Below are 143024 nucleotides of genomic sequence, written 5' to 3'. Positions count from 1 at the left end.
AGGAGGAGGAGGAGGAGGTGTTTCCTCTGACGTCCCTGCAGGAGTACTCCGGTCCTGGTCCTCCTCACTCTGTTCAGAGTTTTCATCGCTGCAGTACAAGTACAATCCTCTCGTTAGACACCATACTCCATTCCAAGTATGGAATAATATCAGATGAAAAATAACTTACCAAATAAAACCTTACCACTAATAATACACAGGCGCTTGGTCAAGAAAAAAAAACTTTCTGCACTCATAACGTTTAATAATTGTGAAAATATCAACATTTTCCTCTTGCATATTCTGTGTTACAACAAATAAAACCCATGGCACTATTTTATTTTTTTTTTTAAACCAGAGTGGCCCACTTAAGATGAAATTGGGTTGTATGTGGCTCCTGAAGTATGGGTTTAACACGCCTGCAATCAAGCAGCAAATAATTTCAATGTATTTTACCGGTATTTTTTTGTAATAGGCCAACAACAACATGTTGCGTGATTGTGAAGTGGAAGGGAAATGGTAAATCAATGATTTTTACAAATGAAAACAAAACAAAAAAGAAAGAAAGTGGCATGAAAAAGTATCCTGCCCCAGAGTCAATACTTTGTAGAGAAAAACCTTGAGCTGCTGTCAGATTGGAGAACAGCCATTGGCCATTTGAACACATTAATATGTGTATATATTGTAGTTCTGGATGTTTCAGGTCGTCGTCCTGCTGGAAGGTGAACCTCCATCTCAGATTGAAGATTTGTGGAGTTTGTGACTGTTCCCTGCTTTAAACTTTCTCCCTGGCCTGTCCAATGTGTTCTTTGGAATTTTATGATGTCGTTTGTTCACAAATGTTTCCCAGTGAACGTCAGGTTTTATGAAGTTTCATATGAAACGTGTCACCACTTGTCGAGGCTCACCTGTCTGGATTCAGGCTCACGTCTGCGGCCTCGTCCTCTCTGACGTTCCCCTCTGACCCACCCCCCCGTGGCTCCTCACTGGACTTGGGGGAAGCCCTCGGAGGTTTGGGGGGTCTGCTGGCCCGGCGGCAGGGTGGTCCCGGACCCCGACACCTCTGCGACGGCAGGCTGTGGTTGAAGCGAGCCGCTGCCATACACTCCGCGGTGGTTTTGTCGCACACACACTGCAGTTTGTCGCAGGCGGAGACGCCCTGACCTGAGAGGGACGCCGACGGATCAGAGCAGTCTAGATCCAGTCTGAAGGTCACAAGTCATCACACAGAGCAGGAACCTCTCACACGTTTAACTCTAAACTCCCAATTCCCCATGATACGAACCACGTTTGGTTGTATCATCAGTGGCAGATCCATATTCAGTGAATGACATCTGTTCAAGTTTCATCACATTGCAAAATGTTTATTGTGAACCGCGTCACTAAAAACAGGTGTGTGAGTACTGAGCTGCACTCACATCGTGGTTTCCCGCCCTCGCAGGAGACGTGAGCGCTGAGCTTCCTCTCGGCTCTGCAGCCCATGGAGGCGATCTGCTTCAGGCAGCAGTGATGGAAGAAGCAGCACCTGGTGGAGAGCGGCGAGCGTTGTCATGCATCAGCAGGTTTATACCAGCTTCACTCACTCTGGCCAGGGTAAAACCATGACAGGACTGAACTTTAATGGTGAGCAGTGGAGAGAAAAAAGGGGCTCATCAACCAGGAAATCAAAACATCACCCTCACTCAAGGTCAACCGCTATAACTCCTGGGGGATCGTGGAATAAACACGCTGAGGCTTCGCCATGGTTTGAGCAATCCAACAATCACATTCTTCTTCTCATGCAAATGAAACCTGAGCAGCTGGAAGCTCAGACAAAGTTTATCTGTGAAAACTTAATTAAGTCAGTGAAATGTCTCAGAATGACTGAAGAAATCTGCGAAATCCAAAAGGTTGTGTTTTCCGTCATATTTTGCTGTTTGATAGAATGAAGCAGACGGCTGGAGGATGAGAACCGTCTCATTTTCATCACAATCAACAGGAACGATGTTCAAATTCAGCTAAATAAAGTGGAATTAGCAGATGCTACTTTTGTTTTCGCTGGCAAACTTTATAGCTGAAGGATTAATGAGACTTGTGACCATATTCTGGGAACTTATCGCATCGTATATCCCCATTGTTGCAAATAAACTGTGGAATTGTGGAACAGGAGTCGGTGGCGTGAGAAATCCCATTTTATTGCTAGAAATGGTGAAAGGTGTTTTTTTCCACTTGTTCTGTATGTAAAGACGACAAAGTGGGTTTTTATTTCAATGAGTGCACGATGAATAGTGAGCTCCTACTCTTAACTTTGAGAATATTTTCTTGTATCTATGGAAAAAGGCATATTCTTGCTTCTTCGTCTTCAGCCTCCATCCTCTACTGTTCCCCCAACCATCTCCATGTCCTCCGTCGCTCCACCCATGAACCTTCACCCCGGCTTCTCTACCTCAGGCTGTAACCTAGCTCCTGGCTTGTCCTGCTCAGCCTGACCTGTCCAGCTGATCCAGGGGCTGACCGCTGCCCTCCTGCCCGCAGTAGCAGCCGTACATCTCGTACTCGTGTGGACACCGTCCCGTCAGGCAGTGCAGCATCTCGCCGAGAGCCGGCATGTCCCGCCTGGCTCCACCGTCGCTGCTGAACAAGCTGAAGGAGTGACTGCACTCTGCTGGCAGGAGGCACGGGTCAGTCAAATGTCACGCTGGGGATGTACGTCTACGCCATCTGCGGTTTACCTCTGCTGTCGGCCTGAAGCTGTATCTCGGTCAGACCAACCGACTCCAGCAGCGACCAGGCGAAGAAGGGAACGGTTCTCTTCTGGACCACATCCCAGCCTGAACACACAGGGTAGAACCAACGTGCAATCAGCAGCGGCAGAAATAGAAAACATGGAAATAAATCAGTATTAACATATCAGAATTGCTATGCAGAATTATTGCAGGATTATTATTATTTTGTTTTCACAACAACATGTCCTTACATTTTTCCATACTGTTGATTGTTTTTTTTATTTTCTATTGTTGTTGTTTTTCTTAAGAGTGTCAGGCTTTAGTTCAAATTTAAAGATTGTGCTCTTTGTTTGAGGAAATATAACGTGTTTTCTTTTCACAATGATCTGTTCTAACTTTTCCAGGAGTTGGCGTGTCAATCTTCAAGCTCAAATACGGATGATTTTGACAGTAAAAACAAATAATAAGAATTTATTCCTGAGTCTGTGTATCATCAATTACTTGTATTTATCGTCTCTAAATCTTTGAATAATAACGAGTGAGGAAACATGGCAGTGTCATTCATCCAAAAACAGGTTTATTAATGATGAAGTGCAGGAAATAATTGTTGTTTTCTTCTCTGAGGGGCTACCTGTGTGTTTCTCCTGCGAGCTGTCGGCCTGGTCTCCTCCCACGCTGGGAGGTTTGCTGGTGGCCGTTCTGACATCTTCCTGCAGCTCCTCGTCAGATTTGGTCTCAGACGTGCTGAGCCAGGGAAATGTTGATCTGGGAAAGGTTGTTGTTGGCGTGGTCGTATCGATCTCTGGTTTGACGGTGGTGGTCTGTTTTCCTGCCGACGATGAAGCTGGTGATGAAGATGTGTTTGCTGTAGATGTTGGAGGTTCTTGGTCTGCAACAACTGCAACACCAGGCAAAAGGCATTGTTTCATATTGGCTGATAAACATCAACATTAGATGATTTTAATCACGTTAATCGTGTCTTAAAATCAATCTTTCTATATTTCATCCATCTGCAAACTATAGATATTAAAAATTTAGAAGCTGTTCCCAATCAGTTTCAGTGATTTTTTAGGAAACGCCCCCTTGTGGTTGTACTAATTACTAACTGGACAGTGCAGAAACGATCAGGGATTATAAATTCTCACAAAAAGTCAGGAATATATGTATGTGAGATGGATAATTGTGTTTTTAAATTTTGTACTTTGGGAAAGATTGTTTTTTAAATACTTTTACAAAATTGTGTAAAAAGTCATTGTTATATTTATCACACTGCCAAAAGCCTTTAAAATAGGAATGAATGTGACACAAACGGAACAATATCTTAATATACACTATACAAGTCCTCCATTCTGCACTCGTGAAACTTAATCAATCAGCATCCCTTCTGCATATTGTAAAAAAGAGCAAAATAACCAAACATGATGTGGAGAGGTTGCCGTACTGTGGCTCACTGAACTGGACGAAACCAGTGACTGTTTCTGCAGATTCAAGTGAAACTGACACTTTCTGCAACACGTGCACATTTCCAACATGCTGCAAACATTTAATGAATTCCTCTCACCCCAGGTTTTAATTAAATGCGAATTTTTTCCCCAGAGACGAGTTTGGAGTGAAGCGAGGCGCGTCCTCACCTGGAGTCGCGGGACTGAGGGCTGCGGGTGGAGCGGGGACGTCTTCCTCCCACGAACTGTCAGGAGCCGCAGAGGCTCTTCCCACTGTGTTGGTCTGAGGCGGCGGGAAGGAGGCCTCTGGCTTCAGCGGAGCGCCGGGAGAACGGTGTGGGTCTGGAAACACGGATGAGACGGAGGAGATGGCTCAGTGATTTCGTCGGTTTGAATGGAAGCGACTCCCCTTCTCAAACTCAAAGGGTTAGAATACCTTCAGTTCCTATTCTACACCACAAGGAATAGAGAAGTGAGTTCGGTCTCTCAAGGCTGAGAGGAAAGAAAGGCGTCATCACTTTGTCTTGGTTCCACCCATCTTGAGAAAAGAACAGGTTTTCTTCCGGTCAAAGGTTGTAGGCCTGATGTTCCTCATCTGATTGATGGAGTCAACGTATCAGGAATCGAAATGCTATAAGACTGCCTGACAAGGTGACTATTTATCAGGATAACTCAGGCAAATAGATGTTTGTTTTGGTTTCTTATTTGTCAGTATCAGTACCGGGCATGAGCGTTTGGCAGGTGGCTTCCTAACTTCAGGTGATCTGATGTGTGACAAGTGTTTATTTGGTTCTGTGCTGCCAGACAACAGACACTTCAAGGAGTGGAGGCCAAGGTGAAGTCCAACCATCCAACCCTTGGAAACACAACGGTTGGACTGGTTAAAAAAAAGAAAGGTGGTTTATGAGCTCTGCTGGTTGTTTCCATGCTTCTAAACTGCTGGTGTAAGAAAAAAAAATCCCCCGTGACGTTGAACTTTGAGTCAAGCTCAGATGTTCCTCACAGAGTTTCTGGCTTCTTATTACAGGAAATCAACCCGTGTGCTGAAGTGATCTGACCTTCAGCCGAAGGTGTTGCCGGCGTTAATGTAAAGCTGACAGCACCTCCACCTGGAGACGAGGGCAGGCGGAGGTGGGATATTAATACATCCCACTTGATTAAAGCCCACAGCATTAAAGGAAGGATCCCGTTGGCTTTTTCTTCCCGGGATTAAAATGGAACCCAGTGATTTGTGAGAGGAGTGAGCCCCCTCAGGCACCTGTCAGCGCCTCGGGATGGAATTCCACATCAGGCCACATCCAGAGGAAGAGCTCCGCTTTAGCCTCCACCCGTTTTATTTTCCTTTGGTTGTTTGACTTGTTCTGAAGCAGAAAGAGTCGTCACATAGCGGGGAAATAGTTTCCATCTAAATCTGGAGAAAGTTTCCTTCTTTTTGTACTGATAAACACATAACTGATAAGTACAGCCCCCGAATCTTCTGCTGGTGCCTTACTTGTGTTTTTGGGAACAGTTAGGAACAGTCTGTTTCATTTTTGATCATTATGGAACTGATCGCATCGGCTTTAACCATGTCTGAGGCTTCTGTCTCCAATGAAAAGTAGCGTTGTTACTATTTCACTAAACTGTTGTGTAACATATTGATCTGTTGTTGTTTTAATGGTTGTGTTCTTCTGGTATTCTACTTACCAGATTCATCAGATTCACCGTCCTCCTCCTCCTCCTCCTCCTCCTCTTCAGATGACTTGAAGTCGGCCATTTTGCTCAATTGATCGTGTCCACTGAGTTGAGGTCTCACTGATCTCGGAGTCGGAGTCGTGGCAAAAAATGAACCTGAAAAGTTGAGACGAATTCAATATTTTTAAAAATGTACTCTACGGTTATATGATGTAGGTATTTATGTGTATCTGGTCCGCCTAAGACTCATTTGTTTGGATTGAGATTAAGTAAAATGCAGTATTTTCATTACTGGATTTCTCTAAGTTGTGTATTTATTCAGAATGTTGAAACATGATTTGCCTAATTAAAAACTTTAAAAGTGTTATTTTGGGATGTTTCAATGTTGAACAGTATAAATATGAATCCAACTCAAAAGAACTTTACTAACTGAAGTCACACAGATTGGACCAACGACTAAATCTATAATGTATTGTTCACAAAGAAAGATCCCAAACTATTGGCCATATGTTTGAAAATGGACATTTGCACTAGTTTTCTGTGTACAGTGTGTACACAATCACTTTATTAAGATTGTTGTTCAAGATAAACTGATCAATTAAGATGAATTGTCTGAAGTGAAAAAGGACAAAACACATCATCGATGCATTTTATAATTCTAATCAGTTGTTTAAAAAAAAGTTAACAAATATACTCACTTGTCCAGTAAAACAATGCAAAGTATTGAATGAAAGTCTTTTACAATATAAAAAAAAAAGGGGGCTCAGGGACAAAATACAAAAATGTATCCAAACACTTCATTATCAGTCGGGACAAACCTTTTGCTCCTCACCTTCCTCTGATGACCCCCCCTCGGCGCCGGGCGTCAGCTCTCCTACAGTGGCAGTCTGAGTCGCTGGTGCAGCGTCACCAGGAGACGTCACGTTGGAGTTTTCCTCAGTGGAGCTCAGTGAAGACACTGGCCTGGATTCGGCTTCGTTTTCTCTCTCGTCCTCGTGAAAATGCAACACTGAATCTGCAACAGTGCATTTAAACAGTGTTTGAAAATAGACAGGTAAATCGATTGCTTCATAAGTCAGCCCTCCTCACCAAAAGACCTTTTGAGTTGGAAATGGTGGAAAAATAAAAAAAAAACTTTTTGTTTGTTTTTTTTCCTGTGGTGCTTATCAGAGTTTTGTCTCCAGGTGAAGGCAGGATAAACTCTACACCTTCAGGCATGCAGAGGGAAAACATGCAAACTCCATGCAGATATTCAAATTCTTTTTTTAAAATTTATTTTTCTTTATTTTTTATTTTTTATTTTTTTTGTTTCCTGCAGCCGTTCACAAGCAAAACAGTTTGTTCACTTTGTTCTTTATGGTCGTATTTCTTCTTTTTCATTTTTGAGCTTCTGCTTCCTTCCCTAAATGTTTGAATCTTTTCATCTAAACAAAAAAAAAAAAAGGTGAATTATTTGTGATTATTCTCACTTTTCTCTTATATTTATAATGATATCATTTTTGCATGAATGCACCATGCAGCCCTTTGTGAGTCTCACTATGAGGTGAGAATGCTAAACACTTTGCATGGGATGCATTTTATTCATCGTCGTCGGGGGGGAAAACTCTTGAAATATCTATATCTCGGGTACATTTCTTTGTTGCTTTTATTTTGACCGAATGCGGTCATATGAGGACATTTTCTTTTGCAAAGTCGCCAGTCTTGTTTTTATTTCAGTCCTCCTTCTTTTCAGAATAAGCACAATACTTCTGGATCACACATCAACTTATAGGAATCATCTAAACAGCATTGCCTCATTGAAAACCAAAAGAACTCCCTGTGATGGAGACGCATGGTGCGACTTGCTCACTCGGGCTCACTGCCGAAGGATTGTGGGTCATCGGAGCTGTATTTGTCTCTTCCTGCTCGAGTGCTTCCTCTGTGACGCTCTCATTCAGATCTGCAACACACCGAGCGAGTGAGGGGAAGCGACTGCGCCAACTGAGTCATTGAGGCAGCAGGAGTCAGCAGCAGGGAAATTATTTCTGGTGGTTTTTGGACTCGTCTGCCGCGGCCAAATGTGATTACGAGCAGCTTGGAAAAACACAAGTTTGCCAGAAAAGTAGTACAGAGAGGAGCGCAGGACATGCAGGCAGATGGAAAAGGAGACTGATGTAACTGTTACCTTTCGGAACGAAAGTTGGGTGTGTCGTCTCTTCATCGTCTGCCTCCGTTGCACCGCCTCGACTTTCCTCAAACTCTGGAAATGACACTGACAGTATTGGTGGATGGCGGTGAAATTGTCCCCATTCTCAAGTGTGTGATATCTGCAACTCATGAAGTCACAAGCAAACTGTAGAAACAGTAAAACCGAGGTGGGAGACACTGAGAATAGTGTATTGAACAGTAAACATAGCAGAGGCCAGAGCTCTTATGATTATTAATTAAATGAACAAACTTTGCTGGACTGATGACAAACTGGGTACAACAGGGATTTACTGCCACCACGTGCACAAAAGTGGCATAATTACAGTTTTACACACTGCACATTTAAGTCAATGGAGTTTCAGTTTTGGCGCATCAAGTCAAATATTTCATTGATAGAGGGTTCAGATTTAAGTTTCCAACATAAAAAACTTTAGAAGAAACTGTAAGAAATCAGAGGCATCCCGAATCCATAGAATCGTAGAATCGTAGAATAGTATTTGTGTTCTTTGCCAATTCTTAATAACAGGAAGGATTTTTGAGAACGAATGTCAATCAAGGGTTGTGTCTGTCCTCTGAAATGAGCTTCTGACTTTTGCAGCGGTGTCCAGCCCTTGGTAATAATAAATTAAGGTAACTGAGAACATCTTATTGATAAAATTTGTCACAGACTTTTCACCAGTGGGAAACATAACGTTTTTTCTTTTATTGTATTGTATTGCAGGGTGGTGCTAATGGTAAAGCGAGCCAATCCAACTCATTCCTTCAGCACTTTATATGAATTAGAGCATTCCACTTTTCAGTTTTTTTTTTTTTTTTTAATTCCTTCTTTTTATTTTTTACCTTGGAAAGACCAAAGAAACAACTTCAAAATATTTGAAAAGAATTGATTAACAATGACGTCGCAGAAAAATATGTATTATCATTTTTTTTAAAGTATTGCTGAATAATCCATTTCACACAACTGAGAATAATGTCCATTATCAATATTAGCATCATCCTGCAACATAGATCATGAGGATGTATGTGTGTGTGTGTGTGTGTGTGTGTGTGTGTGTGTGTGTGTGTGTGTGTGTGTGTCTTGACCCCAGTTTCTTTAAATCGTCCGGGTGTTACCCCCCCCCCCCCCCCCCGGCTCGTCCTCGTGTTAAACCTGTGACCCCAGGGCCAATTAGAGAGCGTACCAGCAGACATCAGCAGGGAGGGCGGGGTGACTGGGTCGCCGGCCGTCCCCTCAGTGTGACTCTGGTCATCCACCCCGCTGGTCATTAGCGGCTCCATCTCTGCCAGTTGGACACAATAACAACTCCGACTGAGTGAGATCACAGACAACGCCGACCATCTTCCCGTCTGAGTCACAGCTGAGGACCAAAGAAGCTGTTTTTCTTCTCAATTAAAGTGCCGCCTTTCAGCCTGCGCCTCTCCACCCTGTTTACTGCGGAGATTCTCCACATCTCAGGTTCATTTGGACTCTTTCAGCAGTTGTAATGAGATGGTTCTGGAGCTGTCGGAGGATGTGTTTTCACCTTTAAATCACTCTTTAAATGTTGTCATGTCAACATGTTGTTGTTTGACTTCTGCTGGCTTTTGGAGGAAAAAGAAAATTCAAGAGAGTCTCCAGATTCTCCAGAAATATGCTATCGTGAGTATTGTAAATCGATGCTCGAATCAAGGTCTTCCTTATATTGTTTTTTAGTATAGTTTTAGGGATCAATTTGATTCTACACACAAACACAGTTTTCAACTGAATCTTTGCGTATATCCTCAGAATTTTCTAATGTGATGTCTGACTGACTCGTCTCCTCACGGTTCAAAAAGTGACACGTCTTAAAGAACCTCCCGGGAACGTGGAGGTGTGCAGAGAGGGGAGGCGAAGTCGTACAAAGTGAACTCCAACACTTTTACCTGCTGACGGGAGGGAAAAGTTGAAGGAGTGGTTGCCCGCCGAGTCGGTGGCTGCTGAGAGGACGTCTGGAGAGGAGGAGGACAAGTTCTGTGCAGCTAGACAAGAATAACAGCAAAGTGACTTTAGAGCAAAGACTGTCAGATCACATAGATTAATCTTTTATTCATAGTTAAGGGGGGGGGGGGGGGGGGGGGGGGGGGGCAAAAAATAGAATCTGTTCAGAATACATTATGGAGAAAAAGTCTTTTGGTCTCCACCTTCTCCTGAATGAACGGTTCTCGAATAGGTTGATTATCTTTGGACAGACGAATCCAATTAGTCTAGATTCTGTCAAGTGTCGACAAAAGAGCAATAGTAGCCTCAAACAAATCCGCAACAAGACTAAAAGCGACCCAACCAGTCTGAATCAAATCCAAGTTCAAGGCAAAGACATCCAGTTGAAAACAAAGTGAGTTTTTATACTCTAACAGCAGCTTTTCAAAGACAATCAAACCAGAATTTGCAGTCTTGTAATTGAAACTTAAACCTGCAATATGGTGACAACGTGCAGTTTTGTTTTGCCGGATGTGGCAGTGCATGATGGCACCATACTGCATCACAGCTCGAGAGGCCAACAACCTACATGTAACCTTTTATACTGAGGTTGAGGAAACAGGCCAGAGCTTCTCCTGGATGAAGGCCGTACTGCAGAGTAACTGCTTGATCTCAAATCGGACTCCAGTTCAACAATTTTTCAGAGTAAAAGGCCAGTTTATAGGTTGACGGCATCAGCGATATCTTTATCCAAACAGAAAACGAAACCATCCGACAGGCTTTACAAACTTTCTCTCTGAAGTCTCCACTTTAATAACCCCCTCTCACACAGTTTCTTCCAGGACTCGCAGCTCAGCTGGGCACAACATCTATTTTTGGAGTCAAACGGACCAAAGGAACTCGGTACAGTCCATGATTTTTCCTCTCCCGGCTGTATGTTGGTGGAGGCTACAGGCTTAAACGTCAAGAGGTCGTCATTTTAATTGGCCGAGGTGTGACTCAGCCGTCTGCGTTCCGGCCCATTCCATTGTTTTCTGTGATCTGACTCTCGACCCGCTGTGAAAGCCGTCTGGAAACGACCGATGTGGCGTCTGTGTCTTTGTTCAGTCGAATCTGACATCACTCTGACTAACCTGCTTCTCCAAAGGCTTTTTCACCTTCCAGGCTGCTGCCGAGACTTTCTGAAACACAGAATTAAACTAATGATCAGTTTCAAAGCGGATTGTTTTCGAGTCGGACAAGACGTTTGCCTCCTCGCTCTCTTTTAAGTCTCACCTGTTTGATTCCCGGCAGAGCAGGACGACTCAGCTCGCCCTTTCAGAGACGAGTTGTACGGGCTCTGAGTCATGCAGTCGATGGCGGCTTGGTCACATACACAAAAACTCTGCTGACACAAGTCACCGACATCTCCAGGAGACAAAAAAACAAAAATGCACTCGTTATAATGTCACTGTCGTCTAATATACATGAAACACGCATAGGTTGAGGTTGAAGGGGAACTAAGGTCATAAAGTCTGCGCGCAGTACGTCTTCATTTTTAAGAATAGAAGAACAGAATAGAAGATGAAGCTTGGAGATGTTTGGCAAATTGTCCGAAAGCAGCGACGGGATTTACCACAGCTTGTGTTTGCGGTGGCACATGTGAAGTTGTACGGTGGCGGCGGCAGCTCCTGGATGCAGGGGGAGGCGTCCTGATAACACAGCCTGTGGGTCTCACAACAACTGTAGCAAAGAAGAAGTAAGAAAGAAAGAAAGAGGGAAGGTTGGTTCACTTCGGTGTTGCACTGTCAATAGATGATGACACAGTCCTTAGTGTTTAGGATATAAAGCACCGAGACTTTATGTCGTATGGATCTGAAACAGTTTTCAACATATTTTCACAAGAAGCACTTGACTCATTTTTATTACATGCAAGTGTTCCGTCGGCTGGTGACATACAATTGTGTTTATTGTTAAGTAGTAATGACCTTTGGAGAATTGTGTATAACTCCTGCACAGAAGATGAGATTCTGAGTGATTGTACACAGAAATATGCCTCTGACATTATTCCGGAGAGTTTGCCTATAAGCACAACGGGTTTCAGAATCTCCCCGCCTGCCTTGCCCATGTTTGCTTTCAGCTACCGATTTTCTAATAAGTCATCCGGCTGTATTGTTAAATCCAGGATCTGCTGCAGTCGCGCCCCGACTGAGCTCCGTCTCTTACGAGTCCAGAGGATCCACGGGGGCTCCGGCGGCCACAAATCTGCAGGAGCAGCCGTAACCTTCCAGGTCACGCGGACAAATCCCTGCAGCACAGCGCAGTTTTGACACAAAGTTCAGCAGTGAGGGGTAATTGTCGAAAAGAGAGTGGAGCCAGGTGAATCGCAGTCCCAGACAGCCTGTAAGAAGAGGAGATGGGAACTGAATACAGAGGTGATAGGAGGGCCCAACCTAAACACACTCTGCCATCTTGCAGGCAGAGAGCACAGTGATTTAATCGGACTTAATCCTGTTGGCAGGTCGCAATAACCCAAGTTCAGAGGCGCATGCCGGGCAGAAAATTACTTAGGCAGCAGATCTCCACATGCCAGATCTAGACACAATGCTGATTAAAAACTGCTGGGAGTCCCAGAACATCACAGATGGGGAATCAGTCCATGTGGATGCCAACAACACCTGACAATGTCGACGAGAAATCAGACGGCTGTTCGGGAATCAAAGTGTCTGTCGCAGCAATTCTACTGTAACCTGGACGAGCTGCCGCTCTGGAAAACAGACTCAAACCAACCGGAGGTGATTTACTTTTAATTTGAGTTGGAATTTTACCACGACTGTGTTCTTAACACGTCAATTCTTCCTCAGATTTGATGTAAAATCTCTAAATGTTTCTTTTCCAGAACTCATAAGCGACACACTGAAATGGGTATTTGTGTTTGGTAGATCACATGTCTGTTGTCACAAACCTTTATAATTGATTTTAGACCACTGGAAATCTGGTTTACTTCCTTTTAAAATGCTCCCACATTTGTGAGCAACATGCATTTGTTTGACTGTGTATTGCCGCCACGGACATTTTGCCTTTTTGGCAAATCTTTTTGACATTTCTTTGCCTTTGTTTAGTGGATTGAATGACTGAAGTGTGAAGAAACGGTGACGACAAGCTGTTTGACGTTGGCACCTTTGCGCAATGGACCTGCTATAACATGTGCTACCTATTTATGCTATACCTTTTTATTACTGTACATATTTTCTCTGTTATATTTATATTTGTATTGACATATCTTTGTTTAAAGAGAAGTCATGGGCAATTTCATTATACATCGTAGAATGACAATAAAACTATTCCGATTCAGATCCTTTTTTCTTTTTTCTTTTTTATGAGCGTGACTCACATTATCACCTCTCCTGCCCATCTCTCAAACGCATCTTCCTTACACGATTTAAAACAGAACTGTCCAGTTATATGAAATTCATTTCCCACTGATATTGTTACAGCAAAGAACTAATGCACCAAACACAAATGTTCGTACTTCATAGTTTAGGTGATGTTCTCATTTCTCTAGGAGGGAATTATTATTACAACTCAGTTGGCAAGATTTGAATTTGAAGCGCAATCAGGATGGAAACATTGTGCATATTGCCTGGGTTTTCTTCATCATCGTCACCATCCCGGTGTTGTGTTTGGTGTTCTTGGCCTACATAAGTGCTTTGCCTGTGTGTTATCCACTTTATGTTCTGGTTTCACGATCCCGTTTCATGTCGTGTTCGTGGTTTTGTTGTGGCTGGCGATGCTCCACAGTAACCCTCCACATGTCCCAGATGTGTGACTGACTCCATTCATGTCCTCCTCTGACACTCCAAGACCCCAGCGTGTCTGTACTACATGTGTCGTCCTGTCTTGTCAGTTGCCTGCTTTTCTCTCATGTCGTTAGAATTTCCCTGTCGCAATTTTGCCTGCCGGATTAATATTATGCGTACAGTAACTTTTAAGCATCTTTCCAACCCCTGATAATAATCATAATGTTTAATAGCTTTGTAAATGATTTGTTTAGGCTTTCATTAGACATCGAGCCATGTGTTTTCAAACTCGCTTATTACTACCAATTCAAATCCATTCAGTTCATAATAAGATGGTTCTCACCCGTCAGGTCCTCCATGTTTGGGTCTCTGGTCTCCGGGTCCGGACAAAAGACAGAGGCAGCTGAAAGCACTTCAGATAAAGACAAGTAACAAAGTATTTTAATGGCAAATGAACACAATTACCCATAAACCATGGAACTTGTCAGCATCCATGCCTCACTGTTCTGCGAGAAAACTCACCATTTGGAAAAGCAGAAAGCAGGAAAACACACATCAGCAACATGATTTGTTCCTATAGGCAGAAAGAGAAAACTTATATTGGATTTTTATTACTCTTTTTTTTTTTTTATCAGGAGTACCAACTCATCATCTCATAATAGGCGATGCGCAGCTTCATTACTGCAAGGCGGAGTTATTTCAGTACTGACGTTATTCCGTGGCACGCTCTCTGTAATTGTATGTCTGCTTTTCTGATTAGACATTATTTCATTGCTGTACACACCAGCGTATCTCCTCTGACTTTCTTATGGGATCGTGCCTTGCTTGCGCTGCATATAATAATATATCCTCAAATTAAAGTGCCTATTTACAGTGCGGTTTTCTATAATGGAATGAAAACATTGGCTATCGTTTACAGTGTTGATGTGCTTTTGGAAAATAATTCATATCATGCAAATTATGCACGTGCATAGTTGTCACTGCTGTGGTCTTACTACTGTTGATAATTCACAACCTGCCAGAAATACTATTAAAGCAAATGTAACTTTTTCTGCATGTTGGAAGTGCACTTGTAAGATAAATAAAGCCAGGCTTATAAAATCTGCATTCTTGATCGGCAAATTAAATTGAATAAAACTGAGGTCAACAAAACGACCGTTCTGTTTTCATTCGCTCTTGAATGCTTTAAAACGACAATCAAGCTGATTGCAAACGGATGATTAGCAATATCATTGTCACAAAGCTGCACTTTCACGTCCTCCGTCCGAGCCTGCAGCTTGTGAAGCCCCTTGCAGAGGCCGCGAGTCAGGGACGCCCGTTAAGTAATGTGACACCACTGAAGGTACAAACGAGCTCCGTGTTATTATTATTGCAAAAAAAAAAAAGCTCGACTCAAACTCTGACTCTGACCCCTCTGCCGGAGAACGTGGGGGGCCTCACCTCAAATCACATCAACGAGCCGCCTCATCACAGGCGAACCCAAATGCCACGGACATTTTCTTTTTCTCCTGCGTAATAGAGACCTGGGTTTACTCAGACGTCTCCTATCCAGCTGCATTAATTGGCCCCGTCATTACCACACTGATTACTCCTGCACCAAATCAGACCTTCTTCTGAAGCTCTTTCACCGCCTCTAATGGCTTCAAAGAGCTCGGCCCACCTGTGGCTCCACTCAGCTCGACGGGGTGAAGAAGAGTGTCATTAATGTTATTCGAGGCCCCCCGCCCCTCCCCCCCCAAGCACATTTCACTTAGAGCGGGGAAGTTATCGGCACGTCTGAGGAGGTCAGCTGTCTCATTCACACAGTCGCATTAAATCTTTAATCCCAACCTCAAAGCTGAGGTGGTTAACGCTGCAGTTTAATGGATTCGCATGACAACTAAGAGTCGTTTCTATGACGAGCTCTCAAACGAAGCAGGAAGCCCGGATTGAGATGAGTTCTGGAGCCGGAGGCTATAAAAAGTGAGAAAGCCTAGTGTGCTAACAGGATGAGGAAAAAAATATTGGGATAATGCTATGATGATTTTATTTTTTTTGGCTTGGAGCATTAAAAGAAACTTGATGAAGCATCACTTAGTCATCTTGAAGACGAGTCTGTATTGTGTGGCAGGGCTTTAAGACCAGTCTCCACCGCAAGGTGGCTCAAACTGTGATCTACGGCAGGGGCGACAAATCTTCAAGATCTCGAGGATCTTTGATGGATTTTTGATGAGTTCATGAACATGTGCATGTTATAGGCTGCAGAAAGCATGCGCTTTGGGAAGAGACGGGCTTATACCCACACCAATCTGAAGAAAGACTCGGGATCAGATGGGGTTTCTGATTGAAAATTCCCGGTTGTTCTTGATTTATTTTTGTGTGTGTGTGTTGTTTCGTTACAAAAACAGCCAATGGCACCAACGTGTGGCCCCACATGAAAACGACATCACTTTCAGCATCTCCGTCCGTTTCTGTGTAAATTAAAAAAAAATCGCCACATAAATGTGAAACTTTCTTATATGAAAGCACAAAAACGATGCATTTTAACTTGAAACGTCGTCATGTAAACGGGGCCTGCATTTGGCTGAGTGCCCCTGAATTTGACTCCCCAGATTCAGGATGTATTCAGTCCAACAAGCAGCTGTAAAGTCTATAAGATGAAAGCTAAAGCTTTAGCTTTAGTTAACTTAAACTTTCCCCACAACCAAAAACCAATCCATGTCTGCCAGCCAGGCTTACTGCTGCCACCCAAAGGACAAAAGTGACATTACGTCAGTCCCAGGCTGGTGTCCGGTTAGGGTGTGAATTCCAGTTTTCTGTAAACATAGAAAAGTGACCCTAAGTAGGAACATTTCAAAGAATAATATGCAGATCCCAGAAGGGATATGGAAAATACAAAGACTGTTTAAAAAAATATGGCTGATGGGTTATCTTTTTTTCCCCAAACAATCCTAAACCGCCTAAATGTAGCCAATCTCCTGGAGATGTCAGGAGGTCTGCCATGACTTCTCTTCTTCTCCTCGCTGTCATTCGAGGAACACCTTTTGGATAGTAGGGTGATGGTTTGGGACATCTCCATCACAGAATAAAGGAATGTTGTCATCGCTGGCTGCGCTCTCTTTGCAGGGCTTATCAGAGACGACTTCCAGTATTTTGGAGTCAAAAAGGATGGAGTGAGTACAATCAACACTGACTCCTTTCAATCAAACCTTCGACCCACCACACGACACCAAACAAAAGACATCAGAATACGAGTTCCTTGGTTTCCAACACGATTTTGCAAATCTTTAATGAACTCTTCATGCACTCAGTTCTGATGCGCATCCTACAAATGCATGCTCATATAAATGTTTCGAACAGTTTAGAATTCAGCAGCACTTTACTTTTTTGGCAATATGGTTAAAGTTAACCGCTCGCTTGTTTAAGTGCACCAACAACTGCACCACAGCTTAATGTTCCGTTGTGTGCATACTAGTATCATGGACTTTCTGAGATGATTTCCTTGGAACATTTCATTTCAACCTGTTACTGTGGTTTGATTGACATATCCATTAGCTGCCCATGCCGGAGATAGCTTACTTCCAATCCTCAGCCAGTTTCAGCTGATATTGTACTGCAACCATAGTGGAAATCGATTATTTTTGCAAAGAACTCAACTTGAACAATTAGCCCATAGTCCCATGATATCAACTGAGAAAACTACATTGACTATTGTTTCTTTCTCATGTAAAAATCAGTATAAACACATAGCAATTTCTCCATTTGAGAAAACAAGGCAATGCAATCGGCTGAAAGGTTCCAAAGCCTCTTAGTGGTTTCTTATTCCCAAACTTTATGAACAAATCTGCTCCCAGCTCCAGTAACGTGACCTTTCATTCTAGTTAACATCGAAATCTATACAACAATACAGCCAACAAGCAGGTGGCTGAATCAGAAAGCCGGAGTGACTTTGAAATGTCAAAACAAGCTGGAGTAAGTAAATGAAACAGCCTTACCTTATTTGTCGGCTGCGGATTCTTTATTGAACAAGAGTTGGTGTCGAACTCTGTGTCATTGTCACAAGCCTGACGCAGCTCTGGTGGGCATCAGCAGCCAATAAAGAGGGTGGGAGTGCTTTTGTAACGTTGTTTCCCAACAGATTAAACTCCCGGTGTCACTAACTGTGGCGCACCTTCATCTCCCTCCGTGACACCTGAGCTTATCATGACTCGGTTCCTGAGGCTTTAGCAGAGGTCGGGTCCGGACAGGTGGGAACCCACAGAGTGGTCTTTGTACCCGAGGGGGCGGGGTCAGTGACCCGGGGCTCGACCTGGTCTTATCTGATCATCCCCGAGGGTTCAGATCAATGAAGGAGGGGCAGGGTTTAATAACGGGGGGGGGGGGGGGGGCTGATAATGCAGCTTTGTGTAGGGCAGGTGCATCTGTAGGGGGAGGACGTGCTGATGTTTACGTCTCATCTCACATCATACACAGGAAGTGGATCACATTTCAGCGAGAGGAACAACAGTGCTAAAGACTACCCTAAATATATTAAGATGACCTTTTTCTAATAGGCATCACAGGTCAAAGGTTTACTGTTTCTCTTTCCTGCAAAGTCTTTGGGACCATAAATCAGTTAGTGATCCATGTTTATCTCATTTGAGCTGTTTCCTTCCTTCCTTGTTCCAGGCAGGTACCACAATAACATTTCCTCCAACGGTACAGAGATGAAGCTCGACTTTTGTACAAATTGCTGCGATCATAATAAGAAAATTTGTTTTCTTTTGATGCCCTTCACCTCCGATTTTTGGAACAATATTTGAAAGCGTAATTTATCTTTACTCTTAAAAAACTCTTCACGCTGCCCTGAAACCGCGTGTAAACGAATCAACACTACGAAATCGAACCCATTTGGAAATTGGAAAGTGTGAAACATTCATTTCCTGTTGCTAAGAGGTGACTACAAGCGGATTTTCAGCTATGTTGACGTTGTAGAGTTATTTTGCAATCCAAAAGAGAATCACCACCTGCGAGACAATCTTAAATAGAACAGCATAAAATAGTGTGATAGTCATCTCGCAGTGTGGAAAAACAAAACTATTCGAATGTAAGAAGAATCATTCATAGAAATCGTACACACACACACACACACACACACACACACACACACACACACACACACACACACACACACACACACACACACACACATTAAAGACCTCTGCTGTAAGAAAAGTACAGTCATGCTGATTTGCTTGAAAAGGAGCATCAGAGGGAGAACAAGTATCTGGTTGTTTATTGATTTGACACACAAGAAAAACAAAGTCTCTTCCTACATGCAGATTTTTTTTATTTTTTTCAAATTCTTGACACTTTTCTGAACCCAAAATACGTCATAAACAGTCTGGGTTTAGTTCAGGATTCCAGATTTTGTAGTTCAAACTGATATTAGATCTTTTTAGTTAAAAAAGAAAAAAAAAAAAGGTGATTGAATAACATTGCAGGTTGCAACGATGAACAACAAAGTTTGATAAAACATTTTAAAAAAAGTTGCACATTTTGAATAAATATTTATATGTTTAAGATGAACCCACTCAGATTTTAAAATCTCCCTCAGATTCAGTGTCCATGACTTCCTCTGGATGTTCCAGAAGTTTGTAGTTTGAATCTCTCTCCGTTTCAATTTGCCTCCGCCTCGGTCACAGTTTATTGCACATCTTTTTCAGGCATCTCTGTTTCAGATCTGTGGAAGGAGAAGCGCAAACAAGTGACAGAAACTCGCAGAAGCAAAAAAAATTAATAAATAAATAAATAAAATGTTGAGAAACCAGTAAATACTCATTTACACAGGTCAGGTGTGTAACAACCAATGATGGAATCATTTGGCCTTTTCCAATGTAATAAAATCCCATGAGATAATAACTTGCCAGTAGTGTGATAAGACGATCCATCCATTTTATCATAAAAGCATTTTGCCAATAATAAAACACTTTTTGCATGATTGAAGTACCAAAAAAAAAATTATTATTCTTTCAAAAAGCAAAACTTTTTGTCAATAATGGACAAAGACCAAAATATTTCTTGGAAACAAAATCTTTTTTTGCAGGTTTTCTGCAGTTTGTTTGTCAAAAACAGGCAAAGTGGATGAGTTTGTCGTCACAGTCATTCAGCGAGGATTCATAGGTCATCGACTTCATGACATTCAGGAGAGCCAAAATTATTCCGTTATGAGTTCTTGCAAGGTGCGGCAAGAAAACGGCACAATAATGTGGTGAATATTTACATTTTTAAAGAGATTATTGGTTGTGTTTTGAATGTTTTTGTTAAAAAGCTGCAATCTACTCATGTCATGGACGAGTTTGTTTCTCAATTTTGTTTTCATGAAACTACAACATCTACAGTGTAAGGACCTTTAGCACCTTCATTTCTTTCTATGAGGTCAATAGATTCGGTGTTTAGTGGTTCCTGAGTACTGTTTTCATACTGTGAAAATTAACTATCTTTCTCAGGAGGTTATACCAACGGATCAAAGCATTTTTACTACTACTTAAACTACAAAGGCCCAGAAAAGCCACTGACTTGCTGTCCATCAAAGTATAACGCTGAACGCGTCTTTGATTCGCTTGTGTGTCATGAAGCACCTCAGATCATCTGAGAAAATAACAAGACAAATACAAGCTGAAGCAGCATTGAAACAAACATCCAGTTGATCTGAAGTCGACTGAAACTGGTCTTTTAAAATCCAACTCTTTGTATTTAACCATCTGAGCGATTTGACCGTTTCTTTTCCCGCGGTGCCGTCGAGCGCTTTGAACTGCCTCGTGTCACAACGAGGTTTATGTGAATAAACTTGAAGACTTTAGGACATGCAGCGGCTCACAGACCTGGTGGAATATATGACAGGAAAAACAAGCGAACTCTGTGCTCTTTTGGTGTACTGCAATAATGTCGTTATTGATTTCACTTTCAGAAGTAAAGATTGCAAACGGGTACATTTATGTTAATCGCACTCCCTAATGAGCTCCTGTTAAAAAAAACGTATCTGGTTAAAATCCTATTAATTATCCAAATAACACCATAGATAAACCGCGTCTTCTGTTTCGTTGGTGGTAATTGGACCGATTTGGACTCATGTGAAACTGCAGCGTCGGTCGCTGATCCATCCGAGGCTTTCTTAATCGTCGCTACACTCACTACTTCTCACGTCAATTTCTAATCAACTCCGTCTGAGACTAAAAATACCCACGGAGGTCTAATTAGAGCCGGAGGACTGATATGACGGCGTGTTGAGTCCTCTCTGCGGCCTGCTGGCGGCTCCGGCGTGTCAGATGCTGCAAGAGAGAGAGAGAGAGAGAGAGAGAGAGAGAGAGAGAGAGAGAGAGAGAGAGAGAGAGAGAGAGAGAGAGAGAGAGAGAGAGAGAGAGAGAGAGAGAGAGAGAGAGAGAGAGAGAGAGAGAGACGGCTCCTTCACGACCTCTTGAGCCCATTAGGCCCCTGCAGAGCTGCTGCTCTAATGAGCGCTGATACCGGCGCCCAGAAACACTGCTGACACCTCGCCATCAGTGCAGGTGAAAGATGAAGCGGATTCCCCAATTATTTTTCATTCAAACGCTGGTTTTTGACGGCACCGACATAACTTCCTCTTCAAAAGTGGAGCACTCTTCAAATCCTGTTTGATACATTCAAGGTGTAGGTTTGGTTTCAGCAAATTTTAAATCAAAGGGATCCACTTGTTGCATTATTTTGTGTTTGCTTTGTTCTTTACTATTGAGGAAACGCCTGATAATTGACTTCAATTTATATTACAATGCTCACCATATAATCTGAAATTTGTACTGTATAAAAGACAGTCCCAAATCAGGAGTATATTGTTTACATAGAACCGCATCAGGTAGAGTTCCAGCACCGTCATTTGAAAGAAGTTGACCTTGAACCCAGGTCGGGAGCATGCATGCATGCAAGAACGCATTTCTTTTGCAACCTTTATGGTTTAAGACTGTTCTTACAATGTTTTTTGCTATTTTATTGAATCGAGTGCAATCAACATTAAAATTAAAAACTGGCAACATGGGAGAGTGAAATCTGCAGTTTAAATGAATTTCATCATGTGATCTTTTATTTTTATTTTTTTTAAAGAAATCTGCTGCTGAGCCCTGCTGAACACTTTTGTAAAGAGTTTAGGCTTCAGATATACACAGGACTTACAGGCTCCTGAACTCTTTTCGACTTTTAAACAAAACAATGTGACGTTTGAATAACAAGACGTTATAGATGTGTTAACTATTGAATAAACACTCTTGAGGTTTTTTAAATAAACTTCATAGTTAGTTACTGTTTATAAAAATAGTAAAATGAACTCCTCTTACTCTCTGGACCTTTACAAGAACGACACAACTCACACAACACACACGACACAACAAAAAGAAAGTCTATCTATGATCATTATTTTAATAAGAAATGTCCTGATCGGTGTGGCAGTGTCAGATTGTATCTGAGTTTTGTGTTTTAATTGACTGTTGGTCAGTAAATTCAACTTTTGGAAGATGTTTTGAAACAGCCATGTCAACATATTCGCAAAACCAGTCTTTTAAGTCAAGAGGTGAAAGCATCAGAGTGTCGTTCAATACAAACCGTTTCCATGTAAAAGTCATGTCATTTTGAATAAGATATAACCCAAAAGTTTTGGGAGAAGTCGATTCTCAATCTTTAAAGATTGGATCGGCGGCCAAAATTTCGGGATCGGGATAATTTTAAGAAGCTTTTCTGTAGTATCTTTTTTTTTAAAGAAATCAAGATATACTCATGAGGGAAGACACACTGAGGGATATAGAGCAAACTCTATCAAAAGTGGATCACATCAACTGGGTGGTATGTGTGAGATTTTCCTTTTTTGAATTGCCCGAGGTCTTGTTATGGGAGTCGTCATCACCCAGAAATCACATCTATCCTAGTTAAAACATGTGTATTAGTGCTGGACCTCAGTTGAAGAATTGATTTAAAGACAAATTAACCGAGAATGGATATGTGCGAATACCAGGTAATGATTTATGATTTATGATCTGTTCAAAGCTCAGTACATTTAGTTTTTCCATACGATTTTAAGACACTTGAGCTTAAAGCTTCTACAATATGTTATTATCCTATCAAGTCTCACTAAGCTTCCCTTGTGAACAGGAGAGAGAATCTCGCTGGTGATGTGGATTAACTCCGACATGTCTCCCAGAGTTTGTCACAACGGCTGCTACTGAACAGCCAATCGATCGCGTCTCTCTCTCGCTCTCTCTCTCTCGCTCTCTCTCTCTCGGTCTCTCTCTCTCGCTCTCTACGGCTGACTTACTTCTGGAGAAGGAGACTCTGCGGACCCGCCGACACACCTCAGACGTGTGTTTTTCATACCAGAGGTGGCTGTCGTCACAGTATCTGGGAGACACGAGCACATCGTAGACAGACAGCTGAGCTTCAGTTCAACCAAGTCATCCACAAAGAGCAAAGGAAAGATATCCTCATCTGCCACTTCGTCTTTAAAGAACTGAAATGGTTCTAAGGATTAATGAAACATTGGTAGTTTTTTGTTTTTTTTATAGGTCTTTTGATTAAAAAACAACATTTATCTTTATGCATGGGATTTTCTTTCTAAATAGACTCATTTAATAACAATGTGATGAACTGTGCCTGAATCCAGGACGGTGAATTTATCGTTGTGGCAGTTCTCCGTGTTTACATGAGATCCAGTACTGAGTCTCCAAAAGTACTTCTGTCTCTCCTATCTGACACTCATGAGCTACCGGCAGCTCCCCAAGAGGTGAAAGATAAAACAACAAATGTGATTCTTCATTCTATAAATAGGTTTAAATTCACATCCAACCAAAATGAGATGTCCCGCCCCCTATAGAGATACAAGTGTTTGTCAACAAATTGTCAATTAAACATTTACACTGTGTAATTCAAAAATAATTAATACAATAACTTCCCTTTTTTTCAAAAAGTTTTGTTCTATTTCACAATGAAATACTGAAAATATTTGAAATCTTTAAGAATGCACTGTGCATATCTTTGTGTAATATCATTTTCTTTCTGAAGTATTAAAAAACATCTAAATGTACGAAGAAATGCAAGAAAAAGAAAAAAAAAATAAAATAAAATACAACTTACACATGCAATTTCATTTAAATTAATATACAGATTATGTGCCGATATTAACACATTTTCTCTGCATTTTTTTAATCTGAAAACAAACATACTCAGTTGTTATTTTTTATTTCATAAATGTTTTTTCCCCCAAAATAATTATGTAAATCAATGTCACTAAACATGCTCTCAAACAATTTCATTTAACTTCAAGTATTTAGATAAGTAATAAAAGGATGGTGACCCCCTGCTGTAAACTATACTGGTTTTAAATCATTTAAAGTATCAACCTTTCATCTTTAAATTCTTAAAAGGGTATTTCTTCATTTTCATAGTGTTTCTTACTCCCCCACAGCGCTGCTGTCGTGTTGGTGAACATGGTACGTTTTAGAAAATAGAAATGTGAGATAACCTTCAGCTTGTAATCATTTTCTTTCTTTTTCAACATGATTCATTTTCCATAAAATGTCATTAATAGACAAAAATCAGTCCCTTTAATGGCTTTAATTTTGACTTCATAATGTCCTCGTTGCTTCTTTCTCATTCAGCTCATTTTCTTTTCTTACCCTTCAACATTATCTATTTTAAACCCGCTGTCCACTCGTCCTCATGCAGAGAGAGTAATCTGTTGAAAACCTTTTCATGCGTGTCTTCTGGCTGAATGGTCTGCAGAGGCACTGGGAGAAGAACTTGCAGAGCTCGAGGACGCAGGGCTGCAGCTTGTGCGCGCTGACGGTAGTCGTGCCGCCGTCGATGGCGGGCTCGCCGGTCAGCTCCGGCATTCTCCAAGGACAACCTCTCAAGAGACGGGGGCGAGATGTCACGTCAGTCAACACACGGCTCTGTTTCAAACCTCTGCTTTTTAAAAAAAAAAAAAAAAAAAAAAAAAAAGAAGAATCAAGAGCACAACCTGCCTCATTAATTTGTGCCCAACAAAGAGGAGAAGACAAAGATGATCGGTAATGATAAAACAAGCACATTATAATTAACCTCTGAACGCGCTCGGTGGTGATTCGGAGATATTATGCGGAGACAAACTCAGCCTCTCAGCCAGCCTTCAAACAAGGTCATCATATTTACTTTGCATAATGACGTTACAGGATTTAAATTCCCAACACAGGACTCACCGGAGCCCGTGCATTTTAATCATAGCTAATCTACTGGCAGGTAGGAAGGCTCCCGGTTAACATAAAAACCCACCTCCAAAAGGTATTTTGATTAAATGCTCGCCCATATCCTTTGCATGTCTGATTTTTGCGCAGCCTTAGTCATGGTGACATGAGGGCAGGAAAAGATTCGACAAATGAAACAGAAAATGACTTTTGATGCTGGACTGCGATTCTCGTTATTCGCAAATCACCAACAAACAGCTCAGATGTAAAAAAAAATAAATCTACGCTGCTGCCACAAGACGGTGAATGGAGGGGATCTGCACGAGTGAATCCCACCCTGAAAGAGGAAGGAAGAGCTGAGAAGACTAGCCCAGATGGATATTCACTCAGAATCTACTCACCATGCCACGCAGCAATAAAAGCATCACACCTGCTTTTAGCTCAGTGGGACCTTTGTTAGTTTACTTCAACAGGACAATGATGCTCTGTGAGGACTTTTTGAGCCAGAGGCAGAATGACAGTCCGCACAATTACTCACTTCAACCCAGCTGAGAATCCAACTTTCAAAGCTCTTTGTTACTTTTTTTTATTAGAAGGCTTCTTTTGTTTTTAGGAAGAAGGCACACATGGTTAATCCGATGACTTCTCTGCATTTAACCCATTACATTCATATGAGCAACAGCTGGTGGGGGTCAAGGGTCTTGCTCAGGGAGCCACTGGTCAGCGGCGAGATTCAAACCTGCAAGCGTAATATTTTGTTCCGTGTAATGTCAGTAGAACAATTGCAGGTGTTCTTGCCTGCAGCATCATTAAAACCCCATCACATTATGCTACAGTGAAATGATCTCATCTGTGCAATCCAGCATCTGCTAACCATGCAGAACGGTCTCACGATGCTTTACGTGGCAGTGTGGATAAGTATTTGTGGCGTGCCACAGGAGGAAGCGCCTCCCCGACTGAAACCTCTTCACCGCGAATCATCTAATTTCTAAGTATCAATGCGAGCCGCAGGATGAGCTGGCAAAGTGTAGAAATAACTAAGAAAATGTGCAGCGATTTGATAAAACACCACTTGAGATGCAACGCTGAGGAGGAAACGGCAGCGGCGATCGCAGCCGAGCGACCAGTGGTGCTGCGGCGAGCGCGTGCTACCTGACGACTAGCAGCAAGCATCAAGGTCATACTATGAGGGTGAAAACTAACCAGGCAGATTGGATGTGAGCCTTTTCAGGACATAGAAGAAAGATTGTGTTGTCTGTATTTATTGGCCATTTTGTTATCCTTATTCAATTCTGATTGCGATTCAATTTGTATGTGGACGCTAAAGTAAAATAAGTTTGAGACGTTTCCGTCTATTTGATCCCGCGTGGACAGCATCAACTGACCACCAGCAAAGCTGAGTTGTGGAATATTACCAAATGATATAGCCTAGATGTAAAGTTGTTGTCCTCCAATGTCATGATTAGTGGTTTCATTCTCTGGTACATGTGCCAAACTTCAAGTTTCTCCCAAAGGGATGTGAGCGCCATGCATGGTTGTCGTCTCCGTTGGCGTGTGAATGTGTGCCAGAGTGGAGGAATATGAGTAAAGCACTTTGTGATGGCTGCCGGTGGCGTTTTTTCACCCTAGAAATATCAACACATTTGCATCTAAAACAGCCGGTGACATGTCGTAAGCTTATTATCACAGCAACTCATAAACAGCTAAATACACAAGCACTGTTCTTACGTGAGGTCAATGGTTTTGACTACGATAATTGCAAAAACAAAAAGGGATATAAAATTGTCTCTTTCTGTTCATTTGCATTTTTATTTTCCGCTCATCTGTCCCAAAATCACCCGTTAAAGTTCTTCATTTACGAAAAGGTGAAGACAAAAGCAGCTTGAAATGATCTGCTGAGGTAACGGAGCCAAAACACAGATCTCAACCATTTACGGGACAATGAGCCGCCGCCTCCTCCTCCTCCTCCCGCTGCCGCGGCGGCGTGTGCGCCCTAGAGACAAACAACACCATTTACAGGGTAAAACACAAGCGGGCGCACGTGCATAGAAACACACGCACACAAACAGGCACACACCGAGAGTGCAGACATGTGCAGCTGGGCGACAAACGATCATGTCACCGCACACTAATGACTCAGTGACAAATTGCATAGGACGCTCAGGCCGTCGGTTGGTTGCTAGGCAGAAGTCAGAGCTGGAGGAAGGGACGCCGTCTGCTCCAGCTACTGTTTCTATGTTGTCATGTGACTGCCATCTAGTGGTTTCAATAGTGAAATTTTTATGATATGTTAAACACTCATCCTTGAGGGTAAAAAGAACAATGTGTTTTATTACATCCGTCTATATTAATCTTTTATATTAACTGTGAAATTCTGTACTGGAAATAAGTTGGATTGGTGTGCATTTGCATGTTGCACTGAAGTCCTCGGATTCTTCTTGACATGGTGTTCCAAGGACAAGAGCATGTCAGGGTTTGATTTTAGTAAGCGCTGAACAATTTTCCACTTTTTTCAGTCATGTCACTGGAAACATATGAAAAGAGCAGCGGGTGGAAGAAGTGACAGTTACCAGTTCCCGCAGCTCTTAACGGTCAACATCATCGCAGGACGGAGCTGTGATTCAGCGCCAAAGGGTACAAACCCGCATACATGCACCAGTTCAGAAGAAACGTTTATATCAAGCCTCATATATAACATAAAAAAGAAGTTTAAGAAAAAAGTGCAGCCTCTCATATCAGATCAAACACCTTCAAGGAAAATGATCCATTGACAGGTATTTTTGGTCATTTTAATTAGTGAGATGTACCTTTGAGTTCTTGCAATTAGATTTTTTTGCAGCCCGTGTTCTGAGTTATGTCCTGTCGTCTGCATCCTCTCCTCCTAAAATTATATCCGAATATATATACATACCTGTATATACTTTTGTATAAGGGGAAAAATAAATGCCAGTCTTTGAGCGTGAAGACAAACACTGAATATTTGCCCCAATTTGCTTCCAACCTTTGCGGCTTCAGATCCATCAAAGCGTTCACATAAATGGGGGGGTTTGGGGTGCCTGCGTTGCCATGGTTACTATCTCGTGCAGGGCCTTCCTTCTTTTCACTCCCCGTGCTCGAACACACACAAACAAATTACACACCTCTTCCCGGGGCTACAATTGAATCGTCGGTCGCCGGCGTGTCCAGAAATGACAGTGGATTGATCTGATGCGATTACGGCTGCTTCAGTCGGGAGCCGAGCCGCTTCTCCGCGGACGAACAGAGCGGCGCCGAAGCGCCATGCTTTTTGCATTATTGGTCGATTATCGATAGTTTGCCTGACGCTCACGTCAGTGGAGACTAAAAGACGACCTCGGATTAGAAACAGGCCCAAAACTTGAGCAGTGAAGTCAGTGACGCGGTTCTGCACGACAGCAGCTGTCACTTTTCTGTGGGAGGCTGAGAATAGATGGGTGGTTCAGATATCTTGTCTCCAAAAAGTAGCGTTCACTTTATTTTTCATGAAGCTTTACAGTTATTTTGTTGAGAGCACATTGTAATTGGTTTGGACTCTCGTGGAGCAAACAAACATCCACCTCTCCCTCCTCCTGTGCAGGGTCTCCACCTCTATTAGAAGCCATTTATGGTTCGGTGTTTTGCTCAAGGCCACTTTGGATTTGAAGATGGCCAGCTTTACCTGCTGAACCTGCAACCTTCCAACTGAAAGAAGACCATCCTGCCGAGCCACAACCGCCCCCTGTGAGTAAACCCTCTTTTCCTGAGACAGGAAAGACGAAGTAGCCGATTAAAATCTTTACCTGGTTTTTCTGTTTCCAGAGGCCTGACGAGAGTCGTCGTTCTCCAGACAAGCGGCGCCGCCGTCGTTCGGGCCGCCGTCGGAGCAGCCGTGGGTCTTGTGGGATGACGCGTGGGAGTCGTGCGCCGCGTCGTCGTACCCGCTGCAGTTTTCAGCCGTGTGGTGAGAGCCGTGGGCGTCACCGCAGTTGCTGGAGGCGCGCTCGGAGCTGCCGTCGTTGGCGATGCGGCGCTGGTCGTTTGTGCTGAAGTGGCGGCTTGTGGTGAAGTCGTGATTTTCTCAGTGTGCGTTTGGGATGTTGTCACGGCTTGTGTCATCACGGTTGTTGTCGTCACGGCTTGCGTGGGTCTTTGAGACGTCGGGGCTCCGGTCGTGTCTGGCCTCTCGGTTGCGGTTCGACTCGGCGGCGTGGCGTCCACGGGCTGTTGGGCCGTCGCGAGTGGCTGAGCTGCCATGACCGTCTCTGTCTCTGTTGCTGCTGCTGTTTTGTCCACAGGCGCTGGTGAAGCTGATCACACACATACAAGAAAGAAAAACTTCAACACAGTCATCAGCACTGGTGAACTTGTTATAAGTGGGACAAAATCCGTGAACTAAATGTCTAACGGAGTCCATGATTACAACATTAAATCATATTGAAAATATGTTTGTACAGAAAGAAAGAAGATTGTTCTTGATGTTTTTGTTTTTTCCTATTAATTGGCCGAGTTCAAACAACTTCAAAGTAAATTGCCTAATACACTATTTTCTGTCTTTATCTAACATATCAATTAAAACAAGGAGTGTGCTGGTAGAATAATAAGTTAATGACTCGTTGAACCTTTTTTTTTTTTCAAAGCAAAAATGTTTTTCTGACAGAGTACAGATTAGCGGAGACCTGACATTTAAATTTGCTTCTCAAATAATAAAAAATCAACTCGCATGTACATAACGTTCCACTGTCAGTGGCTGCAACAGCAACCGGGTTAGATAATAGTTCTATATGAAAGAATTGTACTTGTGTGTGTATTTGTCAGCTGTACAAAAGACAGATGGATGATTAAATATCCACGACCACAAACCATCTCATGCAAATGCTTTCTACATGATTGGTAAGTATTCCTTTTTATTTTTAAACTCCATTTTGATTTAGTTTCCATCCTTCTATTTATCTTCATCAAACTTTGTCCAGGGTCATGGGAGCCGATCACAGCTGACGATAAGCTGCTGACCCCCTGGACGGGTCACTGATTCATTCATTACAGGACAAACACAAAGAGACAGTCTCAAACACTCATATTCACTCCGACGGGGAATTTAGAGTCACTGATTTGCTTCAAATCATTTCAAGACTGTGGAAGGACACTGGAAAACATATAGAAGACACACGTGTGAACAAGATAAACCTGCCCAAAGAGGAGGGACCATTTTAACCAGGAGACAGTACTACTGTACTATTGTAAATGTATTTATTACAAATCAAGTCGGTTTAGAAAATACTTTATTAGTCCCAGGAAGGATATTTCTTTGCTGTGGTGCAGACTATACCTGATGGAAATGTCTATATTTTTTACATTATTACTACAATCTCAACATAAAGCCAATTTGAATTATACTTTCTGGAACAAAATACAGTAAAATGTCCCCAAAAAGAAGCGTCTCCTGTAACTGTTGCATTTTGCATGTTTTTACAAACTGATGTTAGTTTGCTATCTTTCATGACAGCATCAGCGATGTCTCAGCTCAGGTCTCAGTGTTTTGTTGTGTCCGCTACTCTTAAGAAATATGTTTAAAAAAATGACGTTAAAAACACATTATTTATTTTAATTTCGTTTACCTTACAACTTGCTCGGTGGTTTCGCGGGCCAGTTTTGGCCCAGGGGCATTATGTTTGATACATCTGATCTAAAACTATATATTCTAATATCTATGTGTGTGGATCTAAAACAGATGTGGGGTAGATAAGATCTTTGAAGTTTTTTTTTTTTTTGCGTAGAATGTAATTCTCGTAAGTGAAAACCTTTTTTAGACCATATGATCGGATTGCAGACAGGACGCAAAACTAAGTTTCTACTCGCGTCGGCATATGCACCAGACCATATTTCTGCTCTATCAAAAATGATCCCGGACATTATTAGATGCCAACTCCCTGTCAAACGCCTGTCAGACTCCACAGCGGGAGGAATAAAAGGAGGCGGACCTCCTGCGGAGACTCACCATGAGCGGTGGCGTGGACTCTGCTGGTTAACACCGAGCTCATCCCAGATGGAGACATGTGACTCAGATTGGTGGGCAGTTGGTGCCATTCTGAAGTTTTAAATAGACATTGGGAGACGAGAAATAGAGGACGACCCAGTGTCCACGGTGATGACAGCAGATGCTTGAAAGACTTTGTTTTTTTTTATCTTTAAATAAAGGAGCGGATTTACTCACCAATAGGGAATCTGAGGGAGGAGACGTTTGCCACTTTGGAAGCAAGAAAGTTTAAGGGGAAGCAAGAAAAGAAGAAAAGTTGTACAAAGTGAGTGGAAATACTCACACTATGATTCCATTTCACACTATGTATCACATTTGACTTGTTTTTGGCTTTAAGAGTATTTCCTTCAGTGTGCCATTCAAGTCATTTATCATTGAAATGATGTAATCTACTTCATTACTTTCAAAATAAAGAGCTGCAACAATTTTAATGAGTATTTAAGGCTTCTGACCCCCTTAAGTCGACTCTTTTAACAAGACAGTCATTCGTCCAATCAAAAGTTGTTAAAATAATCCACTATTGTGGAGAAAAATTCATATAGCAAGTATCTGCTATTACTGATCCGGTCAAATGCCATGAAAAAGCAAAATATGAGTACAGGTGTAAGACTATTAAAAATATTAGCAAGAGTTGCTTAAGTAGATGTATTTCTATTACATTTGTTTAAAAAAAAAAATGCACGTCATTAAAAAACAAAAAGAGCCTTGTAACAGAAAAGTTTGTCTTATATTCAGAAAGATGCAATAATAAGTGTTGCTTGAGTAGAGAGCACGTTCTATTGTTACTTTAACTTACATTAGTTCGGGGAGGCATTGAACACGCCTTTTTGTCACGTCACATATAATCAGCCTCATGTGGAAATCTTTGTTCACATTTTACAAAACGATATTGGCTTATCTGTCTTTCTGATCTGAAAGGTGAAATCCATTCACAGCTCGGTGGTTTTTCTTTTCTTTTTTTTACTCTTTTCAGAGAGGAACGTTTTGCAATGAATCTGACAAACCTGGATATGTTCATGTTCATTTTTAGATGCTTTAGCACATGTCCTAATGAATCCATTTTTTTTCCCTATTAATGAATAAACAAAAGGCCTTTGCGAGAGCGCGAACCACTTCCCCACCGCGAGGCCGTTTTTATATGTATGCAGACATAATTAAATACAGGCATAATAGAAAAGGATTCACTGTCACAATCATCAACAAATCAAAAAGCTCAAAAAATTCAGTCCAGCATCTCGAGCGCACAGCCACCTATTCTATTCTATTCTATTCTATTCTATTCTATTCTATTCCCGCGCTGCCATCTGCTGCTGGGCGTGCCGCTCATCATCAGTGGATGAAGTGAACAAACCTCGGTGTGGACCTTCCACGATGGTCTGGTTGAAGAGTGGTGTGATGGAGCCGACGTCCCACAGCTCAGGCACCTGCCTGCCTGGAGACACGAAACACAAACAGCGGCAACATCATCATCGTCGTCTGGGTCGTCATCATTATCACTCGTTTGCGCAACAGGCCTGAGACTTTCTATAGCGTTCCCCTTTCGTCATCACCCCTTTTGGCCCCTGGAAGAAGTTGTGTTGCACAAAGTCACACAAATCAAGTGATCACACATGTTCTTTCCTCCAAGTTGAAAATCCACAGGAAGTGGTTCAGAATCCTTCTTGCCAAAACAGAAAGACTCAGGGGGAGTTTCTACCACTCAGGGCATTTAGACATCTGAACCAGGACTTCTTTATGCCTGTTGTTTAAATGCGTAATTGTACATGTACATGACACATTGCACACACTTGTTTGATTTTGTTGTGTTGCATAAATATTTGCTGATATGTATCTGCACTCTCCTTCTGTTTGCTTATTTTTTTCCTGTCTCATTTAAACATGTTTACTTTATTGCACGTCCTTGGGGTGACTCATTTTACAACACATTGTATTTGTGTAACTAGTGAGTGATAAATAAACCTCTGAAATCTTGAAAAAAGTGTGTCAAGAAGAAAGAAAATCAGCATTAAAAACAGACGTGATCTGACTGAATTCAACTTTGAGAGCCATGTGACACACGGAACAATATAAACCTTGATATCCTCACTGACACATCTACATTGAAGCAGTGTGAAACTGAGGTGTGTTCAAATGAAAGTGTAAAACCTGATGGGGTGGGGGGGGCTCTACTCACCCATTTTACCTGCCATCACACATATGTAGATACAGTCGGAGTTATTCCTCTGGCTTACTGAGGCACAGAAGAAGAAAACACGACGTGAGACGCGATACAAACGCTCAGAACACAGAGCACACCATTATTGTGAATCTCCACCCACCTGATACGATGGAGGCAGATTTAAAGAGCTCTTGGAGGTAACTCGTGGAGTTTCCCATCACGTCCAACAGTATGGCCGTGAAGTCTGGAGAAAAAGATGGAAAATCACATTGTGAAGAACAAAACTCTCTGTTGCTGAATCTTCATAAGCAAAGCAGCAGGTTTCCTGCCTGTCAGGTCGTTGGTGTCGTTGGTGACACAGTAACAGAATCGTCGTCTGAACATGTCGTTTTCTATACTTCTGATGTTGGAAACTACGAAACACAAAGCACAGCAGAAACATTGAATATTTAGAGAAAAAAAAATTTCATGTGAAGTTTAAAATATCAATCATGTCTGCCTCACATTCAAAGGAGACAATACCGTGCCTCATCTTTGTTTATAAAAAAAATAAATACATTTAAGTTGTGATGCTTAATTATTTTGCCCTTTTAATGGAGTCTATATGATTCCATTTGATAGCACTGTTGAATTTGTTGTATTGTATATATTTTATTATTGCCTTCTTGATGCCATTTATTATTCATAACTATTATCAGACTGTAAATCTCTATCATCATGTGTCACTCATCATTTTTGAGCTATTTATATACTTCGGAAGTGGTTTTATCTGAACTAAACTGCATGAAAGAAGCTTTACATATAGAGTTGGATGAAAAAAGTTGTACAGTAGGTAGTCTGAAAAGGGTGGGGAGAAAGTTTCCTTTATTATTTCAGACAAAACTCATCAAGAAAAATAAATAAGAAGAATTGGAAACTGTCAGTTATTTAGTTACAAAAAATAAAAAAATTTTAATGAACTTGCCATAAATGAAATGAAGATTTTTATAAGGATTCAGTTTCTAAAATTAAGTTTCGGGCTGTGGAATAGTTTGAGTTCTCTCGCCTCACAATGACAAGGCCGTGAGATTTCTAATTAACAGACTCTAACAGTATAAAATAAGTCATGCCATTGATTTTATTGATTCCAACTGTCATCAACAATTGCAGTATATTCCATCTCATATTATTTTAAAAAGCTATCTCGGAATTCAATCCTAAATTAGCCTCATCCTCACCCATTTTAAGAAGCTGTGATTCAGATCCTGCATTCAAACCCCTCTCGTTCTAAGGTGAAAAGAAAGTAGATGGCCACTAGATGGCAGTGTTGACAAGGTTTAGTTTTCTTTTTTTTTTTAATATGAACTGCAGGAGAAGCACCTGGCGTTCACACTTCCCACTGTTTACTTGTTTCTGAGCTTCAGGTACAGCAAAACATCGTAAGTGAGGAATATTTACTGTTATAGACCAACAGAGTGAGTTTATGGAGAGCCAGAGAGCTGTAGGACGTCACGCTGAGGAGAGAGAAGAGCTGCCGGGAGCCTGCAAAAACATACATAAAACACAACAGCTGGTGAAACAGATTCATGTCCAATGTATCTGCTGATATTAAAATGAAAGGAAATGATAATTGGAGGTGGGGGGGCCAAGGTTGGACCAAAGTTTGAATCTAGGCTGCATGTTCTTCCTGTGCAGAGGAGGGTTTGCTCTGGACTTTTACAGTCCAACACCATAAAGTGAATGTATGTGGGAATCAGGATCACAGACACAGGATTTAAGGTCGTTATAAAATATTGATATGCATGAAAGGACAGTGTAATGGCCACAAATAATAGAAAGTGGATAATCTAAACCTTAATATCAACATTAGTGCACACTCCCACAGAGTAATAATGAAATATAGGTATTTATATATATATATATATATATATATATATATATATATATATATATATATATATATATATATATATATATATATATATATATATATCTGTGTTTTACTTGTGGATTCATTATTTTCCTGAGAACTTTTCACTTTGAGTCCCCACATTTGAACACAGATGAGTGTACTTAATACTCCTGGATGGTTACTCCTTTTCTTTTAACCTCTGATATAAAAAGACGCCAACAGCTAAGAAATGTGTTTGTCAATCAAAATCGTGATACAAGTTGAATCAATATGTGTCAATAGTAATGATTAATGTGTTCATTTATATTCTTATTTATACATGTACTAAACACATAAAGATTTTCAAGGCATACCATTAAGAAACTCAGACCTAGAAATTGCGAGAGTGGGCCCTTTCTAAGTGAGAAAGCATGAGGATGAGTGTTTTTAGTTTCAGTTCACGTTTCAGTGCCGCAGGTTGACCTCTGCAGGGACCAACAGCGGTGCCTTAATCACAACACACGTGAAAGATTTGCAGCTCAAAATTGATCCCCGCCTGAGTGATATTATGACAACGTACCCGATTGGCTTGAATTTATTAAAGTATTGACCAGCGGGGTGAGATCGATGGCAGCGGGGTCGATGTGCTCTGCTGGGATTTCTGGGAAATGAAGGCAAGAGAGCGAAGTCAATGGGAGCCCGGCGTGGTTTTAATCTCTATTATGGAATTAGCATCATCAGCAGCAGAATGGACCCGAGAACAAATCGCTGGATGTTCAAAAAGGACAAAAATAGAGACGATCACCCTGAGGAATAAGACCCTGGGGTCGTATTTGCCAGAATAACTGGAGGTCATTGTAACAGTTAATCTCATGTATCGAGCTGGTATTGGCATTTCCTCGAATATAACAAAGTTATTGGACGTTCCTCAATATAATCACACTACATCTGACAAGATTTAGCTTAATGATAAAGAGTACGTCTCCTCGTCTTGTAAAATTTTCTTTTTTTTTATGGTATCTGGCAATAACCTGAGGTTGAAAGCAAGAAAGTATGAGATTGGTTTGAAATTTCAGATTTTAGTCAACACGGGTACATCTTTTTGGAGAAATTGTGAAAAGTGAATGACACTTCATAAAATGCAGCGGGAAAATAATTAAATGAAAAAATCCTTCTTGCTATACAAGTGGAATGTCTGTGATGAACGCACATTTGAGGGATGAGCAGCGGAGCTGAGTATGTGGGTGCCCCCTGATGTTATCCTGCCAACGGCAAACAGCTTTTCTTCGCTATTATCTTCTGGTTCTTAAAGTTCTTACAATCAGGTTTTCCGAGTGGCATCTCCCAATGAAGACAGATCTCGACACCAAATCGTGCAATCCTGAGTACCAGACTACCTCCTGACATCAATCCACTCAAACACTTGTAAGACCAGACGGGACGAGCTGCTCATGCAACCAAACCAAACACGACCACGTTGGCTGACACATGCTGGATAAACGATGGGATCCATCCCACAGCAGTGTGTGAGTGGGCTGGTGACCGCCATTATTACTTGTCCCGGCTGTTGTAGCGGTGTCTGGTTCTCACACATGTCAACAAAAACCTTTTTGTCACGGGAATAAATAGCCACTTTGCCAAATATCTCGCTGTATCAAACCTCAATAATCCAATCCACCAGACAACATCAAACAAGAGTCAAAAGTGACAAAACAATGTGTTTTGGAATGAGTAGAAAAGATCTGGCGATTTGTTCATGGGTGCAACACTCTTATTAAGCTCCCTGCTCATCCCACAAATGCATGTTTCAGACAACTTGGCACCAAAATGACGTGTTTGCTAAACACAGTGGTTCAGAACGTAAAGTTCAGTGTAGTCAAGTCAAGTCAAGTCAGCTTTATTTATACAGCACTTTAAAACAGTTGTGGCTGAGGCCAAAGTGCTTTACAATAAAAGACAAAATAAAAAAGTACAGTAAAGAGTAAAAACAGTGAAATACAATAAACAAACAATAGATTGGCAACAATAAAACCAGGGACAGAGTCTCAAACATGGTTAAAAGCCAAGGAATAGAAGTGGGTTTTAAGATTAGTTTTAAAAGTGGACAAGTGAGGGGGATTGTCTGACGGGCAGTGGTAGCTCATTCCACAACACAGGGGCTGCAACAGAAAAGGCCCTGTCCCCTCTGAGCTTTCGTTTGGACTTCGGTACCTCCAGAAGAAGCTGATCAGCTGACCGGAGGCACCGAGCAGGGGTGTTAGAGACGCTATGTGAGGGTTTTGACATTTCCTTGGATTGAATGGTTTAACTTTGAAAATAGGATTATCGTCCAGTATCGTCTGTCTCCTGTCACAGACATGACACAACTCTCTCACCTCGTCTGTCTCACTTTCCCAAAAACTGTCCAACAGAAGCTCTTCTTTTCATGTATCACTTCCAATACTGGTCTCGATCCAGCTCAAGCGACCTGTGGCCATTTTCCTCAGATCTCTTCCCCACCGTCCTCTGCTTTGGGCAGATCGGCCCAAATACACTGTCCTCCTTCCCATTCACATATATGTATGTACTACGTTTTACTCTTACTCTCACTACGGATCACTATTTCAGGGACTATACGATGGATAAAAATCATTATTGAGGCCAGTGTGGAACTGATTCAAACTAACAAGTGTGTTAAAAGGACTTTTACTGTAAACAGAATCAGTAGGTCAGTTAAATCCAAAATCACCTGTCGAGTCAGGGAGGTCTCTTTTGTGTCGTTCTTCCTGATGTTTCAGTACCGATGCTGGGAATAAATGAAAAGCAAACATGTTGACATCTTACCCAGGAAGTCTCATTTAAATAAAGAAAATAAATAAACAATTGCTTTCCTGATGCTGACCTACCTCCACTGAAGAGCAGAGAGAGTAAAACTGTAGAAATAATGATTATAAAACAGAAGCATGGACGCTGTCTGAACCTCCATAAACCCGCCATGGCCCTGCAGTAACATCAAAAACACACAACAAACTGCTTATCCAGTTGTCGAATGTGACAAAAGACGTATTGTTTCCTTCTAGGAGAAACAAAGGAACATCACAAGAGGAATTTCTAAAGCTAAAACAACCGAGGAGCAGCCGGACGTCTCACTTTAGACAAAAAAGAAGACGGTGTGTGAAGTTTCCCCCAAAGTCATTCATATAATCGAACAAATTGCACGAAGAGTGTCAAAGGTACATTCATGACTTTCATTCGGTGATTGTCATTAGGAAAGATATCTGAGCAGAGCTTAACTATGAAAGTATAATGAGACCTGAGCAGACCTGTGGATTTTATTTCCTAAAGGCGAGGTGTGGCCCTTTGCTCCTTCCTGGCCGGTCCACCAGAGATAAATGATAAATTATGAATCACATAAAGATTTGTGTTTAAGATCCACACATTACAACTGATTTGCTTTCATTGTGAAGGTGGCAGCAGTATTTTGGTTTGATTATTTCTTTCTTCACTTTGTAAACTTTATTTAAGTTACAACAACTAACCTATCAGTTGAAAAGATTTTCTAAATGTAGTAACTACAACTTTGTACTTCATGCAGTGAATAAATGACACTATGAAATCTATTGACAGCACTTTGACATTGCCAGTAAATGCAAACTTTTTATTAAAGGGACATTACATATACAAACTTTTTGAACTTTTGCAGCAATAATGTACGGCAGTTGCGTGTGATGAAAGTCGGATTACTGTGTTTTTGCAGCCTCCATGCTATAAGACACGTGTGTGCGCGCGTACACGCACGCCTACACACACACACACACACACACACACGCACACACACACACACACACACACACACACACACACACACACACACACACACACGGTGCTCACCTGTTGCTTGCAGCTCAGTCCTCCAGCAGCATCCAGCCTCACCCAGCGGGTCACACACCGGCGGTCTGATAAGGATTAAACGACGTCTGTTTTCGCCCCTCTGAACAACCAGCGGCTGGCAGCTCCTTGAACTCCCTAAATAAAAGAGAGAGAGAGAGAGATGCAGATCACAGTGTGCGGCTGGAGGCTGGGCACGGATCCCAATCCCACATCACTGTCGCACTGCAAAAAGTCTCAAGGAGGTCAAACTCAAGGTTCAGTGTGAAGAACTCTGCACCACACCGCCGCCGACAGGCAGAGAGCTGAACTACAGCAGCAGGTCACTGAATAAAGTAACAAAGTTAAGATAGTTTGAATATATTTTATTTACATAGAAACAACATTAGAAATAATATCAGGGTTTTTGCAATACACCATCATCATTTAGAATGACTATACATGCTAAAATAAGTTTTAGGAATAGTTTTAAAAGTGACCAGGGATTGAATGTTTCTGGTCCGATCCAGGAGGATGTTTGCTTTTCTCCCTGTGTGTGCATGGATTTTCTCCTGGTACGCTGGTTTCATCCCACTGTAAAAAGAAATAAAATGAAATAAATAAATGAATGAATAAAAAAAACCATGGACAATAAGTAATACAAACAAAACAAAATCTGAAGCTTTTGTCATCATTTAAGTTCAGGGGTGTCGCTATACTATCACCACATCTGGATCTACTACAGCTGTTAAAGTTCAGACAAGGAAACAAAAAACAAGCTTGTCTTCACAAATATAATAAATCATACATGAATGAGAAGGAAAACTTGCTGCATGAATACATCCCACTGAAGTTAATACCGAACGTTAAGATACATTAGATCATAATAATCCACTGGGATTGAGACAATATATTCACAAAGGTTACAGCTAAATTATGCAACATTTTTCACAAGTCAGATTAATTCACTTACCTAAATGAAATAAAGTGTTTAAACTTGAAAAACCTAAAAACGTCAAACTATTGTAAATCAAGACAGCCTTTATTTAAAAAAAAAAAAAAAAAGAGCACTTTTTACAGTGTGGGTAAGTGGCCATAATAAGCTCCTGGAGTGATATATGAGCTGTGGGGAAGATCAGTGAACAAGAGGAGTGAATGAGAGTCTTTATTGATGGGGGATTGGTGGGCACTTTGCTCGCCTTGGCATTCCTGTTCAGACACACAGCAGTCGTTGGCAGAGGAGGAAACAGGGCTGCTGAGGCCTGGGAACCCAGGCCCCGGAGAGGAAAAGGACACAAGCAAATAACTATAACATCACAGAAATTACAGGAGTAGGAAAATAAGTGATTATATATGTGCGTTTTTTTGACCTGGGATGGTGCTGTGATGCCACAACTGCATGAAAAGGAGCAAACAGAAGAAATAAAATAATTTCACTTGGTACAAAAGCTTTAATGAGATTTGCTTGAACTGGATCTGGTAAACTAGAGAATCCGACCAGGCTGGTCCCGTCTGAGTTTTCACGTGAGATCCAACAAGTGAAGGTCAGCTGATGCTGACTCTTATTTAGGAACTACTATATCTGAAGAAAATCATTTTAAAAGACCGACAGAAAAGACTGAATATGGGACTGATCATCGAACATACAATAAAAACAAACAAAAAAAAGACATAACAGGCACAACTACTCTTTAAACAGACTGAAAAACCCCCAAAATAATGATTAAAATACAAAAAGATAAATTATTTGAAATAAAAATAGCAACAAAAAGGAGGGAAAACACTAGTGAGATGAATAAGGATCATAGAGACACATTCTAACACAGACAAACTAACTATGATATGGTGTAAACAACTAATAACAATCCAACAGAAACAAATGCAAGAAGCTAAAACACAAAAAACACCAACCAAAATACATGAAAATAAGTACAAAAGCATTCACAAAGGCAAAGAAAAAGAATGTAAAGAGCCTGAAGAAAAGTAGTGACTGATCCAGCCTCGATGTTTCGGACGAAGGTCCGTAAAGTCATCGTCATGTTTGTTTTGCCATCCGTGCTTCTTAGCGATATCACTGTGCACTTAGACTCTCACCGACTGGCTAAAATGATGCCTGAAGACAACAAATCCATTGGAGTGTCGATAACAAAAGCGTCAGTGGAACCAGCTTGTTCCAGCTCTGTGACGGCTGCACTGGAGTTAAAGAACCCGCCTGCTCCTGTAAGCAGAACACAAGCTCTTTGTAGAGCCTCAATTTATGAACCACTGGGCGCGCTGCAGTGCTGCTGGCATGAAGACTTTGAGCATGCATGGCCCTTCTCCTGGTACCCCAGACTCCATTTTCATAGAATTTTTATTTATTTATTTTTTCGTTTCGGAAAATATCAGTGTTTTGAAAACGATTTCAGTTTTCTTGAAAACGTCAAAAATGCTGAAAACTTCGTAGCCACTAGAGGGCGCTTTTTTTTTTTTTTTAATGAAACCACACGCACATGCATACAGAGAACAATACACTGTATCTACTGTATCTACTGTATCCATCCATCCATGGATAGATAGATAGATAGATAGATAGATAGATAGATAGATAGATAGATAGACAGACTATTGCACCACAGTCCAGTGGTAGTCTCTCACCCTCATGGCTTCACGCCCCACCTCTCCCCACTTGCTGGATTTGGATCGAGTGGCATAGAAGATAGATGGGAAGGATTTGTCCTCAATTTTATCTGCCGTCAGTGACAACGGTCTGCCCACGGCAGCCTGTCGGCTTCTCAGGATTCATTCATTTACAGAAGCAGTGGTGATGGTGACTCTTCACATTTGACGCTTTAAAGGAAACGACACAGAGAACTAGTACAATGAAAATGTGCCGATGATACAATTTTGACAGAAGGATCTACAATTATTTGCACTTTTTAAGATCAGATTAAGTATTTTAGTTGGCTTTATACTTTTCGAGCTATCGTAATCCCGGCAGATAGGACAAAATATTCACACAAAAACAGCCTTCAGTTCAATACTTTATTAATAACTGGTGCAATTGAAAAGACAAAAAAATAAAAAAATCAAGTAAGAATACATTTGCATATTATATCGTCAAACAAAAATATTCATAGTGGTCAAATACAGAATAGAAATGACAAGTTTGTTTGTTTGTTTGTTTTGTTTTTTTCAAACTGGAATGAGAAAAATGATGCACAGCTCTGAAGGCCACTAGTGTAAAGTTGTCCAAACTTCCCTTTGAAAGAAACTCAAGAAAAACAAAACAGTTTCTGACCAAATTTAAAAAAAAAAAAAAGGAAAGGAAAAAGGAAAAAGCTGCTGTCATAAACTCCCAGAAAGCTGTATTTTTTTTTTTTCCTCTCACTAATTTAGCTTTTCATTCTCTGAGCGGCTGCATTTACACACATTTCCTCTGCATGTTAGAAAACGTGCCAGAAGTCTGTGGTTCCTGTTGATTTGTGACATTTTCTGAAACAGCACTCCGTCACAGTTTTCAGACCATTCTGTCTTCTTCCATCTACCTCTTTTATACCTTTTGGCACGTTTTCAAGTATGAAACCTCCGTGTTCCAGAGGACAGAAGACCCCCGCTGAGTGCAACCCGGGAATCTGAATGAATGTGCTGCTGCAGAAAATGGGGCGATGATGGCATCAGCAAGACCTTCACGTTGGCTAAAAAAAGAGTTTTTTTGTGACTTTGCTTGGGAGCATTTTGGTTATTGGCTTCTTCATGGACTTCACTGTGGTGTGTATCTGTGTGCTTACAGGCGACCAAATAAGCCAGAGAAACTGTGTAGCCTTGTGCTGAGACGTATACAAGTAAGTAGAAAAAAAAAACAAAAAACCCTAAAACATTGTGGCTGTGTTTGAAGTGTGCTCTCAGTTTCTGCACTAATCTGATTCAAACCCACTCAACCTAAACTTGTGAGTGTGTTCCAGCCACAAAATGTTAAGAGGTCTTGTGCCTTGTCTCCGGATATACACGGAAATGTATCCAATCCCATTGGAATGTCAAAGTTTTTATTGAAATGTTGATTTGTGAGGTCTTCGTCTGTTTGTTCCACCGTTTGGCTTAAGTGAAAATAGAAGCAAGTGACTAATTTTTTATTTTTTTTGTCAAGTGTTTTTGTGTAAATGCAGCCTTTCACAGAGGTACCGCCAACCGCTTTGCGCTCCACGTCGACAGCCACGGCGAGAAAAAAGCATGAGCCAGAATAAAATACATCCAAATGAACAATACTGTAAAAGGCCAAGGCACAAATAATCTGTAGCAATCAATCAAAAAGGTCTGTAAAATTACAGGTTACGTAGAATGTGTTGTTCAGTGCATTGCTTGGTATGCAGTTACAGTGGATACAACCATACTCAACAGAATAATCCCAGCAAGCGCTGCTGCCCTCTTGACTACATGGATGCCGTAAAGTGCTCCTTTTCATTCACAATCAGTGCACACGCAGACAAGTTCACACGCAATGTGAGACAGAAGTACACACCAGAGGGCGGAAATGTGTTTTTAACGACACATACATGTTTCAGTTTATAGCTTTAAAAGTTGGGAAAAGACATTTAAAAGAAACGCAATCTGAAAAAAAAAAAAAAAAAAAAAAGGCAAAAAGGGTAAAAACTTCATTTTCCTTCAGGTTTATGAAACAATTGCTGGCATTTTCAAGCTTTTTATGAGTGTGAGTGGCTGCTACAACAATTACAAGGACGACTCAGCGTTTGTGTTCATAAGATATTAATGAAATAGAGGAGTTTTGTCTCTACAAAGAGTATCAGACCTGAATCTCTCTCTCTCGAAAAAGAAAAGTCCGAATGGATCACAGTTTGTATATGCTGTAAAAAATAAATAAATAAATTATAATATCAGTCCACAGAGAAATGTTGGAGACGAAATCATGGAGTGTATACTGATTAAAGTATTAAAGTGTCGTCAGCCCAAATGAATGGCCACTGACAGTTTTAATAATTATGCAATTTAGGGTTGGAAGGAAGGACGGTGCAAGAAATGACTTTAACTGGGAGGTTTACCAGCAAAACACCAAAGTACTGACAAAAGTCAACGATTAATCGATGAATGTGTTCTCTCGGTGCGTTCCTGGGTTTTCTATGAATATAATGGTTTCCTCCCACCGTCAAAAACTGATGGATGGAAGGATTGATGGATCAATGGATGGATGGATCAAGCAGACTCCCTGCACTGAAAAAATAAACAACTAACTAACTAACTAACTAACTAACTAAATAAATAAATAAATAAATGAATAAATGAATGAATGAATGAATGAATGAATGAATGAATGGATGAATGAATGAATGAATGAATAATTATCCTTCCTGTTTCTTGTCGTGGAGATGTTTCATGATTGATAGAAAGATGCAGCTGAGGGATTTTACAAACAACATTTGCCAACATGGCCGGAAAACGGCACGGGGGCACATCGTCACATCGTCACATCAATTCGCCCATCGCTCACTGACTGCAGATGGATTCACAGAAGTGATGTACAGGAAATGAAATCCAGATTAATTGTTTCAGTCTGAAAAGTGACGCCAGCGCAGGGAGGGCCATTTGTTTCCTGGTCATCTCAGCAAGCCTCTTACAACAATTAGGCACCAGCAATTTCTGTTTGTTTCAGCAAAATATTCAGTGAAATGGTATATTAGTTGTTTTTGTGTTTTTTTTTATTTTTCAAGATAAATTAGTGTCCTGGAAGACTTTTTTTTTTTTCTTCTTCTTTTAACATTTTACAAAATGATAAAAGTTTGCCGTAACAGTAATTTGCCATATTATTGTAAATGTGATGGTGGACATCCCAGTGTTGTTATATAGTTATTCCCAGTGTTATTCGTAAACTGATATATGCCAGCAGATTTAGAAAGGAAGCAATATACATCTTCAGATGGAAGCAATATAATTACAACAACCTAGAGGCTTACAAAAAAAAAAAAATCTCCACGTGACTCCTTGTGCAAGGCAACCAAAAACATTGGCGTTCAATAAATCCGGTGGAAAAACACAGTAAAAAGGACAATGAAAGGAGAGGATTCAAACTTTTGGCAGATATAAAACAGAGAAACAAGAAGTAAAACGTCACCAACTTTACAATCCTGTGCAGCGGAAATTGTGTTGCGTCTGAATTCGCTGAATGAGCCAAAAGCACCACGGAAAGCTACAAAGTTCTATTTTACAAAAGCGGGGCTGCACTCTGTGCTAGTTTAAGAAAAAACAAAAAGGGTTAAAAAAAACAACAACAACAACAACAAAAAAAACAAAAAAAAACAAAACAAAACTAACTACACACTACAGAAGGAAACAGAAGTAACATTCGTAAATCGTATGTTGAGTGTGAGGTGAGATGAAGTGAAACACTAAATAGAGAGTGACCGCGTTGGAGTCATTCTCGCTTCAGAGGCACAATGAATGAACGTCTACAGGGATATACTCATCATGTCTATATATTGTGACAGATGATGGCTGTTGATTTCAATAATATATCACTAAATGGATCTCAGGAGCTGAAGAGAAGTAAGAGTAACAATAATAATAATAATAATAATACATTAAGATAATTAGATAAGGATAATAATAATAACAATAAGGGTTTGGTTCACCTTCCTTATTTCACAGCGTGTCGCTGCTTCTACGTCGGGCTTCAGTGAGAGCTGCAGACACAGCCCGTTTGTTTTAACCTGCTCAGAGAAAGAGGTGGACAGCTTGTCACATAACAAAATATTATAATTTTGGTCATTCTGTATTTGCATTCTGAATATTGGAAAGGGACAGAAACTATGTAACTTCAATGACTATACCATCCTGTTCTGATAAACACACTGCATAACAGCTGCAAAGAAAAGCAGTTATTTCCAAAATAGCAGCCCTATTTATGTATTATTATATTGTTGACTGCATTTATTGTTTTTCAGGATTTTTTTAAAGCTAAAATTAATCATATAGTAATTTCTTTTATTATTGTTATTACGAATCATGATACGCTTTTTAATTTGGCTTTTTTTTATTACTGTTACTTGAAGTGTTCTGTGCAGTTTGATGTTTTATTATTGTTTTATCAGCTCAAGTAATTTTCTTAATATTTACATCAGCAGATGTAAATATTAGAAAAAGAGATGTTTATCTACATCGAAAAAAATATGGATATCCGATCTCGGCCACATTTTTCATATCGGTGCATCCCTGATAATGTTAAATTACATTATGTGATTCATTATATTTAAAAAGGTTACAATTATGGCATTACTACCATGCATTTGATTATTGACTGTTATTACATCATTACATACCCTCGACAGACATTTAAATGTATCCTGATGCTTCACCTGAGCAAGTCCAGATGATGTCTGTGGCAGGCACTGCGTCTACTTAAGCTGCTGTATCTGCAGTCATAGCGAATTAAAAATAAAGTATCAGAAGGTAAAAGTGATGCCGGCCTAAGATGGGTAGTTTTGAATTCATCAGTCCTATACATATAGTTCTGTATCAGTGAGCTGTTTGAAGACGAGAAGGAGACGGGAGCTTTATGCAAATAACAAAACAACGTAAGAATAAAAAAAGGAAAATAGAGGTAGGGAGGTCCTGTATGTGAGTGAACTTGATTTTCTGTGATAAGAAATATTAATATTGTCTCCCGTAGGAATGCTAGAAAATAAAATTGTTCATTTTGCAGTGTTCATACGCCAAATGTGCGATGATTCTTTTTAATTGTGCTGTGTTTCGACCATCTGTGTTTACTATTGTTGTGAAGGGAGGCGCATCTGTTTGTAACAAATGTTTCCCAGGCCTCACTCTTGTTATTACCCCTGAATAAACACTTTAAACAAGCCTTCATGTTGCAGGGAGAGCTGATTATGAAGTGAGGTCTCCCTCCAGAATGCATGAAGCTCAAACCCTCTATTGTTGTGAAAATGCCTGAAAGTTCTCTGTTAAGGGGAATGGCTGGAGAGGTGGCTCAGCTCATCAGGAACCATTTTGACAGCTTGGAGAAGAATATATGATGCACTAAACGTTTCTCTTTACGCATCACTGTGGAGCGAGAAGGTTCTGGTGTGTGGTTCTTGCTGTTAGCACCATGCGCGCTGTGTCTTTTGTTGTTTTCTGTTCATTATGAGCTTCTAACCTCAACTGATAAAGGCAAATGGCCATCACCTGGTTCTTTTGCAGAGTTTAACCTTTCCACTATTTACCATGCAGTACTTACCCACGCACAAACTTCACTATTTAATCGATGCTGTATGAATAAGAGTGAATTAAATGAATCACTTCCTCTGAGCAAAGCAAACAAACAGCAAGTGTGACTGCACTTTAAGCAGCGTCCGACCGAAGCCTGGAGAGGAAGCTCCTCAGTAAGATTAACCCCGAAGGTGCTTGAACATGCTATAACTGTGTAGTAATAATAATTCCTGTGGGTAGATATAGTTGATTGTTGGATAGTACATTCATTATCAGTGTCGTCATAAATCTAAGGTAATAAAAGCGGTTTAGGCCTATACGTGATCTCTTGTAAATCTCTTCGATGTCCAGTTGGGTCTCGTTGTATTTTGTTCCTAACTTTGATTCATTCACGTAAAAATCCTCGTTCCTGCACCTGTTGTTGCTCATGTTAATAATACAACTGAGTTGCCTGCAGTGCAGCGGTGAACTATACAGCAAATTGTGAAGTGATTTTTGGATTCAAATCAAAGTTTTAATGATGTTGTTAGTTAGTTTTCTTTTCTTTTCTTTTTTTAAAGCAGCCGTCTTTGTTTTGTTTGTTTTTTTAAAAGTTGAAATAGATTTGGGGAGTTTGGGATTCCTGGTATTAAGCAGTCCAACTAAGACGAGAGATATGAGAAGTTTTGATTTTCATGTTGTGTTTTCCAGGTAATATTTGGGACAACAGTTGAAAGTAAGAGCAATGGACAATTGACTCAAACTATGTATTTGCACCCTTTGGGTCACTAATGAGTTTTAACTATACAATCTTGCAATAACAACCTAAAGTGTATATAATTTGACAAATATACTGTTTATTCTGTAGGTATGTTGTTTAAAGGGATGTATTACAGCCACTGTGAATATAACTAAATGAGATAAAGGATAAAAGTCCAAAATTTTTAGATTAAACTTGTACAAAAACCTCAAGTATTCCTTGAGATTACAGTAGTAGATTAATATAAAACATACTTTGTCAGATTCAAAATAGTAAATGTGCAAGGAATAGATTAAATCTCTTGGATTGAAAGAGGAAAACGTCACAAAATAATTTGAAGATTCAGGTGGACAATTTAGTAGAGAAAAGACAAATGTTTCCTCGTTCATTTTTATTAGCACAGATGGAAAATAATTGTGTTTCATGAAAATACGTCACGGGTCCTGATTTTTAAAGAGTTTGGAGATTAATAAACAATTGTATCAGTCTGTAATAGGATTGAAAATGTTTCAAAAGAATACTATGTATAGCACATCCACTGGCTCTCTGTTAAAGGACAAACGTTTCAGCTGGACTTTTACTTTTGATTTTGTGAACTGAAATCCAACATCCAGGTGGTTTAAATCCCTGAATTCATGTGCCAACAAAGCAGTTGAGATTTAGTGTTTCAAATTCTGTCAAATTTTCACTGTTTCCTCGTGCGGAAGAAAGCGGCGTCGCAATAATGAAAGGTGTGAAAACAGCACGGTCAGAAAGTCCGGTTTGAAGATAAAAGCTCAGCACAATGTGAAAAAAAAGCAGATATGATAAAACGGGACTGTCAGTGACGAACCAGTATTTTGTTACCAAAGTCCCACGTTCTCCTTCTTCTTTCATTCTCGCACACGTTCACGCAGACACGCAGAGACAGGAGACTTTTGGTTCAAACATCGTCCTCCATCCATCACCGAATGAATGGCGCATCGTCATGCAAACCATGCAAAAAACAATGGAAATGTAGTCATATAAAAAAATAAGTGTTACAAAATGGCATAGCAAGTATATGTTTCCATTCAATCTCTTTTTCCGTTTCCTGATATCCTGAACTTTGCAGTGTCTACACTAGAAATCGCATGCGTTACATGCAGTGCGGTTGGCTTTGCAGCAGTAAAGCTTTTGGGTGTATATAGGATGTATATTAATGTTCTTTTTTTTTTTTTATATCAGCTAAATTTTTGCGAAGAGTGCGCTGTACAGAGTTTTACTTTACAAACGATCTGGTTTCCCTTTTTATGGGCAGTCTCTGTGCCATGGCTCTCTTGTCTGGACCACGGTTGGTTGATGGCCTCCAAAGGTCAATGACTTTGCAGCATCAAGGCAGATAAAACCCACCTTTTCTCCCGAACGTTTGGTCCAGAGGTGTGGCTTTTGACCCAGAGATTTGGATTTAGAGGCATGGGTTGGATTTAAGGTTTTAACTCAGGAGTAACTGATTTCTGTGTGGTAGCAGGCCAACGCGCCTCCTCTCAGGGGGGCGTGTTCCACACAGCATCGCCAAACCCCTCCCCGGTGGAGGAGAGCGGTAGGGGCCCCCCGCTGGGTGTGAAGGGGTCTGTGTCCGTGTCCGTCTCCCCTTCCGCCAGGTAGCTCGGTCGGGGTCTCGTCCGGCTGGTGTCCCCGGTCGCCAACCCGGCCCCCATCGACAGGTCCTCCCCCTCCCCCTCCCGCTCCCCAGAGATACTGAACCCGCTGGGCGACCGCTCCAGCTCCTCGTGATTCACCGATAGCATGGAGAGGGGCGAGTCAGCCCCCATCCCCCCTGTGGTCCTCCCCGGCCCCACTGACAAGTCCTGCAGAGAGCTGATGGGCAACACCGTGGGACGCTCCGTGTAGGTGGGGATGGCCGTTGAGGGTCGTCGTTGGTGAGGGTGTGACGATGGCGGGGCTTGACGATCTGGAGGTCCGATTCCTCCTCCGGGCAACGCCACGCCCTCCCTGCCTCCTCGTCCTCTGCCACAAAACTGAGCCACTTTGCTGACAGGCACCTGGTACGACATGTGCGGGAATGCTTCGGAGTAGTTCAAGAAAACCCGTCGGATCTCACCGTTCCCAGTGGAATCACAGGTCTCCAGGGTCATACGGGCAGCACCAGCAGAATCCACCTGCAGGTGCTCAGTGTGCTGGATGTGCATGTCCACCAGGAAGTCCAACTTCTTCTCCATGTCCTCTACCTGAGACACATTCATGAGAAGATACATTGTTTCTGGCGTGATCAGTAGGGTGAGTCAAAACTACAAGCAATGTATTGTATGACCTTAATTTCTAGGCAACAGATAAAAAATTAAAAAATAAAAAAGCGCGAAAGTCATAGTTCTTCTGATAATACACAACAAATCACAAAATAAATAAATAAAAACTAATCACAACAGTCTGAGTTCTAATATGTAGTGGACACATTTTAGAGAACCAATGAAGCACACAACACTGAAAATGTTGAAACCTAATTGTGTGATGAATGAAACAATAGATGGCTTGTACATATTTAGATGCAAAATAATGCATCATTCCAACTCTAAAGTAAATAATAATAACTTGCAATACCTCACAATGGTCATGAAACAGTATGTACATCTTTTAAAGGATAAACTTTGTAATTAAGCCTCAGCATAATCCATCTCGACTATACAAATGGGGCAATGAGGTGTCAATTTGCATTCATACAGCCATTTTCAACCCTGTACTGCAATAAATAAACATGAGGCACAATGGAAGCATTGGCCCATTTTAAGCAACACAATTTCCCTAATTCCGCATGTTTCCTCTGCTAAAAGTACTAAAGTAACTTTACAAAAACATGCACTGAGCTCATCGTTCCTTGCAGTTTGCATGTTATCCCTGTGCGTGTGTGGGCTTTCAGAGTCCAAAACTTCCACTTAACGTTCCTTAACTTCCTCTTGGTATAAATGCGAGTCAGTGTGACTATCTGCCTCTGTTTTAGCCCTGTGATCGACTGGCAAAGTCATCTGGAATGAAGTTGGATAAAGCAGTAAGGGAGATAAATAGATGGCTGTACTGTCTGAACATTCTCACCTGTCTCTCCACCCTGACAAATCTACCCATCATGCTTTGGTCTTCGGCATCCGGCAAGGAGGCGGCTTTGGCAAGGAAGGACTCATGCCTGGAACAAAGGAACACTAGGTAGACGAAGACTGCACACAGATTTGTTTGGGGCAAATACACAAAAGACTACCTGTTCAGAAAAGCCCAAGGACAAAAACCAAGATGCCATAAAAATGTTGCCTTGCATGTTATGTTTGAGAATATGAGCAGTACAACAATACCTGGGCGACTGATTGGGTGGGTAGGCAAAGGGCGTTTTCTGAGTTTTCTTGTGTTTAGGGGTGAGGGGTGGTCCAGGGGCAAGAATCATGTCGATCCTAAACCAAGACACAACAAAGGGGGCATGAGAAGGAGCGTTTCGAGTTGCTTGAACAGACTCCTGCCTCTCTCGTGTGTTGGCTCACCTTGTCTGGAGGTATTTAATTCTACAGAGCATGTCCAGGTGTCCGGCAGAGTACTGCTCGATCACGTCTTTGACATCATAAGGCCTCAGAGTTTCCTTAAATCGCTTCTTGTTCAAGAGAAATTGCATGATCCTGTAAAAACAAAGCACAAAAAGGGCAATCTAACAATGAAACTTCATTTTCATAAACATGTACAACATTAGCATTTGCTCTTGAGCACATTTTACTGAGTAGGGACTGAAATACCTCCCTTCTTGTCACACAAGAAAAATGCCTTCTCTCGTGATAAAACACCCTGTAAAGCGTCACTTCTTTAAAGTGACACAGGCACTCATGGCCAACAAAGTGTAATGACCTGAGACTCGAAGCAGGCAGCTCTCATTGAAACGATTCTAGTTTAAATCCTGCCAGTGTGTCATAAAATGTGCCTGATAATCCTGAAAATGCTGAATCAGCATCTGTCAACAAACTGTTGTTAAACCCAAAAGGAAGATTTCACTGTACGCCGAAAATGCGTTTGTAGTTTCTCTGCTTGTATGCGAGATCAAACCCAACCTCTTTCAAATTTCTGAAAGGCCCCACGACCTTGAAGACCTCTCCTGCCACCCACTGAGCTCCTGCTTTTGTCCCACAGATCTCCAACTGTGAGTTGCCTCCTCCTGGAGTCAGCGGCTGCTGCACAAGCTCCAGTGTTTGATAGAAAGTCTTTGGCCCTGAAATTAAACCCCCTCCAGGTCTCAGCATCTCATTCAGAGACCCATTCAGCCCTGATATAATGGAGGAGAAGGAAGCAGCACTTTCACAGGGTTAATCACTCATCTCGCAGACCCTCACGCTAGATTAAATTCCTGCATTATGTCAGCTGTGTGGCCTATAGATTTACCAGCACACTGTCTGCGAGTGTGAGTTTTGCTCACGCGCTGTTTTTTTGTTGTTGCTCACACTGTTTCTTTCATGCTCGCGCAGAGTGAGGTCATGCCGGACAGCCCTCATTACCAAGTACATTGTGTCATTCTGACAAATGGCTGTTGTCAAGTACTAATTTTACAACTAGTAAAAAAAACACACAAAAAAACGTGAACATGTATATTTTCTCGTCAAACTTTTCTGTCCTTTGTGTGTTTCTTTATGCTTCTTAAAAAGCAGATAATAATTTACCTGAAGGATCTGTGACACAGGTCACTTGTTTTTTGGGGGGTATTTCTTAAGTAGCTTCCCTAGATGTCCCAGTGAATGCAGTTTCCAATAAAGTTTCAAAGTGAGTTTCAATGTAACATCTGTCGTTAACAGGGAAACCAGCTATCATGCGAGCCAGGAGTGATTGCATCGGCCCGCCGGGATTCGTCCCAGTATCATATGCCAGCTGGGCAGATCACCACTGGGCACGTCATATTTCCAATAATCATTTCTACCTTTGTTTTGTTTTGTTTGTTTGTTTGCTAGAGGCTCCTAGGTTTTCTAAAAGTAGAATGGGAGGCAGAGTGTTCACCTATCAGGCTTCTCTCACGTGGAACCAGTTCCCAGCTCCAGTTAGGAATGCTGACACATCTACCTTTAAGGCTAGGCTTGAAATTTTCCTCTTCAATTAAAGCTTACAGTTAGAGCTGGTTCAGGCCACATTGTACCATTTTCTCCTGAAACTGCTATAGATCACTGCTGGGAGGACCTACACTCAACTTCTTTCCTTTCTCACTCACCATGTTTCACTGTTACGCGTCACTAATGTTTTCTCTTTCTCTGCAGGATCTCTCACAGTGCACTTGGGGGTTTATGGTCTGACCCTCAGTCTGCAGTGAGTGAATTCCTCTGCCCCGAATGGATTTATGTCCTTTTGCCTGTTGTTCGCAGATCCTCTAACCGGGAACGGGACAGTAGGAAATGTCCACTCTGACTTTGGTTCTGCTGAAAATCTCCATCCCTGAGCCTGGTTCTGAAGGTTTCTTCCTTTCCGCCATCGCTTATGCTTGCTCAAGTGGAATTGTTGAGTTTTTCTTTTTCTCTGTAAAAGTGCCTTGAAGTGACATGAAATGTGTTGTATATGGCGCTAAAGAAATAAAAGTGAACTGAATTGAACTGAATTACCTGTTGGACTCATACATCAGTCTCTTCTTTGAGCCAATGTCATCGTAGTTAAATGCTACTTGGAAACTATTATGTCTCTGATTATATATTATTAAATCAGCCGTCTACTGTAGTGGGCTTCACTCTCACTTTAGAGTAGGGACATTCCGAGTTTGAGTTTTTTCTGTCAATCAAACATGCAATTGATTTAATTGGTGATTTTAAAATTGGACAAAGGTTTGAATGTGAATGCCTGCCTCTGCTGATGTTGGTCTGGTGACCTGTCAAGTGTAGGTATATACCCTGCTGTCATTCATAGTCATCTGAGATTTGCTCCAACACAGCCCAGTAGCCTTAAGTTGGAACAGGTCATACGTTGGTGCTATGAAATATCCTTGCACTACATCTCTGTGATATCACTCAGCAACCATTTGAATGCTCCTTCGCTGGTCCCAAGCACATCGCCACCAAAACCCAGCTCAGTTGGATTATGATTTGGAATTAGCTGGCACTTGACACGCAATACCAGAAAACTACATCTTTGACACTTTAAAGAGCTGCTTTAAATGCATATCTGCTGCTCACCTGACTGCCCTGATGACCAGTTTCAGTGTGGGTATCATCTCCTCCAGGAGGATGTCTGCGGGAAAGCCCCGCTCCTCTAAGGCTGGGTCTGCCAGGGCTCCGGCATCTAACGGGAAAGCACACACAAACTGTAAATCAAAATGAACAGATGAGTAACTACTTAGGCATGGTCGTATGAACTTTTCCCACAAACTCTTCTTTTCATATTCAGTGAGGGTACCTTCTGAGCTCTGGCGAAGGGTGTAGGCCTTCATGCGGAAGGCGGTGCGGAAACGCTCCCGATTACTGAAGCCAGCAGGTTTGGGCTCCTTGGAGGGGCTCTCCTCGATGCCGTCGCTGTTACCCATGAGCTTCTTGGCTGAACCCACGGATGGTCGAGCATTGGGAAGGCGAACACGTTCGAGTAAACTCAGCTTCTGGCTGAAATGGTAGATAAGACAGAGTGTGATTTGAAATTAAAGTAAGAATAGTTAATTGAACTCTTGAATGTGTGATTTAGAGGGTCTATTAAAGCTAATAAATTGATTAATAAGATGTTTCTCAGTGTGAACCAGATTTCTTTTTTCAGAGGACTGAACAATATACCTTCCTTTTTTTTTTTTTTTCTGTCTGAGAGAAGTTCTCCATGGCCTGCAGCTTCGAAGTAGTCACACTTCACTACAAGCTGAAGAAAGCCTAAAAAATCTTCAGAGCGTTCGGTCTCCTTCATTGTGTAAAGGCTGACAATATTTGGCAGCACAAAGACAAGAGCTCCCTGGGTAAAATAAGACTCCTGTGTGACTTGGAAGAGGCAGAGAGGCGGGGTAACCGGAGCCGACCACGGCCCAAACAAGGCCTCTGAAACGTGGAGCATTCTCTGCGACTTTTCTCCCACAGAAGACACACAATATGAGCCTGTATGCAGTCCCAGAGCAGAATAGGGATGGCAGTTATGGCGCTGAGAGGCTGCAGAATGGGAAGCTTTAAATGAAGAGAGAGTCTCTTTCTGAACGCTACTCAAATGGATAAAGAGCAGAGAATGAGAAGTGATTATCCCGTGGATCTCTGGAAACGAGGCAACACATTGGGGAAAAATAATGCTCCTTATCTTCTTCAGCTCTACTTTCACACACATTTTGCTCTATTGCACCTGCACACATTTACAATGACGGTGTTAGAACATATATATATATATATATATATATATATATATATATATATATATATATATTATTATTATTTTTTTTTTTTTTATGGTAAAAACAGAGAGATGAGGGAAACGTTCAAGCTACTTGGGAATAACTACTCCAGCTATTGCGAATGGTCTTTGGATTTAATAGCTGATCATGGAGTGGGGGTTCACAGAGCTCCCTTGAACCACACTGCAGTCCCCCAGTGTTTTCAACTGTATAAGATGGAATGCTCCTGCTGCTGGGATCCACACGGAATGAAAAGAGCATGACTACTGATGTGCTAGTTAGATATATTTTATTTGAAATAATAAAAAAATAAAAAATAATAATAATAGTTAAGTCTTCATATGCGGTTGGTACTTACTAATCTGGTTTTACACTAAAGCATATTTCATCATTCCAACCCATTTCCATTACATTTAAAGGAATTTAATTTCCAAAACTGTGTGAACATGGAACAATTGACGCCATAGAATTTCCTGTTTTTTTTAATTAAGGCCCGCACTTAACCCTAAACCGTAAGTCTGAACAATACCATGAGCAATACTATAACCGATTACTTTGGCTCCTTCTAACACGTTTGATCTGTTAGGTGGCATCACACTTTTTGCCAAGTCAGTTAAAAAGAAGTTGACTGAATTACTGAATAACAAACAGTACCAAATAAATAGGCTGTCAAATAATTATCCAAGAGTAAAAGGTACAATATGTCCACCTGAACAGTTCCCTTAAATGGGCATATTTAATAATGGTGTTGGCTGAGATTTCATTAAATCAAAAAGGAGAAATGGAAGAAGAAGACTGAAGGACCAAAGTGACCTTTGTAACACAGAAACACTGTTGTGGATCGGAGAAACATTCTCATAATAACAGCAAAACCAGGACACACACACACACACACACACACACACACACACACACACACACACACACACACACACACACACACACACACAAAATTGACTCTCAGATGGGATATAATTTTCTCTCTGTGTAATACTGAATAGGCCACACAGTGATCCTGCAAAAGTCAGATAAAAGCTCTCATATCACATAGAGCAGTGAAAACACACACACACACACACGCACACGCACACACGCGCGCACGCGCACGCGCGCAGAACAGCTTATCAGCCTCTGGTTGGACATTGTTGCGCTGTTGTAGCTTCTGGCCGCCGTCCACCTCTTCGCTCAGAGCAACAAGATAATGTCAGACTGCTAATTTCCCAGCCTCTGCTCCTACAAGGTGCCCAAAACCCTCCTGTCTCTCAGTCCTTGTTCCACTCCACCACTCACTGCTTTGTTGCGCTTTCCTATGTCTCCCTCTTTTCTTTTTTTTCTTTTTTTTTTCTTTCTTTCTACTGGTTCCATAGTACAAACACTGAGATCAGAGGACTTTTATGATGTTATCAGATGCAGCATGGTTGTGACAATTCAGACTTGCATACATAGTGATTGTAATTTCTCAGCTTTCTCTAATCTTTGAGCCTAAATAAACAGCTTATAATCTTCACTGCTTTGAGATATTTCTATAGTTCAGCCTGTGATACAGTTTCCAGTATATGGCTGACCTGGACTCCCCTCTGCTCTATCGGCCGGAGCATCAGGGCTCTTGTTGTCACTGCACTGTAGCTTTTAGCAGCAGTAACTTAATCCATAGCATTGAACACGGAGGCTTAGCAACCGAGGCCGGGAGGCGTTGAAGCAAAACGACCCGCTGTAATGAGCCTGTAATGCTGACCTGAATTGGCGGCGTCGGTGGTGGGCCTGCTTGTGTGTCAGTTTCTAGTGGGGGAGATAGTTGGAGTAGCTCTGGGAGAAGTGGCAGAGAGAGACTAATTGGAACAGCTGTTTCAAGTTGGTCGACTGCTCTCGCGACTTATCCGCAGCTGGCAGGCAGGACCAGCGTCGCACACCCCAACAGCACGCTGCACACGCCGCGCCTGAGAGAGAAACTTGAAGTGTGCTCCTGTGACAGAGCCGTAACACTCCGTAAAGTTCTAACAAATCAAAGGTGCATGGCTCTTTGGGTTTTGTATAATTTTTTGTGTCTTACGCTCAAGAACATAGGCAAAAATATGAAGGTATGATGGCTTGAGGACTTTGATAAAACATGGCGTGAGCATGCTATAAACAACTTGTGCAGCAATATATTATAACTCCATGCGTCTCAACAACATTGGTGAGTACACACGTTCTCACCCAGGGGTGACAAACACGCACCTGGTGGGTCAGTGAGATGACCGTGCAAAGAGTAATAATACAAGGGACAAAAATGTTCAAGTCCAGGCCAGTGGCCTTTCTGTGTGTAGTTTGCATGATCCCCCTGTGCATGAGTGGGTTTCCTCCGAGTATGCCGGTTTGAATGTGGGTGTGTGTGGTTGTCTGTGTCTGTGTGTTTGTCCTCGGGTGGACTGGTGATCTATCCAGGTTGTAACCAGCCTTCGCTCATAGTTTGCTGGGATCAACTCCCACGATTGGATAAGTTGATGGATGTGACTAATTTGTCCACTAGTTTAACTTATATTTAAATAAAGAATAGTGGACATAGAGCAACTTGAGATCCAGAACTTAATAGTACAGTAGATGCAGCTCTGCAAACTAGCTACAGTCTTGTTTCTTTGTAAGAAGTACAGTGCATCTGGAAAGTTTTCACAGCAATTCACTTTCTGCACATTTTTTTGTTACAGCCTGTTTTTCAAAACTGATTCAATTCATTTTTCTCTCAAAAATCTACCAAAAAAAATGCATTCAATTTAAAAATGAAACTGTCAACGTAAGTATTCACAGCCTTTGTTCAATACTTTGTTGATGCACCTTTGGAAGCAATCAAGATTTGATGATGCCACAAGCTTGGCACATCTCTCTTTGGGAACGTTGGCCAAAAGCTCGTTGCAGCATCTCTCAAGCTCCAATAGGTTGGATGGGAAGCGTCAGTCATTTTCAGGTCTTTCCAGAGATGTTCCATGGGGTTCAAGTCTGGACTTTGGCTGGGCCATTCAAGGACATCCACAGAATTGTCTTGAAGCCACTCCATTAATATTTTTGTGTGACCCAAAACATTGTGTTTTGGATCATTGTTCTACTGAAAGATGAACTGTCGCCCAGTCTGAAGTCAAGAGCGCTCTGGAGCAGGTTTACATCATAGATGTCTCTTTACATTGCTGCTTTCATCTTTCTACTTTTTCTGACAAATCCCCCAGTTCCCTCGCTGAAAACAATCTTCATGACGTGATGCTGCCACAACCATGCTTCACTGTATGGGATTGGCCTTGTCATTTATAGATGATTGGGTGTTGGAGCCAAACTATTTAGTAATTTACCATTTTATTGAGTCACTGCTAGTAATGTTGTTTCTGCACACTATTATTCCTCCCTCTTGGATTTTTAAATGTCAAATGCCATGTATGTATGTATGTACAATATTTGTTTTATAATTCACTGCAACACAAAAAAGTCGTACAGAACCAAACAGAACTATTGCCGAAGACCATCAGTAAGCACTCAGTGCATCTGAATGCAGTGCACCGCTGGAAAACATACTTAATGATTTACCTTAAACTCAGGATGATTAGTGTTTTCGATTTGTTTGCGAGGTGTAGTCAAAAGCGTTTGCCATGGTTCATTTCATGCGTGCGGTATGGTGTGAGTCATTAACCTGCATGATGGTATAGTAAACCCTGGAACCTGTGGTACACACATTGTGTGTCGATATTCATGCGGACATTACCAGTTGTATGCACGTTTTATGCCATGGCAGTCAAATGGATGGCCTGTGGGCTGAGAAATCATTTACACTGTGATCACTACTGCCCTGCTGCTTTGGATTCTCTTTTAGAATATAAGCTCAAGGGTTATTTCATCCTAATGAGATTAAGCACATATCGAAGAAAGAAATGCCAACAGAAAGGATTTCCATTGGAAGCCGTGAAGCCATGCACAACATATTGAAAAAATTTGAGGGAAACTTTCACAATGGCGGAACTATTGACTGCACTTTAAAAAGTGAGCTCTTGATCACCAATATATGCATTTGCTTATCTAAACACAGGCCAAGGCTCTTGTGTTCATGCAACAAGAATAACATGTTTTTGGACAAAATCCTCTTTAGCATATCAGTTGTGACCTGACAAGATATCATAATTGAATACTCTGAAATAATGCATTTTTCACTCTTCAATTACTTAACACATTGTTCCGAATTCTCCCAGTACGAGAACAAATTGTAATGACCAATCAGTGGAGGAGAACATCTGTTAATTGTGCAAAATGTCTGAAACACAAAAGCAGACGTACAATCACGTACCTACACGGCGATGAGTGCACATCAAACATGACAATGTGCTGATTACCACAATAGACTGATGAAATGATTACAGCAGCTTGTGAAGATGAGATAAATGTCTCTCAAATCAAACATCCGGGGTAAGATTTTTTCGACATGTTTTGATGTGGCAGCTCAATTAGAATAGCTCAGTGTGATGGTTGGGGAAAAAAAAATCCTCAAACCCAAAGACCTCTTCTCTTCTCAGGCTCTAATTACGGGATATAAACTGTCATACATAATTGAAATATAACTAATGGACTCACTAATAAGCTTTGAAAAAAATTCCTTGGCTTAAACGTTGTTAAAGTAGGTGGTGGGGCGAGTGGGCGTTCTGAATCACAATCCACAAATTTCCCACAGCAGCTAACCCAGTGATTCATTTGAATGGCAATATAATGTAGGAAGCTATTTAAAAAAAGGGGGGATGGGTGTGATATTCTAGGAAATGTTCATTAGTCTGTAGCATGCAAGCTACATTAAATCATAAAAAGGTCATTACTGTAGACACGATTATTAGTGATTTGCAGCATCTCGGCAGGGAATCACGCAGAAGTGTCTTACCTTGCCATGACCTCCAAGGTCTCCTTTCTTTGGATGGGGAGAGACAAAAAGAAATTATCAATGGTCACAAAACTTTTCTTTACACATAACTTAATGAAGGCTAAACATTCAAAATAGATTCAAAAACTAGTAGGAAACACAAGTAAATAAAGCACGTCAATAATAACTTCTATGATACAGCCTTAATCTTTGTAAAACACTTACAAAGTACTATAAACCATATTAATTAATCTCTATTAGGTTTTTGCAGGACTGTAAAACTTGCCTGAAACAGGGAAGAGAGATGATAGTTTCATAAAATCTCCATGTGGCAATAAGGTCTTCCCTGATTGGATTGGTGGAATAATATCGCCAGGCAGACTAGAGGAAAGGAGACAGAACAACCGATAATGGTTCTTTTGTTAACAATATGGAGTTATACTGGCATCAGGAAGGGCAGCTCTGTCCTCTATTGACCTCCGGAGACAGTGGAAAAAGTGGGTGAGAAGAGGACAATGATTCTCACTCCTTGTGGGACTCTAACAGAACAAAAGTGCTCTTTCCTAAAGTGCTTCATTGAAGGTGTGTGAATGAATACTGTCACGGATCCACAAAAAAAAAGTAGACTTCCTTTTTAATGTACACTCGCATTTTCACAAGTCCCCATCATACGACACTGTGCTGTGCTTGTGGTTGTATTGAATTTTCTCATGTTCTTCCCCTACCTTTACCATATCTTGCTGTCTGGCTTTGTGCTGCTGCAAAACTGCAAATGTCCCCTTGGAGGGAGTAATAACGGGTATCTTCTATCACTTGTAGAGGGAGTTGAGAAAACCAGTACTTCTGCAGAGAGGCCTCTCACCTGGATGAGCCCAGCCGCAGGATGTCTGCGCTTCTCAAAGTGCTTCTGTCTGTGCTGTTCCTGGACCTTCAGAGCCAACCCTGAACCCAGGATACCCTGCAGACCCAAACAACATTCAGGTGCTCACTATCACTGGTTCTGAATGTGACTAAATATATGCTAGAATTAAACTTGGAAAAACAGACATTTATCAAGTTTCATTTGTCATTTAGAAGCAGTGAATACATTCTTATTAAATAATGTGTACATATTTAATCTTTGGAGCCTGTGTAGTGGTCATAGTGATTGTGAGCACAGCAATGTGAGTTGAGTGAAATTCTTTTTGTTGATTAAAAAGTTTGGAATGGAGGACATGCAGCGTTGAGTAAATGCAGTGTATTCCTTAGTTTTATGGACACAAGTAAAGTTACATCATTAGAGAAACATCAGTTAACTGCACAGGAGCGCAGGAGTGTCCTCCTAAAGAGATTTGACCGACTGTGGGGTACATTGAACAAATAGCTCAAAGATATTTGTTTGTACCAAAACAACAGATTGCTTGGTCTGTCTCCACAGCTTCTTCCTTTGGCCTCACTTTCTCTTGCTTGTACCCTAGGCTGATGGAATTCAGTAGAAGCATGAGAGGGTTTCTCCCAAACACTTCTGTGGTTGAGAGACATCAGGGAAAGCATTTGTTGCGTTCGTTGATTTTCAGTGGTCTATTCCTCTGAAGGGATCCCAGAAGAATCTGGCAAATGCTGTCTTCAACTCATTAGCTACTGGATTTCATGGGTCGTCCGACTTGTCTTAAGTCTGTAACCCTTTTCTTAATCTGGTCCAAATGGTTCTTGAGGCTGTTTTTATGATCTTCCTTGGCTTTCTTCCATGCTTTTTTGCATTTGGCGACACACCTTCAAAACCCCAAGCTCCTGTTTCTCACTCTTTTTGGAAGTGTGCTTCCTCTATGGCCTCTCTTCAAATTTCTCACTTCCTTCCTTGTCACAGAGGATGTTCCTCTTGGAGGTTGCTTTGCATCTCAGGCTGCTCTGACAAATGTTAGGTACGGTCTCATCATGGCTTGTCCATGGATCTTCTCGTTGGCTTTTGGCCACTTGATTTTGGGTTTCAGAAAATACCTTTTCTTGTGTTTCTCTCACGAGTTTCCTGCTCGGTGGATTGTTGGGATACTCATCCCATGGGCTGGGCTGCCAACACAGAGGATGATTTTGCCTCTCCCTGGTGAATTTGCAACCTATGGTATGGGTCACTTTGGATCAATCAGAGTATCATTCCCTCAAAGTTTTGGTCTTTTGTTGTTGCTTATTTCCAATTGTTCTGCTTGTAGTTGATGTATGAAGCCCGCGACGTCTCTAATTTATTGGCATGTGGGTTGAATAACTAACCCTTCCACCTCTGCTACAGTCTTTCCTGCCAACAGATGGACATATCTGGCAGCACTCCACTCTTTCGTGGATGCCTAATTGAAACAGTAAACCAGATTGTCACATATTAGCAAAGGGTCACCCTGCTCGGCATGCAAGGTGGGTCCCACAACCGGCCCTAGGATTCTTGTTTGTACCTAACCACAAGATTGCTTGGCCTCCAAAAGATGTTGTCGAGTAAGCTAGCACAGCAAAGTTTGTCGGTCGGTTCCCCAATGACGATCCCATATGATCATCATAACAACATAGTTCTCATAAAGCCATGACCGGTACTGTCATTTGTTCATATTTGTTATTGATGGCTTGGTCATTATATGGTTAATTATTGGCTGAGATGACAAAGAGGTGTAGTTGTGCCTTAACAAAAGGACTAATGACAATTGACAAAAATAATACAAATGAGAAAGTTGTTTGGCAGAAAATGAATAGATGACCATTGGAAGCAGTGGCTTCAGTCTTGTCAGTCAATTTGTTATTTTGCCCTCGACACTGTGTGCACATAAGAGTATACTCACTGCAGGCAAAGCAAAGAAGGACACTCCGATCAAAGCAAAGGTGCCGGCTAACAGTCTCCCAGCCCAGGTCTTTGGGGTTTTGTCCCCATAGCCAATGGTAGTCAGCGTGATCTGCAAAATAATAAAAGAAAGAAAATATCTTCTATTTTAAATTCAGTCCTTGTAATCCCTCTCAACAATCTCAGTGTCCTTGTTTCAGCAACATGTTGCAATGGAGACAATTAGACTGCCAGTTTTGATCTGTGGGATATCAACTGAAGGGCGATTCAGTGCTTCAGGGTCAGAATGTCTCCTACAAAAAGGAACCAGTGAAAGCTACGCATCTTACTGAAGGACACTTCGGGGGAGGGCAGATGTTCTCTGTCATAGAGCTTGAACTTTTGGCCTTTTGGTTGAAGGGTGTTTGTCTTAATGAGGCCGAACTGCTGGAACGTAATAGCTTCAGTGCTGCAGAACAAAACCATTAAAATATTAGACACTGCAAGCAGCTGGATATTTATCTATTGTTTATTTACCCAAACTTCTACATTATTCTCCACAAAAAAAGAAGGAAAAACAAATTTGTTTGATTTCTGCAACTGACTTTCAGCTCAAAGGCAACAAAACATTGGTGCCTGAAAGCTGATAATTATTTTCTGGCAGAAATCCCATCGGTTGATGATTTGGCCGGGCACAATTTGTCCGCAAGGCTCCTGCCAAATCCCCTTTAGACTCGGAAGGTATCTAAATAACAAGCAGAATAAAAGTTTTAAGGATTCGAGACCTCGCTGTCCTAAAAAACAACATGATGAATCTCGCCAGTAGATAGAAATATTTCCCCGTGTCCTGTGTGCGGTCTTTCTAGATCTGCCTGAGATAATATTTGTTCTCACCTAGATCATGTGCTGAAGGACTGTATTCACCTGGGACCTATTTTTGTCTATTTATTTCTGTGACAGAAAAGACATTTTGGAGAAAAGCAGCATTTTTATCCCTACAGAGCAGCTGTCACTCACCAGGCCCCACCACAGTGCATCGGCATACGTGTCGAAGTCCTGCGGTTTTGGCTGGGCCGTGGGGTTGTCGTTGTCGGACACATCCATAGACACATCGTCCTTCTCTACCAGGTAGACCAGGAAAGACGCCAGGATCAGAGACAGGAAGCCAATGTACCATGCTGTGATCAGCTCCTGCAGACACAAGAGACATTCCGTTCATATCAATGCAACCGATTAAGCTTTTTTTTTAATTTTTATATATATACACAATCAAATTTAGCTTAAAGGATAAATCAAAGCCAATTCAATGCCAAGATTTTTTTTCTCCTCCAAACCAGAAGTGTCTAATGACAAAACTAAAAAGTTGAATTTTAGCACACACAAACATTTTCTCAAACAGACTTTTTTCATGGGCTTCCCTTTGGTTTAAAGTACACATGATGGCAGAAGTGCCTCTTTAGCTTTGATATAATTTTGCTCTTATGTGTTTAAATAATGCCTCCGGTATCTCTTTATTGGAAGATTTGTTTTCACTTCACACTATCAAACATGAACTTATAAATGGCAATTTCCCTCTATCTCAAACACACTTTAGAGTCATCGTGTCTGGGTTTAGGTATCTTGACAGTATTTACAATTCGTATTTAATAAGAATACAACCTGGTATACTTAACAAACTGTGATCATCCACAAAACTCCTGCTAAAAGACTGTATTGAGAGCAGAATCAGGAACACAAGCAACACCTACAGAAAACTCCACAACATCTAAAAGTTCACCATCAACAGCCTCAGCACTACCATCTGCTGATGTACCACTCCAGTTAAGCTGTTTCCAATACGTAAGGAGTACTGTATTCGTGAATAGGGACTTGTGAATAATCAGTTCCTTCCACTAAAGTTGTCTCGGAAAGATCTAGTATTTATTCTTTAGAATATCGCACAAAACTGATGTAATGAAAATCAAACACTGGGGCAAAGACATCAGAACAGCATCTATTTACTCTTGAATTTAATTCAGCTAAAAGCAAACTCAGTCTGTGCCCATTTTTATTTTTAAACAATCACATTTACTGAAACACTTCACTACAGCCTATATTACGAATCCTTTCCTCACGGTTCATGTAACTAAGGAATAGGCAACCGATCATTGCAGAGGTCACAGAAATTTCATTGTCCCTACCACTGGACTAGATTGCGACTGAGCAGTGGTCCCTAAAGCAGTGGTCTACCAGCCTGGTGCTGTAGAGCCCCTGTTTCTGCATGTTTTAGCGCGCTCCCCGCTTCAGCACACCTGAATCTATTGATCATCACCTGCTCCTAACAAATGCAGGCAAGGAGTTATTAAAATACACTCCTTCCAACTCCCATCACCTTTAAAACCATTATCCAATCTCATTCTTGAACTCATCTCAGGAGTCACTCTCCCAAGTTACATTTTGGTGCACATTCTCACAATTACATGTTTGTGTCGCTGAAATTCAGCTGCTTTTAGTGTCTTCTCTTTAAATTCCCTACCTTACTGTGTGCGTAGATGGCCGAGCCCAGCAGTTTCCAGGTCCCCCCTCTCCGGTCCATACGCAGCATCCGCAGGATCTGCAGAAAGCGCAGGCTGCGCAGGGACGTGGCCAACACATTGCCCTGGTTACGCACTGCCACCACTGGCACCGAGGCAATCAGCACAAAAATGTCTAATGCGGAGAAAGCAGACAAAAACACTAAATTAAATTAAAGATTCAGTGTGAAAGGCTTTCATCAAATCTTTAATGAGTCTGACCCGACGCGCTGATTGAGTCTTCTTTGTGGGGTGATGAATGGATTTAGAAAACCTGTGGCTCCTAACAAGAGCTGAACAGAGAGACATTGATGACATGCTGTTATGAAAAAAGATTAGGTTGTAATTCATCAAGAGCTGTCATCGGAAATGCTTCACCGATCTATAACTGCGTGTGATGCGTGTTACGAAATGAGTTTGATTTCTTCATAATCATTTCTGCTGGGTGGAAAGAATAAAAACTTTAGTCAAGTGCAAATGTTTATATATTGCTTACATTGTTCTCAATTTTAAGAAAAGCATTATTTGTAAAAAAAAAAAAAAGTGAAGCAAAAGTACAAAGAACTCTGGTCAGCAGTACTCCAGCACTGCAATGCCTATATGTCAAATAACTGACTTCAAAATCTTACGACTTGTCTATAAGGTATGAAATAGTAATGTGGGGTTTAAATACATATGAGTTTTACTAGCAGGATATAAAACATTTGGATCCCTCAGGTCCACAGGAAGAGGTTTACTGAGTGTTTCCAGATCCAGAAATAGATCTGTGGACTGCTGGTATCCTCAGATCTTTTAAATTAGGGTTTTAAACATTGTTATTTACAATAAATAATAGGTTTCATTTCTGATATATTAATAAAGTTTCATATTATGTGTTCTTCTGTTTTTCCTACTTACTATGTCATTTATTTTGTTTTGAAATGTGTCTTTGTTATATTTCCAATGCATTAGTGAATGCTTTGTAAAAAAAGCACTGGAAGGTGCTATGTAAATAAACGTGTTTTTATTGATTTACAACTTGGTTTATATTTTCGATTAGAATTCCTAATTTGAAATATTTCTACTTTTAAGTAATGTTCTCAGACAAATAACAGGATATGACAACCAAACTATAATCAATCTACATATGAAGCAGCAAGTTTTCATCGTTAAAAGAATAAACTTATTTCCAACATAAATACAGTGCAAAAAGTCTTTAGTGGGCGTAGTCAGTCAGGGCTTTTGATTGAACAAATCTACGGTCACTTAGATTTGGGCACTTAAAAAAGAATCTGAAAAACAGAATGTGTCATTTTTAATTTGCTACTTCCAACCTTGCATTTAGAGTTTTGTTTGTGTTGCCTTTGTTTCTGCTGCAGTGACTTATAATTATGTTAATTGTTCCTCAGTGGACATTTTGTACACCTGCATCAGCAGAAGGTAAACAACATTACAAATCATGTGCGTACCGCCATTTCACCTGCAGTGTTTCTTCGAAACGGTTCCAGCTGTTGTTGTAATTGCTATTTTATTTCCAGCATGGGGTCAACAGAGGTCATAATTTACCCAGCATCCACTGTTTGATACCTTCCCTGTTTATATTTGCGTGGTCCTTCCCCTCGAACAACACATTTATAGGCCGGGACCTGCAAGGAGTCTCAAATTCATTTCAGAACAAATGCTCATAAATTTTAACAGGTCCACCTCATTACCTAAAATACACAAGGGCTTGCGGGCAAACTTCAGCCTCCCTCTCCATCCTTTGTAGCGACAGCAGCAACCCGCCGCCCAAATCCTCAGTGCAAACTCTGCTCCAAAGATGAAGATGGCAAAGGTTTCCTGCAATGGAAACAAGTTCAATTTATTCAAGTTATTCAAGTGTCCACGTTCTAGCATATCGTATACTTTTTCTGGTATTCAAGTAATTATTCCAAAGGGGGCGTATTGTAGACCTAAAGCAGTATTTTATGTTTTTTAATATGAAGCTGTACTTCCAATACCTGCCTCTGAATAAAGACATTTTGCAAGGTAAAAACTAACCTAAATATGTGCTTAAGAAGTTTTAAAACAGAGTGTTCAGAGTGAAGCACAACAAAATAATAATAAAAAAATAAAAAAACTTTCCTTTTGTGAAATGATTAATCCTCAACACTTTATCTCAACTAATAATGTTAAACTTAAAGAAAAACTGGAATATTGCTGTGTGTATAGTTATTGAGTCATTGTTTTTTTATGGAATTGATTGTTTGGCCCATTTGCCAAAAGCTTCTGTTTCCAGTTAATGTGCCTGATTTATGTAGTTATCCGAAAAAAAAGAATAAACTGTGCATGAACACATGTATTCTGCACAGAAAACTGCAAGTTAAACAATTTTTAGAAACACATCCAATAGGAAAAGTCATATTTATTTAATTAAAATTAATTTACAGTCAATCTTTAGTGTGGACTAAAGCCTATTAAGAGATTTATTTTTTTTAACTATAAATGGTGAAATATGTGTGGACTTTTGTCAGTGTTTGCCACTTTGCAATAGAATCAGTTTTAAAATGTGATGGTGTATTTTTAGACTGAATTGAACCTCTAAGAAGTACAGAAGTATCATTCAATTACACCTTGGAGGTAAAACTTATAATTGTATTAGTATTTTAGTGAGGAGGCGATAAAGAACTAAAAACATATAGCTTTGAGTGAACAGCCTGCAAATGTAATTGAGAAGGATGATTTTAATGTTCAATGTGAAGAAGACCTTTGTTATTCTGGCTTTTTGCAAGCTAAGAAAAATGAAATAAGTCTCAATCATCTCACCAGTATGACCAGCCAGTGTGCAGACAACTTCTCATGCTCCTTGAATGTGGTCAATATGGCCAAAATCAAACAGCCCAGAACGATCAGAAACCTACAGGCACACAGAAGAAGAAATAGTTCAGTGGAAACAGCAGTGAGGATAATACGTTGCTTATAAGGACAAGGAAACACGAGAGAGAATGCCACTGTGTGTTCGCAGGCACAGTGTGATTGAAAGATGTGTCTTACAGTCACCACAAGAGAGTGCTACATCTCTCTCGGAATGGGACTGCAAAATACAACAGCAACTCACAAAAGTACTCCTTATGACATATTCAACCTGACAGAGAATTACAAGAAAAGCAACACAGCGGGACACACAGAGGGTTTTTCCATTAGTACCTAATGGTATGCAGGGGAAAGAAAGAAAAAAAAAAGTCTTCCTTACGGAGTAAAATACTGGAGGATTAATAATTATTCATAAGCTGGAAATTACTAAAAGAAAAACACAGCAAGATATGAACTCATTAAGAGATCAGTATTTTGATCCAGAACTGCACAATCTGAAGTACAACACAGACAATGGACCAAATAAGTTTTTTTATGTGTCTGTTTTAGGAACCGCGTTTGTCTGATTTTGGTGTATACTTGTATTGTAACAACAACAACAACAACAACAACAACAACAACAACAACAACCACAGATATAAGGTACTAAACTTTCTCTGTATTTTAATCATAGCCCGAATTACCCTCGAGTAGTTAATGTTATTCCACTGAAATTAGCTGAGCTCGTTCCTGAGTATTTGTCTGTAGCATAATCACAGTGAATTTTACACCAAATAAGATGTTGCTTCCACTCATTAAGGACCGTTATCTTGTAAAATCGAAATAGATATGCAAATAGAGTTTTCTTCAGAGTTGGCGTGCTTACGATCAGATTAGAGGCCAGTCTGAGTCATTATAACAGTACTATTGTCTCGAGCTCTCCAACACAGGCAGTTAATGGGGCAATGTGAAGCACACTTGAATGTATGTAACTGTAGCCACTTCCTGAAAGAGCACAATGGCACAAAATGTCAGTGTCCTTCAGCGAGAATGCAGGATAATCACCGATTCATCACATCCAACTTCTATCCAGCTTTATCTAACCGATGATGGGAAAATGCAGGGTACACAAGTCCACACACTCACACCTACAGGTGATTCTTAGTCGCAATGTGAGACTCAACACATGTTTGGAGTGTGTGATTCATCCACAGTACCTGGAGAATATTCCTTCCCTCAGCCTGGACTCGACCATGGGACATACAGTACATGATGTGAGTCAAAAGCGCAAGGCACTGCACCACGATGCAGGTTCAATCCATCACAGAACCTTTTTAAAGGGAGGGAATATCCACAGAAAAGATAAATACCGAGTCATGCTTGCCAGAGCTGCAAGACAAACACGCCGAGTTCGTTTCAATATCAGTGATCCTCCTCAGCAAAGTTAGAAGAATATTCACAATCTCTGCTAAAGTGCAGGTACAGATGACATTGGGAAAAGTAAATGTAACATGTAATCAGAGTAATATTTGTCTTGAGAAAAGACTTTCAGGGAAAAATATTGTAATGTATGATTTAATTTTTTTCAACACCCTGCCAACCTAAATATTCTGTTTCACGCACAAAAGCCCACTGAGCCACACAGCCTCCTTTTTCTTTCATGCTCACCTCTATATTTAGGCCTTCCAGGAGCTATAATTAATTGGATGCACACATACAAATGGCCATTTAAATTTCCCCGTACAGTGGAGCGCGCTGTTCGCTGCGCGTTACGCAGTCTGAAGTTAACCACCCTGCTATGATATATGATGCCGAACCACCCTGAATAAACCTAACCAGCGCCAGAACCGCGCAGCCATGAGGCCAATTAACATTTAACCAGAGCGGCGTGTCCAATATTCTCCACCACCAGCTCTGTGAAAAAGGTTGTATTCAACTTAAAGTGCAACTCATTTCAGATTCAGGGAAAAGTTTGCATTTACGTCAATGTGTTGATGGTCTGGATACGTGTTTACTTTTAGGTTGCTCTGTCACTGCTGGAAAAAGAGATGCATGATTACTAAACTAAACAAGAAAGAAACTGATGATTTTCCGTCTTATTTTGTGTGAAATAAAGTGTGAAATAAAGTGAGCAATATGAGCAAAACGTGTTGTAATTTTTCAGTTTCACAGAGGAAGTCGAAGACATTTGGCATCGTCTCCTCAGGTGCAGCCATTTCTGTTCACACTTTCTGGTCTGAGCCTCAGGTTGAGTTTTTATGTCAATTTCTTAATAAACAAAGTGCTTGTGTCAACTAGTGTTGTGGTAACAATTAAAATGGAACATTCTGGTATACATTTTCTTTAAGTCATCAACCCAGTTAAATATCCATCATCATATTTATATAAGTCCCATAGATAGGACGTAGTGGAGCCAATGTGCACCTGTTGATCTCTAGAAATACCGATGACAAATAATCACATATGGAGGAAGGAGATGGAAATAAACGGATAGTAATTCACATATATTTTCCCCCAATATAACTAGTGAAAACACTGTGTGATGGTGGTTACATTTTGATTATTTGTTAGCATCCAACAATATGTTGCTGGTTTGATCTGTTGCTTGAGAAAAGTTATCTGGTTTGAAGCTTGGTCCAGATTAGAAATGAGCCCCAAGTCCAGAAAGATTGGCAATCAAGGATTGACATACAGATGAAACCGTTATATTTTAAAAAAGAAAAATGGCTAAAAGTCTTGATGCTTTGACTTGATCAAAGCAGCTTCAGGTAAGAATGTGTTTATGGTTGTCATGTCAACAAAGGCATTTTGGATCATTTGTTGATCAATTGTGATTTGTATAGTTGCTTACATAGGTATGAATGGATCTCTATGTGCGAACTGGTGTGTATATACAGTGTTTGTCCTCTATGTGTGACCTATCCAGGGTGTACCCTGCCTTTTGACCAACGTCAGCTGGGATTGACTTCAGCTCCCTGGTAAAGTGAGTATGAGAGACAAATGGCAGAGAATGTTTTGGAATCATTTGATGTGCCCTTTAACAGAAACGTGTGACACACTGGCATGACGACGATGGGGTTCAAACTGCCAGCCTTTGGGTCGGAAATCTACTCAATTAAAGTAATCCACAGTCCCCAACACATGTCTACCAAAATCTCACAAAAGACTGGACCTCATAAAAGCTCCGGCTAAAGGCCTCTTCATACTCCATAAGAACAAGACGAAAGTTCGGCAGTGCGGGGTCCTGTCGAACAAAATGACGTCATTTCCTTCGGCCAGCTCCTTCTGGCCGAACAAATTTGTTTCGGCTGTGCCAACCGCCCTGGCCGAACTATGTGGGAGCCGCACTGCCGAAACTTCTGCACTGCCGTGTGCTGCGCATGCGTGTTCTAGTTCGCTCATGACTATCGATAATATTTTAATCATATTTAGCTTGTAACAGCGCTCCTGTACGAGCGCCGCAGCTCGTTAAAATGTCGGAGTGTAGGCTGACATGATGCACCTGAACGCATCACGAGCAGCTGTCAGCTCCTGGAGTTAAAACTGGACTAACATCGCGCTCGGACAAAAACTTTTTTATTACTGAAAAAGTTCAGAGAAATGTATTTCTGAAAGCACTGGAGGCCAGAAATAAACTGTGCTGTTGAAAAGTTTAAACGCCGCTTCACAGACTTGTGCCTGCTGTGAGGGGGCGTGGCCTGCGAGTTCGGCAGCTTCTTATCGGAGTATGAACAGTCCTGCCGAAAAAGCTTTTTTTTTCTGCTGCTGGCTGACGTCACTGCCAAATTTTCTTCTTGTTCTTATGGGTTCAAAAGGGAGTATGCAGGGGCCTTTACTCTGCACTTTAGCCTTCTTGCATGACTCTCCACCCTTCCCTCTGTGAATTGGAGTCTTGAAACATTTATGGCCGTTGTGTTGCCATTAGGCTGTGTTGACATATCTGAGGAGTTTCTGAAGTGCTGCACAACCATAACAGCATCAATATTTCACAGCAAAACAGCCCAGTGAGTTTTGCATAATTCACCTGAAGGAAATGATAGTCAAGAGATAGTAGAAACTTCTTGATTGACGTCTTCAGCGATTGCACGCATTTCAGTACGTCACCCATTATGACTTCATATCCTCTATAGTAAGTCAGGACATTTCACCTCAAAGTTATCCAGAGGACAGATATAATCCTGGAGAGGGCGACCCTGATCAATGTTAACTCGATATGATCCAACAGATACTGATCTGCAACACAGTTGGCTTCCGATTTGTGTTCAAATAGTTTGTTCAGTGAGGCACACAGATTGATTCGATGGCCATTACACCCAACAGCACAAACCGAACGGTTGTTCTATCACATCAAAAAATGGAAACAACAGGTACAGTACTTAACACCGGAACCAATGCAACAGAGGGTCACTTTGCTCTTTGCGGCTTTACCTGTAAAGAAATCGCTAAGGTCAGAAGTAACAGCTACCCAGAAAACAATGGAACCATGCACAAATGGACTAAACCACCCGATTACAATTGTTAGGGATATACTGACATGAGTGGAAACAGAACGGAACCTCCATGTACAGACAAATACATGAGAGTGAAAGAAAAATAATGAGAATATTCGAGCAGATGAACTGTCCTAAACTGAATTAGATTGCCTGAGAATGATACCATCAAGCTAACCCTAACGAACGGACAGAGCTAAGTGGAACAGAATGGGGGTGACATAGTGGTGGAGTGGTTAACAGTGCGCAGTGGAAACAAGGCCCAAGATGCTCGTTCACAAGGTGGAAGTGACTGGTTGAGGTCACAAAATGTGTGGAGAAAATGGAGAGAGTCACATTGGGAGCGGATTTGATGAATTACGGGTGTGCCGCTGCAATGATAGTGATTTCAAGTCATTCTAGCCGATGCTCATGTTTACACGCGGAGGTGTACTTGGTGTTCCACTCCAGTGCGGTGAAAACAGAGCCAAAGAGGAAGTACCCACATGAGAAGCATTGTGATTCTCATCATTTTCTATATAAAACATCTCATGTTGAAAGAATAACAAAAATCAAACAAACATCCAACATACATTGAGTAAAAACATTAGTGCATAAAATATCCAGCCGTTCCCAGCCAGCTCGTGGTGAACTCAAATGTATCCTGAGGAAACCTCCACTCATCATCATCACCATAACTCTGACTGGTATCAAGTGTGAGACTGTAATACTGTTGGATACTACGACTGTAACACTCCATTACCTACCTGCTGGATAAATAAATGAAGCATGGAATCCAATCTGCTTTGTGATTGGCAATCAGGGGCTGTGAGAGTGAGCGATCCACCGTGACCACGGGGAGATACCACAAAGAAAACAGTATATGTTTCTTTTCGATCTGGTTTCTGTCTGTAAACAAGAGGAATGACCGCAGCGCGAGGTTCGTAGGATTGCCTACATATCAGGCCTGATGATGTTTAAAACTCTCGGTTGTAAATGATTCATAACTTGAAGGAGCTTATGAAGCATTTCTGATAATGGTTACTTCCACAAAACAGCGCTGACATCTAAAAATGCGACAGTAACACAGCGTGAGGCAAAACTCACCAACATACACAAGAACAGCACACACGAAACTGTGTTTACAAATATTAACTCACACATGCACACAAAGGTCAGCAGTGGTCAGTTTAATGAAGAGGTTTATGAACGATGAGTACTACTACAATCAATATCTACTTGATACATCTGAGAGTAGTGAGATATTCACATTGACATCTATGCTTCATTGCATTGTCAAGAAATACAATCGGATTGCAGGTGAGTCTCCTTCCAACAACTTTTGCTTCAAGATAATCAAATAACATTTTCACTAAGTTGGGTCGGGGGAAAACCTAACTTTTCTGAAATGAAGATACTACGCATGTGCACCGCAGCAATCACCATAGAAAACGTCTTGTTACATTTCTAGTTGGATGTCTTTCTAGTTCTGTTAACAGTAGTTAGGTTAGTTACATTAACTTTTAGTCGATGATAACATTTAATATTTCTTTGTTATGACTCAAAATCACATTGGATGCACAAAAAAAAACTAAACTATGAAGAGTTAAGTTTACCTTTAAAATATATGTTTTATCAGTAATTAAAGGTCATGCATGTCCTGTAATGATGAGTAAAGCCCATCTGTACAACTCCTTTCTCTTCCGCCATTAATCCACTTTCCATCCAGCCCAGCGTGGCTGAGCCTCTGCTGGGCTCCCCGGTGCTGATACCACCTCCGAGGATTCCTAACAACCAATTTGCCGGCGAGATTCAATAAAGAGAGTGCAGACGATGCATTTCTGACAGTTAATTTGCTCGGCGATATGCAAACGCTGGTGGGAAAGGACAGCAGCGGTACGGCGTTAATGACTGCCGTTACAAGGACGAGATGGGAAACGAAGATCTTCACTCAGTCGAGAAGCTCTCCAGGAAGTTTGGAGGGGAGTCGCATGTCACATGTCACTGACAGGCAGATATAAAGCACTGACTCTTCTCTATAAAGTCCAACTGCTGCATTTTTCTGACTCCCATAAATGTGAGTACATGGTTTGTAGAAGCAGAGGTAAGATTCATCTTTAAAAAACATGAATACAAATGTGGACCACAACCCTATGATTAGAATTCAATTATTTTCTTGGGTTAATGTGGCAGCACAGCTTCGGCGCAGTGAACAGGTTTAATGTATTACTTAACAAAAAAAACCCAACTGCTTTATAGCAAAATCAATCTGGGTAAATTTGACCTTTAATGACGAGTGTGCAGGATTTAAAGAAAAAAAATTCGGTTAGCAGAGATAAAATGATGTACTCTTTAGTTGGGGGGGAAAAAAATGGTGTTTTTTGTTGCATAAAGTTTTTCATACCCACTTAGTGAACATGGCTCTGGAGAGGGCTCCACTGAAGGATCTCTGATGCATTTGAAAGAGGACATTGTATAGAGTGCTATTCACTTGGTTACAATTTGCAGTCTCAATACTGGGTTTCCTCTGAATATAAATCCCCCCAAAAAAGAAAAAAACAAGGAATAGATTACTTGGTTTCAATATTAACATTTGTTTGAAGTTGAATTTACAGTGACTTTACAGGTGAATGAATCATCTGCACCCTGGACAGTTCGCCAGTGCATTACAATACTAACAGAGAGAGACAGAAAGCCACATACACACATCGATCAGGCCACTCTCCCATTAGGTCCGCGACTGACCCTGCAACCTCCTTCGAGTTGACAGTGCTTAGACCTACAAGATGGCTGCAGCAGGCTCCTCTCAGTGCAGGGGAGCTTGTATTTGAGTCTGGCTAGGTTATGCAGACCATTCTGGGAACTTGAATCTGCTGTCAATATCTTTCAGTCATGACATTATTTCACCCTCATAAAGGAAACATGTCCTCAGTCATCACTTAGAATTTCACACTGGTTGAAACTGCACTGCTCTCACACACAGCTCCACCATTATTGATGACCTAAACGGATTTTTGTCATTTATTGCGGATGGAGTCCTGTCAGGAGTCGGCAGCAATACCCCCCCCCGATACTTTCTGCTGACCCCAGAACTACCTCTCAACCCTGACAGGAGGTCAGATTTGTAGTCGTTTGCAGAGAATCTGTCTTAGGAGTGATGGATTTTACCTCCAGCACTTCCTTCCATCCTCCCCCGACTGTGTGATGGCTCAGAGGTGGGAGGGAGGGAAAGGGATATTCAGGCTGTGATTTGGGATTTGCTGATGGAGCAGAACACCATGTTTGACCTGAGATATCCTGACCCCTGGACGGTGGAGGTGGCTTGTTGCATGTGTGTGCGGGAGCTCCCGTTCACGCATGCAGAATCAGCAGGACGGCAGCTGACAGCTTCATTGATGTACTAACATGTTGATGCAGAGTCCTGCTGCTGAGCAGCAGATCAAACAGATCTTGATAGCTTCAGGATGAGAATGAGTTCCCACCCCCAGATGTCAACTTTTTATTTTAAAACTGTAATAATGTCTGTGAAGACAGACATGTTTTGACTCATTCGACTCACGTTGCATGGCTACTCCTTCTGTGACTGATGTTTAAACAGCCCAAATGAGATAATTAGTACCACTAATCTTGATTCATTGGAGCCAATTATGGAACATTTGGTAATTGGGCACAGAAAAGCCACAGCAGCAAACTCACATCACACACGCATCTCTAATGTGTGGGTTTTTTTCAGATTCTAAGGCAGATGCGTTTCGTCGTAAACCTTTGCGTCCTTGCAAAAGCCCCACCATGAAGTTTTCTGCTCCCTCGTGGGACTGAGCTCAGCAGTTGGAAGAGATCAATGGAGCTCTCTCTTTTAATCTCTCCTTCTGTGTCTGCTCAATAAAGATTTACAGGAGAACGGCGCTCCTCTCTGTGTTGCAAACAAGGATGTTGCCCCGCTTCAAGACGGCAGCTTAGCTTTAGTTGTCATGTCGTCCTTGTGTTTGTTTCTTCGTTCAACCGAAAGATCAAATTCATAATTAAAACCTTGAAATATGTTACACCTCATAAAGTTCTTTCATCTAATATAAGTGCAAATTGATTCAGAAATTATTAAAATTATCAGTCTTGGTCAACTTACATGTCAAAATGTCAAAAATGATGAATGATAATGGTTCTACCTATAAATCTCAAAGATTAATGATCATTATTATTGGACAGTTATTTTTTTATGTTAAATGTATAGGAATATTACTTTTACTTTTAGTGGCGCTGGTGTTGCATCAGCTCGCTCAAGATTCATATGAGGGTATTGGTGGTTTTTGGGCCGATTGCACAAAAATGACAAATCCATCCAAAGTTGATTAAAAACACTGTATTTTTTTGTTCAAGGCAGCTCACTGCAAGTGAATGTTTAGTTTCACATTGGACTTGAACACTGTTCTCTTGGTTGAAAGTGCTCATCTTCATCTCATGTGGATTTTTACCCTCTTTAAACTTAACAATACACCTATCTACATAGCTACTGTAGGAATCACATTATTCTTACCTAATGGCTATTGGAGGGGCAGTTAGGTCCTTTAACCTTATATAAAAATAAAGAACACAAACACTTCATCAGAATGAAAAAAAATAAAAGTAAATAGTCCATGTCCTAATATGTAGGTCTTATGTAAGAACAGATTAATATACAGATTTATTAAAACATCATTCGTGAATCAATAACACAAAGAACGGGGGACACCGAGCATCCTCCTAGAAGTTTCATAGATCGCATATTGATGAGCTCTGACAGTTTCAGTACACGTGGAGCTTTCTTCAAGTACAAATATGCTGAAAGTCATTGGAGTGAAACAGACCTGCGCTCTCTCATCACTCTGTCTTTACACTTGACTCTGTTGTTCATACAAAGTGACAGCCACGAAACTCCAAAGCGCACACCGATCAATCATCACAGCCATTCTTTCTGTTTGAGATCAGGCAGACAACTTGAGGAATCATTAAAGCCAGATAGACCTCACACAATAGCACCATCGCCGGTTTTACCGAGTCAGGAGGAGGCGACAAGGCAATGTTGCATATTATAGACGGACAACAGCAAATGGAATGATAACGATTTGTCCTGTTTTGTCTTGAGGAGCAACTGACACACTCAACTGACCCCATCTTACAGGAGTTAAGGACCAAATCTCGGATCCTGAGTGCTAATTATCTCAGATTCCCTGGCCATATAATTAGGGTCATTCGAAGGAAATGAGGTTCCGTAATACCGCTCTGCCCCATTGGTAATGGATGGAAAGAGCGAAAGATAAATATGGCTACTGTAGGCAGTAAACACAAAATGTTGAGAAACTCAAAAAAGGCTAGGTTTACTTGAATAAAAAAACAAAAATAGTACAAGAAGCGAAACTGAAGTAGTTTGAACACGAATAGTGCTTTCACATCAAGATAGGAGCCAGAAGAATAAAATAAAAGAACATAAGAGTAACGATCAGAAAAAAGGAACACATATTGATCATGAAGACATTTTTTCTCTGTCAAACTATGTTATAAAAAATTGTTTTAAAGAGATGATCTAGAAATGATGAATATGACGATGTCAAAGAAACAAAGAAAGAATAAAAGGAAAACAGACAGAAGCATTAAAGGAAATAAGAAGAAAAAGAAGTCAGAGCAATAAAGAATGTACTATACTTTTCAAAGTACAGAGAAGCCTCCACCTACAGGAGTATGCCTCCTCTTTCCTAAAGGGCATCGCTCACTCATCAATCAATAGCTCCAGTGCGACACCCATTCATCAATCAGCCGAGAATCTCTGTCACATTTGTGGGATGTTTTGAAGTTATTAACCGAAAAAAATGGAGCGATGATGAAAGATCACGCTATTAAGCATCCCGGTGGAAATCGGCTGCGGCTCTCGCTTCTCCACAAGCAACCATTTGCGTTTGTTTACCGGAGTTACGAAACCAGACTTATTGACCCAATTTCAAAGCCGTGACTTATCGTCTTTGCCTGCGGGGAGCGAGCGTCACTACAACCAGCTGTCTCTGAGTGGAAATGAAAATAAATGTGATGTCAATCCAGTTTCGCCCCGATACATAAATGATGGGAAAGGTGACAGATCCCTCTGTTAAACTGTGTTAATGTACTTCTATTTTTTTATTTTTTATTTAATGTGCTTAGTCTTGGTGATATTGCTGCAGAGATCATAATAATCGGGAGTTTGATGTATTTCTTTTGCAAAACAAAAAAGATAGAATGTGTCAAACACTACATGAAGGGTTAGTTTGAAAAAGCTGATTCAAGCTTAACCAGATCAGTGACTATGCATAGAATTTATGTGAGCTAAGCATAAGTCCTACTGGGAATCATGCATATTTCAGGAATATGCACATAAAAACAAAGTGAGAAGTGAAAAAATGTATAACACACTCTGATTCGAGAATACACACTTCAAGGGGGCCCAAAGGGGCAGTGAAGTGGCACTTTGCTCTCTAGATCAGGGGATTCAAGCACATTTAAGTTCAGGGTAGAACATGCAGCCCTATTTCATCTTGAGCAGGCCAACCTGTTAAAATAGTGCCATTATAATGATTAAATATGAACTTTAAAGTCTTCCTTTGTTGAGCTGCACAGTATACATGAAGAAAATGTCTTTATTTTTCACAAAACCAAACAATTACTGCCCAAAATGACTACAATCTCAACATAAAGTCAATTGTAATTATAGCGTCTGGTGCAAATAACAGTGAAATGTCAGAAACTGTTTTTCCTATAGCTACTGCATTATGTGTTTTTATTGCAGATTCACCCTGATGGTGTAGCTTTTAGGATATTTCACGCCAGCATCACCGATATCCCATCTTGGGTGTCAGTGTTGTGTTATATCCGTTAATCTTAAAGATTCTGTTCAAAAATAAATTTATTGGAATTTTTCACATTTGTTCGGAGGTTTGACGGGCTGGATCGGAGCGTCTTTGCATGACAGGTTTGGTCCGCGGGCCTTATGTTGGACACCCCTGCTCTAAACAGAAAAAAAAAACATCAACACGTTATAGCTTTTCAGAAATGGTGAAGAAACTGAGTTGGATGCTAAAAACCAGCTCTCAGAATGTTGATGCTACCCTACAAATATATAGTCTTTGTTGTCTTTTAGATCTTCTTGGACGGGGTAAAATTACCAGCAGCTTTAAACCCTTCAGATCAAATGTTTAGATGAGGCTGTACGTGCGGTCCACAGCTGTGTAATTCAGCGAGGCCTCCAATGAGCCCGGGCCTTTTCACTCAGTGCAATGCGATGAGCACGGAGCCTGACCGGGTCTCCGAGGGTTTCGCCTGCCAAAGGCTGTAATTTGTCACCTGAGTGCCCTTGAGGCCGGGGAAGCCATTACTGGCTTGGCAGGAGGAGGTGTAAGCAATCAGTGTCAGCTAGCCAACAGCGCTGTTCATTAGCGCAAATACGCCTCGACTCGCTAACTCCGATGTCCGACTCTCCCTTTGTCCGTCCGCCCGCAGTGAAGGAAACTTCCGTTGTCCGCAGCCTGCGTGAGTGACAGAGAAGCGAGCGGAAAAGCTTTCAGGAGCCGCCTCTGTCGACGAGGCAGTGCGATTAGACACCGTGGCAATTTACCAAGACTCAGACCAGAGGGGTCAACACTCAAACTGTAATCAAGAAGAGATGCCTCCAGCTGATTTGATTGGTATCAAACCACTAGATGGTGTTGCTGTAAGTCAAGCCCATAAATAGGAGGCGTTAGAGTTACTTTTTATTTTAATTAAAAATAGATTTTAATCCGGGAGATATATTAAGAGACAAAACAAGAAAATATAAATTTCAGTTTTCATGAGTTTCCCCACTGCCTTGCCAATGCTTATTCTATCATCAGTCCACACTTTATTTAAATGAACCTGATCAAATGTGTTAGTTACCCTTGAAATGCTAAATTAATTCAGGCCTTCTTTAAATCCACACTGTTTACAAACGGGTTGTTTGTTTCTATTAAGAACTGTATCAAAACTGTAAAGCAGTAGTGTCACTAGGAGGTTTATCACCACTTCCTTTACGTTCAATGCAAAATAGTCACAAAAACTCAAAAATATAGGTTTTGAGGGGTTAAAAAAAAACCCTGTATCTTCTATTCCACTCTTTCTAATTCTGTGTGACACAGCACTGGTGTGAATACCAGCTCACCGTGGTCCAGTACTACGGAAGCACAATGTTTCTTTGACAAGTCACTCCTGAAGTATTTGAGTTGAGAGGCCTGAAATTGGTGCTGAATCGTAACGCTTCCCTTTATTGCTGAATTCCACAAGAACATGAGAATGAAATACAACTAATAGTCATTTGAATCATTGTGAGAGTTTGGAAGCATGTATGTACTTGAAGCTCTTGGACCATTATTAATCTGTACGAGTCAGTGCTTGTTTGACTTTCTATGGGTTGATAACGACGTCAACTATTAAATAATTGTATTACAGAAGAAGTATTGAGTGAAGGCAAACTAGAAAGAGGTGAAAATGTTTCCATCAGGAAGAGAGAAGTGGATAGACAGAGAGAGTGAGTTCATTTCCAAGAACCACAGATTAGCTGCTGCAGAGAAGACGATCATCTGTTTTCTACTAAATATTGATCTCCTTGACATACAAAGATAAATTACAGCCAAAGCTTGTCGGTAAGTTTGAGATTCAAGTAAACAAACAGTTTACAGCCAGTAATGAGCGGCTTAGCTTGAATGCTCAATTCAGTCACGTGCACTTTAGGATCTGTCGATATAACAAAGGAAAAGAAACATACGTTTGGAGGATTCCAACTCCTACCACATTAAAGGTTCATTTTGCAAAAATAGTCCCAGACTAATCATTTTAAATCCATGGCACTGCAGCCACATGAGTCTCTCATGTCTACTAACTGACACAATGCAGAGTCACAACGTGTGTCCAAATTGGATTTCCAAAGGAAATTCACAGGACATGATTAATCCTGATGAGGAAATCCATGCAGGAGCACGCAAACAGATAGAAATTGGGATCTTTTTTGGCATGTTGTGTGCAGTTTGCTTATGTCGTCACGCACAGGTTGAACTTGCTTTCAATTAAAGTGTTTTTAAACTGTTACAACAAAAGAAAAATGTCCTCCAGTTTTCATTATGACACAAGCACAGGAGGCAAGCAAGTCATAGATTCATAAAAATGAAGCATTGCAGCGTTCGTCGTAGACTTGTAGAAATTGAAGACATGAGAGGCCAATACACAATCTGATGTATTACCAGACAATCGTTTAATCCTGAGAAAAATACACAAATGCAATTGAATAAACAAAACAGCACCTGTGAGCTATGACATTTGGTATTCATTACAGAATTACCGCTATATGACATTAAAAAAAAAATTAATAAAATCAAATAACTGTAATTTAAAATCATCAATAACAAATATAGCATAATGACAATGACATGGAATATGAGCTCAAAGAAACAGAAAATGATGTCATGGGTGCAAAATGACCTCAAATAAACATAAAAACAAGCTCAAAAGGGAAAAAATGACCAAGATAGTGGCACAGGATGATGTAAATCATCTGCAATTTGCAGACTCACAACAGCCTAATCGTTGCCTTTGATGGGAAGATATCCTCCATCTCGTAAATAACACCAAAAACAGCCGTGTACAGTGCTGCTGTGAGGGGTGTGAGGATCCCTCTGCAGTCACAGATGAACTTCATTAACAAACACTTTGCTCCAGTCAGATGCTTTGCCAGCGGTGAGCCCGTCTCTGGCTCATTACGGAGCGAAGGAGCCTCAAGTCCACCTGACAGTGCTGGAAATCGCTGCGCTCTGACCTTGGCCGCTCGGGGTGGCGGCGCTCGCAGGCACACTCATTAATCCTGGAACATAGTGGACGCGCAGCACTGCAGCAGCACAGTACAGAGCAGGCCAGATGACGCAGATGGACAGGAGGCAACACAGAGGATGAGGACGTCGATAAAGTGAGCAAGAACGGGAACAAAAACTTTCCCATGGTCAACTGTTCACTTTGCTGTTAGCACTTTCAATACTAATGTGTCAAAACATCCACTTCAGTGTGAAGAAACCCATCGAAAACTGTCCACTCGGCAGATCTAACTGATAAATAAAGCTTGACATCCTGCGTTGTTTAACATGATGGACCGTGACATTACGGCTCCCACGTCTTTACTGTCTGTCCTGTGAACGACCTCAGCAGCAGAGGTCATTCGACACAACAGCAAACGGAAGAAGAAGTCGGAGTGTCCACTTTTATTTGGCTGATCGGCACAATTTATTACGCTAAGCAAAACTTTCTTCTTTCGTTTGTCAAATGTCATTCATGAACACATTGTATAATTGCACACATTTTAGAACTTAGAACGTTGCACTAGATATGACACCCCCCCAAATTACGACTATAGACATGCAACATAAAAATACAGACAGGACAGGCCTCTTGTAATGAGTATAATAACTGTTTGACGGAGATGTATGTAGTAACATATTTCTCTTTGTACAAACATCAAACAATTGTGATTTAAAGGGGTCATATTATGCAAAATTCCCTTCCTAATGGTTTTCCGACAGTAATACGCACCCCCATATCTGCGAATGATGCCCCAGAAGTGGAAAATAAAGAATGTCATCTCTCACCGTGGCATGTTTAATGTTTTAAAAAGTGTGTTGCTCTAATGAGCGAATCAGAAATCAAACCCTGTATAGTGTCATCAGGAGTTTAGCCAATCACAATCAAGGTAGGCCATCCCTTTGACCCTCCAATAATTGGGCAGCTCTCCTCTTGCACATGGCACCACATAGGCATGTGTGGGCAGGGACTGTCCAGCTCACACAGACACAGCAGATTCTGAAAGTAGCTCATATGATCCAATATTCAAATGCATGAAAATCAAGGAAAAGCTGAATTTAGGGCAATAAACTTTGAATTCAATGTTTTTGAACCACCAAGATCCATGTGAAAGTGTTGAAAAGCTGTATAATACAACTCCTTTAAAATGAATTTCATCTTACCATTTGTTTGTTTACTGGTGCCAATCCCACACGTACGGGCAGTATGGATGCATCGTTTAACCTCAAACATGTTTTTGGAAAGTGTGAGGAAATCAGATTAAAAAAGGGAGAAAAAAAAAATGTTGTGGGCTCCCCACAGGAAGGCTTTCAATCCTGGAATCTAACAGGGGATCCTGTCGCTGTGAGGGGATAGGCTGAACAGTAAACCACTGCAGCATTAATGATTTCAGTCACTCAGTGATCACTCACTGAGCAGCTGAAAGGAAGTGCACTGTATTCATCCGCTCACTTTGTCTTTCAGTGGTTATTCTACATATCTGTTGCGATTCTGTGTCATTTGATGTGTTAACTTTTTTTTTTTTTATTCCTGCTTATTTTGCTTTTGCTTCAGATTGGTTGTTGACTACAGGACTGACTGAATTGTTAGTGTTGGAGGATTGCAGGCTGCCATAAGGAAGAGCAGTGGGAGGAGTGGATCCTAATGCAGCATTAAGAAGCTGGAAAAGAACCACTTCTCACCTTCCACTCAGCATTTACAGATTATTATTATTTTTCTTTTCCCAGAGCGACGGTCAGATTCAGCACATTAATGAAGTGCTGCATCATTGCAAGCCCCCTTCCTTGGATGACATGCATTGTGCGTTTCTATGGCAACAGTAGCTCACTGCTCTCTCACTGGAGCATCCCTCCATCTCCAAATCACCATGGCGACACCTGACCTGCCTATCATTAGTCTTGTCAGGTATCAGCAGTCATACCTCGTCTGTATACGTTTCCATGGTGATGCTCAGTGGCAGCAGAGGGTGAGCAGGTTCATGTGATTGGTCGGACTAAGGCGTGGAGGTTTTGGCCTAACGGGTTGTCGGCAGACACAAGAGGAGTAAACAGAGGATCCTCACTGGCGGCATCAACATGAACAGTCTGCAGACTGTGGGCGTCTCTCACTGACGGATCTGGTGTGGACGCATTCAGTTAGCCCAGTTATTGAGTATGCGTCCTCAATTATGATTAATAAATCACTCGTTATGTACATAAATATGAGAAATAGAAATTAATAATTTTTTCATCTCCATAACACAGCAGAGGATGTGTTGAAGTTCAAGTTATTATTATTATTATTATTATTATTATTATTATTATTATTATACAGTGATCACAAGTCAATTCAAACACATTTGTAGTCATAATAGAATAATAGAATAGAATAGAATAGAATACACTAGAATAGAATAGAATAGAATAGAATAGAATAGAATAGAATAGAATATTTTTTTGCATATTTTAAGTGATTGTATCAAAACTAAAGGATGTAGCTTTTTTCAATTTGACATTACATTTACAAGTTGAATATTGTATTTGTATTGTATATGATAAATAATAGGATTAAATCTAAAGAAAATATATGGACAAATATATCATATTATATGAATATGTTATATTATATGCACAAACATTTCCAAAAAAAGGTTGAAAACATTGAATTAAAATAATAGTTACATACTTTGAGTATGTCGGTCCATATGATCTAACCAACAGAAACATGTTCACTACATGCATGCATGATGTAATGATGACAAAAAATAATAGTTTATAATACTGTACTTGAGTACATCTCGTAATGTGAACCTTTTGGCTTTTACTCAAGAGAAGAAGTTGAATTGGTACTTTAAGTCTCTTTTTAAAGTGTCTATACTGATGGGAACTTTATTTTCAATTGCTGAAACTTGAACTTGAACTTCAAATAGTTCCAAACCTTGAGTTTAAACCAGCATCTACAGCATGTTTAAGTGGTGAACATGTAGTAATAAATACAGGTAGTGTTTGCATTATAACTTTTGATTTCCTTTCACTGTTCATGTGAGTGAGTTTGAGTGTGACTTTGTGTCTTTCTGTGTTTGCCTTGTGACGGACTGGTGGCATGTGCAGGTTGTCAGCTGGGATTGGGGAAATTTAGTGGGGAAAAAGCTGGTATGAGATGTTAAAATGCATAAAACAGGAGGCGATTCTGAACTTCTTTTGGTGACTCCCCTAAACCTCTACGTTTTCTGGGTTACTTCATCTCTCTAGAGTTCTGCTGATGCGGAGCATGTGTTGTAGCGATTTATGCTTCTTTGCAATATACTATCTGCAGAGCATTTGTAACTCAGTTGGGCTGAAAGTCTGTTTAAATGTACCAATCTATAGTGTTGACTGCCTGCCACGTCTGCCTCAGTGAATGAAGTGGTGTTTCTTCGTCTCAGTCTGCTGGGTTATTGAATTGAACTGTGGGAAAAGGAGGCGAGAGGTGCTGAGTCTTCCCCGCTGGCGCTGCCTTCAGCTGTCAGTGAGGGTGATGAGGTCTGGATCAACAGAAGACGGAAGGCAGTATCCTTCGGCTTCTCATTTACATGGGGCATATGCAAAGAAACCTTCAATTTTTCACAATGTAAAACCCTGTTGAGTGGTGCGAAACAACAGCTGTGGATCTGAGCCTGGTATAAATTTCTCCTTTATGTTGTGTCCACAGTTTGCTTCCCGAAGGCGTGGCGACGTGAGTTGAATCTATTTTCCTGCGACGATGGAGAGGGCCGCCTCGAGGTCAGCCCGGGACACCACTGGGATGGATTCTTCGGCTGTGAAACGAAAAAAACAAAACGCCACCAAAGCTATTTCCGCTCCCACTTTAAAAGTTCAAAACACCTATTTATCACCAGGCAGAAGCCACAATTTTAGATTCATCCTGCGAGCAAAGATGTTAAAGCCACATTTTTTTGCATCCTGAAGCTTGGGCCATAATGATTTCGAAGCATGTGACGCCTGCTATGCTTGTAAACTCAACCCTCGGGCCGCCCTGGTACACTGTGAGATATCGATCATATTAAATGTTGCATTTTTTGTTATCATAGTTCTTGTCACAGGAAGTAGGGCATAGCTAAACGAGCAACAATGCTGAAAATATATCACACATATACATTTGCCAAGCTGCTCATGCGTGTGATTCAAGATCAGTGGTAGCACACTCTGCAGGAGAACAAAATACTTAAAATACTTCAAATACTTAAAATACTTAAAATAAAATTTGTCTTTGAGTGTCCTGAGAAGCACTAGATAAAATCCATGCATTATTATTATTAGACTTTTGTAGTCCTGATGATGTGTTATAGTAGTCACACGCATTTACATTCAAATATGTAATGCTCCCTCAATACTGTGAAAACCAAAATTGTATTACAAAATTGGCTCAAATATTTTAAAACACTCTTGCCAAGTTATAATGCTCTTGGTTTTGTGACATTTAAAATGGTGAAAAATTCAAGGGACAATACGATACCTAATATTTTACATGCTACTTTCTTTTTCAATGCATTGAAAATCTACTGAAAGTCAAAAACTGAAATCCTATTTATAGAATTTGGACTTCAGAATGAGTTCCACATAGTGTTCAGAGAAACATTTTTTATATGCACGAAGCCTCAAATGTTTCTAAATCAATGGGCCAGGTGGGATTAAAAAGGCATAAACCTGTGTGTGACAGAAAAGGGTCCAACACTTCACATTAATTATCAAGACAAAATGGTCTGATGTGCTTTAAGTAGTAAATCAGCTGCCCAGACACCTAAACCTTTTTACCAAAACAAATCAATTCAGGGTCCAGATTTCACTGAAGTTAAATATCTTCTGCTTGGTTAGAACTGTGTGTATCTGTCTCTGTGTGTTTGTTCTGTGATGGACTGGCAGCCTGTCCAGGGTGTATCCGGCTTTCACCTGTGGTCATTTGGGATCGGCTCCAGCCTCGCCTGAATCAGATGAAGCAGTTTAGAAGAACAACACATGGATGGCTCTGATAACAGGTTTAGAGAAAAAAAACACTCTCTTCTCTTTTGTCAATGAAAGAAAAAAAAAAAAACTGTACAGATGTTGCGATCTGAGAGCAGATGTGCCATAGTGGTGTGATGGCAACATTTAAATCACAAGCTCGGTGATCACGATCACGATCGTGATCAGTGAGGTCTCAGAGACGGTCGGCAGAGCCAATTGCGACCAGATGGATTCTGGGTGTAATCACACATAAATAAACCCAACTGTTCCCGCCGTGCTGAGACCTCAGCGGAGGACCCGGGGACGCCTCTGTCACCGTCTCGCTCAGATTTATGACTCCACAACCAGTCTGTGAAAAACCTATTTCTGCCTGGTTTTAACAGTTTATTTCCCATGATAGCCACACGTATATCACACTCGCCAATCCACCAGGGGGAGTGTGTAACAGCAAGTGTATTTGGACAGCAGAGCGTTGCAGAGTCCACTCTCTTGGTGTTTTTTTTTTTTGGGGGGGGGGGGGGGGGGGATTATTTCAAATGGAAATGTGAAGACGGCAAAAGAAAGGAAGGATTTTGCTTGCAGGTCCTGCATTTAGATCAGACTGTTTTGCAGAGAGAAAGGAACATGCTAAAGAAAATCCTCTATTGTTCACTGCTACTGGTGATATTTACGGAAGCAGTAATTCAAGTGTCCTGCTGCGTGTCAGCCATTATGTGACGACCAAGATAAATGCCAGCTGGCCTGCTGTCAAACGGATTTCACAGGTTTGGAACTCCTGTCAAACTTAACCACAAGATGATCCGTTCTTCACGGAGTTACAGCCGGCCGCAGATCACATGTAACGCAGGGCATCAGATAAATGTGGCTGTTGGCACATGTTACTGCATTGTGTGGGACCTGCTTCTGATCACATTGAATTGTGCAAGTGTTCATGCCAGAGAGTAAGCGTCTATATTGGAGGTAATGTGTTGGCGCTGCTGGGTAAATGATAGAATAATCATGTTTAATCTAACATGAAATAAGAAATTGTTAAAAAAAAAAAAAAAAAAAAAAAAAAATGCCATTAATAGAGACACTCAAAACAAACAGTTCTCTCTTAATTAGGAAGTCTTAATAATGTGCCAATAGCTGTATTATTTTAGCGTTGCTGTGACACATTAGCTGTGCTATTAAATCTGTGTTTGTGAGTCTAATGACCGATTCACTCACAGCTGAGGTTACCCCAGGAGTGAAACGCTGGCGCAAATGTTACATTGGTTTATTTGTGTCATCATTAGTCTGGTAGGAGGATGCCAGTTTGCACAAAAAGAAAGAAACCGATTCAGGAACTCGTGATTTAGGGAAGGAGAAGCATCACAGTTTGTTGTAAACCACCAACCTTCAGAGAGAAGCAGGCAGCTCTGATAAAGGTGACGTTATTTCAAGGCATGAACTGTATCACAGGTACTTCAGATTGTGACTAACAACACTAAAAGAGCTTGAGCAGAGAGCAAGACAGAAAGCACCTCTATGATTGTTTTTGGGAACATTTCTGCAAAAGAGAGGGGGGGGCCTTTAACGGCACGTTTTGCACTTCCCCTCAAACAGGAGATGGGAAATCCCAGCATCACCAGTAGACTTTGCAAGCGTCTCCTCTCACAGATCAATGATCATCTCATTCGCAATAATGTGAGAATCAACATCAATAATACTATTACAGGCGTGTATTTCCTAACAGCCTCCACAGCGGCTTCCTTCTCCAAACACATTTCCAGGTTTCTGGTGTTTAATCCAATCAGTCATCGATAAGCGTTAGTGATCACCCTTGTGTTTATATTGACTAAGAATCCCTTTAGTTACACAGTACAACAACGTCCAGCGTTCAGTTTGCAATTTATCGGTAAAGGGGATTTCCTGCCTCCGTTAATCCATCCATCTTCTTGTGGGGTACTTTATCACAGCTGACTATGGGTGAAGGCAGGGTGTCGGCGCGCTTGGCCTTGCAACTCAATACGTATAATGAATAAACCCAACCGACCAACTCTCCGATACCTGGATATTAAAACAAAAACCTATTTGAAACAGGAGGAACGGCAATGGAGATGATCAGTAGTGTGTGCAGATAGTTTGTGTTGGTGTATGTAAAAAACACACGTAACACACAAGGTTTGTGACAAGTCATTCTGAGTATTCACACAGGCACATCAACTTGAATTGGAACTTCTCAATTATTATTACAACACAAACTAAAATCAAAGATCAGAACATGGAGAGCGTACATAATGTGTTTGTACTAGTCAATGAGTCAGCAACCATAAAGACGCACTGCGCACGAAACAAACATACCTTCCAGTCAGAGGAAAAATAGTCGGCATTTAAATAAAACATCATAAAATAAAACAAATAAAAATGTAGAACTCTTTATAAAATTGAGTTTTTTTTAACTGCGAGAGGCCAAAACGTTTACTTCCGCTTTATAACAGTTCATTAGTAATTCTAAAAACTTTGACAATCAGTCTATCTGGGTTCAGAATCTACAGCTGATCCCAGCAGGGTAGTCCCACCAAATCACACAAAAGATCAATAAATAATGCTGCATTGACAAGTACACAGCAACTATTGGAGAAAACTTGTAATTATTGATGTCGGTTGTCTGGATTTAATGATAAAATGACCTGTTTTGGGAATGGGGGGGGGGTTAGGAGCCAATAGACCACATTTTTGCTAAAATAAGCATTAAGATGTCAAAAAAAACCCCGATATACATAAAAATAGCATTGATATTCTATACTGCCATGAGGTGGCAATTAAAAATTGTTTGCATTTTCTTTCGGGCACCCCAGATATACTTTGTTAATATAGTCTACAATGAAAACAAGCCAGATAAAAGGAGAACATAATACGAGTTTTCAAAAATACGTGCGACATATATTTAGAAAACTCAGCAGGAATGCAATAAAATCCAGCAAACTCCACTGACTGCTGCACAAGGACAACATGAATTCCGAGGCAGAGTGAGAGGACACACAGCTCACTGCACAGTGGACTATACATCACCACTGCCACGCTACCAGGCAAAATGACCTTTCTGCTGAAGTTGAGCTTCCCGTACCGTTTCATCCTTTGGCTGACTTTGCTCGCGTCCAAACAACAAACACATCACACGCTAGTGTCTGCTCACTATAGACAACAGAATGTGTGTGCAAACTGGACAACAAGCCGCTCGATGACAGTTTTAAAGATTACAGAGAAATCAAGTTGTTTAACGCCCGTCTGCAGAATGCCGATACACACCGAGAGGCGCAGTGCAGCAGGTGGAGGTCGATTCATCACTAAATACCGTCTTTTTACCCCTTCGGTGTATAGAAACAAGTATAGAAACAGATCTTTTGGACTTCGCTATGGTTTTTGGGGGTGTGGGGCAAATGTAATGAGATCAGCCTTTCACTTTAACTTTTAATCAACACAATAGACGTTAAATGCAGCAATGAAGTAAGTTACCAAGAGTGTAAGTACAGTAATAAAGTACAAATGATTCGTGTACATAGTCGGCCGAGCCTGGACTCAAAACAGGATTGGTCAATTTCTATCATATTTCATCCTCTTACTACATACAGTGTGTTTCCTTTTTTCTTTCTTTTGTCTTAATAACATGACTACAGCCCTCTAAGGTCGCAGAAGCTCATGAAGTCAGCTTGTACTGGCAGAACTGAGCTTTCTTCACATTAGGATGGGTGACATTGTATTCACGTTATTACCAACAGGGCTGCCTGATATTAGGTAAACATGCAATATGTAATATTGTTCTTGAGCATTGTGGTGGTGATATAACTTGCTATAAATATATGTGCCAGATTTAACTAGATCCACCTGCAGTTCCCATCAGCAGCATCTCAGAGTCCTTGTTCGAGAGTCCTGATTTCTGTGTTTTCGACTTCTGCCATGTTACAGAGAAGTATGATGCAATGTTGAAATAATGGAGTGAAATATACTGTGACAGCAGGGCTGCATCTGATCGGCTGAATATGATAACATGTTTAATTTGACTAAACTGCATCAGAACCAGATTTATATATATTTCACGAAAATGTGAAATACTATATATATATATAGTATTTCACATTTTCGTGTTATCTAAAGCATGCCACCTGTTTTCAAAGTGTTTTTTTCCAATCCTGATCATCTAGGGGCCTTGAGTATTGTTTTTATGGATAATACTTAAAGGAAGAATAGCCACAGCTTTAAAATTTAGATTTTCAAAAAAAACATAATTTAAAACACAGGAAACTTAACACATTATTCACAAATTCACCAGTTGGAATCTGATAAGAACCAGCTTTTAGCTTTGTTCCTGCTTACTCTCAACTCGAGCAGGCTGTTCTTTCTTTCTTTCTTTCTTTTTTTTTGGAATAACCTGTGAAGAACATCCCGTTCCTCAATTCACGAATGACTTTTCCCAGAGGAAGCGGGAGCACATTGTTTGATTTTTCTTTTTTTTTTTTTAAGGCAGTGTCAGTGTCAAGATTTGGGAGTCCAACAAGCGCTAAAAACATTTTTTTGATTGTAGGTAATGAAAGTTAGTCAAGTTGGACAGCAGGGACTGTATTTGGATATTAAGGTCGACAAAAAAGAGAAAAATAAATCCTGAAGTTTTTGTAAACATCTCACAATAAACTTACTCAAAAAGATAAAATAATTGTTGAGCTATAATATTGAAGGGGGGGGGCAGGAGAAGTAGTGCAGACTGACAACGCCCAGTGTTGAAAGTATGATGAGAATAAAATCCAGACTTTCATGGTGGATTGTGATACATATGAATGCAATTTATTTTGTTAAGCATTTCAACTTTCTTCATAGGGTTGAACACATTTTTTCTAATCACTGTTGGCTTTAATCTGACCTCCAAACGCAGTCCAGCAATCTTCGACTCTTTGAAGGATGGTTTAAGATTTATTGAAAGGAACGGTGTACAAAACACAAAAGCACCTTATGAATTTGACCAATATACATTTCTCACATTAACATCGTTAAGACATATAGCCTTTAACTGGATAAAGCTAAACAAGACCATAAAAGATTTGATAAATGTGAACTGAAATACAAAGTACAAACTTATTCAAGGCTGTTTCAAGTGAAGACGCATTTTGCGGTTTTGTTTCTGAGAAGTTTCGCGTTTACGCTGCAATATTTTGAAAAGGATGTAGTTCGCATGTAAGTGGGTGCATTTTTAGTGTGTGCATTTTTAGTGGCTCCGATACCCAAAACTCACCAAACGTTTTCCATTTTTAAAAGGCGGAATCGTGTAGCCGGGGCATAAACTTATAGCGTGACGCCTTACCAGAGGTGTGTTAATAAATAAAAAAAGGTTTTTCAACTTCCTGATCGGGACAAGGATGCCCCAATAGGAGCAAATCCCAGAGCCAATAATCACTTCTAAGCCTTAACATTTGGATTAGGTACGGCAGTTGATCTTATATAATCAAAGAAAATTCCCGAAAATATTCCAAAAAGGACGTTGTTGTGTCCTCTTCAGGACCAAAATCCGGACGTTGAAAGGGTTAGATGAATTTAAAACGATCTCCCTGTGAAACACATCTATGGAGCTCAGTGACAGTCATCCGTCTCTTCTTTCCAACAGAAAACCAGCAACGTTTTTTTTGGAGCTGAAAAATGTAGGTTAATCAGATGCAGGTTTAAATCCTGCCATGTTGGCAAACATCACATCAGAATACATTAACACACCGTGTGGAAATTCAATACGAGGGAGGCGAGTGGCCTCGGGCAAAAAGCCGTCCCTGTGAGCAGAATGCTACAGGTGCCTTCATGTGTAAAGAAACCCACTTCTAAATTTGCACTGCGTGTGATATCGGCGTTTGAAAACCTCTTCAAAGAGAATCCTTAACGTTGATGACGGCAGCGCGCGGCGTCACGTCGTCTCACCTCCCAAAGAAACGGCCAGCAACACGCAGCTGGTCTCCTCTCTGTCAGCTCAAAATGTCATTCGCGTCAATGTTTTCTGAAATCGGGTCGTGGCTGAGAGTGAGCAGCTAATACGATTAGTAAGTGTAAATCCTGACATGAGCGAGAGAGCCGCTTTGGACAAACAATAGCTTGAAGAGGTTGGAGTAGAGAACATATCGTGGAATTGTCTGCACACTGCTCCAGATATTTGTGCGATTTAATCTGAAATATTTCTGACTCATGACTAAAGAAACTAACTCCAGATGTTAGAGCAAACAAGCTGGAAGACTGAGGTCTGAATGGCACTGAACCAGACAATTTATTACTTTTATTATTTTTAAAAGTGCTTAATTAGTCTGTTGTTTTTTGATTTACAAGGAAGCTGTCAAGAGTTTTGCTATACATTGTTGCTTGTTGTAAAAAAAAAAAGAAAAGAAAAAAAAAGAATAAAAATAACATGGCACTAGTAGTTGATTACAAGAGTGTTTGCGATCATTTATAAGACTTCCGGGATCATCTCTTTGGGCATGTCTCATTTCACGAAGGCGAAAAAGAAGAGCTGCTTCCCTCTAAATAGAGCTGATTCCGGTTTTACACCTCTGCGGGGAGTTAACAGTGCATCTGAAGGCAGGCGCACGGGCATTCGTCAGGTCGACAAGCCTTGATTTGACGTCTTTAATGCAAAGTTATTGGTCGATGAGTGTTTTCGTGGTGTGATAGCGAAATATTTTCCAATTACGTCTATTTTAAGCTTCATAAGAGTTTCCGTGTCAAAGTATTCATAACAAATCTAATGACTTTTGGAAAAGAAAAAAAAAAAGAAAGCTCAGGCCCTCAAAATAAATGTGTTTGTAGCAAATCAGCACAATGTGTTTGCGTGCAGACTAATACAAATTCATGATCAGCTGCTTCCCTGGATTATTCATCTGCGACTTTTTGAACAATCTGACCCAAACTTTTCAACTGAGTCCGACAAAACTGGTGGCGTCACCGCCCAGCCCAGACATTCAAAAACTTAGCAAAAGGCTTTTTCTACCACTCATTTTCTTTAAACCGCATTATGTTCTTTTAAACGACTACTTGCCTAAATCTGGGGCAGAGCCGGAGAGCGTCTCTTGCCAGATTAAACGTGTGGCCCATTAAGTACACGGCTCCCAGTGCCGCTGCCATCCGATCAGACATGTCTGAGTGAACATCCCCGTCCTAATGCACAACTCGTGTCTTCCACAGAGAGCACGAGCGGTGACGGACCCAGACGCACCACTGAGGCGCCACATGGTGACCAACAAAAAAAAAAACGCAATTTCAAAAGGAGGGGGAGGGGCGGAGTGATGAAGAAGCGGGCAGGAAAACGCCTTGTAATGATGGAGAAACGGTCAAAACAGAACACTGCAACGTCTTGAGTATTTGATAAAATTTGAAACTCACCCACACATCGAATCAAATGCATCAAAAATAAATAAATCAAAATGCATAAATGAGGCGAACAAACAATCTGGAGGTAAAGTGTTTGGACTTTTTATTTTTTACAAAACTATGTATAAACATGTTTATCTTTGTTTTACAGCAAGTGTTTTTTGTTTTGTTTTTAAAAGGGGATATTTACCTCACAGTTCAAGAACAAATGTAACACTTAATTAGAAATAAGCATTGCATCCCAACATGTCCCCTGCCTGCTGGACAGACAGGTGTGTGTAGGCAAAATGCAGAAAATTTAAAAGTAAAAAGTCATGTTAAAAATGACTAAAAAGCAGAGAAAGAGAAAGAACAGTTGCAGTGTAACAGTTAAATGACCAAACAAATGAAACAGCTTAAACAGCTAAAATGTCACAATCATCTCAGACTTCGAAAACGGCAAAGAAAAGGCAAAACTGCAAAAATGTACCTAAAAATGATCAATCAAACCCTAAATTAGAGAAGGTGAAAATGCTAATACTGGCACGGTTACAATTTAAAACAAGAAAATCAGCGGAAAACACAAAAGAAAGCCTGTAAATTCTTTTTCAAATTTCTAAGTTCAGTTTGTAAATTTGTAAACAAATGCTTCAGTTTCAACACAGTTTTTAAAGTTGTTTCATCTTTGTTAAAAGTAATTTGGTAGATTGTGAGTGATGAATGGCTCTTACTCATTACAAACCTCTCTTCACATTGGTACAGTGGCAATTAAAAAGCAGTACACAATGCCCCCAAAAGGTCACAGGAAGCCCAGTGATGAAACATATTTGACATCTAAGACATTTTTATGATAACCTGTGATTTTCCTTCGCACACACTCTTCAAGTAGCAGCAGCGTCGGAGCGTCCGGACCAAGTGACAACACAATAAGAGCGCCGCTCTGTCAGACAATACTGGAGCCAGGGCTAAATGTAACAGAGCCAGGGCCCAAATTACACGTGATTTTCCTTTAAAGATACATTTTATTTCAGGAAAAGTTCGATAAATGTACGTATAGACGAGTCTGGTTCATTTCAGTAACAAACAAGCTATTTGACTCTGTGGTATATCTTCCCGGTTCGGTTTCGATACATGCTTGTGCTTCCAACAATTGTTTTAAATACATGTTTTCCTTTAACCAATTTCTGAAACGAGAATGCCAAAACGATGCATTTCCACTTGAATGCTGTCGTGTTAACAGGGCCTTAAACACTAGGACATCCTGGCCTTGGTCTCATCCTCCACCACAAATTCCCAGGACGCCCTCTGACAAACACCCTCTCCCTCCACACTTCACTACTGCCGTCCCGAATGCTCCAGCCACCAGAGATCCCAATAAATGTGACCTTGAGGTTTCAGTGGGCGCTGGGTCGGCCCGGTACTCCAAAACTACGTCTATAAGCCATAGAGTTTTACCAGATCACTCATAATAAGCTCGCTACACATCTAAAAGTGATATACCATGGAGATTTGACAATGGAGCAATTAAAGTACACAGTTACATATTACATACCACACCCACCCTATATTCATTCAACATTCATCGATGTAGAGGAGTGTTGACGGTCAAGTTCGAACCAGGACTAGAAATTTGATGAAGTCCACAGAATGACAATCTCAGTCAGGGATCGGGATTCATCGGGATTCCTGTCGTAGTCTTAAAGAACTGTGTCCCTTTACTGTCCCGCCGTAACTGATGTGTTGAACTCCACCCAGAAGGTGCTTTGTGTAGCCCATGAATTAGCAGGAATCGTCCTGCGACCCTGTAAAGTCCCAGCAGGCTCTGCTTCGCAGAGTCGACCTGGATTTGGCTCGGTGGTTGAAACAATTCATCACCGCTGCCTCAGAGGCGGAAGATAGATTCTGTTGTTGATCGTATCGCCGGGGTGAAGAGAGGAACACTATCAGGAGGTTTCGGAGCTCGGGAAAAGATCTTCAGAAACACTGCTTCGGAAACACGGGTCAACTCCCTCGTGATTCCTTCTAGTAATATTGTTCTGAATGTTTATCCTCCAAGGAGTCTCACCACTAAAAACACAGATTAAATACAAGTAAATACCAAGTTCACGTCCGCAACGTACTTATGAGAAATCATGACTATCGATAAAAGCCTTATAGAAGATGGAAAGTGTGAGACAGTGTGAGACACCCCCACACGTGCCCTTGGATTATAGAAATATGCTGAATGTGTCTTATATTATTACAGAATACTAACAGCATGCAAAGGCTTTAATAGTGACCTTCAGTTTTAATGCCATTCGTCCACATCCGCGTCCAGCACAGGCTGCTTCTGATGCCCTGTCAACCAGACAAGGTCTGTTATTTACTTTGAATACAGCGAACAAAGCAATAGGTCTCACTGACAGCGTCTAATCTATGTAGTTTTAGGCAATTTACTGAAATGGCTGTCTCGCATAACCACTCAAGGTCCCTTTAATGCTTACTGGGGATTTACAAGAGATCACAGAGGTGGCGGTTTTATACTATGAAAGAAAACAAAACATAATATGACAGAATATCTGTGAAACTGATTATGGATTTTTTTTTTTTTTCAAAGGGGGCTGCTTTACCACTTCTGTTTGTGTTTTACTGTGATATTTTAAAAATCTGGAGTTTCTATCGAAACACCGCCATTTTCAAAGTAAAACTGCTATGGTTCATATGAGAAAGGTTCTTTTCCTCACAGAGAGCCCTATGCTAAAGTTTTTGCTACAGCTTGCTTTTAAAACGTGTGGATTATTTTATTTTCATCACATGATACAAAGTTCAAAATGGAGAAATGGGTATGTGGCTATTGCATTGGAGGCATCCTCAGACTACTTGCACACAGTTTTAAAAAAATTGCATGGAGGTCGTTTTAAAACGTGGAGAACTTAAACTCATTTGCTGATGCAGTCTGATTCGGATCCTTTAATCTCTCTTCATATAAACTCAGATTTACTTGATTGTGTTAAGATGTGGACCCTTTTTCTTCTATAGAGTGTAAGCTGTTACTAATAAATCCCGGCTCATAAATTTCATGTACATTGACAATAAGGGCAACTAATCTTATATAATCTGTACCAAATGATCCACTTTTAATGCCGTAAACACAACATACAGGCCATTGAAGGTTCATCTCTTTGTCCATGCTTTACATCTTCATCATTCCAACAGTCTATTATCACCAACATGAATGGATTTCACAATTGACGGACTGGGGATTTACCTGGACCTTTGACTTTTCATTGTAACAATTAATACAACCTGAATATGACAACAGCTTGAAGTTAAATCGTGTTTACTGCTTCAATTGTCAATGTTATAGTCGAAGCCAAATGTATTATTGTTAAACCTTTTGAGGCAAAACCATAATATTTTATTTCAATTTTGAAACACTCAAATATAAGCAACTGTAGAACCAAGCATTAATTAGCTTTCTCCATGCAAATACAGTGCTGCCATGATTCTTAAAGCCACTAACACGCCACAACCTTTTGCTGCAGCAGCTACTGTGAGGTTTTATTCTTCAATATCTATTGAACACATTTAGAGTCTGCACAAACTATTCAGTTGTTGTTGGGTTTTTTTCTTTTTCTTTTATTGATTTCACGGGTGCAATTTATATAATTTTACCAAAAAGCCAATGTAATCACATTGATGTGAAATGGCTGCCGCTCAGCATTGTGTGGACGAGACGAGAGTTTCCCTCTATGAGGGTGTTTTCTTTACTCGGGATTTAATGGGCTTCAGCTGCGTCTGCTCTCGCACGCCAGCGTTTTGCTTTGTGTCCCGTTAATTCCCATTCCTGCACGTTCCGGTTGGTTTTGTTGTTTCCTCTGCCTGATCCGCTGCATGTTTGTATGCTGACATAAAGCTGCGATTCGCCCTCCGACTCCACATGTAGCATGTTCCGTTATCAATTATCACTTCTGTGGAAAACTGGAGGGAGAGATTGCTACTTTAGCGAGCTGCTATGTGATTATAATGTGTCACTAGTCTTCTTCTGTTGATGCTGCTGCAGAGAAGGAGCCTCGCCAGTCTGTACGTGGAGTAGTTCAATATTTATTAATAATAATATTGTACACCATTTAAATGTGAAGACAAACCCAAAACAGGACTTTGGGCTTTTAATTATGTTTTACTCCTAAAAAATGTGAATGGATACTAGAAACAATGATAATTGGAAAAACAACTTTTCTTGTGTTTGTTTTTTTAATATTTTTTTTTCACCTCTCTTCTTGAGACATATGATTATTTAACAATGACGCCACATATCTAAAGGGAATGTACGGGATTGACAGATTTGGCAAACTTTTCATGGGCGTTCCCAATATACTCGTCCCACAAATGCGTGGTACTTACACATTTGGAACCATTTAAAAGGCAAATAAAGACGCTCCGCATTTTTATTAGAAGCATTCCAAGAAATATAACAAGTATTCTGCAAATGTCCTCAATGTCTGTGCATAGCATTTTGTGTGTGTGCGTGTCTGCTTGCACGTGTCAGCTCATAGGTACTGTCTAGGCAAAGGCATAAATGGATGGACAGACTCTTCATGAATCGTTTGCATTCATATCCTGCTGAATTAAACCTGAATTTTCCAAAATGTGTGACGTCAATAGATAAAAATCTACAGAGCCCACAAAGGATGTCTAAAAAGAAAAGTTACTGTTGCACTTCAGCATGACAGCAGAGATAGGGAGACTTTGCACGATCAACCGACACACATTGTGGTCGGTGAGACAGGTAGGATTCAAACCATGACATGGCGTCGGCAGAGAAATTGAAATATGTCAACTTCGCCAGTAGGATTTGATGGTTTACAGTGTTAAACCTTCTCGAGAGCTAAAAAATGCGGCTACTACACAGGGGTCCTTGTCCAGTGAAGACTTGCATTGGATGGTGCCTACTTTGCCAGGATCTCTGATAAAGTTGATTTGTTGTCCATTTCGCAGCAACCTTCGAGACGACTGGAAGGATGCTGATTGGCCGATTCTTGACTACATGTGTCTTAGACCCTGTTGTAAAGATGGGCGTTACAGTGGCCTCCTTCCAAAAGGATGGAACTACTTTGTTACTGATGGACTTTAATGGGCCGTGCAAATGCATTTTCACAAAGGTAGTGTTGATCGCATGGACGTTTTAAACTTTGGAACTTTTAAGAGCTGAATAATCTTTATTACTTCCGTCTCTCTTATACATTCTAGCAGGAAGATTGGCTGATTGTACTTAAAGGATGAAGTGAAGACACTTGTGATCTCAGATACACAATCAATGAAGTATTTGTTAAAGGTGTTTGCCACTGCCATAGGGTCCATAATCTGGGTGTCATTCACTACTAGTCTTCTGTGTGTCTTGTTGACCGAGTAATCTATTTAAAATCTCCCATGTTTTTTTCCCCCGTTGTCTTTCATGGCTTCCATCTGTTGTTTCCATCAGAATTCAGCAACACCTGGACCTCTGATGTTTGATCCGTTCAGCAGAAAATCTGAAAAATTCAGACAAAGTCCTGCATTGACAGAGTTGATGCCTGACTCAAACAATGCAAAAAAAAAAAAGAATTATGATTCAGCAAAACCTTGTCCCCCACCAAAGAAAACAAAAGCATCAGTCAGCCTCTTCGCTGCACAGTCATCAACTCCTCCAGCTACTCAGAAAACACAGTCATGCTGGAACAGCAGGAAACAATAAACTGTAATGAGATTCGGGTTGTTAGTATCAACACTTACTGTGTTATGATTGGGGTTACTTTCACTGGGTGGTTTATAAATTTATCCTGCTTTAAAAAAAAAAAACTGTTGTACTGTATGAACTGTTGTAAATAATGATTTTAACTCTTTCCAAGGAGGTGGAAAACTTGTTACTGTGGCAAGAAGTGGGTAGCATAAAGCCTATCTGCAATAATAATATTCCCTTCATGATGGCAAAAGGTCCAACTTGTCTCTTGGTGTCAATTTCTGTGCCTTCAAAAGTGTTGACTCCGACGGGTCGGATGTGGATAGTTATCATTACAGCAGGATATGAGAAGTGCTTTTATATCCCCACAAACACTCATGATGTAACTTGGCATGTGCACACGTCACATAGACAAGAACATGAGTAAGTTTATACATCCTGATGAAATCAGAGGCATTTTACTGTGACCCCCTCTGCACAAAAACACACTGAAATGTTCATATAATATGAATCGCTATCACTCTGCAGTCAGTTACTATATGGTAAAAATATGTATTTATTTCATTATATAAGTTTGTTTCAGGTCATTTCATTGTACTTTTTTTTTTTTAATTTTTGAGGATTAGTGTAATTTCTGCATCAAAGTTTGGTGGTTCTTTGTGTTCAGATTTATTTTATGCAACGTATATGCGAAACTCATTTTGGGTCTGGTTTATCTCTTGCTGTGTAAAACCAATCGACTCATTACTGCCCAGATTTTAGAGGGTACTTGTTATAGTCTATACACTGTAACTATATAAATGAACTCTATTTACCATGATTGATTGTCTTTTGTTTTTAAGGGGCGTAAACAACCAGCTGGTGATTTTCCGTTGCTCTAAAGACTTTTGAAATAACATACAATTACTGTGTTAACATCAAATATAATCCACACACTGAAATTAAACCTCAGTTTCTTTCGAGGGAATTAGAGATAATGCGACCTGTGCGATAGAGGAACAGAAACTTTAAATTTGCGTATGAGGCTCTAACACAGCAGGTTTCACAGTGACTTTATTCTGCAGTGCCGGTGAGTTTGCAGTATGAAACATATATTGAGGCGTTTCTCGTTTTATTTTCTTCATGATTGTTTTTCTCCATCACCCCCGATGTGAGTTGTTCCCGGAGAGCTGAACACCGCCGCATTAGGCATTTTATGGTAAATGGTAAATGGATTTCACTTATATTGCACTTTTCCTCTCCTTCAGCATCTCTCTAAGCGCTTTGCACACACACACACACACACACACACACACACACACACACACACACACACACACACACACACACACACACACACACACACACACACACACACACAGTGATGGTCTTGCTCAGGGACACCTGGCCACGCGGACAGGTTGCGACGGGGATCAAACCTGCAAACTCCACCAACCGAGCCACAGTTGCCATAGTGACAGAAACATAGTAGGCTTCTGGGGAAATAACTAAATAAAAGCCTTTTACTTATCATCCCCTTTCCCCTCCTGCCTGTCACTTGGAGCTGCTCACTAAGCGGGGAGTGAATATGGTAATTAGTGGAACCACGTTCTTCAGTTCATGAAGGAAACTACAGACCAGAGAGAACGACTGTCAGGACCTGCTCCAGGTTTTTAATTTGAAAATGGTAATGAAATCTCCTCTCAGTCTTTGATTGTCTCCGGTTGATCGCAACACTCCGTTTTACCTTTGTTTTATTCATTTGTCACTTTCTAAACTGGAACGGGCTCCTCCAACAGATTTTGACTGCAACGCTGCGGGCGGCAGCCTCAGCTGATGAGCGCAGATGAAAGTATTTTTGCTCTGGTGTCAAACGTCTGCGCAGGAGGAATCAAAGCCTAATGAGCAGCCTTGCTGCTCTTGCAGGGATGCATCAACAGGTGAGAGGAGAGGCAGTGTTTGTACGACACTCGATAACAACTTTATGTTGTTGTTGACAGTCACCTGCAGACATGAGACATCTTGTCAGATGTATAGTCTTTCTCAACGCAGTTTTTTGGTTTCTAATTTTTTGATGCCTTGTAGACAAAGTTCCTGTGTCTGAACTGTAATAACTGAAAATGTCAGCCTCTTTAAATTTAAGGCCTTTTATTTAGCGCTCACCTGGTTTGGGGGTCTGACAGTGAGTCTTTCTATGTGGGAGTTCACATGTTCTCATTGTTCATGCATAGATTTATTTTTTTCCAGTCGTTTCCTCCCACAAGTCTTTAAACTTGTCCTTGAGGTTAACTGAAAACTATAAATTGTGAGTAGGTGTGAATTTGTCCTGTGATGGGATATTTGGACCTGTTCAGGGTGTGCTTGGTGTTTGGATCCATGAATGGACGCATGTGAGGAACACACACATATTATTATCTACCTCAAGATAGTTCAAACTACATCCTAAACTTTTAATAGCTTTTTGCTCAGTGTCTTACAATATTAATGTCAGTGTTTTTTTAATAATAATTTGCTAGGTTTTGTTGTACATCTCTATATATCTTCACATACAAATGACATTTGCAGAGAAAGATAGAAAAAGTCACACATCTCTGTAGGTTAGATATAGAATTACCACATGTAGAGATGTGTAAACACCTCTAAATTCAGACATTCACACTGAAAAAGACACAACAATCAGGTACTATTTCTGAGTCTTCATCTTGCAGGTGTTTTGCATCACTCTGTGGTCATTTTGCACCTTTTCACAGTCAATTGTTATGCTATCTTGGTGACAGAATTTATTTAAATTTCTTTTGAGGGGGTGTTTTACATCGACGCTCATTTTGTACAATATTTGGCTGAATTGTGTCTCTTTGAATCTTTTAAGTGATGCAACCCCTCTGCAATGTTTTAAAGGCTGGTTTGAGCAGAGGTGGCAAAAGTAGGCAACTTCTATTTTTAAGTAAAAAAAAAAAGTAAAAAAATAAAACTACTGTTTTCACTTCTTTAATGAATAAAAACTAAAAAGCACAGATTGTATAATATAAATATAACAACATGTGTGTGTTATTCTAGTGTGGATACAAAGTCTTTATCATTAGCAATGACACAGTAATGAGCCAGGTTGAAAAACTGATTATTGTAAACAATAGGTTTGGTTTAAAAAAAAACAAAAAAAACACTGCAGTAACAAAGTAAAGTACTTCTTTGCCAGCTCAGCATTTTAGAAATAAAACCAGGTGACCCTCAGCTTCCTGCATCTGTATGCCTGTAAAGAGAATACCTATTTCATCCGTCTACCATCAATCCATCATATATACAGCTTTATTGAACAAGGGGTCTGAGGCAGGGTACTCCACGGATAGTTTTCCAGACCTGCCAACAATGTCATGTTCAGGGAGAAAAATATTTTTAATAAATGGAAAACGTATTTCATTCCCAAAGTGCTAACACACCATTAATTAATAAAATAATGTGCCTTTGCTCAGTGTTTACCTATCATAGACAAGCCACAACATGTGGACCGAACATGTTCAGGTAGGTGTGTTCTGACTTAATACAGATAACATGGAATTTCCATCCGTTTTAAATTGTTGTTGATGTTACCCTTGTGCCACAGCTTCTTTTCTAGAAAATTACAGAAAGCAATGTGGTCTTAAAAGTGACCAAACCTCCCAACAAAGACAAAAAAAAGAAAAATCCTCACGTGTAATCATGCAGCATGATCTCTGGATAACTTCAATGCTTCGCCAGCGTCACAGAGAGACACAAAAACAAGACGGTACCGCTCTCAAGGTCATCCACCGAGTCCACATAAACCTGGAGGAGCATAAAGCTCTCAGCGCTGCCGTGTTTCACTTCCCGGGTCAGACTGCACACTCATTGCAGAGGGAGCCTGGGACACGTCGTGACAGCAGGGGGCTTTTAAACCTGTCAGAGACTGAGTCACTTTTTTATTTAGAGTGTTGTTATTCCATACATCCTCACCTGTAGGCCATATTTCACAGACCAAGTTTACTTTGAGCATCCACAGCAGTGCAGAAATAAACCGACATGCCCTCATTGACTTTCACATGAGCCCAGAGAAAAACTCAAAAATAGTTGTTTTGTTCTCTTTTTTTTAATAAAGTATCTATCAAACCGCAGTCATAAATGTGGTTATTTCACTTATGGGAAATTGGGTTGGGATTTAATTTAATTTTATGATGGCAATGCAGTCAATTGTTTTTGCATAAAAAATTTTTTTTTTATGTTTATAGCTTGGTTGTAGTCATATTATCATCTGATGTGGATAAAGACATACATTTTTGGGGCCCCGCTCTTGATTTTGAGGAGTGCAACATTTTTTTTTAATGTTTTAAAAATAGATTAGTTCACATTTAATTAATTTACGCCACAAAATGAAGTTTCAGCGTTTACATTTTAAAGTGTCTGCTTCATACACAAAAGGTACGCTCGCAAAGTCAGCAGCAGGAAAAATGGCTGCGTGTCGGGCGAAAGAAAACGATTAATCCCTCGAACGGGAAAGTTTTATATGTGGTTTCATGGAAGCAATGTCATAAAATTAGACCTGAATTCATCTTTTGGGGTGAAAAACTAGTGAATTTGAAGCTGTGCCTGCTGAAGCGCTGTGAAACCAAAAGAGTTCATCCTCAGAAAAAAGGAACTCATTGATGCAAAATATATTAGAGAAATTGTATTTAATGCTTTATGAGGTTTCATAAACCATTGCTCCAAACTACACTTATCTGCATAATTCATCATAGTTTGAATTTGTGTCTTGTGTGCATTTGTTGGGTTTCTCTCTGTTAAAAGCACCGAGAAATGACTGTGTTGTACGAGGTGCAATATAAAGAAAATTTAATTGAATTGAATTAATATTGGTTGTACCTCTTCTTTTTCCTATTCAGACTATATTCTAATATTCTTTTGTTTTTTTAAATGGTTAATATTCTCTAGTTGTCTTACTCAATGTATTTTAATCCACTTTAATTGTATCAATCACTATGAGATTACTTGATAAATTCACTTATCACTCATTCTTGTCTTGTACTCGCTCAGCTTTCCTTGTCTTGTCTTCTTATCACTGTATCAATCTTTTCAAAACAAAATCTGCGTGATTGAAGACATTAAACCTGCGTATAATGAGGTGTCACGGCAAGGATATATTGAATTTGCTTTTCCAGCGTGAAGAGATAAGAACTTGCTCTTTCTTTGCTGTTAAGCTCCTGAAGCCCGCCAGCGTGCCACCAGCGAGGAACAAAGTTCAATGGATTCAGAAAAACCGGCAGGAATAAAAGCTGTAAGCGCTCGTCCTACTTACACACAGACCCAGACGTGTATTGCATCTTAATTTTCAGAGAAATTGAGTTCATGGCAACGCAGGAGGTGAGTGAGTTCGAATGGGAAAGTTCGACAAGTCTTGAGATCAAAAGTCTGAACCCCCCCCCCCAAAAAAAGCACCCAGCTAACAAAATGTCCTGGAGCGAGAGGATGATGAAAAGCTGCTGCCTTACTCGTCCCGAGCCACTCTGGGAAATAAAGTAAAACACACACAGTAAAAGGGGAAATATATACATATATAAAGGCAGTGCTGATTATATTCGGATTGGAACAGAAAGAAGAAGGCAGGCAGCGTTTCCACCGGGGAGCTCAGGTTCTCTGCATCCCGTGTGCGCTGCGTTTTAATGATGCAGCATTATGGACTCAGCGGTGGGTGGGAACTGAAGTCAGAATGGGTAGAAAATGAGGTGAGAGAGGGAGGAGGCTAAATCCAAACTTCTCCACGGTCGCTCCTGCCGACTGCTGCGCGACTGCGCAGCTTTATGGGAAAGCTGAGTTCGCAGGCAGGCACGGAAACCGATACAGAAAACATCATGAGGGTCCAATACGAAGTGAAATCTGTGATGATAGAGTGTCGGACTGACCGGTCACCAAGTGAAAGTAAGCAGAATTCTGATGCCTTGATCTCACCTGATCCGAGTCATGAAACACAAAGAAATCGGAACAAAACACTTCAAGTCCCATAACTTGACTGTACACTTAATATCAATTTAGAGAGCAAATTCATCTTATTAACAGTATTTCACTGTGAGGTGGTCTCTCTCTCTCTAGCACAGTAAAACGTCTAAGAGCTTCAGTTCATAGTTTGGTTTAGTTTAGTTTCACTCAGAGCTCGAGAAGATTCCAGCACAGTGTCTTTCCATAATAGCAAAACTGCCACAGTTTGGTGTTTGATGACATTCACACTAAAGTTAACCTTTTCTTTTTCTGCAGTTTGAAGTTAATTTTAAAAAAACATGGTGCTATAACAGTCACCAACAATACATCTTGTCACCAATTTTTTTTAGATCCATTTATTAAGTGGCTTTTGAACGAGAATAATTATTGATATACTTATAATAAAGTGTGATACTTCCATTGTCTAATTAAAATCAAACATGGCTCCTCGAGTATATTCAAACATGTAAAAAGAAACCAGAAGCAAAACCCTCAGTCGCGATCTCAGGAGTCTATGCTTACAAATCCTATGAAGGTGAGTCCTTCACACTCCTGAGAACCTCCTCACTTGGATTAGTCCGTCGACAGAGGATTCGATCCGGCCAGAAGCCGCAGGCACAAACTAACGATGCATTCAAGGGCTCCAAACTAACAATAACGAACACAGAATGAGAAAGCAAGCCGTGAGAGTCAAGCAGGGGAGGTGTGAGGTGCACATCGTCTGCAGGATAACAGGGAGACAAAGTTACGGATGCTGATCTGGCTGCTTAGCAACAGTCTGCATCCACTCCACTGAGACAGTCCAGGTAATATGCAGTCAAATCTGAACACACGGAATGAAAAAATATTTTTAGATTGAGACAAACCTATCAAGGATGTCCTGTTTAAACAGAGGAGGAGTTTTACTCACCCTCTCACCCATCTTTTTTTAAAATCTTTATATTTAACCTTAATTTTACCAGAAGAAAACCTAATTTACATTAAAATTCTCTATTTCAAGAGTGTCCTGGCCAAGACAAGCAGCAGTACATTGAGGTTCCAGACAAAACAGGCACATAAAACATATAAAACATATAAGAAAAATGTCAATACATTAAAAACATGCAAATTTGCTAAAAATAAAAAAGTTGCCCACAAATTAAAATGAAGTCCATCATTCAGAACATCTGCAGACAAATGTGTCTGTCCCCTAAATCCCCTAATCCAGCTTCAAATGGGCATGGCCAATCACAACGTGACCTCATATTACTCCAACGACCACAATGAAAGTGCTACACAAACAACAAGCTATCAGTGAGCCCTGTGGGGAAACCTTGGGCGACACACTCAAATAGCTGAGCTCTGCACCATGTAATTAAACTATCAATTGGACTATGGACTGATGAAGGCACTTTGATGAGGAATGAATCAGTTGACGTTTTTCAATTGTTTTGCGAATGACAAGGCGAACATGCAAACTCCACACAGGCGCCGAGCCTGGAATCAGTGGCAAGTGGCAATAATGAAAATAATGGCAGTAATGTAGGGGGGGGCAACAGCTGCAGTGTAAAGAAGCATAAAGACGCTGCTGGAAGCCAAATTGGGTAAAGGACAGAATTTAAATAGGACTATGTTTTTTTTATAGTTCCCAAAGTATCATGTATTTACTAAAGCCAACATGTGTTATTTTAGCTAAACTACTGTATGTACAATATACACTATCAACCATGTGATAATTATAACATAAATTGTACATTTCAGCTTAATCTTAGGCACTGTGTACGTTCACTGTGTACATCACTCTTCTATCCTTCGCTGTTCATTCTGCTGAAGCACTGCATTATCCCACCCCGGTGGGACTCTGGAAAGATAGCCTATTTCCTCTTATCTAAATCCAATCTTTGGAAGGATCCAATGATTAAGATAAAATAACAATGTCTTTTTTTTCATTAACTTCCCAACACACCTCCAGCGAGACTCTCCCAATATATCTGTATATAATAAACAGCGTTTAAAGACATAAGCCAGCATTATAGTAGTGCTGTGAACGATGTGGTATGGAAATTCATTTAAAAGAAAAACTGTGAAACAGCTGGTGTAATCACCTATTTAAAGAAAAAAATATTTCAGGCCACTGTCATGTAAAGTTATTTATTATCTAGGTCAGTTTTTATTTTTTCCTTTTTTTTTTCTTTCTCGAGTCCCCAGGGGAGGAGTCAGCAGGATGCCATTGGCACTCTCTGCTTTCACAGCTATCAATATGGCTCGTTAATCCGTTTCACTGCCACCGGAGATACCCTCCCTCCAACTGATTCAACTGGGAAGAAAAATTCTGAGCAAGGACGTCAGCGTCAAAGTGTAAAAATAAGGGATGTAGAGACACTGAGTCATGCAGGACAGTGTCACGCATCAGACTGTCTCTCAGGTTAGATGAGTCTGTTGCTGCAGGAGCAGTGCAGATCAGATGCAGTGTCTCAGACAGGTGGACACCTGCGTGGGTTTGAACCTCAAGAAAAAAAAAAAAAAAAAACTAAAATCAAACAGTGTATTCCGAGTTGAACCACACAGAAATAGCATCTGAGCGGGATCCACGAGTTTCAGGATGGATGTGTGACATGTAAAGTTTGGATGAAGAATCTGCACGGCTGTCAGTCGACTAACTTTACAAGACTTTTAAACTGCTTTTGGACGCGGCAATAAAACATCCTCCATCTGGTTGGTGTGAGGAATTCCTTCAGCACCAGACGACCGTCTTCGTCTTTCCCGTGCACTCTAAATGCACCGCAGTATCACTTCTCTGTGGAGGTAAATCAAATCAAATACAGACACACTAAACTGGGCCACTGCAACAAGAAACACCAATCAAAAACAAAAAAAGAAACAAAGAAATAACCAAACATATTTTTCCGGCAGCAATTGAAACTTCAGTTTACTTTTATCAAACATTATTGCAGGTGTACTTCAAGCTTAAAGATGAGCTAAAATGGGAATACTACTCACTATTAAAAGGCGATTCTAATTATATTTCTGTTGCATCAGTAGCTGCTTATTTTCCCAGCATTACTGTGTGCCAGAGAACATTTACAGTGGCAGCACAACTTTTCTCCAAGACCATGGTGGGATAAAGAAAACCACGAAGGCACGAGCATCGAGTCAAATGGGTGTGCAAAGTCAGCTCCTCTGATGGGATCAGTGCGATGGTGCAAGGATGCTTCTTCTGGACATCAAATCATTTGCTGTTCATTTGGAATTTATAAAAAAAAAAAAGCCTACAAGTAAGCCCCACACATAAAGGTCTCCTCAGGGCGAGCTAACTCTCCCTTGATACTTCAGTGACATAACAGCACAAAGGCATCTTGTCACATTGATAATCACTCATCAGATTGACATCGGCCTTTTTCACGGGTAGAGTGAAGGTGCACTGAAAGGCTAAACTTTTTATGTTGCTTTTTTTTTTTTTTTTTCCGGCCTCTCCTTTGGTTGGCTCGAAGATCGCACCACCTTCGCCAGCACCACCTTACTTATTTTGCTTACTTTGTTTCTCAAAACTGCCCTGAATCACTTCATGCATCCTTCTACTGCGCCATCGGCCTTTCAACTAATTTGTCCCACATTCTGCATATCAAAATGACCACGCTCTTCATCTACACTGTGCTATAAAAGCCTCCCTCGTTCATTCAGTATGGAAAATTAGAGGCAACGTTTACAAGATAAGACCCTCACTTTATACGATTGAGAAGATGATAATCTGCTGTCGTCAAGCACGCATCAGAAACCAGCCAGGAGCGATTTGGAAGTGAAAGAGCCACTTTTGTGGCAATATCAGCATTATGAGGCTCTGGACAGACACTTTCTGGGCTGCTTCCCTCTCATTGACGTAATTAACCAAGGTCATTCGCCACCGACTAATAGCTCAACTTGGCTCTTACTGCAGAGCACACAAAAACTGGAAGGTTTTCCGGGGAAAAGTATGACTTGAATTCCTGCCACCTTCCTCTGGAGGTCATCGAGGGACAGTTTCAACAAAGTTTACAGTGACAGCAGGAGTTCATGAGTTTCTCTACAGGTTACAGGAGGCCAATCTGTGCACAAGCCATCCCAGATGGCAACAAAACAACACTCGTAAGGGTAAAGAAGCGCTGGGGATACAAGAAACAAGCAGATTTGAATGTCAAGCCAACTGAATGGCTCTTTTGTCATAGGGATGGTTAAGTTGAGCTAACATGTGCCTGCAACCCCCCCCAAAAAAAAAGATGATGGCCTTTCAAAAAATCAATGCGTTTCAAACAGAAGGCCAAAGTTCCGTGTCATTTAACGTCAACACATTTTATCTTTCTTATATAAGTCGATAACAGTAGAGTATTTCCAATTCTGTTACTATATTTACCCACATTTCAAGCCACCAACCATCTTCTAACAAACGTAAACAAACCTAAACAATGTCATAATGTGTCTATTCAGACTTGTTTCGCGTGTCATGTTGCTCAAAACGGTGTCAAGTGTCCAGCTGAACTTCTGAAACGGGGCAATTTAATCTAATCTGTTTTGGGATTTGCTTGTTTATGAGAATTGGAATATTGACAAATAGCAAGGCGCAGAGAAATGTTACTCCAACAACTACCATATAACTCCTGCACTTGCCTCCTATGGTGATGAGTCTGTCTGTGTGTGTGTGTGTGTGTATTATCTCTCTTCACTAAATTTCAAATGGAAATTTGCCAGTAATCCCTGTTGCCATGGCAACAAACACATCAAGGATACACACTTTTTCACAGTATTTCATATTTATTGAATCAAGAAGAAAGCCGACTATTGGCCGATGCTCCTCGAACAAAACTGTTGTCACTGCGGATTGAAAAGTCTCCCTTTAAAGGATTTGTAATTATCAGGCTTGCTGAAAGAAAAAATCAACTTGCCAAATAAATGTAAAAATAATGCGACACTGACGCTTCACTTAATAGCTGTTTTCAGAGGTGGCGTTTGAAGACGCTGCTCTCAGGAATCAAATTGATCCTCAGTAGCACTCTAACTCCTCCAGCTGAGAACCTGCTGCTGCATATGTACTATATTTTGTTAGCCGAGTGTTTTTAGACGGGGTTGCCTAGCAACAGGGACTCTTTGTTGTACATGGCTGTGTCATCATGCTGTAGCTAATGCGGACACGCACAGACACCCACACACACACACACACACACACACACACACACTAATCTGAGCAAGCACGCTCACTAACACACTAAATATATGCAGCCACTGATGGAGTCAGCATACTCGAGTTGTCTCAGGTGGGAAGCAGGGGGTTACAGCTTCGTGTTAGCTGTAGGATCGCTCCGCCGCTCCACTGGTTCCTTTGTGTTTTTAACAACATGATGAGCAAGAACGCATCCAGCTTTTAAAAGCTGCTGCACAACATAAAAAAAAAAAAACAATCCAAAAACAATCACTGCCTAGCGTCAGCAGACTGGGCAACATTGACCAAACTGGCGAGACGCGAAGAGAACAAAACAGACCCCCCACCCACCCCCCTTCAACATCTGCCCCATGCAGGGGGTTACCGTAGCAACAAGTCACATGGTTATCCCTGACAACCAATGTAACCAGATGCTGGAGGGAGGTTAAAGTGGTGGTAAAGTGGTGGTGATGGGGGGGATATGAGTCGTTGAGAAGCATCTCTCCGAGGTTTGAGAAGCTGAAGAAAAGTAATGGCAGGATTAGGTGGAGATCCCAGCAGGCGATTCAGCTCAGACAGGAAGAAAACTTTTAATATTGCTCTATTATTGTCACTATAAGGGCAGATGATGCGGCTTCGCTGTGACATCGTGTGATGATTGGTTGTTGTTTTCCCATTCAAGTCGTAATCATACATACAGTGTAAACTATAGAGTTTATAAAGATCAAATTTATCAGAAATGAAATGACAATGAGATGCTGAAAGAACAAACCCTCACATTTGACTTATGGGAAACAACCACAGGAGATCAATATTCGGTCAAGGAATTATTTTTACCCTAAGAGAAGATGTCAGAATGAGCTCAAGTGCATCAGCAATTTTCAGAAATGCCGTTTTGGGGCCGGCCCAAACTTCAAATACACCAATGCATTAAGGGCTGAGTTGTCCTCTGTCAGTTCATCATTGTATTAATCTGTGTTACAAAGTGAGTAATTTTCTTACTTTGTTTTACCGTAAAACCAATAAAATGTCTTGTTTTTGGTGTGCATTCGCAAATTTCCTCTCTAATACGTTTTGGGAAAGTGCGTCAGTTGTGTGCATCTGCACCTTGACAGTGGTGTGTCTTCTCTGCTGGAATGACAAATATCAGCACACAACTGGCTGTCATCACACATCTAAACAAGTGCAACTCAAAACTGTGTCATCTTTCATGGTTTCACTCGAAATACAAATGTATCTTGTGACAAATATGTCTTTGACCTCTTTTTCACTGAACTTTGGAGGTAAATATTACATTCTCAAAGATGATCAGTTTCATGTCCCTATGGAATCCCCTGGTAAAGCTGCAGGCATTGTTTACAAGACAAGCTGACGGTAGAAAATGTCCAACATATGAAAATCTTTAACTGGGATAGTTATTCTGGCAATAAAGGTCCGAAAGCCTTTAATTGACCCAAAATCTCCAGCTGGACCACAAAGTTAATGCATCTTTCCTGTTTAGTCTCTCAAAGCTGTGAAACTTCTACTTCCTAAAAGTTTGATGAATAGGTAAACAAACAAAAAAAACAACTTTCAATGTTCACACCCTGATGGATTGAATCAAACACTTTTCTGGTTCTGTCTTCCAATGAAGGAAGTGATAGCTATCGTCTCGGTTTTTTCAGAGTAGTCTTCCTGAGCCATCAGTATTAGTTTACATGATGCTCTAACAAGTGGGGATCTCTGGTCTGCAGCATGAAAACAGGGTGTGGTCGCACAGACGCCCTTTTACTGTCAATCGCATCCGGTAAAGAAAGATGGACAAAGGGAAATAAACCGCAGAGGAGAGGACTGGGGGGGAATGATAAGAAAACAAATGCAGCAGTGGATGTGGAGAGATGAGGTGGGGGCATGTGAGCGTGGGGGAGAGACGAGGGAAAAGACACCAGAGAAATAAGAAGCAAAAAAAAAACAAACAAGAGTGGGGCGAGAGGCAAAAATGAAAGGCTAGAGAGAGCGGAGAGGAGAGAAGAGAGAAACAGAGACAAGTGACAGCTGGTGGCGGGAGCTGAGCGAGCTGTGACAGAGACTGATAAAAAGAGCACAGAGGCAACAACAGGAGCATGCAGACTCAAATATTGGCCTATGTTTACTCAGTGAAAAGAAAAATGGCCTTTCTCTAAAGCACTGATTCCCAGAGACCGGGTCGCGACGCACAGGTGGGTCGCACACGATTTTATTTGGGTCGCCAAATAAATTTGCAATATCACTTCGTCTTTTAAGATTTATAGGTGCAGTACACATTTGAGCCACATGAGGCGCCACATTTCTACCACACTCCCGGTTTCCGCCCTAACAGTTGAGTCATTGTGAGCCTGAAGTTAGCAACGAGAAATGCGAATGTTAGTCAAAATACAGCTAACGCTCACGTTCAACCCGCCGATGACGGCGCGAGAGGAAGAGTCGACGCGCGTGAAGAGCCTCCGACTAACAAAAGAAAGTCAGGGGTGGGGCCATACAAAGAGTATTTTTTGAACCATGGTTTTATTAATAGTTCCAATCCCAACCAAGAACCACGACCCACGTGTGTCCTCTGCAGTGAAAAAGAAAAAAAGAGAACCTGTTAACTTCCTAAAATACACTTATTTTTGCCTGATTTAAAAGCAATTAAAATGTAGGCTATGTTTTACTGATGAGAGAAAAGAAAAACAATGATATAGCCTGTTAACTCTGTCTAAAAGTTTTTGTTTAGTGTGATTTATAACGGATTTGATATGGGTATATGTTTTCAAAAATACATCCATGAACAAAATGACTGGTTTATCTATTCAAGATAAATAATAATATGTAGGTGATGCAGAAATTCGCTTCTCTCACGATTTATATACGAGACCTATTGTGATTTGGGTCGCGATGGTTTGTCGTTTTCAAAAACCGGGTCACCAGAAAAAAAGTTTGGGGAACACTGCTCTAAAAGACACTTTGAATTTTTAATCTATAATCCTGTTATTAAACACGCTTTATCATAAAATGTAATAAGAATGTTCCAATGAAATCATCATGAGATTACTAAGTAATTCATCACTGTCACTTTTGATTTTTGTTTTAAATGTTTCATGTTACGGTACGAACCTCTATTGTTTTCCATTAGTTACTTCAAGCAGTTCAGCAGTGTTTTCAGAGCCAGTTCAAATCTGACAGGAATAAATGGGCCTGCTCCCTCTGATGTAACTCCTCAGTCCAATGATATAAAAGAAAGAGCATAGAACACGAGTAATTCAGATTTTCTTAAGATATATCCCAAAAATATAAAGTACAGCACAAAATAAGCATGTAAATGTACTATATGTATAGAAACTGTTTATTCTGAGTAAATTTCAAGGTAAAAACTTTTAACTACAATACGTGAACAAATAATTCTATTAGTCTAAGATCTCAACGTGATAATAATAATCCATTATGAGGTTCATCATTCATCTGTGGATGAGGCCTCTGTGGGGCCGGCAACATGCACACTGAGTTTGCAGACTGGATCTGTGGTCTAATGACAAGGCAAGTAAATAAAATCAAGTTAATTAGCAACAACTTGTGCTACCTGGCAAAGACAAACTAAGGAGCAGTGTTGGAACACCACAATTGTGACATTTAACTGGTCTTTATCTGCACTCTGCCAATCACTGCTCCCCCTGAAATGTTGCCAGCACTACTTTGCATTGATTCCTTCATGAGGGAAATGCTGCAGACGTGACTACAGGACACAGTATAACCCTAACTCGACCTCCTGACTAACTACTGGCTTAATTCTTTTAATTTGAATTTTTTAAATTCAGAATGGAGAGTAATTGGCAAACCGAGGGAGGATGGACGGCTCTTTCTGGGCGAGTTGCACAGACTGAATGAGCTAAAGCCTGTGATCAATTATTCACGAGCCGGGCTTGGCTGGAAAATGTCAGCAGCGGTCTGCGCACATGCTCACAACTCTCACACACTGCAGGTCTGCTGGAGGGCTGTACGGTGAAGCATCTTCACTTCGAGACCAGGAGGAACACCTCAGAGCAGCTTGACCAGGTGAAGATAATCAAGCTGCATGTCTGATGGCTGTTATAGCTGAAATGTGAGTTTCATTCCCAGAAAAAAAAGCTGTCTGCTGACTGGAAGCGTCACCTGCACTCCGGTGGTAAATAAGGACAAGGTGATGCTGGTTCAAACAGCACGTGGGAGAGTGTTTACCTGCTGGTCAACTCTCTCCAGCATTGTGACACAGTGGAAGACCCATAAATAGAAAATATGTTCCTTGTTTAAATAGATTGAAACCTTTGTGTGTGCCTCCTGTGCTTGTGTGGCATTTCTTCCAAATAGGTTTACCAGTGACTGTAAATTTAATGTGTGTGTGTGTGTGTGTGTGTGTGTGTGTGTGTGTGTGTGTGTGTGTGTGTGTGTGTGTGTGTGTGTGTGTGTGTGTGTGTGCGTGTGTGCGTGCGTGCGTCCGTGCGTGCGTGCGTGCGTGCGTGCGTGCGTGCGTGCGTGCGTGCGTGCGTGCGTGCGTGCGTGCGTGCGTGCGTGCGTGTCTGCATTAGCTGTGTGGTTGTGAACTGTTCAGGTGCTACCCAACTATTCAAGTTTAATTTACTTTATTGATCCCTTTGGGGGAATTGTTTCCCTGCATTTAACCCACCCTATTCACTGTTAACTTTAACTACACATGGCAGCAGTGGGCTGCTGCAGCTGTTGGGGGTCTTGCGCTGACTTCTCTAACCACAGCATCAATATTAGCTCGGATGGACTTTCCCATGATCCTGGTCACAATAAAGTGGGTGTGAAAAAATGTGAAATTATTGAATCTTAAATACATAAGTAACTATTTTGTCAAAGCACATGCTTGATTAAGATGAAATGTGTTCTCACTGGTAATTAAATACTATTAGGGGAGAGGAAACCACACATGCAATCATCTAAATTAATTAGTTAAATAAAGAGAAGTGGAAATTGTTGCCTGAATTAGAAAAGAAGATTCATTTAACTTGATGGATGTGCAAATAAATGCTTTATTTTACTACTTTTGGTTTGAATGTGGTTGTTTTCACCATGAACGGATCAAACCACTGCCTCCTTTAACTATAATGATTAAGCAGGAAGACTGACACATAAATTCTGGCATACTGATGTATGAAATTGCTTTTTTCTTAGGTTTTAGAAGACAAAAGAAATTATTTGATCTCAACTGTAAATAATGCCTGAATGAGGTGAGAAAGTCATTAAAGTTGTATTTTTTCTTATGTGGTATCCGTGCAGAATTACAACAATACAATATCAAAGTACAGCTCCAAATTAAGAGTAGTCAGATTGCTAAAAAGCATCCAAATCCAGATTAATTATATAAGCCTAAAGTTACTTTACCAGAAAAAAATCTTTCAAATATACTTACTGTTTTTGCTAACTGACGCCATCTTCGAAAACCCGCCGCATTGGTTTCTGCGATATCAAAGATATTTTTGAGGTGTTTTTATGCTTTCTAATTACTGTTGCGCAATGTGGTCAAAATGTTTTTACTTCATTGAAAAATTACTCAAAATGCTTCTTTAATGGTCGGATACAGTACATCACATTGAAAGATTCTTCATAATTGGAGGTCTTGGGAACTGTGATGTGGTCTTTCTCTGGGCCATCTGTTCTGCAAGATTCCATTATGCTCGTCAGAAAAAGACGACTCGGGGCCCAAATGTTTTCCAGATCTAATTATCCTTTAAATTATCCCTCCAAGGCTACAGAGCGGGGGGAGTCGTCAGCCTCGTAGCGTCCTGTGATCCATCGTCTCCAAGATGGCGGCGAACATCAGGACACACGGGGAGGAGAAAGGAGGTGCAGCGGAGGAAAACACATTATCTATTCATGGTGTTTTGTCGAAGTAAAGACTGTGTAGGGTCGCATCTTCAAGCACCGTACTGAAATGTGACAGAAATAGCACAAGAAAACACCAGCAACATAAAACAAAAAAAAAAAAGGTATTTTTCTTCAGAGCGATATTTTTCATCTATCATGTCAGGTAACTAAACTGCAGTGTGCATAAAAATGTGCATCACTTGCTTTACTTCCTCCCATTCACAGAAACAAATAACACTCACAGCCTCAACAAAAACAGTAATAAAAAGCATATCTACCTATTATATTCTGACGTTACAAACCGAACGGCCAAATGTTTATTCAATATAAAAAGAGCCGCCGGCGTCAATAAATCATGCCCGGTCGCAGTCTGACAGTCCGTTCTGTGTTTTGTGCTGTGATTGCTTAACGGAAAACTAATGGACAAATAATGGATGTCATTTAGGAAAACACAACTTAGTGTTAATTGGCTTTATAATCAATGAAAATTACCTGAGCTCTAATGGGAAAACCTCTGGTTTTTTCGGCAGCTGATTTAAATGCCGTCATCCCAAGCACTCAATGTCATCTTTTGTCGTTCTCATAAAGATGATGTAGGAGGGTGGAAGGGTCCTCCGCCCACTGGAGGCGAAAGACAACAGTTACAATGGCAGCAATATAGAGAGGCAAGAACACTGCAGGACTTGAGTATAAGGTCACGATCAGAGCAGAGATGAGGTTTTGACGCAGGTTAGGACTTTCAGTGTTAAATCAAGTATGAACAACAAGTTTATCTTCTTACATGCTTTACCCACATGAGGCTGTATGGAAATCAGAGAACGTATCACATAAAAAAAAATAAAAAAAACAATGCTAAAAAGGCCAAATGTATCATCAAATAAATCTGTAAAAACTCATTGTCTTCAATCTAGGAAGTGCTGCCGCCCTTTATAAATGTTTAGGAATAAAAAAAAAATAAAAAAAAGAGAATCCACTTTGTCAAGTCAGCAGTCCCTCGATCCCCCTGCCACCGCCCCCTGCTGTGTCCTCTCCTGCCCTTCATACTCCACTCGTGGGTCGGCATGTTCGCCAGCGATTTGGCTTCAATACGTGTTAAATATTGCCGGACGTCCCCTCCCCGCTCATGCTGATCCGGTTTTGATCCTACTTCCACGCTAACATGACCCCTCCTGTGTTTGAGCCACCTCGGGCCAGCGGCTCACCGTCCTGACAACACTCGGGTCAGGATGGCTCAGGTACAAGCGGGCCGTCCTTAAAAAAAAGCACAATCTCCCTGAAACAGATGCTCGGCAGCAACGCAAATGATCCTAAACTGTGATGAAGCAGGTGTCATATATTAAACACCAAGTGATTATTCTTCATCTCGACTCCAGGTACTTTAAATATTCAGTTGCAAACATCCACAAGGCATTAAAAGGAAATGAAGCTTTACGACATGGCAAAGGCAAACTCAGATGAGTCATCTGTGGGAGCCAATTGGCGATATTCGCCAGCTATCAAAATATTGTCTGGGTATTGTCTTAATGAAAATACTTTTTTACAATTACGGCCCACGCACACAATGCACGAAGGGAAGAAAACACGAAGCACCTGCGGAAATGTATTTAGTCCCCATTTAAAACAGGTAAACTGATCTTTCACCATTTATAGGGAACTCCTTAAAATATCTTTAAATTGAGTATTTTCACCCACAGGTACTGTAAAAGGCACTTTTTGGTTGTGTAAAATAAAAATTCAGTGTGAATGAACAACAATACATGGCATTTATATAGATAAACAATATGTATGAAAAATCTGGCTAAACAGTATGGGAAGTAGTTTAAAAAAGTTTTAAAGGAAAAAGTCCTAAACAATCCTGAACAGTACTTGGAAAAAGTCTCATACATTGGTTTTAAGCAAACAACAAAACAATGCAGATATTAGCGGGTACAGTCACTTCCGTTATGAACAGTTGTAGCTGTGCAGCTAAACTAAGGTTAATCACAGATCTTGGCTGCTATTATTAAAGCTACTAAGACAAGTTGTATCAATCTACAGAGGATTTCTGTTCAATTTCAATTCCTCCACAAAACAAACCAGCCTTAATCTATCACATTGTAACTTATAAACACACCCCTTCAAAAAGTAGGGGTTCATTTTAAAAAAACTGTAATTTCCAGTTCACCGGTGTTTCGCTGTCAGAGGTCAGGGAGTATTTTGGATAGATAGCGATGATAACCCTCAGAGGAATTGAAAACGATGCACTATTATGGCCCTAAGAGGGCAAAGGGAGCAGGGAGAGGTGGGTGGGGGTGGAGAGGGAAGAACAAATGGTTCCTGGTGCAAAATAAAGCATGAATAAATGATGAGAGCGTAGTTCACGCTGGAGCTAAGTGCTCCGTCAGCTGCAGGGTGGGTTAGCTGGAGAGGAGGCCTGCAATCCGATGCTTCGCTGGCAAACTTTCACTCCTGTGGTACAAAAAAAATAAAAAATCCACCCAAAACTGTACAGTCCATCACAACCAAACCCCAAAACCAAGACTACAGCAAAAAAAAATAAAAATGTTCACAGGGCTCAGCGAAGAGAACCGACATGTCAGCGTGGGGGCGTGTGTTGTATTTATGGTCTTCAGGGGAGATGCCTGGACTTCCTTTAAACATTAAATTTTAATCTTTACTTCATTACTAGGGCACATGATACCCAGCGGCGTGTTGAGATGTGCCTTCGTACGGTTCAGCAACCGGCCTGCTTTTAACGTAATTCAGTGAAATAAGAAAAGGCTTTCAGTTTCAAGACGTGTGATTGCGGCTCGTCGTCTGTGGTCGTATGTCAGAAAGTGAGACAGACTCCTGGACGGCGGTCGTCACGGTCGTGCGACCACAGACAGCCAGAGATTATTTTTCTGTCACAAATTACATAACCACAATGTCACCAGACTGCACAGCGTGACAGCTGCTCCGATCGATATATAGCTGCTAGCAGCTGCAGAGAATGACGGAACGATTGGTGCAATACAATTAACAGTTAGAAGATTCCCAGGGAGGTCAAATCCTAAAGCACAAACACGTTCCCCAACTTTATACACACTGAACTTGTTCCCTGCACATAATTATACCTGGAAATGAACTCCATCCTCTGTCAGCTTCATTTCTCAACGCAGATGACAAACAGGATAACATTGTTGGTACGTCATAGTTCAACTTCACTGTATCAGAAGTTACCACTGCTTACTGTTGAACCCAAGTTTATGAAATCTGTCTAAAACATAGTTTGTGGGTAGATTGTTGAAAACGATGATGAAATAAGAGCTTCGAGTTTATCCATCACGCATCAAAGTGGTTGGCGATACTGTTTGTCGAAGAAAGAATGGCAGGTATGTTCTTTTTACCTGATGTACGGTGAATAATGTGTAAATAACTCGAACAATTATACGTTATTTTTCCTTCTAATACATCATGTCTTCGCATCAAAATGTAAATCGATGCTTTTTCACTAGTCTGTTTAGTTTTCACACCTACTTTTGTCACTCCAGTCTAAGGTTTTGTGGCTTGTATTCAATGTTGTTCCACAGAGTGTTTAAAGCCCTTTCATCTGATGACTTTACAATAAAAGCCAATCATACAACATAAAAAATAAAAACATAAAGAATATAATAATAATAATAATAATAATAATAATAATAATAATAATAATAATAATAATAATAATAATAATAATAATAATAATAATAATAAAAAATTGCACAAAAAAATAGAAGTAGTAGCTTGCTTGTTAACGGCGAGTTCACACAAGCAGTACAGCAACGAATTGCACCAGTCTCCTCTAGGTCTGACTGGGCAGATATGTGTGTGTAGACATAGTGTCTTTTCTTCTTTTGCTCTATTAGATCTTTATTTTGCCTAAACTATATGACCAAATGTCAACAAGTCAATATCCAATTTGTCAAAGCCTAGATTTAATCTTGCTAAAGTTGGGTGAAAAAAAGAACTGCATTTATGTCTTCATTCTTTCCTGATTCAAGACATAATCTGGGGGTAATCTCAGCTCAGGTGTTCAAAGATCAAACTACATTCATCTGCTGCAGACTCTTTAACCAGTTATAAAGCTCCCTGTAAGGCTCCTCCAAGATGTCCTGCAAGATGTCTTCAAGGACGGCGCTCTATGTGCTCAGGGACGCCCCTTTCTGCCAGTAGTGCACTGGACTCAGCTGTGATAGACTCATCAGTGTTGTACATGTCCATTCCACAGCCACCAGCAGAAAAATCAAAGACTTCTCTCTCTTTCCCAGCACAGCTGTGAGCAGGTGAAAACATTATCTTGAATTTGCCTGATTTAGATTGGTGGTTTATAGAGAACTAGAAAAAATACCATATATTCAAAAAATGTCTTTAATAAACTTAATACTCCGAGAGGTTTTTCAGCGTCTTCACTTTGAAATGTAACGGCTGATGCTGTGTGGTCACATTTGAGCCAATGCACGGCGTGACTGGATGGAATTCCCCACGCCTCTACAAACCTGAGAAATGTTTACAGACTCGTTCTGCCCGTTCACTTCAGCTGCTTTCTGTCGCTTTGCTTGTTTGTTCTGCTTTGCTGTTTGCTGCTCTCCCCTCCCTCAGATCCATTTTGGAAAGTGAGGACCTGCGGTTTTGAACCAGACGGTATTTAACCAGGCTGCGGGCAGCTCCCACGCTCGCTTTAAAAGCTTCCTCTGCAGGCCTCCAGGCAAAAAAATGATCACCTCGTTGTCGCCTGTGTTTTTTGGTAGATGAGATTGACTGGGGTTTTTTTGTTTGTTTGTTTTTTCTCCTTCAACACACATAAAGACCTTTTTTGTAAAACATCCTCCCATCTGTAAATTACAAAGCAAGTCTTGATGCTGCATGCTTCTTATGTTTCTTCTTGGGTTCAATTTGCCTGAGGAAAATCAGGAAAAAAGTTTTCTGTAACGAGCAGCGAATCGGGAGCTGTGGGTCAAAACTGACATCAAAAGCAGAATCCACCAACACATTTAATAGTTTTCCTTAATGTCATGTCTGACTTTGGAAGCAGCGATGTGACTGTGATGACTGAAGAAGTAAAAAAAACAAAAAAAAAAAAACAAACAAGCATGAAAAAAGTTCCTACAAGAAGAACTAAAGCAAATACAAATCTTAAAGTAAAATTTTACATGAAACTGTCTGAATGAGTTTTACAGTGTATCGTACAGGTATTCAGGTAGTATCATTGTCTCCATGGCAATAGAAAGTAGTACAATGAATAATGCAGTAATGACACTACTTCCACCGGCAAAAAGTAATTGATTACTAAATTTACAGAATTTTCTCTGGTCTTGATATTTTCTATCTGCATCGTACCTGAACTAGAACTGTTCATTTGATTTCTCTGTACGCTAAAAAAAAGTAGCTCGGTTACTATTTCACAAATTTACTTGAGGACTCAGTCAAAGTCCCCTGACTTAGAAGATGTGAGTTACATTTTAATTTACAATAGATCCGTAACAAATAGCAGCGTTAGATATCGAATAGCCTATGAATGTCTCTTACTGTTTGAATTTATGTAACGTCTACTTTGCTGCTGCTTCTAAAGTAACATTGTTAAGAAGTATCAACTGTAATCACTTGCAAATTTTCATTAAACCTGCATTCTAATATAAGAAACTTATTTTACTTTTACTTTTTCAGGTTTTCATACTTAACCAAAAATGTTGTGATAAAATTACCAACATAGATCTATCAACTCCATTATTCACTGTTCACATCAGTGGTTAGTTATACCAATTGAAGCAACCTATTCCTACTTTTATATCAATGGAATTTGGAAGAAAAAAACTAAAACAACAGCCAGTCAGCAACTCTGTGTCAACAAAATTGTAGCAACATGTAAATTACATCACTTCAAATATGTTCCTAAGACAGTTCAAAAAGTAAAATAAAGAAATTTAACATCAAATAAATAAACAGCGGTGAAAACTGAGTTTTTTTTTGGGGGGGGGGGGTTGTACTGTTGAACACTGAGAGCAAACATAACTGAACACACACATGCACAGGGGCATGCATGCACTTTCCAATCACCGGGGAAATTAGGCCCCTAATGTGCACCGGGCTCAAATTGCGCTGCGGGAGAAAAAAAAAAAAAAAAGAAAACAAAGCAAACAACAGCACCACCTAATTAACTGTAAATTCATTGTTAACACAGACTGTGTCAAACCCTCCTCCAGAGCACACACACACGCGCTCACGAACACACACGGAGGTAAGCTGAGCCGCAGTCAATTTTGCTCCTCCACTGCTTCATCAGGCAGGGTGGAGGAGACGCTAACACGGTTAGCGCCGAGTAGCTCGGGCCAAACAACCACTCACTAATGCCTCCAAACAGCCCAAAGCTCACCGGGATTGTTACAGGCTCTCTGATTGGAGCAGCCGGTTGTACAATCATCCACCAGCGAAGGAGGGGGACTCTGGCCCGAACTCGCACGAGTGATGCACGATTTCAGAAGCATCACATCACGGTTCGTCTGATACAACATGCAGCAACACATTTAGATTGGCCGATTTGGGCCACACGGAGACGAGGGGCCAATGTTTACTAGATTACGAATTCAGTTAGTTTGTGTCACTGCATCTCAATAAAAAAAGTTTCTTCTGCAACACACCCAAGGAAACCTGACACTCTCTGCATGCTGAGATGGAAATAAAACCGGAATTGTTCAACTGTTTGCGCTGCAGCTTTCCGTCTTATTGCCTTCACACTGGTGCTTCTTTGTGTTTCAGGTCTGTCACTTTCCAACCATCACCTCTGGTAAAAAATTTTTTTAAAATAAATTACATGGCGGGGAGACGAGCCAAAGCCTTCCAGTCTTTGCATTATATATCCTGAGGACTGGCAATCCCACCGAGGCCACTCTGACCCACTTTTCTCCACAGAACCACATGATTACACTGAGCTGGTGGCACCAGGTTTGTGGTAAGTGTCTGCACCATTCTGCTCCCCATCAATAATTTATCAAACAGTTCCTGGTGAGATTTGGAAGCTATTTCGTATGCTCGTATCTCAAGTCTGTGCTGTGTGATCGGAGTACCGCCTGTATGTTTTTTAATCTAATTACAGATCGAATTATCATGTCACTGTGGGAGAACTCACACAGCGTCCAACACTGTTTTTTTGTTCAAATAGACAAGCCAAAAAAAAAAAATGTTGTCTAGCTGTGCAGCATCACTTCCAAGTGAAGAGATAACAAGTGAACTACATCACTGAGGAACAGTACAGAGCCTCTGCAGAGAAGCTGTGAAACACTCTAGTGTTGTGTTTCTGCTTCTTGTAAAATGTGTCCAAACCCAAACTTATTATTTGTCCTTTCAATCTCAATTCGCAGATTCCGCAAACTCTAGAACAGTTTGGGAGTTAAAACCTAAAACATGGAGCTGATCACAACATTAAATCCACAGAGAAGAAATATTGCAAACCTGCAGTCGTTAGATGAATTAATGTATTTAATATTTTATTAGACAACCCCACTGAAACAGGATTGAAAACATTAAGTCGTGATTGGAAAATCACTCTATAGACATTCATCTTTACCTGTTGTTGTTGTTGTTGTTGTTGTTGTTGTTGTTGTTGTTGTTGTTGTTGTTGTTGTTGTTGTTGTTGTTGTTGTTGTTGTTGTTGTTGTTGTTGTTGTTGTTGTTGTTGTTGTTGTTGTTAGGTGTGAGGTGAAACCAAGAACATGCACAGGGAGAGCATGCAAACTCCACAGTCCCTAAAGCCAGACTCCACCTTGAGATGTTGCCAACCTCGGCACCACAGTCAAATTTGAAGTCAGGCACACAAAAAGTTGGACATGTATACATCAAGAATTACTGAATTTGAGCATTTGCATGACTCATCCGTTATACAAATAGTTGGCAACTGAGTCAGACCTTTAGTTCTGCCCTCAGAGAACAGCGCCCCCTGTCTGCAACATGCTGTAAAGCCCCGTGAAGGTAATTTAATGGGTTCGTCGTGTGAACACTCGGGGTGTCGCAGTCATTTTAGTGGCACTGGTACTCATGTCCACGATGATTTGTGAGAGTGTTAACGGGCTGTGCACACACACACACACACACACACACACACACACACACACACACACAGCTTTGTGAGATGACTCGACTCTGCGGGCTAAATCTGTCCACAAACCACACACAGAGCTGCAGATCTGATGCTTGTTCAGATCTACGGAGGCTCTGACTCATCCCTCAGCATTACGGAGAGCCGGGCTGCAGGAGAGGATCCGTAATTGTCTCCAGCTTGTTCCGTTCATCTTGTACTACAGCAGGTGTGCAGTTTAGCAAACGGACCATTGCTTGTTTGGATCCAGTAAACAAGTTCAGCCGCATGCAGATTAGTATGAATACATAAACGATTAATGGTGAAAACATCACGATGGCATGGAAGTTGTGTTTTTGGCAGTCTAAAGGTGCAGAATGTCTTTGCAACAAAGTCCTATTTTGAAACTATTTAGTTCTTTAAAAGAAGAGGAGCCAATTCAGATTCTGTCCCTTTAAGGTTACAACCACTGTCATGGCTTGCTGTTAATTGTGAGGTAGTTTACGTGCGAGTCAGCATCTCCAAATCTGACAGTAGTTTAAATGACAAAGGATGACATATGCCGTCTGAATAAGTGGAGATGAAGTGGAAAAGTAGCAGGATTCTGAGCTACTTGCCTATTTACATTGTATTCGGACATAGCCAAAGAAGATTCACAGCAAGTCCGGCAAAATTATGTTTGAAGTTTTCCCCTGAATGAAGTGTGAAATCACAGGAACCATTTCTATGGTTTCAGCCCCCACTTCCTGTGTAATGTTTTTGTTATGAAGCTTTACACCCCGACCACATTGTGAAAACACTGTGTTTGTGTTGTTAATGCATTGGCAGCATGTGTGTGGGAGCAGGTTATTTTTATTGCCATGTTACAGGAAGTAGACTGGGCCAGCGGACTCTGTGAAAATCACTGACACGGCAGATTCAGATGGGACTGAAATTACAGACGGTAATGGCCGCCCCCCGACCCCCCCCACCCCAACCCACCTTCACCCCCGCTCCCTCAGCTATGCTCCCTCCTGCAGGGTGTTAACTCCTCCGCCTCCCTCCGACAACTCCTCGCTGACAGACTTAGAGCATGTAGACCGCACACACACACACACACACACACACACACACACACACACACACACACACACACACACACACACACACACACACACACACACACACACACACACACACAGACGCAGACACACACGAAAGGATCCCACAGTGGAGACGAAGGATTGGCGCTTAGCAGCAGCACTGGAGAAAGAGATTGTGGGATTGGAGAGGGGGGTTTCCCTTTACAAAGGCAAGATCAGCTTTCTCCTCCCGGTAAGAACATCGTCCTCAGGGTCTGGCTGCTCCACCTGCACCCATCGATCCCTGTCTGTGTGCACCAGCGTATGTGTGAGTTGCTGTGTGTGTGTGTGTGTGTGTGTGTGTGTGTGTGTGTGTGTGTGTGTGTGTGTGTGTGTGTGTGTGTGTGTGTGTGTGTGTGTGTGTGTGTGTGTGTGTGTGTGTGTGTGTGTGTGTGTGTGTGTGTGTGTGTGTGTGTGTGTGTGTGTGTGTGTGTGCGTGTATAAAGTATCAAATTCACCAGTCAATGATGGAGGGGCTACTTGTGTGTGACCAGAGGTGCAGTGTTCGTTTGTGCATGCCGAAGAACACACTAACCAGCCAACAGTTGCAGTAGTGAGCAGAAATGTACTTTTGTTGAATAATCAGAGCAGTAATCACGAATATTTCTCATTAAATTAAAAGGTGAGCAATGTTCATTTTCTGTAAACTCCAGAGATGGTGGTGTGTAAAAATGCCAGACAATCAACAGTTCCTTGATTCTCATACGGTATCTGCCACAAACATCCATGCAATATCCAAAGTAATCTAAACCATCTTTCTTGCTTATTCTCATGCTCAGTTTGGACCTCGGCAGCTCATGTCCATGCCTGAAAACATTGGATTGCTCCCATATAATTGGCTGACGAGCTATTTCAGTAGTTTGTATCTGATAAAATGGTTGTTGGGAACATGTTTATAAGCTGTGTTATTGTCATTTCTGTCAAGGTTAAATATGTTTTGTGGCCCCAGGCAAACTTTATTTGGAGGAAAGTGGGTAAAGAAGACTATTTTATTTGAAATGGTTGCAAAGCAATGTGCCAAAGTATGTAGACTATTAGTGACATGATCAACAAAGTTCAAAAGAGATGCAAAGTTGTGATAAGGATATATGAACCATTGCAAATGAACTGCAAAATGTGTATAAGTACTAGGTTCCAAAATATCAACAAATTTTCAAAGCGACTTTTAAGTACAAACTAACCATACTGACAAGCAAAACTTTGATTAAGGAATGCCTATTGATGACAAAAGGATGTTAAAAGTTTCCACTGGAGTAGGAAATAGCAACAAAGAGACAAAACAACCATAATGAGCTCTGGGAGACGTTAAGTGACTTTAAAAGAGGGATCAAATCATCTAGAACGTGCTTCAGAATGTTCAAAAATGTTCAAAACCATGAAAATGGTTAAACTCAAAATTAGTGCAAAACAACCCCAAGAACGCAACTGTGCAATGAGAGAATATTACTATTTGAAACAAAACCAAGAAGATTTGCTTAGTATAAGGCCCATGTGTGTTCCTTGTAGGCTGTTATCATTAATAAGACATATAGTACTTACACAGTGGTTACTGTTATTACGACTGAATATTGTTATTTGTGTATATTCTTAATGTTCATCACACTAATTGTGCTATCTATGAATGTATCTATCTATGACTGTATCAATCTATCTATCTGTCTATCTATCTATCTATCTATCTATTCTTTTCTAAGCAAGTTTTGAACAACTGTGCTCCCAAAAAACCCCTCAGAGCTTCTGATTGGTCCGTTAATGCAGCTCAGTCTGCTGTTGGATCTCTGCACAGCTCGGCCCCCGACATGCTCCTGAACACAATCATTTATTCACTCCATGATCACATTAGGGTGATTTCCCGAGCTGTGAGTTTACGCTGGAAGACAGCCAACACGGCGGGTCAAAGCCCACATCAAACATCATCCACCTCCCTGCCCGCTCGTGTATTAATTACACAACACCTTAAAATTCTCAGACCCGGTGAGCATCTCAACTATAAAGCTGTGAGTAACCTCCCCGCCAGTGATGACACGCACGCAATTCATTTATTGCCGTTTCCCAGCATCCGTCAATGTGGTTGTAAACTACGTCTGTGGCCTCTGAGATGAACTGAGAGAGCATCATCAGTTACTGTTAACTGCTGCGGCTGAAAGTCTCTGCATCCAGCAAGTTTATATTGCACCAACCAAACTAAACAGCTGTTTTAGGTTCTCATAACTATGTGGTTGTAGTGCTACATCTCAATAAGTGGCCACATACGGTGCCCTCTAGTGGTCAACGTTTTTAGGACAGGAGCAATGTAGGATGACAATGGGGCAAACAATAATTGAATAATGTCTGTAAAACCTGTAAATAACATATTAATGTGATAACATTTTGCCAATTATTCAATAAGTTATGACAGGATGGACTGCTTAATATGATATTGTAAAAAGAATTAGCATAAAAATGTTTTTTTAGAAAATATCAGAATGGTTGCCAATAATGAAATACATAAATAGGACAACATTTTTTGGAAATTAAATATTTTCTGGGCAGTTTTCTTCACAAGAAAGGTATAATTGATCAAAAATTGGTCACATTCATTAATTGAGGACACATATTATGCAGTATTCTCTCTCAATAATAAAAACCTTGTATCGTTTTGACAATATTGGCATTTATTGTATTTTTTTTACATTCAAACTACCCCAAATTATAGCATTATTTCCCATCATTGCATTATTGATTGACACACATGACTAAGACATGCACGTCCATGAAGTTTTAATGAATTCCCCCCAAAAGTTTTAAAGCGTTGAAGTTGTGTATTAATAAGGTATATCTAATTTATGTAGTAATCAAAGTAAAAAAAGTTTGTTGTGTTCCTAAATCTAATCAAGAACTTATAGTGTCCAAACTTAACTAACGTTTGTATTAGAATCACGAGTCTCATTACAAAAACCTGGCATGTTCTAAGTTCGAAAATTCTTTTTTTAAGCTCCTAATGATGAAGGCAGAGATTCTGCGTACCTGAAGATCGAAGCATTCTGCTGCGAAACCTGACGTAAACGAGACCTGAAGGCGTCGTTCTCAAGCAACTGCCGCTCGCGGCGGAAAGCCCCAGGGGGACGCTGGAGACTCTGGGCGCCGCAAACATTACCGCTGTCTGGGTCCGTGGGAGGAAGAGAGGGGGAAAATGATAATAAAGCCTAAAGGCCCCGAGAGCCTCAGACGAGGAGCCGGAGAGCGAGCAGGAGGGGAATATGTACAAATACTGAGCACGACAATTGAATTTGCTCTGGTGTTTCGTGTAACTGCGCTCGAGAGGAAGACAAGAGAGTCCCAGCGGCATCATCACGGAAACGCCAAATCATCCCGACTAATGTGGATCAGAAAGGGTCGGCGGCGAATGATCGATGAAATGAGCGACTGCCACAAACGGGACGAGGCAGGCAGCGTCAGATTGAAATCCGATCCGGTCGGCGCTCGCTGGTAGAGGTCTGCATGTTTGACCTGCAGCACAACATCCCTCAGAAGCTTAATCACGACAAAACTGTTTACACTCGTTTCCGGCACGGGTCAATGATGCGTCGCGTGCTCCCTCATTCCTGCAGAGGCCTGCGATACCACTGCAGCGACTGACAGCGATGAGCCAAAACATTATGACTTGTTTGTCCTTCATGTAAAACACCATGATGTCTGGATTGTCTCGCGTGTCTCAAGGTGCAGTGACGTGTCAACGACTGACTTTAAATTCGTCACCACCTCTGAGTAGCCCCACTTCTGTGGCTTGCTGCTGTAGAAAATATTAGTTCACAGAAACAACTCGCAGGTGTGAATGGGTTTATAGGTTCAAAGTCACCACTGTGGGTCCCTGAGCAAGACCCTTGACCCCCCCCATCAGCTCCCCGGATTGTGGCCACACCTCCAAATCCTAGAAATAGCATTGGTCAATGCAGAAAAAAAGGCAATCTCCACAAAGGGAAAAATAAAGTATGTTTAGTTTAGACTAAAAGAGCGTGAGACTCGTGCTTTTACTTTTGTAGAATGAAGAATGGATCCAGCCCCAACAACTTAATTGAATAAAAAAAAAGTTTGAATCGCGACTAACAGAGGACCCAGTTTGGAAAAGACTTCTCAAAGCTTTTACTTTTAGCAGAACGCGACGAAGTGGAAGCATATCGTGCTCTTCTGATGAGCAGCACTCTCTTCTCAGACATGACAGGATCACAGCGTCTCCAGGTGAACGATATCAAATTGGAGCGAGGATAATATTCCAAGCATCCAAAAAGACATCGTTTGCAGGTTAATAAACAAATGCTTCAGTCGGATGCGGTTGGGCATTGCTCCACTGGGGCAAGCATATGTCAGCCACAACTTACAGGCTACCTTTGATTCCGTTTTATAGACCACGGCACTCACAAACCACTGCTGGTTTTGTGGGAAGACGTCGCTTCAGTTTGTGTGAGTGTTATCATTGAGCTGATTAATCATACACATCCCCGGTCCCTACACCACCATATTTATGAGTATCAACAAACAGATGGCAAGCTTTTAGCCGACCTGAGGTGATTTCTTAACACAACCTCTGTTAAATACTAATCTACATTTAGAACATGATACCGATTAAGGAACCTAAACTCATTTCTACATTAACACAAGTGGCGGTTAGTTGGGTTTCGTAACACAAAGTCAACCCCAACATGCTCTCAAGGCTCTCCTCGCCGTTATAACACCCTTAAAAACACCCAGGGGCTTCATTATCGTGCGGGTAACCTCCTGAGCCTCGATCATGAAAAGCCATTTTTTCCTGCAGCAGTAAGTGCTTTTTGACAGCTGATCATATAATGTCCACTCATCAAGACGGTGCACACGCTTTAAAAGAGCAGAGGGACATTTTGAACTCGAAAAAAAAATGTGGTTCATCACATGATCAGCAACGAGAAAAGAAAATGTCTTCCAATTAGGGTTTTTCAATGAAAAACATGGATTCCAAAAAAAAAAACAACTGTCTGAAACTGACCTTCTAAAAAGGCAAACTGATAAAACTGATTTTTTTTTTTACTTCTAAATTAACATAATTCAGGATCTGGCAGCAGTGTGTAAAGCCCTCGCAGCAGAAATGTTTTCAGAACCATGATCAGTCGCTTTAAGCTTTAATTTGTTGGGGTTTTTTTTCCCCCCTTATCTTCCCACTTAAAACATGTTAATTGCTTTGAGTAATCATTAAAAAAGACCCCTGAATTCCTTTATATAATATCTCACACCTGTCCACACGTCCATCTAAACCGCTTTCAACCATTTAATTAACTGATTTAATTGAGTCGTCAGCCACATGTGTGTTTAGGTTTACTTCGATTTGAGCTAAACTAATTAAGAAACCGATTATTTGTTGTACTCTGTAATTTGTATTTGTTGTACTTTGATGTAAGTAGCGCCATCCTACAATACTATAATGCCCAAAAGTGCATTCAAATTTGAACATCAATACTTAAAAAGCCCAAATCACAAATCAATGTCTGTTTGCAAATGACTGAACGTGGCAAAGTCACAAAACCACTCCAACCTTGAGAAAGTGACACTGTGCTCAATGGCACGATAGTTTATTGTAAAGTAGAAAAAGGGCAATTGAATTTCAGCAATTTCTCACAGTTTTGAGGCTCGGAAATGCAGTCTGTGTTCTACTTTTCATCCCAGCGCGAGCCGCAGCGCAATTACTCTGCTGCTGATCCAACGTTTGCAGAGGTAAAATGACATTACGCTAAATGACCACAATCACAGAGTCCATTAGCAAAACCCGAGGCCTGAGCAAACACAAACAGTTTACCGTGGTAACATTCCTGCACATAAAGGAGACTTGGAGTGAACGAGGAAAGGCTTGAATCCAAATCATGAAACATTATATTTTATACCCCTTTTAGTGATCCGTTTAGAAAACCCCACCTCAACCATGTCTGCATCTAATCCGATTGCATGAACTTAAACACATATATGGTATTTAGCGCCCCCTCCTACCAAAAGTAATACAAAATACCAAAGAGTCATTTCTGATTGACTAACAAACCTATTTGTATCCACATTAGGTTTTTTGGGTTGGTTTTTTTTAGACATTCCATCCACATGAAAATTGTGTTTTTGGAGCGCAAAACCAATAATTTCTGCTCTAAATGCCATTTAGAGTGGATACATCTCAAAAATGTCACCAAGTGCCCCGCCTCTCCCTTCACCTGCACACACTAACTTTTCCAACCAAAAACACAATAATGGCAGATTATTATACAAACTCATGTGAACAACAGTATTACCGACTGACTTCAAATCAGCACTTGAATTCTAGTGCTTTCAATCTTACTGAATGGCTGAACGGTGATCGGCGATTTCAGAACTGAATAAAAAAGTAAAACTGATATAACACATGCAAGCAATGCCATTGTTAGATAGTATGTATCTATAATAAACCAAAGCAAAGGAGGAGTGAGAGGCTGTGTTTTCAGCAAGAACTTTGACTGTGTTTGTTTATATTTATCTGAAAATGTTGTTTCCTCAACCTAACCAGAGTCATTGGGGAAATTGTTTTTAGTAACTATTCATAAATAAGAATAAGAATGAGCCATGTCGGGTTTGTTGCTCTCCAGAAAAATCAAAAGTTGTCACCATTTACAGTCTTTATTCGTTGGCGTTATGTGAGCACACAAGGAAATCAATCCAACACAGTTGAGGAATGACTTTGAGTGGATGATTCATCACCATTACACAAGTGTAAACGGTCCACATTTGTTTCACCGACAGCCATCAGCCATGCAGGAAACAAGACAGCCGAGGCCTTGTGCAAAAAATACAAATCCAACTTTCAAAGATAACTTCGCAGAAGTGCAACTGCGTCTGTCAGTTCGATCCATCAGCTGCTCAAGCATGAGCCAAAGCCACTAATTCCAATCAGAGATGATAAAATGACCTTAATACAACTTCCCACCGTTCTCTGCACACACAAAATTCAGCAACCAACACTGCGATCAACTTTTGTTAGATAAGAGGAGCTTTAAAAGTCACGCTTGCTACTGTAAGCTCAATTAGGTTTTCACACTCAGCTCATGCACAGCAGCATCAGCTCCCTCCGATTCTGTGAGATCTGCTGCTGGGTGATATTTAGAGGAACTAATTGCTAAAGAGCGGTTCGACCTTCCTAATGAGCTGCACACATCTCCGGCTTCGTTCCGCTTTCTCATCTGGTTGGTGTACTTTAACCTTAGTAAGGGTTAATTTGACAGGACTCAAAAGGCCATCTAGTAATCCAGTTTTTTTTCCATGAGAGGTTCATGTTGCAATACGTGAAGAAACCTGAGGAACTGAGTGCAGAACAAAAGGTATTTTTTTTTTTGTGCTAAAACACATCATGCAATGAATATAGCAAAATGAACAACAGTGCAAAAAACGTAAGTTGAACAGGTGTGACAGCTGCAGACGTTAAATGGAAAGAGTTTGACAGTCAAAGCCTCTGATGATCTCAACATGGAAAATAACAACGTCTAGTATTCACCCAAAATAAACTACTTCAGACAAAGCTCGTACCATGCGAGTTCAGACGTAATGTCGGTTTTTACACATAATAAGTTTTCTAATTAGGTCGAGGAAATCAGGTGAGCGAGCTGCAGTGTGTCAAGATGAACCAGGACACGTATGGCAGGTTTTACCAACGTTACGATTTATCAAGATCTACCTCCTTATATATATTTATACTGTGAGACATGCACAGTTTTCTTAATGCATTTTCTTGCTCGCTTAAATTTATTTTCCCTCCAATATACTCATACTATAAGCATTATGTTGTGTTATGGGGACGTGGAAGTACTTTATAGATTGCTGAAACACTCAAACTGTTGATACGTCCATTTTTTTTGTGTGAGTCACATGTACTTTAGATTTTCTGCATGGAAATCAAAGCAATCACAAGACTCATAAACAGAATATTAACAATCGTTGCCAGTTGAGCGGTCCAGTCACATGTTGGTTTTCAGACGACCAGGCTGACACACACTTCATGATAATTATGAGGAAACTCTTAGAATGCCCACATGCAATCACCATACTTTTCTAACCACTTTACCACGTCTAATCCTTTGTAATAGATCACAGGAACTAGAATATGAACGATGGCAGGCATGCCTGTGGATGCATTAACTCCCTCTCAGGTCGAGGTGAAACCCTTTTCCGTTGTACGTGGCTTCAAACTCTGCAACAACGCCGCACCACGAGCGACAGATGTGACGATAAAAGTGTGTCATTACTCCTTTCCAGCTGTGAGGGACTTGATGGTTTACGGCGGCTTCAGGTAATTCAGCACGCAGCAGTTTTTGCTGCCGAGCTAAAAATATCTTTCTGCACACTCAGCAAAATCAGAAGAGATCAACAGTGAATCTGAATGTCCTCAGTGAATTGTCAGCTTTCTTTTGTCTCAGCCTGAAACCATTCATAGATTTTGAAATGAGAGTCTGCTGCCAAAAAAAGAAGAGACGATGAGCTGAGCTGGTGAATTTAAGAGCAGTAAATTGATTTTTTTTCCCATTTTGTAACAAGTTGGTCATTTAATAAAAATGCTAATTTTCAGGGCAAATGCAAGTTATCTTTTTCATTATCATCAGAACAATTTCCTTACCTGCATCTGAAGTGGCCTTTTTTTATTGGTCGGAATTCTGCTTCTGAGGTCATGTATGAACTCATTTATGATAGGAGTAAATTAATTTCTTAAATTTCACATTAATCACTGTTGCATACCATCAGACACAGTTTGGAAGCTCTCTGAAACCTCCCACTTTCCAGCATAGGGCGTTCTTAAGTTCTCCCCCGTTCAGATGCATTTACTCCACCACAAGGTGGATGCTGTATTTTGTAAATTTTTTCAATGAAGCCACATTTTCTCTCTCAAACTTCGATAAACACTAAAGGATTTACTAATGAATGTAGTTTCTGAAACTATTGAGTATTTTCCATCAACTTCCAATGAGTTCTAGGAGTTGATCATGTTGATCTCTGTCCATGGTGCTGAAGTCAGTCCAGTCAACTACTAACCACAAGTGCTTCATATCATACTACACAACATTTTACACTTTATCCCTGTAAGTGTGTGTGTGTTTGTTTAAACATGAAAATAAACGTTTTATTTCCAGCGGCAGCAAATCCTGCATGGTTTATTTCATTCACTCATGGTGCTGTTCAACTAGGATTTCTGACATTTCAGAATGTAAAGAGATAATAGGAAAAAGTTAAATTTTTCAATCTGCCTTTTTAAAAAGTGTTTTTGGCTCTGTTCATTTCAATTTGGTCTGTTTACTTGCTTAGCTAGACTCCAATTAACCACTAGTTCTGAATTCTGGGTTTCAAAGTAACAGAGATAAGGATAATAGACCTCCTTTGAAGAATTAATGCATGAAGCCATTCAAGGATTTTAGCATCAAACACACAATAAGTGTTTGGATGAGACTTCATTGGGGCAAGAGAAACTAAAGCTGTAGGAAGATAAACATAAACTCATCCAAAGAGCACTTGAATAACCTGACCTGATCCACCCCACTGTCTGTCCACCAGCCTTTTCTCAGCAGGATGACAGTGCAGGTTTGATATTAATCAGTTAATCAGTGTTTTCAAAGGGTTTTATGTGCCTTGGGGGGTTGGGGAGGGGGGGGGCTTCAGCCCAGCGTCCACCTGCAGAGGACTTTGTAATGCGTCAAAGCGATCTGAAAGCATGAAAACAACACTGACAACACAGGATTTTCATCTGACTGACATGATTCACACTCACTGCTGCTGCCGCTGCTGCTTTTCCAGTCAAACACATGGCATCAACATTCCGGAGCAGTGGAGGGAGGGTGGGGCGGGAAGCACCACACGGGTATTAAAGATAGAACGGGAGATGGGAGTGGTGGGGGGGGTTCATAAAGCCATGCATTCTGGGAAGAAGCCCTCCTGTCAGGCCCGTCTGGATGCCAGGATGAGGCCAAGGATCATCTCCGATCTGCCACCAAATCTGCTGATGTCGAACATCTCATGTTTCCCCTTGCACCCCCCCCCCCCCCCCACCCCCCCCCTCTCTCTCTCTCTCTCTCTCTCTGCTTTCACACTTGCTCACTCGACCTGACTCCTGCCTCCGCTGTGGATCAGATTTCACTCGCTCCACTGTGTTGTTATGGAAACCAAAAATTTGGGTAGTACAGTACTTCAGTCCTGTAATGGTGGCTGCAACTGGATACCGTGACCTGACATTCCCTCACAATGATCTGTACAGAGGGTCCGGAGCTGACGGCCTCACTTAAGTCACACATTGAAAGATAACAATGATCGGCAGGTTAAACGTGACCTCCAGCTCCTGTGACATTTCATATGACGAGCAGTAAGGGAGACCTGGCATCAGACTGGCACACAGCTTTCGCAGTTTTCAGTGTGCTTTCACACTTGTTCTGGTTAAATTGAACCCGTGTGCAGTTGGTGTGACAGTGGGATTCATCTGAGGAAGTGTCAGCGCTCCCATTCGAACAAGCACTTTGAAAGAGCAGGCCTCGGCCCGATTCCAAAGACCTGAATGGACGAGGACATGTCAGTCTCTAGATGAAACACACCATCTGTGCAGCACACTGTAACTGATGTGCACAATTGTGGAACTAATGCTGTTGTTGTGATGTCTTTATATATTTTATCACTGACTTTTGGCTGGGCTGTCAGTTGAGCAGTGATTAGCATCCACCAGCCTCAATTACCTTCTGTGTGGAGTTTGCGCGTTCTCCCCGTGTGTGCGTGGGCTTCCTTCACATAGCTGGGAATCTTTCATCACAATAATTCATGGTGCATTGTTTTGTGCATTTAGCCCATTTCAGTGAAAGTCATGTCAGCTGTGTATCTTTATTTTTCATGCATCTTTTGACCTGATGTTAAAAATAACCATTTGAATGCAAGGAGAACCAGGCGAGATAGCCATTAATCTTTTTTTCTTTTGTAAATATTTCAACACTTTATCCAACAGTCAAAGCTGCAGTATCTCTAGCTCTGCTGTATGGAGTGCAGACTGACTCCATGATGTACTCGGCACAGCTTTGGTTTTATTTGAACTTGGTTTTAGATGTTGACTTGAGCCCAGGTTTTTTCTTGCCCTGGTTTCAAACTAGTTTCTCATTGCCGTGTTGCAGGGTTGATGCCCGTTTCTGCATATCTATAACCGTAAAGGTTCTGGGGGCATAATTCTGCTCTTCTGTTACCACTGAAAGTGATGGGAATTTAAAGATCTTTTTAAAACATTAAATAGAAAACAGTGCTTTACAACCGAGGCCTAAATATTCTATACTTAGTTTATATGTGATTTAAGACAGACTTTGCAATAGTTTTGACACAATACTTCTGTGTATACAAACAAACTGGTCATCATACACACAGTTCGAGGCTTCATCTTTACACATATAAAACCCCTGTAGGGTCCTCTCTTGGGTTTCTTTTCTATTCGCTGCAAATGGACTTCTCCTATAGCTGAAGACTCTCGGAGAGCTCCTCCGGGGCTGTCGGAGCTGCCTGAAAACCGTTGGGGACCTGGCTGATAATAAAACTCCTGTGGGGGGAAAAAGAGCTGCCAGCTTGAATTCAATTACGTCAAACCGCCAGTCCGTCAGAAGAACTGTTAAATTGACATTTTTGACCTGACTTGACTGGAAAAAATTAAGGATTAAAGCAGTGGTGGAGAAATCTGTACACATCTGCCTATTCTTGTTTGCCTCGCCACCTCTTCGTGCGTTGAACCCCATTTCTCTCCCATCGCGATTCTCCCATCATCCTCTGATCTTTAATGCACATCCCACTTGCCACTCCTTTGCTATACGTGTATCACATCGACGGCCATGCATCACGATCTGTGGGTGAGGAGTTTGAGTAATGCCTCCCCTGACATCAACATGAGCCGCTGAAGTGCCCTTGAGTCGGACACTCAGCAGGCAGTGAAGCCCGAGCAGTGGTTTAAAGCTGCAGCTGCTCTAACATGTTGATGACAGTCACAGATTATCAGATGTGCGCTGGCGGAAACCGTATGTCATCTTAAATGAAATCTAAATCAAAAGGTTAATCACTTTCGTGCATATGGAATGAATTTTTACCACGTTGCAAAGCGTTTCACACTGCGAGTCACACTCGCACACCCTCGCACCACAACTGCCTTATAAGGTGCTCAAACTCCATTTGAGACAGATCAAATAATGGGGGATCAAACCAGCAACCTTGGGACTAAATACTCAGTTCTCAATTTTTTTACAAGTGAAAACATGTACCACCACGATGAAAAACCTCCAGGGTTTTTCAGAGACTTTAGAGGATTAGATATGGAGAGTTTTCAAAGGAAACACGTTGGCCAACCACAACTACACTGTACAAAGCAGATTAATTAAAGCAGGAACCTGAACTCATCCTATCGAGGTTATTGTCTCAGAAATACCACAAGGTTCGATTTTCTTCAAAGATTATTCTGTTTGTCAAGGTCACCAATCATCCAAAAAGTGCACACCAGTGCATACGTTGGTCCATAGCAGGTTGACAATGAGACCAACATTAAGGAAAGATAATGATAATTTTACACATGAATTTCATGTATCATACATTTCATTCCAATAAGTAATATTCTTATGTTATTTTCATTAATGTTACATACTGCACCCCTTCCAATGTCGTCGCAGCCACAATTTCCTAAATGTTGGTGGAGCAGACGCAGCGCCGGAGTCAAAGTGTGAACGTGTCAAGTTTCAAAGCGACTGACTAACAGTCAGGACGAGGAACAACTGAGTAATCATTTACAAAGTGGCATCAAGTCCTTACAACAAATTCAACATTTGGAATGAAATTAAGTCGCATTTGTGACTTGTCTTATTTCGCATAATTTGTAACTCAAATCTACGATATGAGTCAGATTGTCCTCATCAACCTAACATCTTTTTTCTCGTTCATTTCGATGTGAGATAATGTACCTCCAGGTGCATTTGGCCACAACTGCTGCTTTCATTTGTGATGAACTGACAAAAATCAGGTTGCAAACTGAGAAACTGTAGATCCATCGCCAGAGGTCACTTCTGTTAATGACTTTCTGTTATTGTTGCATGTATCTTCCCAGTGCGACACCAGCCGCCCGTATGAGGCAGCCGTGGTTAAAGCTACATATGTGGCTGAGAAATCACGCATGATGCCAGTTCAACCGGTTCAAAGCTCGACATCCAATGAATCAACCTCTTCGGGCTCAAGGTTTTCTTTTGTTTGCTTGGTTGTTTTTTTTTTCCGAGAGGAGCAGAAAATGAACTGCTGTGTCAGGGAGAGGGGAATTCACTGCCCTGAAGAGAGACACAGGCAGACCTTCATACATCACAATAAACCAGAACATTCAGTTTTACCACACTTTTGACCAGGTGGACGGGAAACAAAATCAAGAACATCAATTAACAAAGTACCAAGTTTCTGCCTGTTCAGTTTGCAACTTTGCAATCAGCTGAAATCTTGGAAAAATGGCCTATTGAACAGTTTATCCTCATTATTGTACTGTTTAGAGCAGAGCTGGGTATTGTACGTGCGCAGACTACATGCTGCTGGCTGTGCCTGATTGGCTCGCCAGGGGTCAATGAGAAAATGTGAATCGAATAAAACATTGTTCAAGCAGTACTTTGCTTTCACGTTCAGATAAGTAGTTATTACTCATGGGCATACCTGCCTTCCTCTGCTGTGATTTGAATCACCATCATTAGACAAAAACAATTGGAAAGAAATACATGAACCTGGCTAAAGCCAAGCCGGACGAGCAGCTCAAAACCTAATTAACATACTGCTATTATAGAAACATATTTGTAGAATGCAAAGCTGAGCAGAAGTGATTTACAATTTGACCCCTCCTAGTAGTTCTAGTTATTTATGTACCCTCCTCCAAGTCATGATGAAAGTAAATCGAACACAAAAAAAAATAAATAGAAGAAGCAACAAATAAAGAGTTGTATTTCTTCTGAAATTGGATACTGATTGTGGTTTTAGAGTTGGATTCGGAGGGAGGCGGGGTGCAGGTGATGACTAATATTTCAAGACCTTTTGAAAACAAGCCACTTTGGTTCTTTGTCAGACTTTTCATCTGTGATAGAAACAAGAGCACACATAGATTCAAAAGTGCTGCAAAAACATCAGATATCTAATATTTTAGTCATCTGTTTGTCATTTATAAGTAAATGTTCTTTACTTACGAGGCAGAAACTGAAGTTAACAGCAAAGTTCACATCTTTGGCAACTACACACGTCATCGTTTGAAACAACGGTGAAAACTGAGATGTGTGAAAGGTTCAAACAAACAAACAAAAAGGTATTTTCCTTCACATTGGTGTCGACTGTCATTTTGGCAAAGGGACAGAAATGAATCTGAACACGCTCTGAAGGATGACAAAGGTTGAAAGCTCTGGGATAGGGGGACAGAATACTAAACACTGCTTCACCACATAACATCGGCTTCATCTGGTGAAGCTCTCAAACTGTCCAATCAGCTGGAAGATGAGCGAGAACACACACACCTGACAACGCACAGCGTCGTTATTTCAGTCATTTGTTTTGGTTTGGAAATGCACACAAAGAAACGCTCTAATTAGAATGGGTTTTCTATAAAACACTAATAATCCCATTTGTTTCTCAAATGACATGTCATCTTCCTAATTTCTGAACTATTGGAGAAAGAAATTAGAGAAAATCTTGAGTTCATGTAATTTGAGATGAACACAAAAACCAAAAGCAGCTGAACTTTTTGCTCTTCAGCACTGGATTAAACATTAAAGTCCCTTCTAGCGGTGCTTTATGGTCACACTTGCATCAAATTGCCAACAATCGCTTCAAGTTCTGCAAGTTAATGCAGACTATTCAGAATCTCAGATTAAAACACAACAATACTCTTATCTTTCCTTCTTTAATCGTATTATGAATGAGGGCGGGTCAATGACATGAAGCTGTATAACAGTTGATTTAAGACTCGACTTTGACATCAGCGAGGGACGTGTTTTCCCATTTCACTGTAAAACGGTTGATTTGTTATCGGATAATTTAGATAATAAAGGAAATTATCTGCCTAAGTGTCATGCATGAAAATAAAACTCTGAAGCAAACTCGGGCCAAGTGTAAAAATGGCTACTTCTTTTAACAAGCAGCTCAGCAGCTCACTGCTTATTGAAGTGGATAAAATATGACCCCTCACACTGCCGCGCAAAGCTCTAAATCTGGGAGCTAAAAAGAGCCACTTTCAGGCCTATTCTCCCCTCTCAGCTCATAATTTGATAACACACTTCTGATCAGCCATCTGTTGGAGCTCCACTTATATAACTTTAGGTGGATTTAAGTGGTAGGAGAAATGTAAGAGAAAAAAAAAAAAGTTTTGTTCTATCAGGGTAATCCCCGTGACAGAATCTACCAGGACGCACAAAACGCGCACAAGTCCATGTCTCGATTCAAAATCAGAGATGACAAAAACTTGAGCAACCGACGCAGGAGGTGAAATGCAGACTGTGATGTTGCATAACCAATCAGCTACAGTGACATACACGAGGAAACTATTCATTTCCCACAGCAGATTAGGTTACAACCTAACTGGATTCCACATCAGTGCCGCACAAAGCTTCATTAATGGACTGGAAATTGCTGCAACAAAGTGAGTCCACTCGTGGCAGAGACTCGGAGTGAGGAGGCTCTCACTTATTTCATCTGGATACGAAGAAGTCATTAATTACCCGCGCAAGTTGGTGAAAACGTTATGTACTCACACGAACGCGTGGTAAAGCAGCGCCCATCCTCTCGGCCTCTCCAGCGTGTCGTAGATCAGGTTCTGGATCCTCCTCTTGCGGACGTTATTCCTCTTGGTCGGCCGGGTGTAGCTCAGGGGGGTCTTGGCCAGAAGCCCGATGCCGATGCCCTGAGAGCCCCGCTTGTAGTCGTCCCGGCCTTGTGCCACCAGCAGCAGGGCGCCATCCTTGTCCGCTCCCCCGGTGCCTTGGTCCAATAGTTCCCCGGGGGGAGCACCGGAAGGCTTCTTCTGCCCCTCCGAGCCGCTAGCGACGGTCCTGGACCGGAGCCCCATGGTCAGTGCTGGATACCCGGTGTGGGCAGCATGCCATGGTCCGGACGCTGGATCCGGAGACACCCCCTCCTCAGCCGCGGGTCATTTAAGGATGTGGTCCCCGGCGCGAAGGGAGGTGCTCAGCAGTCTGACTGGAAGAGAGAGAGAGAGAGAGAGAGAGAGAGAGAGAGAGAGAGAGAGAGAGAGAGAGAGAGAGAGAGCGTTACATGTTTACTTTGGAACAGACCATCCACAGAAGATGAGCTGTGCGTAAAATCGCTCCTCACTAAAACACACGCCCTAATCAGAGGAGCGTCCCCAGAGCACCATGCCCAGTGCTTCAGCACATTACGGGAGGATGCTGATCTCCACAAAGTGGTAGAAACTCGCTGCTGCATGCCACAGGGTGTCCACTGTTGGAGGATTTAAA

General features: G+C 40.9%; 2 protein-coding genes across 2 annotated transcripts; both read right to left on the bottom strand.

Annotated features, from left to right (window-relative positions):
• Nucleotides 1-19359: 19359 nt before the first annotated feature.
• hhla1 (HHLA1 neighbor of OC90) lies at nt 19360-37436 on the bottom strand (the record flags this gene model as incomplete). Its single annotated transcript, XM_080468457.1, has 15 exons — nt 19360-19403; nt 22998-23080; nt 24425-24584; nt 26829-26893; nt 28698-28952; nt 29054-29204; nt 30893-30982; nt 31109-31141; nt 32283-32363; nt 33114-33161; nt 33250-33333; nt 33419-33502; nt 34527-34610; nt 35540-35620; nt 37403-37436. The coding sequence occupies 15 exons, from the start codon at nt 37434-37436 to the stop codon at nt 19360-19362; spliced, it is 1377 nt and encodes a 458-aa protein (XP_080324583.1).
• An 11806-nt stretch (nt 37437-49242) lies between these two features.
• On the bottom strand, nt 49243-142615 carry kcnq3 (potassium voltage-gated channel, KQT-like subfamily, member 3; the record flags this gene model as incomplete). Its single annotated transcript, XM_080473157.1, has 15 exons — nt 49243-49947; nt 50807-50894; nt 51058-51153; nt 51241-51372; nt 53887-53992; nt 54107-54306; nt 59947-59969; nt 60208-60306; nt 60788-60883; nt 62724-62834; nt 63719-63892; nt 65217-65389; nt 66945-67071; nt 68038-68128; nt 142302-142615. The coding sequence occupies 15 exons, from the start codon at nt 142613-142615 to the stop codon at nt 49243-49245; spliced, it is 2535 nt and encodes an 844-aa protein (XP_080329283.1).
• Between the last annotated feature and the right edge of the window lie 409 nt (nt 142616-143024).

Source organism: Lipophrys pholis (genome assembly GCF_963383615.2).
Source record: "Lipophrys pholis genome assembly, chromosome: 1".
NCBI lineage: Eukaryota > Metazoa > Chordata > Actinopteri > Blenniiformes > Blenniidae > Lipophrys > Lipophrys pholis.
The sequence above is the reverse complement of the archived record's forward strand: the minus strand, read 5'-3'. Positions and strand labels throughout refer to the sequence as shown.